Source organism: Cibotium barometz, chromosome 14 (genome assembly GCF_041138505.1).
Source record: "Cibotium barometz isolate CiBa-2024 chromosome 14, ASM4113850v1, whole genome shotgun sequence".
Classification (NCBI taxonomy): domain Eukaryota; kingdom Viridiplantae; phylum Streptophyta; class Polypodiopsida; order Cyatheales; family Cibotiaceae; genus Cibotium; species Cibotium barometz.
Window position 1 is genome coordinate 3,929,874 of NC_141059.1, and position 133,612 is coordinate 4,063,485.

Sequence of the window (133,612 nt, forward strand, 5' to 3'; positions counted from 1 at the left end):
CCTCATGGTCACCTCTTTCCTCCCGCACACCTCCTCCCTCGCTGTGTATCATGCGCATGCCTGTCTCCCTCTCCCTGTCTCCCGCTTGACACGGACAGAACCCCGTCAACTCCCAGCATCTTCAAGAAGAGACATCAACGCTGAAGTGCATCGCTGATGTCTCCTGTTCCTGCATCATCAAGACACAGAGTTGAGAGAGAGAGAGAGAGAGAGAGAGAGAGAGTCGCGCAACTGGTTTTTTCGATTGAGAGGAGGGCTTAGCCGTCAAAAACTACTATAAATAAAAGAAATAAAATCAATAGCTTATAGTATGCAATCTACAAAAGCCTAGAAACCTGAAATCAAAAAATACATCAGAAACAAAGAAGAGCAAATTAATAAATTTAGAAAAAAACGTTTTGGGGCCTTTTTATTTAGATGCCTTTTTTTTGTGACACTAAATGAGTTAACGTGTACTTTAAAATTTCTACAGGACATTACGCTGTGACCATGTTTGGTGCACCGTGCACCTATACCACGTCCCCTTTTCCCTGTCTGCACTCCCCCGGGCCCCGTCTGTTAAAGAACAATGTAGTGGACACCGCCTCCCCCACCCACGCAGCCCAACAGCTCATTTCTTCCTGAGCCCTCAGATTTACTCACTGCAGGTGAGCTCTCGCTTTGAATGGCAGGCTGTGGGTGCTTCAGCACGTGTTTAATTGGGCCCCGCACGTGTGCTGGCTGAGCTAAGGATATCTTTGTGCAATGTGCTGCTCAATTGGCTTGAAACTCGTCTGGGCGGCACTATCTGCAATTAGGGCTTCAGAAGGAGGGGTTTGGTAGCTACTGGGCGACTGAAACAGGCACCGTCTGCGATTAGACTTTCAGGATGCAGGGGGACGGGGGTAAAAACATTTTGCAACAGGCACAGTCTGCAATTAGCGTTTGGGATGGGGTGACACAGGGCCACTGAAACAGGTTCTTTATGCAGCTAAGGGTTGAGTTGAAAAGCAGTTACAGGACCATCACAGGACCTGAAGCGGGCAAGCATTCTCTGCAATCAGGGTTTCAGAATGCACTGGGTGCGGTGAGAACTGCTGCCCTGTTGTTGAAGCTCTCTGTCTGCAGCTATGGATGATCTTTGGCAGCTCAAGGGCCCCAACTGGCTGCCGTCACAATGGGTCCATTGGCCAGGATCCCTCAACCAGGTACTGTAACTCTTTCTAGCTGCTGAATGCTTAGGCTGGAAGTTTCAAGTGCAATACACTGCCATACTAAAACTTCTCAGCACATTACTTTGCATCAAAGTTGCTCTAAACATATGCTAGCCTTATTTTTCTCACGCTCTTAAATACTTGCCATGCAGGTTGACACTGGGCCAGGACGATACCCAAATCCGTACATTGCTCAAGAGATCTGCGTCATCGAGAGGACTATTCGGCAAGAGCCGATGTGTCCGAACATACCGAATCTTAACTCTCAAAGTTTACATCCGAAAGTGGGAAAGCCACAGGCTCCATACCCCTTGCTAGCGGTGTTGACTGAGAACCCACAGCAGTTTCAATCAGATTTTCAACAACCTCCCATCTCCCGTTCCTCTTATGTGGCATCAAATCAGCCTCGGTATACAGCCAGCTCTGCCAATGCTGTGGATGCTGGAGGATGGCCCCTAATGGCTTCTGGAAGCCTTCCGTTTGTGGGTAGAGTAGGGTCTCTGGGAATTCCGGGAACAATGGCTGATTTCCCACAAGGCACCCAAGGGCGAGATTCGATTCAACTCTCTAGAACAGGAGGTGCAGGTAAATTTGACTCTTCTATCCTGAAGCCGGGTGGCTTGGAGATGTACGGACAAGCCCTGTCCATGAGCTCTCATTTGGCCGCGGTGGAGTTGGAGCCTCGATACCAAGCAATGCCCTGGCAAACTGACAACAAAGTTCAGAATGTTCAAAGCATACATACTGAGAAGCACCTTTCTTCTATGCACAGAAATGCAACACAGCCAGTGTTTGATGCCTCTGTTGGACTCATTAGTGAACAGGCTCACGGAAAACCTCGTTTAAGGCCACGGGTCTTTTGTGCCAGCACTACTGGTTCTTTATTAGGTATTGCTATGAAACATTAGTTAGGCTTTCGTACCGAAAAGCTACTGTCTTCAGCTTTAGCAGATTTATAGGAATGGTAATGGTTTTATAGATCAGGAGAAGCCATTACGGGGTCTTCACAAGCAGTGGACATTGGATGTTTTTGGCTCTGGAGTGCTTGATGTTTGCGGTGACTATAATAGCAGACTCTTTATTGTAGGTGGCGAACTAATTATGGCAGAAACGGGACGGTTAGGTGTGATGTGCTCCTGCCACAATTGGCATATGTCGGTGGCTAAATTTAGTGAGGTAAGGCTTGGAGTTCTGCATTAAGTTCTGATTAGCAAGCATGCATCTTCTACTTTGAAGCCATTTATTTGCTCTCATTTTTTACTCATGAGCCATGTGGTCCTTTATCAACTGCAATAATTGCTATTAGTGCCAAAGAAGGGTTTGGGACTAGTTAGTAACCACCCATAGTAACAGGAAATGCCCGTTTCCTAGCCTGGAAACGCGGAAACCCCGTTCCTTGAGAATCGCTGTTTCTGTTTGCGTTTCCGTTTCTGTGTTTCCTAATCTTTGATAAAAAAATATCACCTATGGATTTGTCTCATCTAGTGCTTGCTTAGTGATTTTCTACAAATTTTTCTCACTATTTATTTCAAATTATGAAGGTGCCCCTCAAAAATTTCCCAAGTTATTAATTTTCTCATGATTTTTTAATTATGGGTTGCTACACTTGGCTCCAGTGTCAAAATCAATGTTACATCCTTCTAGACGGTGACTTTACCAACAAGTGAAGATGAAAAGACAATTGCTGAATTTGCAAGCTATTATACAATAAGTGCCACATGCTTTACTCATCCCATGGATGCAATAGAATGATGCAGACAAGACTATGGTTAGTGTCACGTGCACCTCCTGCATTAGGGTGTCACGTGTCCATTCTGCTGCTCCAGAGAGTGATGTAGACAAGACTATGGCTAGTGTCATGTGCACCTGCTGCACTAGGGTGTCACGTGTTCATTCCGCGGCAGTGTATAGTTAGCAACCTTTTGGGTGAGCTCTGAGTATGTTGTGAGCCCTTGTCTCTCTGATTGTCTTCAGGTTAGATAGTCGGTGCGTTGTCTTGCACGCAGATACAACCTACTAGGATTTGTTTGTTGTGTAAGTGTCCGGATAGCTTATTAGGCCAAAAGTGAGCATCTGACACAGAGTGGACAAGTCTTGGACCAAATAGGATGCATTGCAGGTTGGCAAGGTCCATTTTGGGCAAGCTAGGCATGGCAAGCACATCCTAGGCTCACCATAGCTGGATTTACTAGTGGCCTCAGGCCTGACCTGACTTATGCCAACAAGGTCACTGAGTTGGCCTTACAATTGCGTAAGGACAAGGAGCAGTTGGGCACTTTACTTCATCGATTGGACCATCAACTTTTTTTTTTTTGGGGAAAGAGATCCTTCTATTAGTTACCAAGCAAAACAACCATATTGGCTAAGTACAAACCTAGCTCCATGGAGGCAGTGTTGCCAGGCGTTTCTGAAACGGCAAGTATGAAACGGGTTTCATACGTTTTGAAACGTTTCATAAAAGGTAAGAAACGGGTACAAAAAGGTTTCATACAAAATAGAAAAAGCATGTATATTTTTAACTTGAAATATACAAAAGAAAAAACTGTTGACATAACTTATAAGAGACCACATTGAATTCATTTCAATAAAAACAAAATACATGTAAGATATGATGATATCACAAATCACGTGGGTGATCACTGCGAGTCCTCTTGGAGACACTTTGACGTGCTTCAGGCTCTCCCAGATTGGGGATATTCTCAAGGGGGATACCTAGCTGCAAGGCCTTCCAAGCCTTGAGGCTATCATAGATTTCTTGTGGCACATGCTTACATGGCCCGATGCCAAAACCCTTTGTTTGTGACAAATGTGTCTTTAGCCTGGTGACACTGCCATGGTGCTTATCGGCACAAAAGTTGCATTTCCACTTTTTGGAGCCCGAGCCACCATATCTAGACTCGAAGGTGGCATTGTTCCAAAGAGAATCACGTGTTCGAGGCATCTTACAAGGCGGGGATAAATGCAGATTGTTGGCCTTGCAAGTGCGACACAGAACATAAACTAATCTCATTATATGATTCATGATTTTAACTGATTTTAACTGTCATTATATGATTCATGATTTTAACTGATTTTAACTGTCATCTTGGCCAACAATAGAGCAAGGGGAAGAGAAGGTAGATAGCCTTAGAAGTAAAGCCTCAATAGAGCAAGGGTGGACCGTGGAAGATATGCCATAAATATTGATGGAAGAGAAAAAAGTGTGCTGCTTTGTGAGTTGTGCAGAGAAAACCAACATAAAGCAAAACATGACATTACCCCTTTGGAAGACCTCCATAAGGCCCAAGGACACCAAGGAGCAGGCGGGCTGACACGAGCGATGGCAGGCTGGCACACAAATCGGCGAAAAGTCACAGGCGGCCGCCACTGGGAAACGTGAACGAAAGTGCACCGTACGAAACGATTTGTTTTTTAGGTTTTTAAAATATGCATGATGAAAAAAACGCGTTTCGTACATGACGAATCGTTTCGAAACGTTTCGTACGTTTCGAACCTGTACGAAACGCGTTTCTATGCAACTGTGCATGGAGGGGAGCGATAATCAAGAAAACTGAAAAAAGGGGAAGGATGCTCTTCTCCCCGGTTGGGGAGGGGGGGGGGGGTAGGGGGAGAACAACCACAGAGGTGGTCTATGATGCCAAATGAGCTCACCTCCACTGCCAGTGAGAAAAGGCCCGTGATGTCAAATCTGCGGGAAGGCCTCGCGGCGCTTCTGCATGTGATCGAAGCCACCCTACAGCTTTCCCCAATGTCCATGAACGTTATGAATGATATCGAGCTAGATGCTCTGGATGGACTATAATCAAGAAAATTGAAAAAAGGGGAAGGGTGCTCCCCTCCCCGGCTGTGCCGCATGGGCCCACCTCCACTGCCAGTGAGAAAAGGCCTGTGACATCAAATCTGCGGAAGGCCTCGCGGCACTTCTGCATGCGATCGGAGCCACCTTGCAGCTTCCTCCAATGTCCATGGAGGCTATGAAAGATATCAAGCTAGATGCTTCGGATGGACTCCGCTGGTGGGGTGAGGGTGCCCTTGATGGTCTTGCTACAGTGAGCTCTCCAAATATGCCATGTAGCAATACTACTACAAATCTCTCATTTTGGCAAGAACTAGGAGTCCAATGATCAAAAGCGGGAGCTGGAATTGTGAAGGTACGGCAATGAGAGTCTTGCAAGGCAAGGCCTCCCCCTCCTCCTCATATGCCATGGCAGCTTGGGCCTAACAACTGTGCCCCAAGTAACTGTGCCGCTCTCGGGGGGGGGGGGGGGGGGTGGGGGAGGGGGGGTCCATAGTGAAAATGCGGAGAATCCTCTTCTAGGCCTACCAAGGTTTAAATCCCAAAGACAATGACACTAGAGCCTGGGACTCCTGAACATGGCCAGACCTCGAACAAATTGCTGGCCTACCTCCGATGGCAAGCTAAGTCCTAACCGCCTGGCTTCGATGTGCCAACTGCCACATATAGAGAGTGATCTTTCGCGGCTGAAAACTGTCCCACAACCTCTTCGAGAAATGTGAGAGAAACTGAGGAGGGAGGCCTTGGGACTTCCAAGTTCCAGTTCCCTGTTGCTGCTGTTGGAGTGCCCTCGATCGCAGGCATCTGAATCCTCTGGCTGAGCCGTGTGATGTAGGAGCCTCCTCTTTATCAAAGGGATCATGCCATGTCCACTTCCTTGGATCCCATTGAAGTCCCGTGAGAGGGCGACCCTCCCATAGCCATAACCGCCAGAATCTCTTTCTGGCCACCTTACCCGCCAACTATGCTCATGGAAACCTATCACCCTCACCCTCTGCAAGGTGCATCTACTAAAATATTCCAAAGGGGGCTTTGCTCTGTCGAGTCTGCCATAGAGAAGGTGAGGAAGGCAAAGCTTTCATCATCGCCATGGACAGCCAAGGGTATGTCATGTCTAGTGAACACACGCAACCGCTATGAGGGGGGTGGGTCCGGGATCGGGGAAATCCACTCCGGGGGCATGGAAGAGTCGATGTCAAGGCTAATTCTGTCCTTGCCCCGTATCCTAGTGAGGCTCCTCTCTGTGAGGGCAAAAGGACGAAAGGACCAAATGTACGAGAGATCAGAGCAAAACAACACAGCATGAAATATGTGAGTGAGTCTATTTATAATGGTGAGTGAACATATGTACAAGTGCCCTCTGATGTGAGGTGACTGTGAGTAGAAAGACCAGTGCAGAAGCAGAGATGATGTTGGAGCTGAAGCACGATTAATGACGAAGGCTCGCGTCGATGTGAGGCAAAGCACTCCGAGAGGTAGTCGGTGTCAAAGGCTCGCGTTGATGGAAGCAGAGGCACTCCGAGTGGCAGCGGAAGATGAGGTGATGCAGGCTCTGGTGACAAGGGTGCTACTGAACTTGAGGTGGTAGACGAAGAGCAGAGAAAGGGTAATTCGGGACCCCATCTTGTGTGGTCTCTACTACATCTATTTCAAATTCATGTATGCTTTCTAAAGAATTGCTAAAGACTCACTAAACTCAGGTTTAAAGAAAGGCTTTGTTGTTTCACACAGTCCTAGCTCGGCGCATGCTACAAAGGGTTTGGTGGAGTAGTGAAGCACAATATACTTGAGCTAACCCAGGTGCAATAAAGAGAACCCAAATATTCACTTCTCCCAAACCCGAACGTACATGGGTGCCATAAAAGAAAAGAAATTTGCGGGTTCCCTAGGCATTGATAGCAACTGAAGAACGCTTGTGCCTATGTGCTAGGGTTTTCAAGAGATAGAAAGAAGAGTGCAGTAGAATCACACATATACCACACATGAGTCCTAATCTACTTCCTTGTATTATGTACAAGAAGTAATACAACTGAAATTCAAGTACAAGAAGAAGTAATACAACTGAAATTCAAGTACAAGAAGAAGTAATACAACTGAAATTCAAGTACAAGATGTGGCTGAGAATGAAGACATCAAATCACAGCCCTGTGAAGTTGTGAATTCATTGCTTCATTGCAAGATTCAAGTGCAGGCAGTAAGGTAGGGCAACTTTTGGCTGCAAGGAATTTTTTGAATTTGGGGAATTTTCAGAATTTGCACCATTGCATTTACAGGACACAGAAAGTTGAGGCTTTTGTGGAATCATTGCTTAGTCAAGCTCATTGGTACACATATTTTTGGGGCTTTTGTCAATTATGTGCAATTGACATATAAATTAGCCTATTGGTGCTCAGAAATTAGGGGATTTTCAGCATTGCAGCCTGAAATTTGGGACGAAACATTTGCACAGGACATTGTGGTTGCTTGGTATTGCACTCCTGTGCATTTTGGATTTTGCTTGCAGGTGCTTTTCATAGCATATTTGGTTGCACGTGTTCGCATGTCTCTTGGTGAAGAGATTTGATCAAATGGCTGGAAATACGACCGATATATTCGAGGTTTTGTCCCAAGAGGACAAATTGGATGACTGTAATTACTCCCTTTGGAGTTTCATGGTCCGAAACCTTCTTGTGGCCAAAGGATTATGGGGTTGTGTGTCAGGTGAAGATGTACGCCCTGTTGACATAGCACCTAACACGCATGGCCATGGTGCTCAAGAAGCAGCAGTACCCACTGCTTCCTTACAGGAGCAGAACAGATGGGATACTTGAGATGCCCAAGCGATGGCTTTGATTGCTTTGTCAGTAAAGTGATCAATCATACCGCATATTCGGTCTTGCAGGACCTCACGACGAGCTTGGGATGTACGTGAGACCATGTATCAGGCAAAGAATGAGGCCAGGGTTGCATTTCTCAAGAAAGAGCTTGAGAACTTGGACATGAATGAAGTTGATAGTATGGTTGATCATCTTAGGAAAATCCAGGATCGTCGAGAGCAGCTGCTCCAACATTGATGAGGTCATTTCCGAAAAGGAGTTGGTTTCCATGACACTATCATCTTTGCCAGAAACCTACTTGAATTTCCATACATCGCTCACTCTATCTATGCGGGGTAACCCTGAACCAATCTTGTTTGAAGAGTTGGTTGGTTTGTTGTTACAGGAGCAGCAGAATCGGAAGAACAAATCTTCCAGCATGCGTGGTGATGGGGCTTTTGTTGCCCAAGACAAGGGCAAGGGAAAAGCGAAACACAGTTTTCAGCCAAAGGCTGATTCGAGACAGCCTTCACAAAAGGCTAAAAATGATGTAGGCAAGTCCAAAAACAAGGGCACATGTCACTACTGCAAGAAGCTAGGTCGTTACTTGAAAGAGTGCAGAAAGAGGCTTGCAAAGGAGAAGAAAAAGGAAAGCAGCATGGTTGTAGATTCTTCTTCATCACCTGCAGGGAAAGATGATGCATCAGTAAATCTTGTGCAGGATGAGTGGACTTTCATCACTTGCAGTTATGATGCATCTTTGAAGCATATGTCTCTCAGTGTCAATGAAACACACGACACATGGTATTTTGACAGTGGTGCTTCTAAACACATCACCTCATGGAGGGATTTGTTTAAGAAGCTTATGGCTGCCCCAGAAGGCAAGCGGGTAACATGTGCAAACAATTCTTCTTATCCAGTTTAGGGTGTTGGTGAGGTGATCCTCACAATAGCAGATGGTGTAGACTTATGTCTTTTAGATGTATTGTATGTGCCAGGAATTAAGAAGAATTTGCTGTCCGTCTCCTCTTTTGCTAAAAGAGGATATGCAGTGAACTTTGAGGACAACAGATGCACAGTGAAAGACCGTGAAGGTGGCTATGCATTGGTCACTTCCAGCACAATGTACCATGAGTTATATCAACTTGATAGGAGAGCATGATGCTCATGTGGTTACCACTCTTACATCTGTCATGCATGTGTGATATGCAGTGGAAGTCTTTGTATTGGATGATCCTGTCACACAAATGCTCACACCGTCTTCTGTATCCTGAGTTTCGTGAGTTTAGCAATCCATTTCAATACTTCAAACTTTAAAGAGATGAGAGAGAGAAAGATGAGAACTGTACACCAGATTGGGTCCCGAATTACCCCCTGAAGGGCCCCCTATCCCGATAACGAGATAGTATTTGCTTTATTTCTTTAGAGAGAATGACTGTGGACTGTAGATAAGCCAAACGCACGATCTCGGAGGATCGGAGATTGGCTGAACTGTACACGGCTGTAGAAACACCTTGATGACCCGATCTCGAGCCTATGCACTCTTCCCAAGGGCATGAGGAAGGGCTGCACACCTGAGGCTGAGAAAAGAAGATGGTGGACTGTTCTACGCTATGTTAGAATGCTGTAAATGCTTATAAATGCTATGTTACCTTCACCAGATGACTGCTACATGTATGGATGATGCATAGAAGGCTGGATACTGATGCAAACTGTTGATTCAGGGCTGGAAACTGCTGTGGACAGAAACGCAGACCTACAGGGATGCTGCTGGTCTGAAAACGCAGGTATGTTGATGCTGACAGAAAACGCCGGCTGCTGCTGTACGGCTGGACAGAAAACGCAGATAGGCTGCTGTACAGCTGGACAGAAACGCAGATGGGCTGCTGCTGAATTCTGGCGTTGAACTGATGCTGGTCTGTATGCTGAATCAGGGACTGAAGTGATGCTGAATGCAGGCGCCTAGGGCTGACTGAAGCAAAGGTTCTCAAGGGGCTGGAGAAGCAAGCTCATAAGCTCCAAGGGCTGGATTAGTCTAGGGCTGAAGGCAAGGATACTCCTAGGGCTGAGGAGGAGAGCTCTTAGCACAATGAAGACTGAATGAGAAACTAAGCCCTATGCAAGCCTATTTATACTAACTGGAGGTTGGTCAAATTGGCTGGTCATTTAATAAAGTTTATATTTATAAATGACAAATAATGCCAATAATGCTAAATAAATACTATAAAATATGAAAAAAATACCAGATAAATCCTAGTAAATTCCCTAAGACTTCTGGGATGTTCTAAATGATGCACATGCATATGAATGCATATTAGAGTGCTTTTTGATGCAAACCCTAAGGCTTCTACTGACTCTACATGCATGAATGATTCTCTCCAAGTGGGTTAAGGGACTTGACTGACTGACTGACCGGCTAAGGCTGAGGAATGACCTACGTAGCTCGTGCTTGACTTATCCTGGACTGAGGATGTACAATGGGGTCACGGCGTACGACAATTATCATCGTATTGGGTTCTAATACTGTACAACTGTTGCACTTCTGATGATGAGCCATCTTGTCACCATGCACTGACTGCAGAGTGCATGTGACATTCCCTCCTGATTAGCTTGGCGGCAGGTTCATGGCTTCTAAGTAGTCCGCCAATAACTGGGGGTACTCCTGGAAGAATTGCTCGTCGAGCCATACGGCTTCGTGGGTGCCTTGATCTCGGAATTTCCTATAGAACTGACGAATCCGTCGACCGGAACCATGCTTCCATCGATGAAGAAGGATCTGCTCAGGCTCAATCACTTCTGCCTCGTCTACCACGTCTGGCTGCTGTTCATCTGAAACATCAAACACTTTTGGACCAACATATGGTTTTAGCCAAGAAACATGGAAAACATCATGCATTGTCCAACTGGCAGGCAACTTTAATTTCATGGAGACATCACTTAACTTCTTAACTATTGGAAAAGGGCCAAAACTACGGAATGAGAGCTTGGGACAATGTTTGCCCACTTGTTTCAATCTTTGCTTCATGATACTCAAATAGACCCAATCCTCTTCCTTGAAGTGGATATCTCATCTAGACTTATTTGTCTGTCTGCTATATGCTTCCTGAGCTTTGGTCAAGTGGTCCTTGACTGACTCAATGATCTCGGAAAATGCTTCCGTGGTTTTATTAGCCTCTAAAGATGGAGACACCATTCTCGTCAAAAGAGAAGGAAAACGGCGACCAAAGGCTGCTTCATATGGAGTCCGTCCGACACTGGATGAATGCGTGTCGTTCAAGATAGCTTGGACCAATGGAAGATAGTGCTCCCATTTGGATTGCTGGTCATGACAGTAGGACTTGAGGACATCAAAGGCCAACTGGTTATAAATTTCTGTCTGGCCATCTGTCTGGGGATGGAATGCACTAGACAACCGCAACTTAGTTCCGAAGTTTTCAAATAATGCCCTCCAGAAATGCGAGGTAAACTTGGAATCTCTGTCTGATGTTATGGTGCTAGGCAAACCACAAATTGGATACCAATGCTTGAGAAACAGACGGGCTACGTCCTCGGCTGTGACCGTATGCTTGCATGGGATGAGCATGCAGAATTTACTAAAGCGATCCACAATGGTAAAACACTGAGTGTTACGGGATCCAGTGGATGCTGGTAGAGGCCCTACAAAGTCCATAGATATGTCGATGAAAGGTCCGTCGGGGATAGGCAAAGGTTGAAGTAAACCTGCCTTCTTTGTATGGGGAACCTTTACATGCAGATACACTCCATAGCAAAATGGAGTTGCTGAGCGAAAAAACAGGCACATTGCTGAGATTGCGCGAGCATTGATGGGAGAGAAGAATATGCTGCATAGCTATTGGGCTGAGGCTATATTTACAGCCGTTTACATCATGAACAGGACTCCAACTGCAGCCATACATGATGTAACTCTAGAGGAGAGGTTTACTGGTAGAAAACCTGATTTGTCTCATCTGAAAGTCTTTGGATACATTGCACAGACAAACTGAGTTTGCAACCAAAAGACATGGCAGAATCAAGGCGGAGGAGAATGAGATGGAGCAATCTTTACACATTCTCATGTGCCAGGCATTTACATGGAGAGCATGAAGCTTCTTCATCCATAGGACGTGAGGGCTTCTCCAGAGTTGTGCTAATCAACAGGTCAGATGAACATCATGTGCAGTACCCTTCCAACTGGGTGGCCACCACCAAATACAACCTGGTGACCTTCTTCCCCAAGGCTCTCTTTGAGCAGTTCCGGCGCGTGGCCAACATCTATTTCCTGTTTGCAGCTGCACTTTCCTTGACTCCGCTTTCTCCCTTCTCAGCCTCGAGTCTGATTGCACCCCTCGTCTTCGTTGTTGGAGTGAGTATGGCAAAGGAGGCTCTTGAAGCCAATAAAAGGACTGTTCTAATTTCTCGAGGGTGCTGTTGATACCCCTATGTCCTCCAACTAAGGAGTCATGGGCATTGTGGAGAAGAGCAGAACGCTTTTCTCGAGTAACACAGAGACGGTTCTTGTAGAACAACCAACCGTTCTGTACACTGAATAGTGGCCAGGCTCAGAAGTGAGGGCCAAACTATACTAAGTACCAAACTCAGGGGAGTCGACATATTGGTCTTTCATACTATCCAAGTCCTTCCCCGTGATTTCGAGAATGGTAGCTTCTTGGACTACCCGGATGCTGGACTTGCGACTGAGAGCATCTGCTACTGGGTTGTGCTTACCAGGGATGTATTCAATCATACCTCCAAACTGTTGGAAGATTTGACTCCACCTGGCCTGTCGATCACTCCACTGGGCACTTGGCATAGTCTGAAGCCACTTAAGTGCTTGGTGGTCTGTTTTCACTGTGAAAGCCTGTCCATAAAGAAAAGGCTTCCAATATTTGAGCGCTGTGATCACACCCAAAAGCTCTTTGTCATATACCGAATAATTCTTTTCGGTGACATCCAACTTTCTGCTATAATATGCCACGGGTCTATTGTCTTGCTGGAGGACTGCACCTATGGCTACATTGCTGGCATCGGTGATGACCTCGAAAGGTTCGTCCCATGATGCTAACTTTAATACAGGTGCTTTTGAGGCAGCTTTCTGGAGTGCACAGAATGCATCAAGTGCCTTACCTGTAACTGAGACTTTCTGCTTGCCAGTCTTCACCCCCTTGAGCAAGTCGGTAAGAGGTGCTGCAAGGTTGGAAAACTGATGGACATGTGTGCTATAGGCCTGACATAAAAATGCACGATGCCATATTCTCCTCAGCAAAATGGTGTTGCTGAGAGAAAGAAGAGGTCTTTGATGGAAATGGCTAGATGCATGGTTAAAGGCAAAGGATTACCTCACAAATTTTGGATAGAGGCAATAATGTGTGCTACACATGTGTTGAATGGATGCCCTACCAAAGCATTGAAAGCCATCACGCCATATGAGGCCTGGCATGAAAGAAAACCTAAGTTGATCACTTTAGAGTTTTTGGATGTATAGCATATGCACATATACCTTAGTAGTTTTGAGAGGTAAGCTTGATGACAAAGTTGCTAAGTGCATATTTGTGGGTTTAGCAGTGGCAGTAAAGGCTACCGTCTCTTTAATCCTTCCACACACAGGATTTTGGACAGCAGAGATTTATTTGCTGAAAATTCAGACCAGCCATTGGCTGAATTTTTTGGACAGCCACCTTCGGGCGCACATAACATGTTTGAAGGACCTCTCCCGTTGGGAATTGATGGCTCAACAGATCAGCCAGCAACTTTGCCCAATGGATAGCATTTGGGTGCTCAAAATTAGCCCATGAATGAGCTCATTACACCTCAAAATGTCGAGGAAGCAGTGGAGCAAGAGCGGACAGCAACGAAGGGGGCTAGAGTTGTGCCTCGTTGATTGCTCCGTACTTTATAGGAGAGCAAACTTTCAGCTCCACTTGGTAGCAGGACACAGCTGGTTCACGTAATGCAAGAGTACACGCAGATGTTGCTTGCATGAGCACACTTTGTGATGGAGATGAGCCAGATTCATTTGACCATGCAAAATGAGATGGATTCTATCCATAAAAACAGCACTTGGGATTTGGTAGATTTGCTTGCTGGGGCAAGAAGTCCATCGGCACAAAGTGGGTTTACAAGCTAAAAAGAAACTTTGATAGTACCATTGATAGGTACAAGACCAAGCTAGTGGCCAAAGGATATGCCCAGCAAAAAGGCATTGATTATGATGAGACTTTCGCACCCACTTCTCGTATGGCCACGGTTAGATGTGTTGTTGCATTGGCTACCCATCATGGATGGAAAGTGAATCAATTGGACATAAAAATCAGCTTTTCTCAATGGGGATTTGCAGCCCATTGGGTTTGTGTTGCATGGTCATGAAAACAAAGTATGCAAGCTTCGAAAAGCACTTTATGGTCTCAAACAAGCTCCTCGAGCTTGGTATGAGAAGATCTATACTTATTTGACCACGCAGGGATTTTTGGAGTAGTCCATTAGAGAGCACCCTCTATGTGAAAGAGGATCATGGTACTTTGATTATGCTCATTCTTTGTGGATGACATGTTGCTAACTGGGAATGACATGGATAAAATTTCAGCATTCAAAGCTGAATTGCAATCGTCATTTGAGATGACAGATTTGGATTGTTGCATTATTATTTGGGCATACAATTTGTGCAAATAGATGTTGGGATTTATGTACACGAATCGAAATACATTCAAAAGCTGTCACACAAATTCGGGTTTTAAGATTGTAATGCCATCTCTACTCCGGTGGAGCCAAGGCTGAAATTGAGCATGTATGATGTTGGAGAGCCTTTTGATATGAGTGTTTACAGCCAAGTAGTGGGCCGCCTCATATATTTATGCAACACAGGCCCAGATATTCAGTTTGGGGTTTCCCAGTGTAGCAAATTTATGCACAGTCCAGGTACAAAGCATTGGTAAGCAGTGAAGTAGATTTTCCGCTATCTTCAGGGCTCCGTGGATCTTGCGTTGGTATATCCCAGGAGGGGCAGCTTGCAGTTACATGCTAACAGTGATTCAGACTGGGCTGGTGACTATGATACACGGCAGTCCACCAGTGGGAATTGTTTCTTTTTGGGGCATTCATGCATATCATGGCTGAGCAAAAAGCAGCCCACTGTTGCCACATCTACTTGTGAGGCTGAGTACAGGGCAGCCTTTACAGCCAAGTGTATGGCTGAGGAGATTGATGACTGTTCTTCGTGAGTGTTAGCTGACACCCACCACCATACTCACTGACACTCAGAGTGCTATAGCCGTGGCACGAAACCCAGTGTTTCATGCACGCACTAAGCACATAGAGATTCATTATCACTATGTCAGAGAGAGGATTCATGCAGGGGAGATCACATTATCTTATTGCTCTACACAGGACAATGTTGCAGATTTGTTCACGAAGGCGTTGCCTCGAGAGAAGTTTCAAGCTTTCCGCAAAGCTTTAGGCTTACTCTCCTACAGACAGTTATCTGCTATTGACCTTGTATAAGTTCACATTGCCACTACAGGGGGGTGTATTAGCATATATGCTATGAGTAGTGCCACATATGAACATGGGCTAACCAAGGGCACTTTTCCCCTTGGATATTAGGTGTGAAATTACACCACACTTATTTTATTGTATTATGATATTGTGGAGTCAACTCCCTTGCTCCACACATCTTTGTATCTCATCTACTTTGAGTAGCAATCACCATCTCTCTCACAATTTTGAGAGCTTGCTATTGTAGACCATCTCTGTGTGTGTGTGTCCTTTGTTTCTTTGAAACCCTAACACCCAACAAACCCTGGATACTATACATAGACTAATTTGGCAATCTTCATTTCATATCGAGATCAACAGCTTTAGATCTATCTTCACTTTGTTGTGCGCCCTTGTATGTGCATGACATCCTCTGTCCAGAGTTTACCTAGATCGCGGCTCGCCATGAAAGCTCTTTGCTGGAGTGCACAAGTGGGCAGACGCCATCAGTTTGTAACTTTGGTTTGTATCAATAGTTCATCATTATTCTCCATATCTCTTGCTTTAAGTTCTTTGTCTTGTGATCAAGTTCTGCTTAGTGTATTTTCTTGCATTATTTGGCATGTAATTAGGGATGACATATTTTTGTATTCATTGTATGCTAATTTATGTGGGTAATTTGACAACCTTTTCTTGATTGCAGCATGCTGGTTTCTTTACTGTCAACCCAGGGAGCATTGTTTTAATGGAGGGTGGTGAGAGCCTTGTACAGTGGCGCAAAACATTTTTTTCTCAGTTTGGGGTGAGTTCTACAGAAAGGCCTTCAAGGACAAAGTGGAGAGTAGCAATACTGTACCATAAGACTTTAAATGCCACCTTGTAACTTGTTTGCTGAAATTTGCCAGGTAAAGGTTCCGGAGGACCATGTGGGCTGGGAATGGGATGAATCAATTGGCCCAGAAGGGGATCATGCAAAACACAGAGAAGTCCATGGCCAGAGCTCTCACAGAGAGGTTGATTCTCTCTGTCAGGGGAATTGTTCCATATCAAAGAACAAAGTCAGTCAAGCATGGCATTCTTCAATTGGTCTGGGGAATTCAAATTCTTTAGGAAGCAGGACTCCTAGTATGGGTCTTGTCCAAGGCAATGGCTGCTGTCAGTTAGGATCCCAAAATTTGGATGAAATTGAGCTGATAAACTTAGGTAAGTGTTATAAAGGGATTGCTGGAAATGACTTCGATGTAAGGCAGCCATTTCTTCAAAATTCTTATGATAATAGAACCAAGATCCAAGATGCTAACCTGACTCGGTCATTTTGGGGTACTGAAGTTGGAGCCTCTCCTGTTGTTGAACATGTAAATTTTTCCAAAATCGGAAGTTATCCATTTAAGCATGCTGGGTCATGTAGTTTGAGAAACGCTGCCCAAGATCTTACTCAAGTGGAGAAAGACATGCTGACCTCAAACTTTGAATTAAGGCTAGGACAGCCTTCTCAACATAATCTGTCCTTGGGATCTGTATACTCGAGCTCTTTGGAATCTAGGCTTTCTGCTGGCACAATCACACAAGCCAAGCCATCTGCTTATGAAAGGTCCGGTCAAACAGGTAGCTTTGCTGGTCATTTACCTGCTGCATTTCTTAAACACGTAAGGTTAACTATGAGATTTTGATGTTGTTTGCCTGCTTGAGGCCTTAACGCTTTGCACTGTTTGCACATGGTTCTTAGCGTGGGAGAAGAATACACAGCAAAATGTGGAGCACTCTATTCCGGGGAGATTGGCTACTTTTGGCGGTTTCATGGGCCAAAACAAGGAGGGAATGTACATCTCAAACTGGCTTTCCACTGATCAAAGAAATGGAGAACTTTGCATGCCACATATGAACTCAGAAAGTGATAAATTGATTGGTGGTTCTCATCAGATGCAGTCTTGCATGTTCCCTGATGTTGACAATGCATTGAGCTTTCCACGTTTACGTAAGCATGTTGAAGATCATGATGCAGCAGGTTCTTTCCAATCCAATGTAGCTCTGCAATCTTTGGAAAAGAGAACCAGTGATGAACAGAGGAGGGCAGAGCTATCAAGCTTGAGCTATTCCACACCCTGGAATGCAATCCAAAATGACACATCAGGAGAGGGTAGAAACAATACTCAGCATCATCAACAATCTCCTTTGCTCATAAGGCCAACAGTGAAGAATTCAGATGGTATCAGAAATGTAAAAGGTTTGTTTTTGAATCCCCCGGACAGACCTACACCTATTGTGGCTCCACCTGAGATAGCTTCTTCTATTTCAGAGCCAGCTACGACAAAAGGTAGTGTCATCCAAATGGCTGTTGTAAGATTTGGAGCTTGTGAAAGTAACCAAACATCCTGGACAAAACAGGGCACCTGTTTTGCCACTTCAGAAGGCCTTTCTTCTTGCAGTCCTGCTCAGCTGCAAGAACATATGAGTAACAGCATGCCGTGCTCAATGGTGGATGAACTGGGTACCCAGCAAGGGATGCTGGTCCAAGATAATAGTGTTGTGGAGGAAGCTGTTAAGTGTTATCTGGGCCCATCTACTGCCGATGCTTGCGCAACACCGGTGCAAACGAATAAATATTTTGACAATTCTGAGAATAAGGGTTTCAATCAGCAGAGGGATCACTCCAAAGTGTCTCATGATTTTTTTCCCAAGAAGCCTCTTTGCATTCAAACTGACAGTGGCCCTAGTCATGAGCATCTGGTAGAGAACGCCACAGAGGAGAACCAACAGTCAGGTATGCTTTCTCTGTGACTATGGGGTGAGCTAATGGTATAGTTTTCTTCAGAGATCTGAAGTGGTAATCTGTGGATGTAGTAACAAATGGCGAACGCTTGGTAGTGGAAGAAAAAAGTGCAGAAGGAGAGATGCTGATCGAGGATTGCAACAGTCCAGGTCTTTGTAAAGCCGACAGTTTTGGGAGAGTTGCAACCAGGTGGGCTAATGTAAGCTAGCAGGGAAAACAGTTACTGAAGTTGAAAGCTAGAATTTCTTGTTTAGGTAATTCAATGTTTTCTGACTCATGTATAAAAGGGAATAGGGTTTCTGACCTGTGCACCCAAAGTGCATAAGAAGGATCTCTCAACCACCTTTAACCTGCAAAACTCAAATTTATTTCGCCCAGCCATAGCTCCCTCCCCTTGGGGGGCACCCCCAAGCGTGAGGCTAGGCCAACTGCTAGAAAATGATTGTATATGCAGCTCTGTCTGACGAGCCTCGACGGAGGAATTTTGAGGAGTTGGCACCATTAGGCATAGGTTAGTAAACTAGACAATTTCTTTTTCTTCAAAAGTCTGATGTACAGGGTCCGCTATTGGGCACTCTTTTGGCCACTCTGTTGACTGCCAAGCTGGGCGCCAGCTGTCCGCCCCGTTTTCCACCACCTAGGAGGTCTTGAGCCATCACGACCCTCTCAGTTAGTTGCCTTGCAGAATCTGTTCACTGCTTTGCTAGATGCCTTGCTATGCAATGCTGCTTTGACCAGCCAACCTGCTCCACCCCCTCAGATGGCCACCCTGCTCTAAACCAACATCTGTAGACCAGCTTACAACCGCCCTCTGCTGCATATAAAAGGGGTGTATCTTTCTCCCCTTCATCTCACTCACTGATATGCGAATGAACCCTTGCAAGTGGGGCCTAATCCCACATGATAGTTGAACTCCCATAGGTAGTAGATGTAGTGGTTGAACTGGCTAAAACAGAGAGACACACACACAGCAAAGCACACGAGAGATATACAAAATGAACATGAAGGGCAGAAGCAGGTTGATGGGAAACTTACAAAAACTTTAAAACTCATCATATTTTACGTTCCTTACAATAAACCACACTGTGACGCGTCCGTCAGTTTTCGGTCGTTTTGGCTAAAAACGGCCGTTTCGGCCGTTTACCGTGACGTGTCGCGGGATTTCTATCCGGAGGGACATGGTGCCCGAGGGGTATGCTAGACCGCCCCGAATATAATGCATCTATATGGGGAGGAAGTGCTTGGAGGGGCAAAGCATGGACCCATGGGAGGCACGTAGACACACTCACGCACCAGGTAGGCACGTTAGGCCTCCCGTGTTGCGGTGGGGGTTTATTGAGCCGAGTGCCTCCGGGGGATGCCCTCCCTACCTTGACGGAGTCGGGACCGAATGCGCCGACGGGACCGAGAACGGTGGAAAAACGGCCGCCGGCCGTGGCCGGCGCGCCGGGCCGTGCCGACAGGCCGCGATGGACCCTAGGCCGGCAGGGCATGGATGGAAGGCAAGCCCCGAGTGAGGCCCCTGGAGCCGAGCCGGGCATGAAGGGCAAGTGATCGGTGAGACCCGCAAGGCAAACACGCGAGACGCGCTCGACGGGCCGGTGGAGTCAACATGAGCCATGAAGTGGCCGCGTGCGGCAAAGACGTGGTGTTTCGTGCCGGACGTCCGCTCGTACTGGGCTCGCGTCCGTACGGCCATCACACACACCATGCAAGAGTAGGTGTCACTAGCCTGGACATTTCCCAGTATGAAAGGGGTCTGGTGGACTCGCACACTAGCCTCTACACCGTTATAGACTGCCCTAATGATGGCTACTCTCTTTCTCTCTCTTGAAGGCTGCCCATGAAGAATACCGGCTGTTGGGGACTGTTTTGGAGGCTTCTATTGCGAAGAAATACTGAAGGCAAGGGTATTTAATCATTTATTATGATTTCTAGCCATTGTACTTGTTGTACTAGCATTTGTACTTGTTGTACTTGCCATCGTACCGATTGTACCTACTGTACCAGGCACCGCACCGACTGTACCTGCCACCATACCGGCTGTACCAGCTTCTGTACTTGTTGTACTAGCCATTGTACTTGCTGTACTAGTCAATGTACATGTTGTACTAGCATTTGTACTTGTTGTATCTGTTGTACCAGCCATCGTACTGACTATACCAGCCACTGTACTTGTTGTACCAGCCTCTGTACCGGCTGTAACAGCCATTGTACCAGCTATACCGGCTGAATGTAGAGTTGTACTTGCTGTACCAGCTCTATTGCATGAAGACTCGTGGTTTTTGGGGAAGAATCGGTACCCACACGGAGGTATATGGATTATGTTGTTGGCTTGGCATTTCTATAGCCTATGTTCCGGCTTGGTTGCGTCGTGTTGGGCTGTGTTATGGCATTTGTATATGGATAATCGGGCATCTCCCGTGGGGAGAGTAAGGCCCTCAAAGCTTGTACATGATATTATTCTCCTTGGATAGTAAAATACTCCAAGGGGAGGGTCGGCCCATTCCGGCCTCTATGTGGTGTCACATGTGCAAGCTCCATTTTCAGCATTTGTGGATATTTTGTCTAGCTTTTATGTTTTATGCAAAGTGATGATGGATATGTGTTAAGGCTGTGGCCATGATTAAATGTTTTAATAGCATTGATGGTATCAACAAGTGTGTCAAAGGCCCTAGTCCCCTGGGCACCCGCCGCGAGTTACATTGGTATCAGAGCATAGGCTTTCTTGGAAGCGGAGGCTTCCTTTTATCAATAAAGAAGAGAAAAGATCTCAAGTGGGGACCACACTTACCATCATTGCTACTAAGCATGGCCAGCCACTTCAGAGCCTATGAAGCAAGAGCATGAGCAATAGACAGCTTGGTCTAAGGATTTATGAATTCACAAAATTTATCTTGGAAGTATGGAGTTGGCTTTATGTGCACACGTTTAGCACTCTTTCCATATGGATATTGTGGATTATATTATCAAGCTTACAAGCAAGCTATACGGAGATATATCTCAAGATATCTTAAGAATATGTGACGAGATATTTCTTTTGGCTTCATGACCAATCTGGCAAAGAAATGCTAAGTATATTGTTAGATATCCGTAACGCTGCTACGGGCGTTACCACAAGAGGGGACGGCCTCTGGCTCACCACCCAGCCATAGAGGAAGAATGAGGATTGCCCCTCATCCCCCAGGCTATATAGTGTGTGGCCTGCTGTCCACACTAGCCTGGCCGCCCATGACTCCGCATGGGCGTCCTCTCCCACCGAATCCCGGACATGGCCATCCGGTCTGCCGTCGGTCACAGGCATTACAGCCTACGTGACATTACCCCCCCCTTAAGAAGAGTTTTCGTCCTCGAAAACAAACTGGGGAAACCTTTTGGAAATTGCACTACGGCGTTCCCAGGTTGCTACCTCCTCATCCCTATCTGTCCATTTAACAAGTACCTCCTGGTACACTTTATGTCGGGTTTGTCTATCACGATACTGTAGAATCTTTTCAGGTTCATGTGGTATCTTTGGTGGCTCTATCAAGTCCACCAAAATCTCTGGAGAAACTGCGTTCTCTAACCCGTGAACTGATTTCTTCAGTTTACTGACATGGAAGACAGGATGGACTTGAGAACTCTCCGGTAACTCAAGTTTATATGCTACGTCCCCAATCTTCTTAAGGATTTTAAAAGGACCACAATATCTCGGAGAAAGTTTATCACACTTTCCCGTTTTCATGGTTTCTGACTGCGCAGGAACCTTGAGGAATACAAAGTCACCTTCTGCAAAGGTCACCTTTCTACGTCCTTTATCCGCATAAGTTTTAGCGCGATCCTGAGCGCTACGAATGCTCTCACGTGCGGCTCTGAGCATATCATTCATATCTTCAAGGAAATCCTTGACAGATTGAATCTTCTCCTTTTCTAGGCCTACAGCCATCGGAGATCTCGGCTGGAATCCATACATTAACATGAATGGTGTAAATCCAGTCTCGCTGAGTGTTTGGAGCTGTTATAGACAAACTCCAATAAGGGCAAGTACTCTTCCCAATTAGATTGCTTCTTACTAACATAAGAACGCAACATATCCTCTAGAATTTGGTTAACTCGTTCAGTTTGACCATCAGACTCCGGATGATCTGCCGTACTCATACTCAGAGTAGTATCCAACTTTTTGAAGACTTCCCTCCAAAAATGACTGTTGAACTTTCTATCTCTATCCGACACTATATCTGCGAGCAGGCCATATAGCTTGTAGAGATGTTCAATAAAGAGTTTTGCCAACTCTGGCGTTTTTACAGTTTTTTTCGTGGCAATAAACTTTGCCATTTTAGTTAACCTGTCCACTACCACCCACACCGAGTCATTCCCTCGACTCGTCTTGGGTAAACCGGTAATGAAATCCATGGAAATGCTTTCCCATTTCCCTTGAGGAATCTCCAGCGGATGGAGTAGTCCTCCACCCTTAAGACGTTCATGTTTATTGACCTGGCACTTATTGCATTTCAGCACATAAGTCTGGACGTCCTTAAACAAACTAGGCCAATAAAACTGTCTTTTTACTAGTGCATAGGTCTTCTGAATCCCAGGATGACCCGCACTTGGACTATCATGACTTTCTTTAAGAATTTGGGCCCGAAAGTCACCAATAGTTGGTACACATATTCTACCCTTGTAGAGTAAGTACCCGTCGTCAATGGAGTAATTAGCATATTTCTCCCCCCGACGAAGTTTATCACTCCCCTTTGAAGCCGTGGCAGTCAAAGGTGATGAAGGGCCTACGTCAGAACTCTCCGGTTCCAAACTATACCCAGAAGACACGGCTAGTCTCTCCGGACTAACTCTCGCTTCCCTTCTCGTTGCACCTTCGGCCAGTCTCTCCGGACTAGCAATACGTGCCAACGAGGGAGGTGGTCGCGTCTGTGAAGAAGTGCGTACGCGTACAGCGCGCCAGACCTCTGTAAAAGATGGATCGTGCTCACATAAACCACGTAGGGACTCCAAGAAATCATTCTTGAAGACTGTGAAACTAAGTTCATTAATTTGTGGCATGCGACTAAGTGCATCTGCCACCACGTTATACTTACCTTTCTGGTAACGTATTTGAAGGTTAAACTCCTGTAGAATCTCCGCCCACCGAGCTTTTCTACCCTTCAGTTCATTTTGACTTGAAAGCCATTTCAGACTTTCATGGTCCGTCCGGACCTCAAAAGTAGCACCATATAAATAGTGTCTCCACTTTTTTAGTGCATGAACTATCGCTAGTAACTCTCGCTCGTAAGCCGAGTAGTTACGCTGCGCACGATCTAACTTTTTACTCTCAAATGAAATTGGGCGTCCCCTTTGCATAAGTACGGCCCCAATGGCCTCATTACTAGCGTCTGTTTCCAAAACAAACGGCTCATTTGGATCCACAATAGTCAAAACAGGTGCAGCTGCTACGGTCACCTTAAGCTTATCAAAGCTTTTCTGTTGGGCTTTCCCCCAAATAATGTTTTTTGTTTTTGACCGTAACTGGTCAGTCAACGAGACTGCGATCTTCGCGTAGTCCTTCACATACTGTCGGTAGAACCCTGACATGCCAAGAAAAATCTGCAGTTCCTCGAGATTCTTCGGCGCGGGCCACTTAAGAATAGCATCTACTTTTTCTGGCTCCATCCGCGTACCATCGGCGGATATAATATGGCCAAGATAGTGAATTTCTGTTTCAAAAAATTCACATTTGCTCTTCTTCGCAAATAATTTGTGCTCTCGCAACAACTCGAACACTAGACGCAATGCTCTATGTGTTCTTTCTGTGTCTTACTGTACACAAGAATATCATCTAGGAAAACTACTACGAATTTTCCCAGATATGGACGTAAAATGCTGTCCATTAGCGTCATAAACGTCGCTGGAGCATTGGTTAGCCCAAATGGCATAATCAAAAACTCAAAATGCCCGAAACGGGTCCGAAATGCTGTCTTCGCAACATCTTCTTGTTTAATTCTAACCTGATGATACCCAGATCTCAGGTCTATTTTTGTGAAGTATCTCAATCCATAGAGTTGATCAAACAACTCATCCATGCGTGGCATCGGATACTTGTTCTTAATCGTTATCTGATTAAGAGCCCTATAGTCTATGCACATCCGCATAGATCCGTCTTTCTTCTTTACCAGAAGAATAGGCGATGCCCACGGACTTGAACTAGGCCGAATAAAGCCTTTGTTCAAATATTCCGTTAATTGTTTTTCCACCTCCTGTGCCTCGGAGTGGCTTAATCTATAAGCAGGTTTGCTTATAGGTTTTGATCCTGGCATAACTTCGATGCCATGGTCTACTTCTCTAGATGGTGGTAAACCATCTGGTAAATCATCAGAAAAAACATCCTAAAATTCCTCTAATTAATTCATTAAAGTATCTACGTACTTTTTCTTTAATGTCTCATTCACCTTGGATTTTTTCTTGTTTGAATCACATGCATGCCAAACAGGGTTTTCAAACAGTGGGTCTCGTCCAAGGTTATTTTGTTTTTCTTGTTTGTCTACGCAAACATCATTTATCATTTCATCTACGGAAACAGAATTCAAAAGAGGGTAACAAGTATATACCTCTGCTATCTGGTCTCTGCCGACCGCTGTACACAACTCCATGGAGGAAATAAGTGGTGTGGCAGGGACAGTACGGTCGCCCTGCAGGGTGATGACTCTACCTCCGTGCTCAAAACATAGCGTATTATGTAAGTAATTCCGAGCTAGACTAGGGCCCAAGCCATACAGCCACTCCCTGTCTAGATATACGTCTGCTCTGGATAAGTGCATGACCTGAAAGTCAAGTGGAGCCTCGTAGTCCTGCATAGATAATGGGACCCCCAATACTACGGTATTCCATACCATTTTGTCATATCCGTTGGCTAGGCCAACAGTATACTCATGATCACTCCGGGTCTCAGTCAATCCCGACTTCTTGACTAACGAGTAGTTCAAGAAGTTGTGGCTAGCTCCATCATCAATAAAAACTGTGACTCTACGGCCACCTATGGTGCCATACATGCGCACCATGTCATGCGGACCTACAGTAGGCTGCCACATCGCTGGTGTCACTGAACAAGCGTGATGCTCATCACAATGACACACTGTCACCTCTCTGAACTCTGCGGAACTGAGAGGGAGTCTCTGCACTGTATGCAATTGCCTAGAAGATTTACCATCTTTTTTGGGCTCGTTGCCACTCGTGCTGGCTTTAGGCTTTGGACACTCAGCCTTCGTGTGACCTACTTCATTGCAATTAAAACAGCGATTTTCCTTTCGCGCTTTAATATACTGCTCTTTCTTTTGGATTTCGGTGTCTCTTTTTTTTCTGGATGGTCGCGGTTTTTTAGACCAATGACCACCTTGTCCTTCCTGGTCCGTCCTATCCCCTTGTTTCTCACTGCGGAACCCTTTTCTTTTGAGGCCTGACCTCCTCTTTTCACTCCCTGCTAGAACCACCACGCGCACTACGGCGCTTGATGTCATCGAATATCTGTGCATATTGAATTGCCTCTACTAAGTCTTTAGGCTGTAGGGGTTCTACGTACTCAAGGTAATCATCTTTGAGGCCTCTCTTAAAGCCTCGCAATGTCTGGAATGCATCGATTCCCTTTAGCTTGAGTACTATCTCCCTGTAGTTTGAGATGTACTGAGTTAGGGATTTGTTCTCCATCGAGCACTTGTTCCATAACTCTCAGCTTCTCTCTGCCTCATTAACAGGCAAAAATTCTTTTCGAAACATTGTTTCAAATTCCGTCCAAGTGGCAGGGCGAGTTGTCAAACTCATCCACCACTTGTACGCTTTGCCGGTTAATGAGAGGCTAGCCTCTACGGGCTGTATACGGCTAGGCTGCTGTCGCAGCGCGTGCAAATCTGACCACTTCGCTAGAAACATATTGACTGAGTCCTTGTTTCTCTCCTTTTCCTCGCCACCAAAACTAGGCGGCTTTAAGTCTTTTAACAACGACGAAGCTGTCGCTACGGACGGCCCCGCAGGCGCATCGGCCTGTACTCCTGCAACCACTGGCGAGGCTATGCTCACCCGTGCTGTAGGTGCTCGGCTACCACGAGGAGTCGGAGTACTAGCCGGGGCGGCTGTCAGTGCATCTAACCGTGTGGAGATGCTCTGTAGCATCGTGACTAAATCAGCTTGGACTTTACCCATAGTGTTCAATTTGGCATTTAGATATTTAAACAGTCCACTAGAGAGCTCCGTCTCTGTCAGGACATGAGCAGGGTCCAATAGGTCATAGTCGTCGTCGTCATAATCCAAGAGGTCTTCCTCGGTCCCCTCGGCGACGTCAATGTTCATGTCCTGTGGCTCATCGGCCAGAAAGGGGTCATCAGCCAATGCGGCCGCTGCGGGCTCGCTGGGTCCTAAGACGGGGTCAATAGACGAGGAGGGCGCTGGCGGATCACGCGTGATCGACGAGCGCACTCCGGACCGAACGGTCGGGCGTGTACGGCCTGACAATTCGGTCGGGGTCAAACCCGCGACCGAGGACAAGAGACTGGAAAAACCTAGAGAAGTAGAAGGCGGTGGGGACACACTACGCCTAGCAGACATTTTTAATTCTTGCAAAAAAATAATGCGAGAACTCAGAAATTACTAAAAAAAAACGCTAATAAAAAAGAGCAGTGGTGGAGAGAGAATAATAGTCACCCCCCTTTTCGGTCGCCTGTCGATTTGTGTTGCGTTGCGAGCCTCTACAAGGACGCTTCCGGGATGCTCCGATCCACGAGAAAAATGCCTGCAACTCATAACAAAAATTAAAATGATCGAGAGGTGCCTTGCCGGGATTATTTCTTGCGAGAGGTGCCTTGCCGAGAGAGAGGGTTTCCTTGAATTTTCTCATTTTTTATTTCATAAAAATGAATAATGAAAATTATTTTTTTTTAAAAAATAAATGATTCTCTTTTTTTTTTCCCTCTGGCCGTTGGTGGCCGCCTGCTGGTTGGTTGGCTGTTTGTCGCCGGCTGTTTGGTGGCCGCCGCCGTTGGGCTGGCCGGCGCCGCCGCATGGCTGGGCGCCGCCACTGGCTGGCTGGGCCGCCTAGCTGGCCGCCTAGGCCGGGCTGGCCTGGCCGCCCATGCAGGCCGGCTTCAACGCAAGGCCAGGCGGCGAACCACTCCATACATCGCTGGTCTATGCCTTCGTTTTTTGCAAGGCAAGCCCCCCCCCTTCGCACAACAACGCCACCCGTATACAGTGAGGTCGTGGGGCTGGCTGGTCTTCGCCCCCCCACCCCGCGCACACTATTGCGTTTTAGCAGTGCGTTTCAGCCGTCGTTTTGCATTTCAGCTACGACGTTTACAACTTAAGCTACTGGTTTTCGCCGCCCCACCCCCACACACAGCGTGTGTTTCCAAGGCTTTCGTGGGGCTGGTCTGCGCCCCCCCCCACTTCAACACACAGTATTCAACTAGTTTTTTTCTCAGCCATTCAACGCAGAGTTTTTTCGCAGCCATTCAACGCAGAAAAAAACAAACAAAAATTTTGCTTACCTGCGATGCTGATTCCTGTGTGTGACGGGGAGAGAGAGAGAGAGAGAGAGAGAGAGAGAGAGAGAGAGAGAGAGAGAGAGAGAAAGAGTTCTTCCCTTCAAAACATGTGTTTTTGCCTCCCTCCACACACTCCCTTGAGGAGATAAGGGTGAGAAGATTGTGGATGAAAACCATCGAGTGGGCTCCGGTCCCCCGTTCACGCGCGGACTCTCACGATCCCCCCGAACCACGCTCTGATACCAGTGTTAGATATCCGTAACGCCGCTACGGGCGTTACCACAAGAGGGGACGGCCTCTGGCTCACCACCCAGCCATAGAGGAAGAATGAGGATTGCCCCTCATCACCCAGGCTATATAGTGTGTGGCCTGCCGTCCACACTAGCCTGGCCGCCCATGACTCCGCATGGGCGTCCTCTCCCACTGAACCCCGAACATGGCCATCCGGTCTGCCGCCGTCGGTCGCAGGCATTACAGCCTACGTGACATATACTTTGAGTTTGCAAAGTTAGTGCTTATGCTATGAAGTGTGACGAGATATTTCTTTTGGCTTCATGACCAATCTGGCAAAGAAATGCTAAGTATACTTTGAGTTTGCAAAGTTAGTGCTTATGCTATGAAGTGTTTTTGATGTTCACTAACCCTTGTATAGCTATGCAAGGAGAGGAAAACATTGTTTATGGCTCCCTTTAATGGGATGAATTCTTTTCATGGCTCCCTTTATTGGGATGGATTATATCTAAGGAGATTTCTTTCTTGGATGAGATTTATATAGATATTGGGCTTCACAAGCAATTTCTATGGATGAATCTGTCCGAGTTTATAGAGAAGAAAATCTTTGGATATCTCATGGATATGATGCTTTTATGGATAAAGTCCACCTCTACTCCAAGGTGTGTGGTTAGCATGGAGTATGTGGTAAGAGTTATGGTATACAAGGATTATGGTATACAGGTCTATGGATTCTTGGACTTCTTTTCTAGGGATTTGGATCCATCCTTAGGTTTATGGATTATGTTTATGACTCCCTTTTACTTGGATGGATTATTCTTTATGGCTCCCTTTATTTGGGATGCATTGGACTTATGGAACTCATGGTTCACATACCTTGTGTAGTGTTCTCTTGTCCTACGTGCTCTCTTGAAGATTGTTTCTACCATATGTGGGTGGAACAATAGAGAGCAGATGGAAGGGAACATGGGCACTTCAAAGGGTAGTGACAAGCACAACATACCCTGTGTAGTGTTCTCTTGTCCTACGTGCTCTCTTGAAGATTGTTTTTACCATGTGTGGGTGGAACAATAGAGAGCAGATGAAAGGGAACATGGGCACTTGAGAGGGTAGTGTGAGTTGGTGGCCGAAATGCCTATAAACTTTGTGTAGCAGAAATGCTTATGGAACACCAGGTTATCTATGCCTGCGACGAGTGATTGTTTTATCTTGTTACTTGAGCCCACCTCTCATCCAAGGTGTGTGGTCAGAGTACCAACACGGAGTGCAAGTGGTAAAGTGGACATGACGCTTGGTTGGCACGGGACTTATGTCTATGCCAAGGGTCATGTGGACCGATGTCTTGTTGGCAGGAGACTTATTTTGTCTCGCCCATTTACTTGGGACATGATTATGATATTTCGACTTATGGGACTGTTTTGTCTCGCCCATTTATTTGGGACATGGATTTATTTATCTTTATGCCATATTAGAATCACTATCTCCCCATATAGAGGCCAAGAGGTTCATTGTTCATCTCACCATGCATGTGGATTCATGTTGGGATTGTGAGAGGGCAATTCAATGAACACTCCACCATACACGTGGATTCGTGTTGCGATTGTGGAGTGAGTGTTTCATTGTTTCCACACCATGCTTGTTGATCAAAGTTGGGATTGTATGGGAGAACATGGGAACTGTTGGGATTGGGAGAAAGGATTGCCAGAACTATGGAGAACCAGCTTTTCTGTCACCATGGTTTGTGCTCTTGAATGGCACCAGTTTGTGTGCATAGCACATGTTTCCGTTAGAGGCACTAGTTCCTTGTGCATGGCACTTATTTAAGTGTCTTAGCACCTGGTTCGTGATTTTCATTGGCATATGATTATCTCATTGATATTGGTGATTGAGACACAATTGGCTCTTGTGCTTGTGTCTAGCATATCTTCCATGGAATTCTTGCCCATTTATTTTGGGACATGATTTTGATATTGGTATTATGGAGACTTATTTAGTCTCACCCATTTCTTTGAGACATGGATTCTTCAGTTATATTGGAATTTTGAGACTGTCTCATCTTGTCCACTTGATGGGACATGATTATATCTTGAATATATGGCTTGAAGCTTAAAGTTGCGGACAACTTTTAAGAAGCTGGGGAGGATGTCACCAGCCTGGACATTTCCCAGTATGAAAGGGGTCTGGTGGACTCCAGGATGTCTGAATATTTGGAAAGTACAAGCTTTGGGAATGGGGGATTATCCTAGAATACAAAGGACCACACTCCTTAAATTTAGGAGAGTTGCTATTTTTGGCCCGACTCGATGGAAATTTTGTTCGCGTCATTACATCTGGAATTGAGCAGATACCAACAGTTGGCAAAGTGCCTATGACAGAATGTCTACCAGTTGGGATATTTTTAGAGATAAAGTTTATGGAAGGATCCATCTCTTAGATTAGGACATGTGGCAAGAAAGTGGACCAAAGTGAGACAAGTGGCGTGACACTTGTTAGAAAGTGGATCAAAGTGAGACAAGTGGCCTCACACTTGTCACTTCAGCTATTGTGTGGCTCTCCACTTATCATTGTAGCCTTCTCTTGCCATTTTAGCTCATGGGTAAATTGGAGCCCTCTCTCTTCATTAATGGAGGCTCTCTTGCTGCACAGTAGCCTCTACCACCGTTACAGGTTGCCCTAATGATGGCTACTCCTTTTCTTCCGATGACCGGAAGAACACAATTGTATTATTTTTTGTCTCATAAGCCGACTTTGGCCTCTCGTAGACGTTAATATATCTTTCTTTCTTTCTTCTTTCTTTCTCTTGAAGGCTGCCCATGAAGAATACCAGCTGTTGGGGACTGTTTTGGAGGCTTCTATCGCGAAGAAATACTGAAGGCAAGGGTATTTAATCATTTATTATGATTTCTAGCCATTGTACTTGTTGTACTAGCATTTGTACTTGTTGTACCAGCCATCGTACTTGCTGTACCAACAACTGTACTTGCTGTACTAGTCATTGTACATGCTATACTAGCATTTATACTTGTTGTACTAGCCATCGTACCAGCTGCACAGCCATTGTACTTGCGTACCGACCACTGTATCGACTGAATGGAGAGTTGTACTTGTTGTACCAGCTCTATTGCATGAAGACCCGTGGTTTTTGGGGAAGAATCAGTACCCACACGGAGGTATATGGATTATGTTGTTGGCTTGGCATTTCTACAGCCTATGTTCCGGCTTGGTTGCCTCGTGTTGGGCTGTGTTATGGCATTTGTATATGGATAATCGGGCATCTCGTGTGGGCAGAGTAAGGTCCTCAAAGCTTGTACATGATATTATTCTCCTTGGGTAATAAAATACTCCAAGGGGGGGGGGTCGGCCCATTCCGGCCTCTATGTGGTGTCACATGTGCAAGCTCCATTTTCAACATTTGTGGATATTTTGTCTAGCTTTTATGTTTTATGCAAAGTGATGATGGATATGTGTTAAGGCTGTGGCCATGATTAAATGTTTTAATATGCATTGATGGTATCAACAAGTGTGTCAAAGGCCCTAGTCCCTCGGGCATCCACCGCGAGTTACAGTAGGTGTACCAACCTTAGCCCTGTGTCGTAACTTCTAAAAGTTCCCACACCAAGGTTATAAGCACATAACGTAATTCTGAAGTCCCTTGGCATTTTATTCCCCTAATACCCATACACCAAAGTGTCCCCCAAGTGTAATATATGCAAATGTACCGAGTGGATCAATCCCCAACTGGTAGCAAGTGCGAAAAGCTTCAAACTTTTCTTAAGAAGCGCCTCAGCAAAGGGATCCGTGACGATGTCCTGTGATGGACAGTAGATGAGGCTGATGAAGCCTCTCCCGAACATAAAGATAATGAACCTCTATGTACTTGGTCCCTGCATGGAAAATTGGATTCCTCAGCACAGCCATAGCAGCCCATCTGTAAGTATGGAGTAGCACCTTGCTGGCTAGCATATAAGTCATCAAGTAGCCTCCTCAACCATATGCACTCAACCGTGGTGATGAAAACTGCTTTGTACTCAGCTAGAAGTGTCACGTGTACCCTGCACTGGGGTACACATTGACACACTGGCATGATCATCAGTGCAACATTTGTACTGAAGTAGCACTTTTTTATAGGAATATTTGTCGTATGGCATGACCCCACTGTGAGCCCTCAGTCCAAAATCTGTCAGGCACGAGCTATGTATGTCAGTCTGTGAGCCTTAGAGGTCAGTCAAGTGTTAGTCCTCTTAACCCACTTGAGAATTCATCAGTTAGTGCATGTAGAAGTTATCCTTAGCATTAGGTCTTGCACTTAGCAAACATTCAGTTGCATTAGGTGCTTATGGGACAGCCAAGGCCATCCCATGAGCATGGCAGCCCACCAAGGGCAGCACCTTCGCCTTAAGAGGGCCTGGGCAGCCAGTCGGCTGCCTTCATGTGCCCGGGCACCAATGCAGTCGGCCAGCATCAGCGTATCTTACAGGCAGTTGGCCAGCATTAATATCAGGTCAGGCAGCAGCAAACAGTCGGCCATATCACAGGGGACAGTGTGAAACTGTTGCACAGCATTTAATGCTGATAAAACAACATATTTTGTCCAAATTCAACAGGCCGACAGCCTTCTTCTGGTTGACCAGCAGCTTGAAGCCATATAAAAGAAGGCGCTTCAGTCCCATTCAAATATTCAGGTATTCAGCAAAGGTAATACATCAGTTCAGCATCCAGTCGACTCCAGGCAACTAAGGAAGCTCCTCTTCACATTCAGCCAGCATATGTGCAGTCCTACAGCTATCTGCACTTGCATCAGTGGCCTGAAGAGTCTTTAGCAGAGCCTCGGATTAGTGGATACTCAGCCGACATACGGTCTTCCTCGTCCTTGCGTTGGGCATTCATATCGCAAGCGATGCCCAAAGTTGTCTTTTAGGAGCTTCGGACCTTTTCCCATCCAGAAAAAGATCAATGCAGTTTCCATGCATTTGAAGCTACCTCCGAGTTGGACTATGCACGATGTGTTTCACGTCAGTTGGTTAAAACTATATGCAGGTCCGATCCCTTCAGAAGTTAAAGACGAGGCGGAACAAGATATTGTTGACGAAGCAGAAGTTATGGTTGCAGAACAGATCCTTTTGCACCATTTCAAGCATGGCTCACGCCGAAGGCAAAGACAGTTCCTCACGAAGTTTCAAGACCGAGAGACCAACGAAGCGGTATGGCTTGACAAAGAGTTTTTTGAAGACTATCCGGCATTATTGACGGATTATTTGGAGGCTATGCAACTTCCGTCAAGTTAAGCAGAAGGGGATGTCACGCGCATCCCGTACTTGGATGCCACGTAGACATATCTGTACAGAAGGTACAGGTCCTGGGATGGTAAACTGGTCCCATGTGTGCCCAGTCCGGGACGAGTCAGCCACGGTTCCATCCCAGTCGTCCGAGGTCAAGTGTGCATTGTCCTGCACATGAAACAGTGTTAGTATGCGCTATGAGTCTCCCTTTAAAATGATGTCAGTGATTTTGTGTATCTGGTATGGTACTGTATGCCAGATCACTGTGTAGACAATTAGGTTTTGCATATAGCAAAGGGGTCAGCCCATAGGGCTACCCCAAGTATTTGTGTGGGCATGGGGATAGTGTAAAACCACCCCCATAAGGGCCAAGAAGGCCTTGGCTGGACCCACCAGCCACAGGTAGGCCATGGAGGGCTGTAGGACAGCCCTAGGGGCATGCGAGGGGTAGCCGACAAGTTATCCAGCCTTGAGTTGGCTATGGGGCAAGTATGGGGCAGGCCATACAGTTTCTTTCTCTACTCTCTGAATTGGATACTAAAGATTCTCACCACGTAAAGGTATAAAGAAGGCTCTGTTGTGCGTTATCACACGATCAAGCTCAGTGCATGTAACATTGGTATTAGAGCATCAGGTTGGTGACCCAACTCCGCTACCTAAAGAAGTGAGAGCATCCAGTGGATGGTCTGGAAAAAACACCCAGGCCTTCACCATGTCGGGAGAGAAATTACATCAAGAAGAAAACCAATAAGAAGTGATGGAGGCACAAAGCTTCCAAACAGAAAGCACGCTTCTGCCAAGCACAAAAGAGCTCCTAAGAATAACGATGGAGCAAATAAATTCTCTGAAGGTGCAGCTTGCCGCCGAAAAAGAGAAGACCAAAGAAGGCATCTCAGATTTGGCACAAGTCCTTCTCACTATGGAGGAACAAAGAAGAAAAGACGAAGATTGACGTGAAGAAGCAAAAAGAAAAGAAGAAGCAAGACGTGAAGAACAAAGAAGAAAAGATGAAGAAGAAAAAAAGAAAGCAGAAGAAGAGAAAGAACTGAGACGTGCGGAGGAACAAAGAGATAAGGAAGCCACACACAAGTATGAGAAAGACCAATGCCGTTGAGAAAAAGCCGACCGAGAGTTCCAGCAAAGAATCGACAATGCAAATCCAGCATCGGCAAACGATGGCACAGATTCTGGTGGCCCTCCCTCAGCAGGCTCCGAACTTCTCGTCCTCCACCATCCCTACCACCACCGTCATATGAACCTCTCCAAATTTTAGTAAGTATGATGGTAAGTGTGATCATGCTGTTGTAACTAAATTTTTTCATCAATTTGAAGCACATTTTCCTTTAGCTAAAATTACATATCCACAAGACAAAGTCCATGTAGCAGCATCCCAACTCACTGGGGAAGTGGTTACTTGGTGGCAACATTGGTCACAACTTCACATAGACTCCATCATAGGCCAATTCCACTCTCATTGGACTACCTTCGTGGCTGACGTCAAAGCTCGTTTTCTTCCACCACAGTACATGACTAATCTTGAGGACGAGTTTTACAAACTCACTGAGGGTGGTTCCCCTATTTTGACTTATTCCAACAAGGTCATTACAATGGCCCAACAGTTGGGCATATTGGAAGAAGATAAGCTCAAGCAGTTCATTCGAGGTTTAGACACTACCATTAGGTACTCAGTGAGGAATTTTGAGCCTCAGACTTATGCACGGGAACTGATCCTCGCTTAGAATTAGGAGCTGATGCTGAATAGAGGTAAGCCCAAGCAAGTACAATCTTCCCCAAAGCCCCAACAACAGCCATCTACCCAGCAGTCATCTACCCGGGGTAAGGGGGCTCAGAAAAACAAAGACAAAAAGGACAAAAAAAAACTCTCTGGGTCAGTCAGGCAATAGAAACGATCCTACGCCCAAGAAGACTCCTCAAGAAAAAGCTAAGGAGGGCATCACTGGAGGTTATCTCTAGCCGGATGAACAGACACGTTACAGGACAGAGAACCGTTGTTTCTTCTGTCACACTGTGGGACATAGGAAGAAAGATTGCACTAAGTTTCAGGTTGAAAAGTCTGCTAAGGTATCCACTTCCACAGTAGCAACCGTAGCAGCTTCATGCACACCTCCACCATTAGCCTTGAATGCCGTTCAACGTTTGTCCTCTTTGAATTCAGTGCCACCAATGGTATTTAATGATAAGCAGGAGGGTGAGGCCGAGGGAAAGACAAAGGCTCTCATCCATGCCTATGGCATTGCAAAGGGACATTAGTTCATTGTCCTCTTTGACATGGGCAGTTTTGAGGATGCCATCTCTCCGCAATTGGCCACCAAGATGATTTGTACCTTGGTTCCTTAGCATCTAGATGTGGACGGGTTTACCCTTGGTCTACGTACACACATTACTCATAAAGCTTAACTGGTTGAGTTTCAGGTTCAAAGGGCCACATTGCAGCGGGATTTTATTGTCTCCCCTCTTTTAGGGTGTGACATGATCCTCGAGATCTAGTGGTTTAGACAGTATGCACCCATTCCTAATTGGAGGTAGGACACTTTCACTATCGTTGAAGGTTTTCTTGAGCCTCTCATGATTCGCGGGGATCGGAGCATTCCTAGAATTCCACTCATTTCCCACATTCAAGACCAACGAGCCACCCGAAAAGGAGCAGAGTATGTGTTACTATATGTCCACTGTTAGTCTAATGTAGTTCAAATAGCACCCGTAGAGGGGAGCAGCAGATGGCTAGTCTTTTGTCTCAATACAACAACATCATGCTGTGAGACAACCTCCCACGCAATCTCCCATCCAGAAGACCTGAGGACCATCGCATAGAGTTGGTTCCTGGTTCAAAACCTCCAAGCAAGTTCCCCTACTGTTTCTAAGGCTTTGGAGGAGTAGTTAGCCCAACTACTCCGGTCCAGATTTATCTGACCATCTTCCTCATCTTTTACCGCTCCCATTTAGTTTGTCCAAAAGAAGGATAAGTTTGTACGCTTATGTGTGGATTACAAGGCGCTCAATAATCTAACAGTGAAGAATAGATTCCCCATGCCCAGAATAGAGTACATCCTCAGCGACTCAATGATGTACAAATTTTCTCTAAGATAGATCTTAAGAGTGGCTACCATTAGGTTCGGATCTTCGAGGCCGACATTCCAAAAACCGCCTTTAGGACCGAGCGCGGCCACTACGAATTTGTGGTGATGCCCTTTGGCCTCACCAATGCACCATCAATGTTCAACAAAATAACGTCTCGGGTTTTCCAGGATCTCATTGGCAAATGCGTCTTCATCTTCTTAGATGACATTCTTATCTTCTCAGGGACTCAGAGCAGCATGAGTGAGATGTGGCCTAGGTTTTGCAACTCTTGTAGCAGGACAATGAGTTGTTTATCAATGCCAAGAAGTGGCTGATGCTCTTAGTCGAAAGGGCACTATTGAGACATTGCAGGAGTCCACTACGCTAGAAATTCAAGGCAAAGACTTGGACAGTATGAAGGCACAATATCTGGATTCGGAAGAATTCGGGACTCAATATCAATTGGCCTCCATTCAGAACCAAGCCACTACAATATATAGGATGGTCGGTTGTTTTTCAATAACCATCGTTGTGTACTGAAAGAAAAGCGCCAAGTCCTTCTCCACGATGGCCATGATTCTCTTATTGGGAATCATAGGGGTATCAATAGTACCTTGGAGAAGTTAGAGAGGTCATTATATTGGCCTAAGATGTGACGGGATGTCTACCAACATGTCCAATCATGTTAGATATGTCAAAAAGTAAAAGTTCCTCATACCAAACTGGTAGGGTTACTTCAGCCTTTGCCTATTCCTGAGGGCCCCTTTTACAACATCAGTATGGACTTCGTATGCCCTCTTCCTGCCTCAGCTGGATCTAGAAACATAATGTATGATAATTGCTAACAGATTTAGTAAGTTTTTCATGCTCATTCCATGCAAGCAAACAATCACAGCCGAGGACATAGCTCGCTTGTTCATTCGGTTTTGATACCCCATTGGTGGTTTGCCACGGACTATCACATTAGATAGTTGCTGACAGATTTAGTAAGTTTTTCATGCTCATTCCATGCAAGCAAACAATCACAGCCGAGGACATAGCTCGCTTGTTCATTCGGTTTTGATACCCCATTGGTGGTTTGCCACGGACTATCACATTAGATAGAGATTCAAAATTTATGTCCCATTTTTGGAGAGCATTGTTTGACAATTTTGGGACTGAGTTGCAGTTGTCCAGCGCATTCCATCCTCAAATGGATGGCCAAACAGAAATATACAATCAATTGGCCTTTGACGTTCTCAAATCATACTGCCATGACCAACAGTCGAAATGGGAACAATATGTTTCTTTGGTTGAGGCAATCATAAACGATACTCACTCATCGAGTATTGGCCGAATGCTATACGAGGCAGCATTTGGTCGCCGGTTCTCCTCTCTTTTGACGAGACAGGTGTCACCATCTCTTGAGGCCAATAAAACCATCGAGACATTCTTGGAAATCATGGAATCCGTAAAGGAGTGCCTTGCCAAAGCTTAAGAAGCATATACCTAGCAAGCCATCCAGGCGAGATGTCAACTTTAAGGAAGGGGATTGGGTATATCTCCGCATCATGAAACAATGACTAAAGCAAGTGGGCAAGCGTTGTCCAAACTTTCATTCCGAAGTTTTGGCCCACTTCCAGTCATTCAAAAGTTAAGTGATGTCTCTTTAAAGTTAAAGTTGCTGGAAAGTTGGACTAGGTGCATATGCCCTATCAACTACCTTTTTGTTGTTAGAATTCTTTCTATTTGTTATGATCCTTGATGCTAGGCTTCATTATGGCTGAGTCTGCCCTATATCCCCGAAGCTTTGACAGAAACTCAATACACATACCTTTGTATGAATGTATGTTGTGTGTGTGGGAGCATACACTATTACCAAGTTCTACACCCACTATTGGGCACTGATGACGTTAGTGAGGATGTCATAGTATCTAGTCCATACTATGCATGATGGAGTTGATGGTTTATTGTCTTGTGGATGACTGCCATGAGGTTATAAATTGCATTTTTTTATAAGGTGAATTTGGGCATGTTCCTGGATTCATCTAGGTATATATGCACAATGTCTTTCATGTTTCTTTATTGAAGCCATATGTAGGTCCAGCTTTGCAGGATATATTAGAAGAACAACAATCAGATATGATTGACGAAGCTAAAGTCATAGAGCCAGAGAAAATTCTTCTTCATAGATGGAAACATGGATCCGGTCGAAGAATACGACAGTTTTACACAAAGTTTAAAGATTGTGGAACCCATGAAGCAGTTTGGCTAGATGAAGAGTTCTTTCGGGAGTACCCCCAGTAGTTGGTGGACTACTTGGAAGCCCTGAACTTGCCGCCAAGTTAAGCAGGAGGGAATGCCACATGCACCCTGCACTGGGGTGCACAGTGACACACTGGCATGATCATCAGTGCAATATTTGTACAGAAGTAGCACGTTTTTATAGGAATATTTGTGGTATGCCATGACCCCATTGTGAGCCCTCAGCTACGTAGGGACAGTCAGGTACGAGCTATGTAGGTCAGTCTCTGAGCCTTAGAGGTCAGTCAAGTGTCAGTCCTCTTAACCCACTTGGAGAATTCATCAGTTAGTGCATATAGAAGTCATCCTTAGCATTAGGTTTTGCACTTAGCAAACATTCAGTTGCATTAGGTGCTTATGGGACAGCCAAGGCCATCCCATGAGCATGGCAGCCCACCAAGGGCAGCACCTTGGCCTTAAGATGGCCTGGGAAGCCAGTCGGCTAATATCAGGTCGGGCAGCAGCAAACAGTCGGCCATATCACATGGGATAGTGTGAAACTGTTGCACAGCATTTAATGCTGATAAAACAGCATATTTTGTCCAAATTCAACAGGCTGACAGCCTTCTTCTGGCTGACCAGTAGCCTGAAGTCATATAAAAGAAGGCGCTTCAGTCCCATTCAAATATTCAGGTATTCAGCAAAGGTAATACATCAGTTTAGCATCCAGTCAACTCCAGGCAACTAAGGAAGCTCCTCTTCACATTCAGCCAGCATATGTGCAGTCCTACAGCTATCTGCACTTGCATCAGTGGCCCGAAGAGTCTTCAGCAGAGCCTCAGATTGGTGGATACTCAGCCGACGTACGGTCTTCCTCGTCCTTGCGTTGGGCATTCAAATCGCTTGTTTACTCAAGCATTGTACAGCATTCTCCAAAGAATAATATAAGCAAATACTCTTGCTTGCTTTTTGCTAAGCCAAGATACGGAAGTATTACCTAGCAAAAAGTAGAAACCAATAGTGGACTGTGTAGTGTCAAAATCTCCAGCCCACTCTGAATCGCTGTAAGCATAAAGCTGAAAATCAGCCTCCTTGGCATAAAACATCCCATAAGACTGAGTGACTTGTAGATATCTAAACACCCGTATCAAAAGGCTCACCTGCATCAAAGCTACTAAGCTACATACCTTCTCAAGTAGAGTAGCAATAGGTTTACATTCCATGCCAAACCTCTCTAAAAGCACTATTACATACTTAGATTGAGACATAATAATGACACCATCGATTTGCATTAACTGTATACCCAAGTAAAAATGCAACTGGCCAAGATTTGACATCTCAAATGCTTTATGTAATGCAGTTTTAAAATAAAAAAAATTCAGCTGATTATTACTGGGAAATTCAATGTAAAAGAGTTTTGTATAAGTGTGTGAAGTAGGCTTTGAATAAAGCGGTTCTTGTGTGTGAACAACCACTAGTGGGTAAGTTCATTTATGTGTGGGAACAGCCTCTTAGGAGGATCTCATGTAAGCAATGATTTGTAAAGGTGACACCTCTTAGGGACACTTGGCATCACATCTTGTGACATGTGGCATGTGTGGTGGTAGCATATGCACACACCTTGTACAGGGGAGGGTCTCTCCAATAAAAGGATCAATATTATAATGTAAAGACTGTACTTGCAAAAATGTAGTCTCTCGTGCATCTTGCTCTTTAGTTTAGGACTAGTTATATGTGTAGCTTTATATGCCTTCTACCATCTTTGTCTTCTGTCTTCTCCCGCCATGGCCCAATCAGATTTCATCTAGGCGCAGCTCCAGGATCTTGTCATTCAACACTTTTGTTCGCCGTTTGACATGTTCGCGGCCAGCTTCGCCCTGCTCCTATCATCCTGTCCATGCCACCATTTGCAGCCCCAAGTCCCACTTCTGGCTCGCTATCTCTCGTTTGCCGGGCCCTCTCGCGCCCTAGTTCTGCCACCCACCGCTCTGCTTTGGGTGGTGCGAGTGCAGAGAGTCCGCCCTTTCGGGTGGCTCCGCCTCCCCCTGCTTTGCCTATCCCCTTGGGGGGGGGGGGGGGAACTATGGCGTTTCAGTGGGGCAGCTCCACCCCCTTGGTTGCGCAAGGCCCTCCTTGCCCTTACACAGTAGTATCCCTTGGCCTTGGTTTCCGGCCCCTTGCACGCACCTGTTCGCACCCATACCTTTTCGACCAGTGTTCTATTCACGACCTCCTCTTCGGCATCCGTGGAAGTAGATATCCATAGAAGTCATGTAGAAGGGCACCCCTAGGGGTTGACCAAGGGCCTACATCATGTACAACCATTTAGTAACCTTTTTGTACCATATAAATATAGAAAACCCTGACACCAACTATCTCTCTCTTCTTCTCTATCCTCTGTCTTAATCATTTTTGAATCAGCATCTTGTTCTTAATCAAGCTTAGGACTGTGGATCAGTACAACAAGACTTCCGTGCATGCAACATTGGTATCAAAGCATTCAGGCTCAGCCACTAAGCATAAGTCCAAAGGAGTTGCATAGATCCATCAGAAGAATGCAACAGGGTAGTAGATGGAGTGGTCTGCAATAGGCGAAGCTAGAGGAAAGCATTCCCTGAGGGTATGTACTCATAACCAATACATCATTAAGCTCTTGGATCAGTTCCAAAGGCCTAGCAACATGCATGATTAGTTTCGGCAGGTGACCCACCGCTGTGGGAAAGGCATAGCAGGCATGGGGACAGTAGTGGAATAGTTGCTTATTTCTTCATCAAGACTTGGACATGGAGATCGGAAGAAGAAGGTGTTGAGACAAAAATATCAAAGTTAAGAGTCAAAGTTAAAGTAGAAGGTTAAAGTCAGTAGTACAAGGAGGAAGGACAACAGAGTGTCTGTCACCATTTGGCCACCCAATTGGTCCACCCGTGCTTTCTTATCATGTATGTACATTGGACTGGTGTCCATGCCAGTTGTATATGCCGGGGATTGATGCCACTCATGTGATACTGTGGACTTGGCTTTCCGTTGGGACTTGTGCCTCCGTGTACATGCTCGGAAATGCTTGGTGGATTGGTGTTCCATTGGGTCTGGTACCTCGTGTACTTGCCTGGAGCACGTCTATTTTGGTATAGTCTCATGAACGGGGATTGTCCATACCAATGCTGCATTGCATAGCATCTTTATGTGCTTGCTTGCAATTGAAATTGCATGCTGTTTTCATGCTTGCTTGACCAATGTGTAGTTCTGACATAGTCACAGGGGACGGAGGCTTGGAACGCCGGGACGCGGAAACGGGACGGCGCAGGGACGGGGACGGCAGGGGACGGACGGACGTCCCCCTGGAGGCGTCCCTCACAAGGGACGGTGAAGGGGACGGCAGTAGAAACGGGGACGGCTGTGGGGGACGGCAGGGAGCCATTCTGTGGTTTCTTTTGCCCGTTTCTAGCCGTTTGCGGGGCCGTTTCTAGCCGTTTGGCTTGGCCGTTTGGGGAGGCCTTGAGCCTTTGAGGCTTGGGCCTTGAGGCTTGGGCCTTGGGGCTTGGGCCTTGGGGCTTGGGCCTTGGGCCTTGGGCCTTGGCCCTTGCCTCTCTCTTGCCTTGAGGTTTGGCCTTTAGGCTTGAGCCTTGGGGCCTTGGGCCTTGGCCCTTGAGGCTTGGCCCTTGCCTCTCTCTCTCTCTCTCTCTCACTTGCCCTTGCCTCTCTCTTGCCTATCTAATATCTATATAAGAACAAGGCTACAAGGCTACAAGCATGGAGTTTAGGCTTTAGTTTTGAACCCCCCCCCCCCCCCCGCGCCCCCCCCGCGGGACCCCCTGTAGAGAGGGGCTCACGCCTCCCTCCGCACCTTCCCCCAAGTAGGCTGGTGTGAAACTGCGCGCCGCAACAGACCCAAAATTTATAGCCCATATGCAGTAGGTGTATAATAACTCACCGCATATGCAGGTAGCCTGGTTGGCAGTGTGCCAACCTTCTCCAGAATCGTCTCATGCTATCTGGCCACAATCGGCCACCATCCGGTGTTAATATGACTCAAAAGCTTACCATTTTATGTAAATTTGTGCTCATTTTGATGTACTTCCAAAGTAGAATAAGTGTAGAGTAGAAAAACTTTAAAAAAAAGTATTTTTTGAGTGCCGTTCCCTCCCCCGTCCCCGTTCCCTACTTATGGCCGTCCCCGTCCCCCGTTACCGTCCCCGTCCCCCGTTCCTTGTGACTATGAGTTCTGGGTTAAGGGGACGCCCGCCCGCGAACCGTGCGTGTGAAACTGTCTGCTGACATGGTTATGTGGCATGTGACAGGTGGTAAGTATTGGTCATAAACCTAGCCTTAGGAGCTAGCACTAATTTATAAGTGAGCATGTACACACTTCATTAAGTTTTGGGTGACCAAAACTCGCTTATAAATTATGACCAGCCCGATGTTCACACACATTGATGTCCCAAGGTGGACATAACCCAATGTCCGCCGCCTAGACCTTATCTCCTTTGTACAAAGGGAGTAACCAGCCATGTGTCCACTCTAGCTTGCTCCACAAAGCACCTGCCTGCCACCTACACTGGACAACTCATCACCTCTCTCCTGCTCCTCCTCTCTCTAGAGATTGGTGCCTCCTTCATGAGGACTGTTGGGTTGCATTTTCTGCACATTCTCCTTCCCAACTCCATTTCCAAGCTTGCTAAGGTGATTTTCAAGCTTCCAAGAGTGATTCCGGATGCTAATCACTCTCCTACACACTCCCAATGACTGAAATTCAGCAAAACAGCTGTCTTTATTGCTGTAATTTTTGGTCTTTTTGTTGAAAACCCTAATTTCAACCCTCCTTTCTCAAGCTGAACCATAGGGGAAGCTTTCCCAAGGTTCCCTTCATCCTCTTGAAGACTTTTGTCACGAAGAAAGGCGCCAAATCAAAGATCTCAACACTCCAAGGAATTCCATCGCGAAGACTTCCGCTGTCATCGACTCTACTTGCTATTGGTAAGCTTTTACCATATTCACAAGGGACGGAGGGGACGGACCCTTGGAACGGGGGGACGCCGTCCTGGGAACACTGTGGGACAGGGACAAACGGACGTCCCGAGTTGGGCGTCCCTCACAAGGGACAGCGTTCCGGGGACGGATCCAGGCGGGGACGGTTGCGGGGGACGGTTGCATGGGAACGCCGCAAGTTACTATTTGGGCAATGGTCACATTTTGACCTTTTTTTTGGCCGTTTGGGAGGGGCTTTTCATGGGCCTTTAGCCTTTGCCCATAGGCCTTGAGCCTTTGAGGCTTTGGGCCTTGGCCTCTCTCTTGCCTCTCTCCCTATAAGAAGATACACACACACACACTCGCTCTCACACTTCAAGCTTTAGCTTCACAAACACAGACACTCTCTATCCTCAAGCGGCAAGCCTCAAGGGCCAAGGTCTCAAGTTTCAAGCTCTCACACAAGCAAGCTGTAGCCTCTCAAGACACTCTCTCTCCCTCACACACACTCTCTCAAGCTTCACACACACACACCCCCACCCACCCTCACACTCAACTTCTCAAGTTCTCCCTCAACTTTCAAGGCTCAAGCCTCACTCTCTCTCTCTCTCTCTCAAGCTATCAAGTGACAAGGAGGCATCCATCATCCATGGCATTCTCCTTGTGGTAGTGGCTCTTCGAGTTCCAACTACCCGTAGAAGGACGATGGGATGGACATGGTGGGATGAGGTCAATCACACCCCATCCCCTCATGGAGGTGGTGCACAGCCATGGACACGCAAGCTTTGCCCGTATAGGCGAGTGGGTGGTATTGACGAAGTAATTTTTAAGTGCCGTTCCTACCCCCGTCCCCGTTCCCTACATATGGCCGTCCCCCGTCCCGTTCTCGTCCCTGTCCCCTGTTACCGTCCCCCGTCCCTTGTGACTACAGCTTTTACGCTTAAATATGGAAGCAAGTAGCAGGAGGGAGGAGGGAGGAACCGGATTACAAGATCACATACCCTGTGTAGTGCTCTCTTGTCCTACGTGCTCTCTTGCATATTGTTGCTACCATGTGTTGGTGGAACAATAGAGAGCAGATGGTAGGGAACATGGGCACTTGAGAGGGGAGTGTGGATTGCAAGTCTACAACGACAACTACTTGTTTGCAATACTGTATTCATATGCATTGGTATGGAAATCTGGTCAGAAATGCCCATGACACTATGTACTTGATTCTTCCAAGATCAATATACTTTATGTGGGACCATCTTCACTCACTCGCTGAAGCTCCCGCCTTCACCCTTGCTCGCGCTGCCTGCTCGCCCCTCGCCTTCCCTCCCTCGCGCCCTTTCCCCCCCTGCCTGCCATCGCTTTTGCCCCCCCCCCCCCCCCCCCCCCCCCCCTCATCTCGCCATCGCGCCCCCCCCCTCCCCTTCATCTCGCCTTCTCGCCCTCTCTCGCGCTGAAGCGCCCGCCCCCCTTCAGCTTGCCATCGCGCCCCCCTCCCCTCGTCAGCGTCCCGTCCCTCCCCTCCGCTAGCCCTCTCTCTCCCCCCGCCTCTCCTTTCGTGCTGCTCCCGCCCCCCCCCCCCCCCCCCAGGGGGTTTTTATTCTTCGCTGCATTATCCCATCCCCCGCCCCTTCCCTTCTTGCTGGTTTTTCCGCCCCCGTGGGTTTTTCTTTCTTTTTTTTTTAAAATCCTTCCGTCTTCCCTTTCCGCCCTTCGTGTGCAGCTCGGTTCTTGTAGGTATCGCATTCGCTCCGCCTTCGCCACATCTTCAGACTCTGATGGAGGCTCCTCCCACCCCACCTCAGAGGGACTCTTCTGCAGCCCCCTCGACCGCCCCTGAGGATACCCCCATCAGGCTTTCTCTTTCGCTAGAAGAGGAAGCGAGCCTCGCCGCAGAGGTGGAACGCCTCCAGGCACATTCCACCATCTGCCGTATAGTCGGCACTCGCCCCAGCAGAGGGAGATCCGAGATCTTCTTCAGGCCCGCCTTCTTGCAGACGTGGGCAAGATCCTGGACGTTCAGCTTCTGGGCCGTGGACACTACCAGATCGAGTTCAAGACTGCCCAGAGTGTGGCCCAGGTCCTTGCCATGAGTCCCCTTGACATCAGGGGCGCTCGGGCATTCTTCAGACTTTGGCAGCATGGCTTTGACCCCGCAGCGGCCGAGCAGGGAGAGCGCCTTTTCCATGTTACTGTTTGCTTCCCTGGACTCCGGCGCGAGTACCTTCCGCTTCTTTCGAGACTAGGAGCACTGGTGGGCTCGGTGCTCGAGACTGGCCCCACTGCAGCCTCAGTGGTGGCTAGAGCAGCTGGGCTACCTTCGGTCAGAGTCTTGGTTCCTGACATCTCCTCCCTTCCGAAGGTCATTCAGCTACCTAGGATAGGGGGGGGATGGATTGATCAGAGAGTGGAGTTCTCGGGGCTCCCGAACCAGTGCTTTATTTGCAGACAGGTCGGCCACCCGGCCAAGGCCTGCCCTCGCAGGAGACCCCGACCTGCACCGCAGCAGCAGGCCCCTGATGGCCCGCCCACAGATGTGGCTCGGCAGGCAGCCTCCGGGACACCTGCTCAACCCACAGAGACCTCGGAGTGGCAGCCTGGACAGGGGCGCCGCCGAGGGAGATAGCCCCAACAGCATGCCCAGAGACCGATGCAGCAGCAGTCACACACTCAGCATCACTGGGTTCCCGTGAGGAACAGCTTTGCTCCCCTCCAGGAGGAGACCCCAGCGCCGACTGAGGACCAGGAGATGCCAGCACCCCCTCCTTCGCCCCCACCCCCACCCCCACCCCCCCCTTCCCCCCTCCCCCCTCTCCCACCTCGCTTCCTCCTTTGCCTCCTCCGGTCCCCGCTCCGGTTTTGGCAGCGGCTCCTTCCCCACCCCGCTCTCCCCCCCCCTCCCCCCCGCTCGCATTAGCTCCTCGGGAGGCCTTGGCAGTCCCCTGGCGTTCACCTGCAGTCCGGAGGGCTCTGAGCACCGACCTTGCTTGAGCACCGCAGAGGAGACTTACCATGCCGATTCGGGCTTCATGGATATCCTCTATCCGCAGTCGGCTGAGTCGTCTCGACACTAGACAACGCTCGGAGGCTTTTGATTACTCCTTCACACGGCTTTTTGGAGCAGAGGGCCCCCATGAGCCAGCACCCATCCGAGTTCATGTAGTGATACCTCCGACCCGCGGGGAGGAGGCACTTGATTCAGCGGTGGCCTTCTTATTCCCTCTTTGTGGCCCTTGCGACCGTGAGTGGACCCTGGAGCTCGCTCTTAGCACTTTGAAGACTCAGGCAGCTGAGTTTTCTCACCATGTGAGCGATCTGGAGGTGACAGATGTGATAGGCCGACTATGGGAGTTGGCTCATTTTTTCATTGATCTCGGGAGTGTGGATGCCTCAGGGATTCGACATTTGGTTGTTCGCATTGTGGCAAACTTAGCACGCGACCCTGGATATGTATGTATACACGAGGGTGCTCTGTCTGAGCGGGAGGCAGTCGCCATGGGACACAGCCACTGGTGCCTGATCCGAGATTCTTGCAGTACACCGGGTGGGCAGATTCGTAGCCGCTCGGATGGGGACTATTCTCCATCCAAGCCGCTTGTGAAGGCCCGCCGTACGGCTGAGACAGCATCCACCTCAGCAGGTCATCCATGGGGATCATCTCATGGAATGTACAGGGCCTTGGCGGCGCACATTATATACGTTATCGTGGTTGCTTGAGGCAGGAGCTTCAGAGATGCCTGGTTGGGGGCAGTATTGATATTCTGTTGATGCAGGAGCACCATTTGGGTGAGAGCAGGATCCAGAGATATGGTTCGGTGATGCCTGGTAGATGGGACACCTTTTGGTCTGCAGGATTTGGCCCTTTGGGTGGGCAGGGAGGAGTATGTATGGTCATTGCGGATGTATGGCGGCAGGCCATTGTGGATCGCAGGATCATTGTGCCTGGTAGAGCATAGTATGTCATTCTGAGGATGCATGATGAGCTCTTTGGCGTGCTCAATGTCTATGTGCCCAACCATGCTAGTGCCAGAGCAGAGTTCTCGACCGAGGTTACGGATGCATTGCCAGAGGCCGCACATTGGTGTGTCGGGGGAGACTTCAACATGCTTGAGGACCCGGCCGATAGGGTGGGAGGCAGTCATGTTACAGTGCACGGTACGGAGCTTGCAGCTTGGGAGCGATTTTGCATGACACTAAGGATCACTGATGCATGGCAGCATGAGGCCTTCTCCCGCTCTCAGGACAGTCTTAGTTTCTCTCGGTCGGATCGCCGGCAGGGAGGGACTAATCTATCACGGATTGATCGCTTTTATGTGGGCAACAGGTTAGGGGAGCGAGGGGGCTCCGTTGGCATTCTCGCTGGCACCTCTTTTTCAGACCATGCGCCAGTTATTTTGACTCTTGAGGAGAGGACACGGGAGACCAGCTTGCAGTTGAGGATCCCAGAGAGGGTACTTACAGATCCTAGTCTCGCTGAGGACACTGAGAGAATATGGCATGATAGTTAGAGCTCTGACTAGGATGCAGCAGGCCAGTGTGCCCAGGGACTCATCGAGCTCAGCTCTTTTTTGCACGCTGCAGCCTTGACACGACTGGAAGAGGCCCGCGAGAGGGAGCGTCGGCTGAGACGTAGCCTTGCTTCGCTTTAGCGCCTTCAGGAGCAACAGCCTACATGTGAGTGGGTGGCGTCCCAGCTGAGCCAGGCACGCCAGGAGGTTAGAGAGGCAGAGGAGCAGAGACATGAGTTTTACTATCATCGCCAGGCCTCTCAGTGGACGCAGCTTGGTGATAGAGTGACCGGGGAGTTTTTTGAGATTACTGGGCCCCGCCATGCTCGAGCAGGAGTCCGCCAGCTTGGGAGGCCGGACGGCTCGGTAGCTACTGAGCCAGAGGCGATCAGAGCCATAGCCACTGGGTTCTATAGAGACCTGCTTTCAGCGGAGCCAACCACTGAGGCTCGGGATGCTTGCAGACAGACTGTGTGGGCCCATGTGTAGAGGAGGGTCACAGATCGTATGCGTACAGTTCTAGGTGAGCCTCTCTCAGAGGTTGAGCTTGCTGAGGCCTTGAGGGTCCTTCCGCGCCATAGTTGCCCAGCGGAGGACGGACTGACGCATGCCTTTTTTATGCGTTATTGGGACCTTTTGGGGCCAGGCCTCCGCAGGGGCTTTCAGTATGTTTTGGACACTGGGGTGATGCCACAGAGCTTTACAGAGGGCTTGATCTTTTTAAGTTTTTTATCCCCAAGGGGGAGGGAGTATCAGATGATATTCGGCATTGGAGGCCTATTACGATCCTCAATACTGTCTACAAGGTCTTGGCAAAGGCCTTGAGTTTGAGGATCCAGCCCTTCCTGGGGGAGTTGATTCATGCTACCCAGACAAAATTCGTCAAGGAGCGTAGTATCCTTGACAACATTTGCACCTTCTGGGAGGCGACGGCCCGAGCTAGATTTCTTGGTGAGGACTTGGTCGTGATGCTTCTCGATTTTGAGAAGGCATACGATAGAGTCGATTGGGGTTTCTTAGAGGGCACTATGCTTCGCCTGGGCTTTGAGCCAGGTTGGATTCGAGGGGTGGCGGGTCTATATTCCACAGCTCGTAGCCAGGTGCTGATTGCAGGAGGAAGGGGGCCGAGTTTTGAGTTGACCAGATCAGTCCGTCCCAGGGGTGTCTTCTCGCCCCGTTTCTTTTTCTCTTCTTTGCGGAGGCTATGAGCATGTATCTGACGACAAAGGAGGTTGGACTCCAGCTCCCAGTCAGGGGGGAGGACATGCTCGATACTGAGTTTGCTGATGACACGGGTTTATTTTTACATGGCGAGGAGGCCAATCTTCAGCGGGCAGCGCAGTCGCTCCAGGTTTTTAGTGCAGCTTCGGGAGCATTGATCAATTGGTGCAAGACAGTGGCCTTTTGGATCAGTAGCGCTCCCACTCCGGCATGGAGTCCAGACCCGGGTTTTAGATGGATTCCTCCTGACACAGCAGTGCGATATTTGGGATGCCAGATTGGACTAGATTTGTCACCTGAGCAGCAGATTGCTCCGCTTCTTCTGAGCATTCGGAAGAAGCTTTTGTATTGGAGTACAGCTCGGCTATTCTTGGCTGGGAGGGTGGTGGTGGCAAATCAGGTGCTTTTAGCGACCATGTGGTACATTACGTCTTGCTGGATCTTCTCGAGCTCTTGTATCAGCCAGGTACAGAGGCTGATCAGGAACTTTCTTTGGTCTGGGCGGGATGGTCAACCAGCCAGGGCAAAGGTTGCTTGGGCACTTATTACACTTCCGTTGGCCCAGGGAGGCTTGGGCATTATAGATCCAGTTGATCAGAGTAGAGCCTTATTGGGGAAGCTTATTGTTCGGGGGCTGCTTCCAGGCGCTGAGCCTTGGAAAGAGCTTCTTTTGCAGCGGTTGCAGGCTGGAGCTCCCCCAGCAGGGGGCACTTGGGCACCAGAGATACGATGGATCTTCACAGAGATGAGGAGGATAGGCCTTAGTACAGGATGGAGGATAGATTTGCCTTGAGCATCCTGAGAGCTTGGGAGTTGCTGAGACCGGGGCTCTCTCAGAGACCTCCTTCTTGTGATGAGGAGCGGGCCAGACAGCCGCTCATCTGGAGCCCAGCGGTTCGCACAGAGCAGGGTCATATGCTGGGTTCTCGGCCTCGTCTAGCCTGGGGACCATTGGCGGCAGGCCCAGCACGCAATTTTGGAGACTGGCAGGCCTTCTGCAATCTCCCAGAGGAGATCCAGGTGGAGAGGCTGGGTCACTTCAGAGGGGGGTTGATTATGAGGGATGACATTCAAGAGGCACTCACAGAGGAGTGGTTCACGCCTCTCGAGCCCGTGGCCCCACGGTGGATGGGAGCCTTTACTCGTTGGAGATCCTGATTGCTGTCAGAGCTTGCACTGAGGATGGCAGATGCCTCTACTATGAGATCCAGGATGAGGGCAGACTTCAGAGAGTGGAGGTGGAGTCGCCTTTGGTTGCAGAGTGCATCTTTCAGAGGATACGGGTGGTGGCCGCCGCTTCTCGGAAGTGGCATATTGACCCAGACCTTGCAGATGTGGACTCTGATTTGCGTATATGGGCATATGCAGCGCGCCCCTTGGCCCGGCTTGAGTGGGACCCTGGCGAGTACGAGTGGCACGATCCTTATGCATCCCTTGAGGCCACAGAGATCGTTTTTTTCAAATATATTGTTCGGTTGGGGCGACATATTGTTGGGTTAAAGGCTAAATGCCTCCCTTGTATTTGTATATAGCCTTTTATAAGGCTCAATGTATACTTTTAAAGTCTTGGCCAAGTTCACATTGAACTTGGCCTAGGACTATTTTTAAAGGCCCAAAGGCCACAACAATAAAAAAGGGTAAGTGGGCTTCTAAAGCACACAAGCATTACCCCAACTCCAAGAATCGTACGTTTTCTCTCTCTCTCTCATTTTCGAATCTCCACGCTCACCCTCATAGAGGCTCACGCTCCATTTCTCTTGCTCAAGGCTTCAAGCCATTGCATCCGGCCTTCATCTCGTGCACTCTTTCATCCCTACAACTGGTATCAGAGCATATTAGGGTTACAAAACAGAAAGTGCAGGTGGCTGGACAGCAGCAAAACAGGTGTTTTTTAGCAAGATTTGGCGCTTCTATCGCGAAGCCCCTTGCTTCCAGAGTACTTTAGGGTACCTACAGTGCCAAAACAGCCCTAAACAGGCTGAAATTAGGGCAAAAACAGGTTATGACAGCAAAAACACAGGTTTTTATTTGATGTTTTAACTTGAGGGAACGATTCCTCTTGCTTCCCACAACCCGAAAACACTGAAATTGCCGCAAACAGGTCGCCAAAACAGAGTTTTACAGCAAATTTCAGATTTGCGCAGGTTTTTATAAGCGTGCGGGGGATGCATTTACATTGAGGGAAATGCAAATTGACATAATTTATGCACAATTGACCAAATTTGCTCATGTATGACCATTTGTGGCTCAATTCCATGCAAACTTGATGCTACAAATTGGGGCTTTTCATGCTACATGCTTCTACAGGCTGTGAATTAGCCTTATGTATGTCTTTTGAGGGTAAAAACAACAAAATTTGTTGTTTTTAGGCACAAATCAACTTGCTGTAATTTTCTGCGCAGAAAATTCAGAATTGATTTTTTGTGCCCAAACGGACCCGTTTTGCCTTAAATTGCTCCTGTGACCATTTAGAGCTACAGTGCACACTTCTGTGAGGCTATACTCCGATTTTGGTGCATTTTTGCCCAAAATTTCAGATTGTTAGCCCTTTTGTGCAACTATGGCGTCATCCTCCGACGTGAAGAATCTCTTTGAGATCCGGCGGTTTGAGGGTACAGGTTTTGACCTATGGAAGGAAAGGATTCAAGGAATCCTCTTCCTCAAGGATTGTGACAGGGCATTAGAGGCAGAGAAGCCAGGGGACATGTCTGAGGATGCATGGGCTACTTTGAACAAGAAGGCTATTACGTACATAAAGATGGCCGTTTCTGACGAGATCTTAGTTGATCTCAAAGGTCTTGTCACTGCTTTTGAGCTATGGGCAAAGTTAAAGGCAACGTATGAAAATACAACGCCGGTCAACCAAGTGCATTTGATGCGAAAACTTGTTGGCATGCAGCTGGATGAGTCCAAGAGCACTGCAGAGCACTTGTCGTTGTTTACAGGTACTTTATCACAGTTACAGGATTCTGGCATGCCTCCCTTTGAGGATAAGCTGAAAGCTATCTTCTTGCTTATGACGTTACCTGATTCTTGGGAAACATTGGTGGTTTCGTTGTCTAACAACCCCAATCTGACCTTTGATGGTGTTAGGGGTTCAATCTTGAATGAGGAAATCAGGAGGAAAGCAAGTGGAGAGGGAGGCAGTGCAGCCAACATGGTTAGAGGCAGGACAGAGAAGAAGACTGCCTATGCACAGAGAGGTAAGAGTAAGAGTAAGGAAAGGGGAAATGCCAGCAAGGGCAAAAGTGATGTGACTTGCTATCAGTGTGGCAGGAAAGGTCACAAGAAACCTGATTGCAAGTTCTACAAAGCAGAATTGGAAAGAAGAAAGAATGGCGGAGACAAAAAGAAAGAGAAGAAGGAAGTCAAGGTAGATGCACAGGACAGCTCTAAGGACAAAGAGAAGGCCAATGTGGCCTCAAGTGTTGTTATTGAGGAACTGTCAGATGTAGAGGACATTCTATGTGCTACTTTGTCAGCTGATGATGTCCATGAGTTTGATGCCTCTCTCTATGTTCATACACAGGATATGCAGATCACTAAAAGTGATCTCATTGATGCTTTGTTGACTGTGAACGATGCATTGTCTCAGACTTGGATTGTTGATTCCGGTGCCTCGTTTCATGTGACTCCTATTAAGGAGTGTTTTTCCACGTTTACTGCAGGCAGCCATGGCCATGTATACCTTGGAAACAATCATGCATGTTCCATTGAGGGTATTGGCACGGTGCATCTTTCTACGGATGGCACGAATGAGCTTGTGCTGCATGATGTTAGATATGTGCCGGGAATCAAGAAGAGTCTGCTTTCTGTTGGGCAGATGGATATGCATGGTTACAGCATCTTGTTTGAGAGAGGATCATGGAAAATGACTAAAGGCTCAAGGCTGATTGTGAAAGGCACAAAGAAAGGGACACTTTACTGCTTGCATGGCAAGGCCTTGTTGGGCAAGTTTATTGCCTTGGCTGAAATTAATTCCCATATGGAATTGTGGCATAAGAGGCTTGGCATATGAGCCAAAAGGGCCTCACGAAGCTTTGCAACTTGAATAAGCTTGATGCTAAAGGCACAAAGCTTGAATTTTGTAATGAATGTCAATATGGCAAGCAAGTGAAGCGTTCTTATTACTCCGGTGTCTCTCGTAAGTCATGTGTGCTTGATCTTGTCCATTCTGATGTGTGTAGCATGCCCGCCAAGTCTATGGGGGGTGCAAATTATTTTGTCTCTTTTGTGGATGACCATTCTAGAAAAATTTGGGTTTCTTTGATTAAATCTAAGGATGAAGCCTTTGCTGCGTTTAAGCGCTTTCATGCATTTGTGACCACCCAAACAGGTAGAAAGCTGAAATGCTTGCGTACAGACAATGGGGGGGAGTTCACGAGTGCTGAATTTACGAGATTTTGTGAAAATTTAGGCATTAAGAGGGAGCTTACTGTTCCATACAGCCCCTCTTCTAATGGTGTGGCTGAAAGATACAATAGGACACTTTGTGAGAGGGTGAGATGCATGCTGTCCACAGCTAATCTCCCACATGGTTTTTGGGGAGAGGCTTTGAAAACTGCAGTACACATATGCAATCGATCCCCTCACATGTCTATCAAAGGTGACATCCCTGAAGAGGTTTGGTCTGGCAAACCTGCTTCATATGATCACTTACGCGTCTTTGGCTGTGAAGCTTTCGTACATATTAGACCTGAGTTGAGAAGTAAACTCGATGCCAAGTCCATTAAAGGCCTCTTCATGGGATATGGTGAAGAAGGCGAAATGGGTTACAGGATTTGGTTACCTTCACTCAGAAAGGTTGTACGCAGCCGGGATGTTGTGTTTAATGAGGCAAAGCTGCTTAAACACAATTGTGCCTCTCATGGTGACCATAAAAAGGTCAAATTTCAGCATGTACAGCCACCTATTAGGCCTCTTTTAGACCCTCAGGATGCACCACATATGACTGAAAATGTTGATGAGCCAGTGGTGTTTGAGCCAGATGATGTTGGACAGCAAAATGAGGCTCCTGAAGGGTTTGGACAGCAGCCTATCAATGCTGAAAATGGTGCTGAAATTGATGGACAGCAGCCCATACTTGATGATGGTGTTATCCCACCTGATGTAAACCCATTTCCGGATAATGTGGATCATTGGGTGAGGCGTTCTACTCGTCCAAGACGGAATGTGAGTAGATACGATCCCTCTTTGCATTACATTATGTTGACAGATGAGGGGGAGCCTCTTACTTACAAGGAGGCAAAGACATGTGAGCACAGCAGCAAGTGGGAGCTTGCTATGCAGGAAGAGGTTAAAGCTTTGCATGCTAATGATACTTGGGACTTGGTTGAATTGCCCAAAGGTAGGAAGGCCATTCCTAACAAATGGGTGTATAAAATCAAGACAGTTGATGCAAAACCCAAGTATAAAGCAAGGCTGGTTGCAAAGGGATATGCGCAAACAAAAGGCATAGACTTTCAGGAAGTGTTCTCTCCTGTTGTGAAGATGACCACTTTGCGTGTCTTGTTTGCCATAGCGGCTGTCCTTGATTTGGAATTAGACCAAATGGATGTACATACAGCTTTTTTGCATGGTGATGTTGAGGAAGAGCTTTATATGAAACAGCCCGAGGGTTTTGTGATTCCCGGAAAGGAACACATGGTATGTAAGCTCAATAGAAGCTTATACGGGCTGAAGCAAGCTTCTAGACAGTGGTACAAAAAGTTTGATGCGTTTATGCTCAAACATGGTTACAAAAGAAGCCATGCAGATCACTGTTTGTATACAAAACTTGATGAGGATGGCAGCCCTATCATTCTTGTGCTCTATGTCGATGATATGCTGATTGCTGGTAAGAAAAGAGGCACTGTTGATGCTCTTAAGCAACAGCTGAAATCTGCGTTTTCTATGAAAGACCTTGGGGCAGCAGAGCATGTTCTTGGAGTGAGAATTAGAAGGCAAAGAGACCAGCGCATATTGTATTTGTCGCAAGAAAAATACATTGAAAAGGTGCTGGACAGGTTTAACATGGCTGATGCAAAGCCACTTAGTGTGCCATTACAGCCACATGTGAAATTCTCCAAGGAAGATTGTCCCAAGTCTGACACGGCAACCAATGAGATGCAAAGTGTTCCTTATGCATCAGCTTGTGGTTCACTTATGTATGCTATGGTTGCTACTAGGCCTGACATAGCCCATGCAGTGGGAGTTGTGAGCCGTTTTATGGCTAATCCAGGCAAATTGCATTGGGATGCAATAAAGTCCATTATGAGGTACTTGAAAGGGACTAAAAACAAATGCCTCTGTTATGGTAAGGGTCCTTTGGAGTTGAAGGGATTTTGTGACTCTGACATGGCAGGTGATGTGGATACACGCAAATCCACAAGTGGTTATGTGTTTACTCTTGCAGGAGGTGCCGTCTCATGGTGCTCTAGACTACAAAAAATAGTTGCACTGTCTACTACAGAAGCTGAATATATTTCAGCCACTGAGGCTTCCAAGGAAGCCATATGGTTGGCACGTTTATGCAGGGAGTTTGGTTTGCCTGACAAGGCACCTATGCTTGGTTGTGATAGCCAGAGTGCCATATGTCTGGCAAAGAATGCCATGTTTCATGCGCGCACAAAGCATATTGATGTGCGTTATCACTTCATTCGAGAGGTGCTTGAGGATGGACTTCTCACTATGGTTAAAGTCCATACGTCACAAAACCCTGCAGATGCTCTCACTAAGTGCTTACCCAAAGCACAACATCAGCTATGCATACAGATGGTGGGAGTTACATAGCTGAAAGGCGCCATTTATGCCTTTAAGTGGGAGGTTGTTGGGTTAAAGGCTAAATGCCTCCCTTGTATTTGTATATAGCCTTTTATAAGGCTCAATGTATACTTTTAAAGTCTTGGCCAAGTTCACATTGAACTTGGCCTAGGACTATTTTTAAAGGCCCAAAGGCCACAACAATAAAAAAGGGTAAGTGGGCTTCTAAAGCACACAAGCATTACCCCAACTCCAAGAATCGTACGTTTTCTCTCTCTCTCTCATTTTCGAATCTCCACGCTCACCCTCATAGAGGCTCACGCTCCATTTCTCTTGCTCAAGGCTTCAAGCCATTGCATCCGGCCTTCATCTCATGCACTCTTTCATCCCTACACATATTTTGACGGCAAGGAGGATGGTCTCTCCAGCTACATCGGGGCACTGGCGGCTTTAGGGACTCTCACCGAAGTTCCTGGAGGACTTTTGGACCAGGCTCTGGGCTAGTCGACAGGCACGCAGGATCTCGACTTTCCAGTGGCTGGTCGCCCACCACAGGGGCTCTGCAGTTGGCACTTGGCTTGTCTACAGCGGTCTTCCGGCGGCCTGCGTCCGATGCGGGCACCCTATAGAGACACAGAGACATTGCCTATGGGACTGCCCTCAGGCGCAGCAGATTTGGCTGCGGATGCTGCGCATTCTGGCCCCCCTCGCTCCAGAGGGGATGTATACGTGGGGTGCCGCTGCTTGGTCGACTTCGTCAGGGCCTGCTATGGGCTATCAGACGGAGCAGGACAGCCAGGCCATCAGATTCATTAGGGGCCAGCCTCGCCTTGTTCCTTCACCGGACTTCTTGCCGCCGGCTGGGCACAGGAGAGGGATCTACGATGGGAGCTCCTCAGTAGCCTCACCATATGGTTCACCTGGAGGGCCCGGTGTTTCAGGGCCTTTGAGAGGAGACTGGAGCCACCAGCAGAGACTGTTCGGGGGATCTGGCAGGAGCTCATCCACACCCTGCGAGGACAGTACGACCGCATCCGGGGCGACTCGGATGAGGCGATCTTGCGGCGCCAGGCCTTTCACACCACTTGGCGTAGCGGCCCCTTCTATACCCTACACGTGGGGTCCCCCCGTTGGCACTACAAGCCACCTGTTTGGCTTTCCCCCCCTCCTATTGTATGATATAGCCTCTCAGTTCTTTGTACTGATTCTTGTATTTTTCAGCACCTAGGGAGAGTCTCCCTGGCTACCTTGCTTAGTTCTCTGCTCTGTTTTCTTATGAGCAGAGAGGATCTTTTGTAGCCCTACGGGCGTTTTTATATACCTAATGAAAGGATCTTTTCTCGGAAAAAAAAAAAAACTTTATGTAAGGGAGGGGTTAGCCGTTCCGGCTCATTGTGTGTCTCTTGTCAATTCAGCAATTTACTTCTTGTATTTGAGCAAGTGTCCATCAAATCTTAGTGTATTTAAGTGTACTGATTAGCATTGTGTTCAACCAAGTTACATTGGTATTAGAGCATACGGTTCTCTTTCACTTCTATCGTGAGAGACGAGCATCGTGAACACTAGCTATCTCTACATTTAGAACATTATGGATAGCCATACAATGAATGTTGGAGATGCTAACACAAGAGGCAGGGACAATGAAATGCATGCTTCCAATGCTTTACAGGATGAGCAAACTCATATGGTGCACAACAGGGTACATGAATATGTGGGACAGCCGTCCCGTGGGCAAAGAGAAGATGCAGGAAGAAGAGTCCATAGTCTTGAGGGCTGAACTTACTCGTATGCAGGCTCTTCTCCATGCACAACAAGAAGAATTGAATCTCTACCGCCGCGAGGATCCATTGGTACATGACCGTTTGAAGGTCAAGAAAGCTGAATCTTATATGGATCATGCAATGGCAATGATTGCTCAAGAATTGCACATGCAACCGAGGGATGCAGCACGTGCATACTTGGCTCGTACTGAGGATGCCTATGCGGAAAAGGCAACTATCCCACGTCTTGGAATCCCCACAGGTGCCCGAACAAGAACTTATGTCTAAGAGGATGAATCTCCATGCTATGGGAGAGGAACAATCAGTGACTTCATGCCATGCAGGAATACCTCATGTAGCCCGTGAAGGATACAATGTTTATGGTAGTTGTCAAAATGTATGTCAAATGCCATTGTTGACTGAAAATGTGCATGCACAACACATGCAAGGCAAAGAGAGGATTGTCCAAAACCTGCAAAATGATGGACAGCCACCTAAAAAGGACCAAAACCAAGATAAAAATGGTCCAAAGGCTGAAAGTAACACTACCAAGAAGTGTCCCTTCAAACTGAGAGACTATGGTCTCACTCCGGAGCAGAAAAAGCAATATATGAGTGAGGGGAAATGCATTACTTGTGGTAGCACCGAGCATATTGCAAAGGCATGTCCAAACAAGAAGAAGCGTTAATGCAAATGCATCAAAGCCTAATGTGCATATGGTTTCGGATGTGCAGGGCAACACTTCACATGATAGCAAAGACAGGGTTGTATGTAAAGCTTGGGGACAGCTCAAGGATCAGCCCGCTTTGTTCATGTTTGATGATTGTGCATCTGAAAATTTCATATCCACACAGATGGCAGCTGCTCGGGGTATATTGAAGTGAAGGACATGGGTCCTCAAATTGAAGCAGGGGCTGCCTTTGTTGGTAGAGAAGTGCAAGTCATGCCTATTTTTGGCAAGTTGCGCATACACAATCAAGGCTATGTGGATCATGAGGATTTTCTTGTGGCGCCTTTGAATGGCTGTGATGTATTACTTGGAAAGCCTTGGCATGCACGTATTGATCCGTACAAGGCTTACAAGACCAACAGGATCACCTTCATGCATAAAGGCCGAGAGCATGTAATTGATGCTGGTGAAGAGGGTGATACCATTCCCCTTGTATCTCATGTACAAATTAAGAAAGTAATGAAAAAGAGTGTTTTTGCATACTTGATTTTTGTACGAGATCATGTTGAGGAAAATAATGTACATGTAAACACTCTTAGTAATGATAGGCTGAAATTTTTGCAAGAGCACAATGATTGTTTTGTTGATGAAATGAGTTGCCACCTGTACGACGGGAAGATCATCGCATTGATCTTGTGCCGGGTAGCTCACCGCCTAATAGGCCAGCCTATCGTGTAAGTGCATCCCAAAAAGAGGAGATCATGAAGCAGGTGAATGAGCGTCTTGAGAAGGGTTTGGTTCAGCCAAGCTCTTCCCCATATTGTTCACCCGTCCTCTTGGTTTAAAAGAAGGATGGATCCTTTCGTATGTGTGTGGATTATAGAGCTTTGAATAAGCTTACCATGAAGAATCGGTTTTCGATTCCACGCATAGATGACATCCTTGACAAGTTGGATGGATCGGCATGCTTTAGCCGAATTGATCTCAAGAGTGGATATCATCAAGTGCGTGTAGTGCCTGAGAATGTACACAAAACTGCTTTCAGGACAGCATTTGGGCTTTATGAGTATCTTGTTATGCCTTTTGGTCTTACAAATGCCCCGGCTACATTTCAATAGAATGATGGATCGCATATTCCGTGGGTACATGAAATTTACAGGTGTCTTCTTTGATGACATCCTAGTCTTCTCGAAGACCGAAGAAGAGCATAGAGCTCATTTGGCTATTGTTTTTGAAGAACTCCGTAAGCATAAACTCTTCATGAATGCAAAGAAGAGTGGGTTCTTCTTGTCAGAGAGATACATTATCTTGGGCATATTGTGTTAGAGATACATTTTCTTGGGCATATTGTGTCCAAAGACGGAGTGCGGATGGATTCTGCAAAGATTGATGCAATTCGGAATTGTCCCGAATTGAGTTCGGTGCATGAGATCCGTAGTTTTCTTGGATTATGCTCTTACTACCGCAGGTTCATTCGGCACTTTGCATGGATTGCTTCTCCTTTGCATGATTTGACAAAGAAGAAGGCTGTGTTCAAATGGACTAATGTAGAAAGGGATGCATTCCTCAAATTGAAAGATGCAACTACTCATGGTCCAGTGTTTGATCATTCCAGATTCGCAAAAGTCTTTTTGTGTGGAATGTGATGCATCTGGAAATTGCATAGGAGCTGTCCTTAATCAAGAGGGACATGCCGTGGCTTATGAGAGCCATAGATTGCATGATACAGAGCTATCTCTTGGCATTTATGAGAAAGAGCTCTTGGCTATAATTCATGCACTTACTATATGGAAACATTATCTTCTTGGGGCTGATTTCACTGTGAAGACAGATTACCAGAGTTTGAGGTATTTTCTTATCCAAACTAAGTTGTCAGAGAAGCATATGAGGATGGCCAATTTTCTCTCTATGTTTCATTTTCAGATCTTGCACACCCCGGGAAAGAAGAATGTAGTGGCCGATGCATTGTCACGAAAGCCATATGTAGCAGCTATCTTGGTTGCCTCTCATGGGGACTTGTCTACCATACGTGATTTGTATCATACGGATGCTGATTTTGCCACTATTTGGACTGATTTGATGGCTGGTCATGCACATGCCTCATTTGTGATCAAAGAGGGTTATCTCATGAAAGATAATTGCCTATGTGTGATGTCTGACATGAGGCAAAAGGTTTTGGATGAGTGCCATGCTCCTCCATATGCTGGTCATAGAGACATAATGCCTACTATGCACATGATTGAGCGGTATTTCTTTTGGCCAAGTATGCGGAAGGACATAGAGGCACATGTACGTGCATGTATCACCTGTCAAAAGGTGAAATTTGATAGGCAAAAGGCACCAGGTTTGCTTCAGCCATTGCCTATTCCCACGCAGCCATGGGAAAGTATTACAATGGATTTCATTATGGACTTGCCACGCACCCAACAGGGTAATGATGCAATTTGGACATTTGTGGACCGGTTTAGCAAGCAAGCTCACTTCTTGCCGGTCAAAAAGACCATCAAAGCTGAGCATTCCTACACGTTGTTTTTCTTTGAGCCATTGCATCATCTTATGATGTGTTGTTGATTTTTTCCACGCCTTTTGATCCCAGGACTACAAGTCTCTTTTGGCGGGCCTTATTGGATAATATGGGCACCAAATTGGACTTCTCATCAACTTATCACCCTCAAACGGATGGGCAGAGTGAGGCTGCAAATTCAGCCGTGTTGGATCTCTTGAAATGTTATGTGGCGGATCAGAAGTCTGAAGGGACCTCGGGGTGTGCGCGGATGCTGTGCTGTGCGAGAGAGGAGATGAAGGAGAAGAGGAACACACAGAATGTGGGTGGGGAGACCTCAAAGTGGCAACCCCCTAAACACACTATAGTATATATATGTATAAGGTACAATCAGCAGTGGGCGCCCGCCCAAGGCATGGGCGGCCGGGCAAAGGCAATGCGCCTCTGACCCCAACAACCTCCCACTCAGAGGCGAATGTGCCGCTGAATAAGAGAACCTAGTCTAATGACTAATGTACAAGACTGATGAGTGAGAACCACACTCATCCAATGCCCATAGATGGTCTATAATCGTGTGCATCTGGCTGTCCTGCTCCCGTGTAAGTCCATACACCACTAGACTTACCACAGACGTCCTGCAAGTATGTATGCAATACTTGCATAACTCCTCCATGCGCTATGCCAGCATCAGTCACCGAAAGACTGATAGCAAATGCTCCCACTGTAGCTGCTATATCCGGTCTCGAGATCAACATCTCGTACATGAGACCACCAAATGCTGATGCAACACTAGCTAAACTGCTATCCGTACTGAACATGCATCAACATGAATGTCCCTGGCAATAGGTATCTCTGGTTGACTAGGCATGTCAACCCCATGCATCTATTGAGTGTCTACAAAAGACGCATAATCCTACTGTGCAACCTCAGAGCAAGCCTGCTGCTCTAGGTGTCTAGTCAAAGACGAATCCTGCACAACAAAATCCTCATGCTCACTGTCAAACATAGTGAGGAATGACTGTATAATAGCTGACTCTAGGATGGTCATCACCTCCCTGACATCCATCAGGACGACTGGATCCACATGTCCAGAGATAACCATATCAGCCTCTAGCATGAGCATATCAAAGTCAGACTGTGTCACAGATGCCGCATCAACATCTATACTAGCAGTCAAGTCAATCCTGTCAATCTGTGTTTGTAGGGAGCAGACCCGCTCTACCTCTGTATGCACAAACTCTGACAACTGCTGTGTCTCACTAGAGCAATCCCGCTCTACCTTTGCACCTGCAGATATATCCTGCACAGCATCATGCTCAATCTCGAGCATCTCAAGAAATGATTGCATCACAGCTAATGTCTCAGCATCCATGTCTGACGTCTCATCCTGCTGTGACTCACTAGAGCTCTCCCGCTCTAACTCTCCATGCATAGACTCCCGCACAACTACCTCCTGTCGTGTCTCACTAGAGCAAAACCGCTCTACCTGTCTATATGGCATAGGAGTATCAGGCACAACAGACTCACTGCTCTGCTCTGTGACTAGCAAAGCGTCTAAATCTGTCACCACCACTAGTGACTGCTCTAACTGTGCAACCATAGAGCTATCGTGCTCTATCTGTCTGACGACACCTGCACAGCAACGAGCGAAGTGTCATGCTGCTCATTTGCTGCAAAGTATACTCGCCTAGACTGCGAACGTCTGCATGGCAACGGACTCACAGAGACTACGGCGTCTCTAACACCAAGAACATGAAGAAGGGTCAAACGAGAACCACGACTGCCTCGCGCTATCACAAGTGAACCCCTCCGCACTATGTAAGACTCATCTGTCAAATGAACCTGGCACCCATGATCCTGAGCTGCGAGATGGAGATCAAACTCCTACGAGAAGATGGCACATACTGAACATCATGGAGCACAAGCATACTCCCACTGGCAAACTGCAAATGAATCTCACCTACACCGTGAACATCATCCTGTCTCAGATCAGAAAACGTGCCAAAACACTCCCTGTGTGGAGTGACATGACGCATAGCACTACTGTCCAGCTGCCAATCGTGAGACAAAGTCCACTCAGCACTAAGCGAAACATCATGCATAAGAGTGTCAACCACACTCGTACTTTGAGCCAATGGAGTCCTCCGCTGTCTCCAACGCCTAAAACAGCGTCTCCTCATGTGCCCTGGTCTGCCACAATGCCAGCAAACCACATGTCTATGCCTCTGAGATCTGCCTAATACACTGGCCTGTGTATCCAATGACGAACTGTCACTACAAGATGCCATAACTGATCGCACAATGAGTCCACAGATCAGCCCAAACGTGAGATAATCTGTCAATGAGCGTAAAGCTCCCACAGTGTCAATACATGAGCTGTACCTGCTCTATCACAACACTGCAACCCCGTAAGTTAATCACCAAGCTCACACTGTGCGGTATCGATGCATACACGCACTCACATTGTGCGGTATCAATGCATACACGCACTAATCTCCCACCTGCAGAGAACACCGCACGTAAACCCTGAGTGCTATCGGAGTCACAACCTAGATCGCATCAACCAATGCGCATAAAACTCCTAGAAAAATTTCGCCAGAGTTCCGGCATCAAAACGGCTATAAACCCAATAACCAGTAAAACTGCCTGTAAGCTCAAGACCATGAGCATCCAATACGCATCAAACCACACTCAATATACATGCATAAACCTCTGCAAATCTGTGTCCAAACCACAGTACCTGTCTCTGAGCATAACTCAAGCTTATGCGCATATATCCACGTTGCTCACATACATGTGAGCAACGTAGCTCAAAATGTCTGCCAATCCGTAACGCAAACAAAAGACCTGCGACCAAAATCTGCTCACATAGAGCATATACACACAAGAGAGACATGTAATGCTCACAAACGAGCAATGTGTACCGCAATCGCATACATGAGTCGAAGCATGTAGAGAAAACTTGTAACTGGAGAGAAATCTGCCTGAGAGAGAACCCACTCAATGCATAAACCTACACTGAGCAAAAGCACTGACAAAATCTGTGTACCACATAGCCATACATGTGACTGCTCAATGCATGCCAATGAGCGTAGCGTCGAATGGCTACACTCGCCCTGCAACCTGGAAGCGCAGAAAACTGGTATAATGCAAGGCCGAAGCCGTGTACCTGGTGCCTGGATTGAAGGATGCTCCCGTCAATGTGAACGCACACTAACGAGGTTGGTGTCGCTGCCGTCGATGTCATTGTCGTCGCCGATGCCGATGCCGATACCGAATCGCAATGCCGATGCCAAATCCGCAGGCGGAATCGCCTCCGCCGATGGCGTGCTCGCTGGCGTGGGTGTAGGTGACGTGGGCGTAGGCGAAAGTGCACTCTTTGCGTAGTAGATCTCGTCCTCGAATTTCTCCCTCGAAATTGCTGAGAAATACCTCTTTCGCAGCCGCCGGATGTGAGGGAGACTGTCTGCAGAGGAATTCGTGGAGCTCTCTCTCCTTCTCTCCCACTTGCTGTGTTGCCTCCAGCAGAGAAAGGATTAGACTCCAGCTCTCTCTCTCTCTCTCACGCTTGCTCTTTCTCTCTCTCACGGCTAAAAACGGCAGCCCTTTTCTCTCTCACAGCTGATTTTCAGCCGCCTTGTGTGTGTGTGTGTGTGTAGCTCACACAAGAGCTCTATCTGCTCTCCTTCCTGCATTCTCTACTGCAAGCTCTACAGCAGCCCACAGTGCAACCTGCACGACTTCACTCTCTTCTTCTCTACACAGCCTCACGACTTCACAGCTCTGCCGGCTCTTCAATGCTGCGCGCTTTCAAGCGCTTCATACTTTGCGCACTATTTCCAGCTCATGCGCTCCACTTCCTGCGCACACATTCAGCTCGTTTTGCAGCTCTTCTACAGTCGATTTCCAGCGCTGCAGCTCAGCGCACGATTTTCCTCTCTGCACGCTTCACAGCTCTGCCGGCTGTACATAACACTCCTCTCACTGGGATAAGGCCGGGAAGAGGCCGTTCCCGTTGCCGAGCTCCAAGATCTAGTTGCAAACCTTGCAGATCTGCTCCCGCAACAGCACCACAACTCTCGAAGCTCCGCTGCGAGCTCCGTCCGTCGCCGCTGCGACCACGCACACGTGCGTTGCGCACACGCTGCACTCCTCCACGCTCTGATACCAGTTGAAGGGACCTCGGGTGTGCGCGGATGTTATGCTGTGCGAGAGAGGAGATGAAGGAGAAGAGGAACACACAGAATGTGGGTGGGGAGACCTCAAAGTGGCAACCCCCTATACACACTATAGTATATATATGTATAAGGTACAATCAGCAGTGGGCAAGGCATGGGCGGCCGGGCAAAGGCAATGCGCCTCTGACCCCAACAAAGTCTTCTTAGGAGAAGTACTTACCGCTTGTGGAATTTGCATACAACAACATGGTGCATGCATCCACGGGAAAGGCCCCGTTTGAGATTGTTTATGGTAAGGTGGTTTTGCCACCCATCCTTTGCACAAAGGATGAGATATTTGCAGTTGATGAGTATGTAAGAGACTTGGATGTTGCTTTTGCTCAGGTGCGGACAGCCATTGCAAGGTCACAAGACAAGCATAAAAGAGTTGCCGACAAGCATAGAAGGCAATTGGATGTTAAAGAGAATGATTGGGTATTGCTGAAATTGGACAAAGCAAGACTTGCAAAGAGGCCTGGCAAAGAGGGTGCATATCCTAAGCTTGCAACTAGGTACTATGGGCCTTTTCGAGTGATCGAGAAGATTAATGAAGTGGCTTTCAGATTGGTATTACATAGTCATTGGCACATACACAATGCTTTTCATGTGAGTCTCCTTCGCAAGTATGTAGGGCCGGAGCTCAGTGAAACGGTCACTGAGGATCCACTAGAAGTGAATGAGCTTGAGGAGATCTTGCAGCCAGAGCAGATTGTGTATCACAAGGATTGCAAGCTTGCTACAGGCAAAGTTGTGAGGCGTTACCTTGTGAAGTTTAAGAACTATCTTCCCATTGATGCTAAATGGGTAGATAAAGAGTTCTTCAGAGATTGCCCGCATGTGCTTCAGACATATTTGGATGCTTTTCAGTTGCGGATAACTGATTAGAAGCTGGGGTAGATTATGCCGGGGATTGATGCCACTCATGTGATATTGTGGACTTGGCTTTCCGTTGGGACTTGTGCCTTCGTGTATATGCCCGGAAATGCTTGGTGGATTGGTATTCCATTGGGTCTAGTACCTCGTGTACTTGCGTGGAGCACGTAAAGGGGATAAGGTCTGGGCGGTGGACATTGGGCTATGTCCACCTCGGGACATCAGTGTGTGTGAACACCGGGCTGGTCATAATTTATAAGTGAGTTTTGGTCACCCAAAACTTAATGAAGTGTGTACACACTTACTTATAAATTAGTGCTAACTCCTAAGGCTAGGTTTATGACCAATACTTACCACCTGTCACATGCCACATAACCATGTCAGCAGACAGTTTCACACGCACGGTTTACGGGCGGGCGTCCCCTTACCCGACCGGAACTACACATTGGTTAAGCAAGTATGAAAACAGCATGCAATTTCAATTGCAAGCAAGCACATAAAGATGCTATGCAATGCAGCATTGGTATGGACAATCCCCGTTCATGAGACTATACGGAGTAACCAGCCATGTGTCTACTCTAGCTTGCTCCACAAAGCACTTGCTTGCCACCTACACTAGACAACTCACCACCTCTCTCCTCGTCCTCCTCTCTCTAGAGATTGGCTCCTCCTTCATGAGGGCTGTTGGGCTGCATTTGCTGCACATTCTCCTTCCCAACTCCATTTCCAAGCTTGCTAAGGTGATTTTCAAGCTTCCAAGAGTGATTCCGGATGCTAATCACTCTCCTACACACTCCCAATGATTGAAATTCAGCAAAACAGCTGTCTTTATTGCTGTAATTTCTAGTCTTTTCGTTGAAAACCCTAATTTCAGCCCTCTTTCTCAAGTTGAATCATAGGGGAAGCTTTCCCAAGGTTCCCTTCATCCTATTGAAGACTTTTGTCGCAAAGAAAGGCGACAAATCGAAGATCTCAACACTCCAAGGACTTCCATTGCGAAGACTTCCGCTTTCATCGACTCTACTTGCTATTGGTAAGCTTTTACGCTTAAATATGGAAGCAAGTAGCAAGAGGGAGGAACCGGATTACAAGATCACATACCTTGTGTAGTGTTCTCTTGTCCTACGTGCTCTCTTGCAGATTGTTGCTACCATGTGTTGGTGGAACAATAGAGAGCAGATGGTATTCATATGCATGTAGTGTAGTTGTCATGGTAGACTTGCAATCCACACTACCCTCCTTTAACTGAACACATAACAGAGAGCAGATGGTAGGGAACACTTGCAATGGAGGGTAGTGTGGATTGCAAGTCTACCATGACAACTACTTGTTTGCAATACGGTATTCATATGCATTGGTATGGAAATCTAGTCAGAAATGCCCATGATACTATGTACTTGATTCTCCCAAGATCAATATACTTTATTTGAGGGAGGGGTTGGCCGTTTCGGCTCATTGTGTGTCTCTTGCCAATTCAGCAATTTACTTCTTGTATTTGAGCAAGTGTCCATCAAATCTTAGTGTTTTTAAGTGTATTGATTAGCATTGTGTTCAACCAAGTTACAGTGTCCACCCTCGTCATCAAGTTTAGCAGAACAGGATGTCACGTGCACACCCGTGCCATACCTAATCTTTAGCATGAACATCATAATCCCTGGTTAGGACATTAGTTAAGGCATAGCATAAAGCATCATTACTATCAACATGAGTCTCATTATCTTCAGCGGCACCATCAGCATAAGCATCATTGGAGGGCATGGGATCCTTGTCGGCAGCCAACAAGAGCCCAAGCAGCAGGTGATTAGATCCTAGACAGTGGCCAGCAGGTGTGGGCAGCAGTATAGAAAACACATCAGTTAAATAGAATATTTTGTGCATTATTTGTCCAAGCAAACATGCAAATAGCAAGGATACAGGCCGACCAACACCTCTAAATCCTATATAAGCATAAAGTCAGCATTGGATTCATTACATTTAGTCATTCAGTCATTTCAGCATTGAAGAAGTAGATATAAGTAGAAGTCCTGTAGAAGGGGCTAGAGGTCACCCCTAGGGGTTGACCAAGGGCCTACATCATGTACAATCATTCGTTAACCTTTTTGTACCATATAAATACAGAAAACCTTGACACCAACTATGTCTCTCTTCTTCTCTATCCTGTGTCTTAATCATGTTTAAATCAACATCTTGTTCTTAATCAAGCTTAGGGCTATGGATGTTACATGCGGAAGCTTTGGGAGTCTTCTTTCAGCCCTAACCACCATCTAGGAACATGGTGATGCAAAAAGCAAGCAAAAGATAGAGAAGAGAGAGAGATATAGCTAAGTATTTAGTATGTTCTATAGTACAAAAAGATACATCTGATCTTGCAGCCGTAGGGTGCCTTCATGAAAAAGGTGTAAACCCTAATCTAGTCCTATATCTAAGACTTAGCCCAATGCTGGACTGAATAGCCTAAACGATGAGCAACTAGTGTCTTTTATAGGCTTGGGATTGGGTATTTACACCCACAAACCAGTGCTGGTCGGCTGTCTTAACTGAGGTTGGCCAGTTTTAATCTCCATGACCAGGTCTAAAAATGCAATTAAATGGTTTTAAGCAGCGTTTTCACATTGCAGCTGTGGCTGGCCACCTTGTGCATGATCCTGGCTGCTGCGCAACCCTGTGGAGGTTGCATGGGCAGCCTCTAGGCTTGGCTGTGTGGCTGGGCAAGGCCCCTAGGGCCTGTCGGCTGCCTGGCCAAGCCCCTTGACTGCACGTCAGCCTACCCAGCCCGTCCATAGGCTGGTGGGCAAGCCTTGGGGCCTTCGTGGCCCCTCTTGGGTGGCCTAAGCCTACCCTAAGCCCAATCTAGAGTATGATACTCTTGACTGGGGTAGCCCTAAGGGCTGGACCCCTTTCTACATGTAATTCCTACATGCTTCTATAGATGCCTGGCAACTAGTTGCAAACCAACTACTCAGGTCATCTAACATCATTCTAGAGGGAGACTCATAGTACGGATTGGCATTGCTTCATGTGCAAGAAAAAGCACACATGAGTGCAACCCTGGTTGACTCGTCCGAGACTGGGCTCACATGGGACCAGTTTCCACTCGAGATCTTGCACCTTCTCGTTCAGATCTGTCCACGTGGCATCCAAGTGCGGGATGCATGTGCATCTGGTTAACTTGACGAAATAGTCCAAATAGTCTGTTAATAAAGCTGGATAGTCGTCGAAGAATTCTTTGTCGAGCCAAACCGTTTCGTGAGTCCCTCGGTCTTAAAACTTCGTGAGGAACTGTTTTTGTTTTCGGCTTGAGCCATGCTTGAAGCGGTGCAAAAGGATCTGTTCTAGAACCATTACGTCAGCTTCATCAACTATGTCTGGTTTCACTTCGTCTTTCACTTCTAAATGGATCGGTCTTGCATATGGTTTCAGCCAACTGACATGGAACACATCGTGGATAGTCCAAACCGGAGGTAGCTTCAACTTCATTGACACCTCGTTGAACTTTCTCTGGATAGGAAAAGGTTCGAAGCTCTTGAACGATAACTTTGGGCATCACTTGCTCACATGTTTAAGTCTTTGGTTCATAATCCGAAGATAAACCCAATCTCCTATCGAGAACTTCACATCCCTTCAGTCTTTATTGGCCTGTCGAGTGCACGCCCCCTGCGTTTTGGCCAACCTGTCTTTAAGTGATTTCAAAATCTCATGCTAAGACTCTGTCATTCTGTTCGCTTCAAGTACTAAAGACGAGGTTCTGGTCAATAGCGACAAGAATGGTCTTTCAAATGCTCCTTCATGTGGAGTCGTGCCAATAGCTAAAGAAGTTGTTGGGGTAAAGGCATTATGCCCACCCTTATAGTGTGTACAAGCCCATAAGTTATAGTACATAGTACACTTAGTACTTTTAATGTACTAAGTGCACTATGTGTACTAGTGCAATATACATGTGTGATAGGGGAGTCACACACTCATATGATGAGTTGACTTATCCCCACAACTCTCTCTCTCTCTCCCCCTTGTTTCTCTGTGTATGTCTCCCACATGAATAACTCTAACCCTAATTCATCTCTCCCATTCAACTGGTATCAGAGCTTGTAGAAGAGCTTGACCGATGCAGGGAGAGGGGTGGCAATGCCTTTTTCAACCCAAGCCTCAAATGAGGTGTCATTGAAGGCCTCAGCTCCGAAACTGTGCTGGGCGTAATAGGCGACAGTGGAGAGGCTGGTGTCGTCGATATCAAAGACCCAAATGTATTTGCCACCATCGCTCGTCTTGTTGTAGGCTTTGGCGTAAGCTATGGCCTGCTATGTGGCACCTTCAGAGTCATCAAGGTAGGCGGAGCCCGTCATGTAGGCTGGCGCTGGGTGTAGACTGGCGCTAGGCGAGCGAAGAAGTTCACGGGCGACAGCCGATGGTGCGCTCAGCAGCGAGCGAACACAAGCGAAGGCAGGCGGACACGCGTAAGGCTGTAAGAGCGCTGGGTGTTAGACGGCGATTCAAATCGTAGGCTCTTTCAACACCTGCCCGACTAGCGATTCAAGAAAGTCGCCTAGTCGACTTGCTCAAGCCCGACTGGCAAAGCAGCCATCCAACATCAGCTTCAGAACAGCACCCGGCAGCAGCTCCCAGAAGCTCCGTACAGTCAGCAGCAGCATCCGACGCAGCACCAGCATTAGAATTGCCCCCTTTCTCCTGCAACAACTGAAATTCAGTCTGCAGATCAGAAAAATTCATAAAAACTAAGAGGTATTTGCCTTCAATTTTGGGAATTTCTTATAAATTCAATCAATTGAGCAGGTACAGGTGCCGAATTGCTCAATTTCTGAGCAAAATTGGCAAAATTGGGTGACATTGGTCACAATCAGGATCAATTTGCAAGAAATTGGATGTCGAAATTTGGGGCTTTTGATGTAATTGTGCAATTAAGCATTCATACATGTTGTATGATGTGAGAAATCGCACATTTGGGTAAAATTGCAACAAATTGCAGTGCAAATCAAGGGGATTTTGTGCCGATTGGATTGATTTGCATGCAGGCAATCGCATTTGATGTTGAGGATAATGTGTTGATGCCTTACAAGCACTCAATGTGCTTGTAAATCAAGGGGCTTTCATGTATTGGATGTATATGTGGCCAGGGGGAAGCATCGCGAAGACTTTGGATGCCTTCATGTGCGTCAATGTACCATGTATGATCAGCAATTGATCTTAAATCAAGGGGCTTTTCAAGATTTTATGCTTGTTGAGCTTGGCAAAGCAGCAGGCAAGACTTTTATGCCTTGAATCCTCAAAAACCAGCTTGTAGTCAAGGGGCTTTTGCCCAATTTCTGTTCGTGACTGTTGTATGCAGTGTACGGGACTGTAAAAGTCTGATTTTCACTCATTTGGACAGCCAGGAGAGCAATTATTGCTACTGTACCTGCTGGTACAGATTTGGCACAGCTGTGTGCAAGTTTTGGCATGGCTCTACACTGATTTGAGTGAGGAAAAGGTTCAATTTCAGCTGCTGTACTTGCCGGTACAGGTTTGGTACATCATTGGTGAGCACTTGGTACTGCTGTACAGTACTTTGGAAGGGCAACAGAGCACATTTAAGGTGCTGTCCAAAATCTGCAGCAACCAGATTTTGGTGATTTCATCACATATAGTGGGAGAAAAGTTGCATTTTTGCTTCCGCAGTGGGAGATAAAGCTTGGGAGAACAACTGTGAGCACTTTGTGTGCCTTTGGTGCAGTGTTTGCACAATTTGCAGGGAGTCAGGCATTGACAGGTTGCATATTGCTATGGCAACCACAGGTGACAGCTCTTCATTGCTTCACATCAAGAAGCTTGAAGGCTCACATAACTATGATATTTGGCAAACCCAGTGCTATAATGTGTTGCTCCAGAAGAAGCAACACAAGCCTATCAAAGAAAGGGGTGTAAAGCCCGCTTCTCTTACTGCTGAAGAGTGGGAAGATATGGATGAGCTGGCAAGATCTACTATCATGTTATCTGTGTCAGACTCTTTACTTTTCAGCATTCGTGAAAAGAAGACAGCTTGGGGAATGTGGCAGAGATTGCAGGACTTGTATGCCTAACAAAGTGCCTCAAGCAAAGTGTATTGGTTGAAGAAACTCATAGGTCTTCAGATGAAGGAAGGGGCGTCTATGACAGCCCATCTAAATGAGTTTAATGGTATTGTCAGCCAAGTTATAAATCAAAAGTTGGCAATGGACGATGAGTTCAAAGCCACTTTTCTCTTATGCACTTTGCCAGAGAGTTGGGACACATTCAGGACAGCCACTAGCAATTCGCGTGCTATGCTGTCATATGCAGATGTTGAGGGTGCTCTTCTTCAAGAAGAGATGAACAGAAAGAATAATTTTGTTGGAAAGTCCAATGCAATGAATGCACGTGGGAGATCCCAACAAAGGGGTAAAAGCCAAGAATGGGGAAGAAGCAAGTCTCGCTCCAAAAAGGATTTGGCTGTCCTGAATGTGTCCCAACTCTCTGGCAAAGTGCAAAAGAGAAAAGTGGCTTTGAACTCATCGTCCAACTTTTGATTAATAACTTGGCTGACAATACCATTAAACTCATTTAGATGGGCTGTCATAGACGTCCCTTCCTTCATTTGAAGACCTATGAGTTTCTTCAACCAATACACTTTACTTGAGGCACTTTGCTGGGCATACAAGTCCTGCAATCTCTGCCACATTCCCCAAGCTGTCTTCTCTTCACGAATGCTGAAAAGTAAAGAGTCTGACACAGACAACATGATAGTAGATCTTGCCAGCTCATCCATATCTTCCTACTCTTCAGCAGTAAGAGAAGCGGGCTTTACACCCCTTTCTTTGATAGGCTTGTGCTGCTTTTTCTGGAGCAACACATTATAGCACTGGGTTTGCCAAATATCATAGTTATGTGAGCCTTCAAGCTTCTTGATGTGAAGCAATGAAGAGCTCTCACCTGTGGTTGCCATAGCAATATGCAACCTGTCAATGCCTGACTCCCTACAAAATGTGAAAACACTGCACCAAAAGCACACAAAGTGCTCACAGTTGTTCTCCCAAGCTTTATCTCCCACTGCGGAAGCACAAATGCAACTTTTCTCCCACTGTATGTGATGAAATCACCAAAATCTGGTTACTGCAGATTTAGGACAGCACCTTAAATGTGCTCTGTTGCCCTTCCAAAGTACTGTACAACAGTACCAAGTGCTCACCAATGATGTACCAAACCTGTACCGGCGAGTACAGCAGCTGAAATTGAGATTTTTACTCACTCAAATCAATGTGCAGCCATGCCAAAACTTGTACAAAGCTGTACCAAATCTGTACCAACAGGTACAGTAGCAATAAATGCTCTCCTGGCTGTCCAAATGAGTGAAAATCAGACTTTTACAGTCCTGAACACTGCATACAACAGTCCCGGTAACAGAAATTGGGCAAAAGCCCCTTGACTGCAAGCTGATTTCTGAGGATTCAAGGCATAAACGTCTTGCCTGCTGCTTTGCCAAGCTCAACAAGCATAAAATCTTGAAAAGCCCCTTGATTTAAGATCAATTGCTGATCATACATGGTACATTGATGCACATGAAGGCATCCAGAGTCTTTGCGATGCTTCCCCTTGGCCACCTACACGTCAAATACATGAAAGCCCCTTGATTTACAGGCACATTGAGTGCTTGACAGGCATCAACACATTGCCCAAAGCATCAAATGCGATTGCCTGCATGCAAATCAATCCAATCGGCACAAAAGCCCCTTGATTTGCACTGCCATTTGTTGCAATTTTGCCCGAATGTGCGATTTCTCACATCATACAGCATGTATGAATGCTTAATTGCACAATTACATCAAAAGCCCCAATTTTCGACATCCAATTTCCTGCAAATTGATCCTGATTGTGACCAATGTCACCCAATTTTGCCAATTTTGCTCAGAAATTGAGCAATTCGGCACCTGTACCTGCTCAATTGATTGAATTGATAAGAAATTCCCAAAATTGAAGGCAAATACCTCTTAATTTTTGAATTTCTCTGAGATTTGGAGGCTGAATTTCTGTTGATGCTGTTGCAGAAATCAGATGCAGAAAGGGGGGGGGGGGGCGGGGGCGGGGGCGCTTTTTTGCTGATGTGCGTGCAGTGCTGCAGTTGTACGGATGGCTGCATCTACCACTAGCTTGTGTGACCGGCTGGTTGGGCTGCTTTGTAGTCGGGCTTGGGCTGGTTGCAGGTGTGGGGTCTACACAAGCGAATGGAAGAGTTACGCCCTCACGATTACACGCCTGCGTGTGATTCAACGCCCGCCACCTTCCTGTCCGTCTCGTTCACTCCTGGGTGAGCCTTGAGATAGATGTCAATCGCCCGATACAGCCCATCATCAACCACGCGTGCATACTCAGGCATCAATTCAGCGAATGCAACAAACTTGGAGACGTTAAGATTTGCATCAGGCGCAACTTCTCTGCTCTTCCTACTCGCTCGCCTGCCGACCGACGGAGCTCTTACGCCTTGGCTTACGTGTCCGCCTAATGCGTTGCTTCCCTTACGGCTTCGCCGTGCTGCTAGGTGGCCTTGCGGGTTGGTTTGCCCTGTTTGGCCTTCGCACTACGGGTTCACTACGAGCTCGCCTTCATTGGACGCCTGGCTGCTGTAGGCGCCTGGCTGGGCAGTTGTCGTGGCTGCTGGGCAGCCCACGCTACTGCCTACGCCCAGCTGCTGGGCAGCAGTTGAAGCAGCCCACGCCTGTTGGCTGGGCAAAGAAAGGCAACCAGATCAGGGTACGACCAGCACCTTCAGAATTCAGCACGACGGTACGAGTTAGGCTTATGGCTCTGATACCAGTTGAATGGGAGAGAGTTTAGGGTTAGAGATTCATGTGGGAGACATACACAGAGAGAAGCAGGGGAGAGAGAGAGAGAGAGAGAGAGAGAGAGAGAGAGAGAGAGAGAGTTGTGGGGATAAGTCAACTCACCAAGATGAGTGTGTGACTCCCCTATCACACATGTATATTGCACTAGTACACATAGTGCACTTAGTACATTAAAAGTACTAAGTGTACTATGTACTAAAACTTATGGGCTTGTACACACTACAAGGGTGGGCATTATGCCTTTACCCCAACAGCCATTACCTCTCCAGATACATGGGGCGAGTATGCAGCCTCCCTCTACACAGTACCAGAGCAGCCACCACTACCGAACCCTCCAGAGCCTTGTCCACCCACTTCTACCTTCTTCACAGCAGAGATGGTGAGGAGGACCATCAACAGATTGCATATAGGGAGGGCACAGGATCACGAGGGCATTGTAGCCGAGCATTTCATACATGTTAGAGATATGATTGCAGACTTGCTAGCTCTCATGTTTAATAGAGCCATGTGTGAGGGGTTTCTTGGGACTTGGAGTACTTCCACGATTGTGCCAGTACTCAAGTATGGAGATCCGAGCCTACCGACTAACTACCGCACCATTATGATTGGTCACTTGCTGGCCACGCTATATGCCTCTACTCTTGAGCATGAGTTGAGCAGATGGGCAGAGAGACAAGGGGTCCGAGCTCAGGGACAGGCCAGTTTCAGGAGGAGATTCTCTACTTTGGATTATATCTTTACCCTTAGGGCTATCATTGAGGAGGGCAGAGCACATGGGAGGAGGATCTATTGTGGCTTTGTGGATTTCCGCAAGGCCTTTGACACAGTGCCCAGAGCTAGACTGATGCGCAGGCTGCAAGACTTTGGGGTTCCATGTGAGCTTATTTGGGGTATTATGGCACTTTATGAGACAGTAGTTGGGCAGGTGCGGACTTCAAAGGGTCTCTCCCAGCCAGTACACTCCACTATAGGGGTGATTCGTGAAACAGGGCTGCCCGCTCTCTCCGACTCTATTTGGACTATACATTGATGAGATCTCTGATTATATTGGGACACGAGGGGACAGAGGAGCCCAGTTGGCTGGCACTTGGATACCTCTGGTCTTATATGCTGATGATATTGTGCTTATAGCAGACTCACCAGAGGGTATGCAGAGGCACTTGGATACTTTACATGCTTATGCACAGGACAATGGGCTCAGACCAAGGTTATGGTGTTTAACACTACAGCTCAGTGGGTCTGGAGATCAGCGCCTATTTTCACATATGGGCAGGAGACAGTGGAGTATGTTGACTCATACACATATCTTGGAGTGGTGTTCACTGGGCCCACATTTTCCATGAGGGGGGCAGCAGAGGCCAGATTGACTAGAGGATATACAGCACTAGGAGGTCTAGAGAGGGTTGTGCTTTCAAGTACAGTTTGAGGAGCCACGCACTAAGCTGTGGCTTTTTGACACGCTGGTCACATCGGCTATGCTATATGGAGTACAGATCTGGGGGGCTAGCCTAGATCGTCATAGTCGATCAGGACGCACATACGATGGATGGAGATCGATGGAGACACCACTTGTGTCCATGATCTCCAGGATGATTCGGGCTAAGGCATCGGTACCCCATGAGATTATCCGAGCCGAGATATGGCTTAAGAGCCCGTGGAACATTGTTCAAAATAAAATACTTCAACAATATACTTGGTATAGAAGAGGGGTCGGGTGTGGGCCGGTTCTGGCAGTGTGGTGTCACTGTGCAATTGTTCATTTTCAGCATTGTCTTTGTCTTGTGTTTTTTCCATTTCATAAGTATTTAAGTGTTAACTATTTATGAGACAGTGCCCAAGTGGAGCTCACACCTGACACGATGAATTACTCTTATTGAGGCTTGCTTGGAAGTCCTCCGGAGAGCTAGCAAAGCAAGGACATGATCGGGTATGGTATGCTAGGATCACTAGTTGGTTTCTCCCATAGGGACTGCAGAAGGATTGTCTACTGCCATTTCAGTATAGTTTATTAGAGGCCTCCTCCCTCTGCCTCACCCATCTTGATGCTAATTGGATCATCCGGTCAAATCTTCTTAGTCTACACACCCACATATCATGGCTACACACACACACCAACCAACCATGAGCCACCCACAAAGATAAAGTTCTACAGAGATCGCTTCTTGAGGGTCACGACTCACAATGGATGGATTCATCGAGAGGTTGTGATACTTGCACATGCACATGTCACTTGCCATGGAGGTTGCAATTGGACAAATTAGGGTCTCATCCCACTGTGTTAGAGTGGAGACGGGGAGAGCAGAGGGCATGCCTAGAGAGGACAGAGGATCTGTCGACTCTGCTCCATGAAGGTCAAGATGGAGGAGCACTACATATGTAGATGCCCAATTATTTGTGAGATTTGGGGAAGATTTGATTGCCTTTAGTGAGCGGGGTTTGGTCCACTGTCTAGGAAGATTGACTTTCTCGACCGGCACTCCCGGGACCTTTTACTTGTAGGAGCTCAACAAGCACCAAGAGTCACTCTTTAGAGCCCAGCCTTGGGACACCTCACAGCTGACCATTACTCGCTTCTTCTAGACGGAGGATGGTAGCACCAGCTGGCGATCCAGAGAAGTACATGTGCATCAAGATCCACCATGGAGGCCTAGCAGGCTGCAGCCCCCATGTCCCACCTTGACTCGGTGGAGTCACCTTGGACTGTGGCCACGTGCTACAGTGCACTCGATGTTCACAGGCCCCCAGGTCCATGACAAGCTCCAAATTGGGGTGATTCTCGAATCATATCGAGATACTTACCCACTGATGGTCATAGACTCACATATGCTAGATATTAGGGATGGGTGAGGATGATGATATCACACCGATATGAGCCCTCTTTTTCTGGTACTGAATTGGATATGTATCCTCCACATGTATTTTCACATGCTCACCATAGTGCATACCATTCTCATGCTGATGATGGTGATGAGATAGACATACATCTAGTCTTTCTTTTTGTATGAGTTTTGTTAGTCTTCTTCCATGGCCCAATACCACATAGAACTCTTTACCTCCCAAACAAAACCCCCCCTTGCCACCCCCCCCCTCTCCCCTCTCCTTCCTTCCCCTGATTGGCCTTGGGCCCAAGATCCTCCTGTAGTTACCATTTTTCACCGCCCGTAGGCGCTTTTTTATCCACCATGTGAGGTTTTGAACCCAAGATCTCCTGATCCTAGTCAAATATTTCTACCATCTGAGCTATCACCTCATTGGCTTACCACATGGAACTCATAGACCCATTGGGTCTTTTGAAGACATTTAACAGGAGCTAGACCATCGGAACACAGGTATGTAGAGAACACCAGAGGGCTTGGGGCACATCACAGATTTTGGCAGGTACTTTCTTGACATATGGGCCCATTATACATAATGGGATGGATAGATGGCCTTCCCACCATTTTGCAGAACTCCAGTGAAATCTCCTTTGCCTGCACATACCAATTCATTGCCATGCCCCATTGTGGATCCATGCCTCAAAATAGTTGGTGTGATGATGAGTGTTGGGGCACCCGCCTTTGCTTCTTGCAAGAGCAAGTGACCGAGCAAATCATGATGCAGTGGTTTCCAATGCGATACTGAATGTGAGAAGCCAACATTTCTAGTCAACGTGAGAATGAATCATACCAACTCTTTTTGAGCACAGATACGAAGGAGTTTTGGCACAAACTTTTGGAACATCAATCATCCACACCCATCACCGACCCTAAACGAGTTGGTGTTGGTCCACAAGAAGGATCTGAAAGGGGGTATTATAAGATAATTGTACGGGCAGCTCCCATTTGTGAGCTTCCAAGGACAACTTCCACTGCTAGGAAAAGGACCAAGGGCTTAGGAAATTAGACAAAAAAAATTTAAAAAACTTGATGTAATCTGAAATAGGCCCTGTTGGGCACTCTTTTGGCTGCTCTGTTGGCCGCCCAACTTGGCGTGCTGCTGTCCACAAGTTGTCCACCCTGAGGTCGCATATCTCCTCGCTACTTGTCATGCAGAATCTGTCCTGCTTATCTCATCGCTTTGCTAGTTGCATAAACTAAGCTCTGTATACTGTCCTTGAGCTGGTTGTAACCGTCCTCTGCTGCATATAAAGGGGTTGCGTGTCTCCCTTCTTCATCTCACTTACTAACAAGTGATTGAACCCACACAAAGTGGAGGAGGGAACTCGATAGCTGTTTGCAACTTGCAACAGTGGTGATAGAGGTTTTTATGCATTGATTTCTTATTGAGATAAAATGCATTATATCATCAATTCTTGTTCATCAAATGTTTGCTGTAATTGCTGTACTTTCTTCTGCCACAATCCCTTACCTAGGGTGATGGCTTGGTCCCAAACAGAAATGGGGCTTGGGGGCTTGCATAATATATTCAATTTCTTTCTAGCAAATTTGCAATAGGAGCCAAAAGTTCAAATTCTTTCCTACCAAGTTACCAAATAGCATTTGCCATGCAGAAGCTTTTTCTTGAAGTGATAGTCTTGATACTCTATTGCTACAATGAATTAGATGAAAACAGCCAATGGACGTGAAAAGCGCTTTGCCACATGGCTTTTCTAGTTGGATTTAGAGTATGTTCTTTACATTCAACTTTGATATTTGAAGGGTGTATTCATTTTCTGACCTTTGCAAACATCCCAATTTTGTTTGCAGGGCGTTTGTGCAGGAATCCAAATGCAAGGAGGTGTTTCTTAATGACATGTACAATAAAAGCTCTAGTAGTGACAAGTGCTGTTTGTCTGATGCACTTGTAAGAAGTAATGTAGACGCTCAGGCTGATTCTGTTGGTGTTGAGGCCTTGACACAAGAATCACCTTCATCCTTCAGGTGTCCTGCTAGACATGATAAAGCCTCATTCTATGCCGGAGCAGAAAATTTCAAAATTGAGGAAAAGAGGACCAGGACTGTATCTGGCTTAGAAGACTCTGGAGCTAAAGAGCTCATACGCAGTGATGTGCTTGACGAGGGTTCGAGTATTGGGAAGTGTTGTTCCTCGATTGAAGCCGATATGGAGACAATGACAAGCGTGGAACCTGTGTCTTCACATGCATATGCTCGAGTGTTGGAGTCACAAACCTCTATGGCAAACTCATCGTCAAGCAATGCAGTCATTAGTGATACATTGTCAAATAGCATGAGGGGTAGGAAGCTGTTTTTGGAAGAGGACAAGACTGCCATGGCAATACAGGAAGAAGTAGACTTTAGAGCTGGTCAGCTAAATCAAAAATCTGATAAGAGGGGAAGAAAAGCATTGAAATGGAAGTGTCTAGGTGTTACTTCTTTTAGAGAGGGTGTAGGGCAAGGCAACTTTTCACGGGTGGAGGACAAAGGTGCCATGGTGGCTTTGAGCAAGGCTCATGTTCCAGATAATGCTTGTCTGATACCAACCGCAAAAACCCTCAAAGGCAAAAGAAGCGTGCCCAATTTTGGCTCAGATTTGAAAAACTCAAGGCTGAGAACAGTTTTTAATGAGGTTCTCTCTTTGGATCTAAAAGATGTAGATCACGCAGGGAAACGGAAAGGTCCAAAACCTGCCACAAAACTGCCCGAAGAAGCAAGTGCAAAGCAGGTTGTCAAAACCAACATTTTTAATACTGAAAAGCTGATTGTTAGATCTAAACGGATCAAATATCAGGACTTGACTTCACCAACATGCATGACAAATGCAAGCCGCAGTCTCAAGACAAGTTTGGCGTCAGGAATGGAGAAAGTGAAGAATGCTTCAATCTCTCGTGTAGATAGCAAAAGTGGAAGGATCTCCACAGAACGGCGTGACTTCAAGGCTGTGAAGATGGCATCATTAAGCTCTATATTAGAGTTTCCGAAGGCAGGTGCAGGCTTTCAGGGTCAAAGGGATACATATTGTAACTCGTTCTCCAAGCTGCTAGGGGCAAATGATTCAGAGATCAAAGCAAGACAAACAAAGGGGTTGCCATTTGGGAGAACCCTGAGCATGCTTGTTCATACCAAAGAGAGAGTTTATGATCATGGTCTGAATAAGAAGGAAGGTCGAAAACGAAGCTTGTTGGAGATGGCAGCCAAGCCAATACATCACACTACAGATATCCCAGTGGCTTACGCAAAGGATGCAAACCATATAACATTTAGTCTCAGATCAAATTGTCAAAACAAAACTTCTGGCACTCAAGCAATGGTTCATGTTGGGAAGAGGGCAATTGCTTTTCGAACCTCTGAATTTCAGGGGAAAATGGTCACTGTTCCAATTAAGTTTGTAGCAGAAAAGAGACTGGCAACTGAAGCTTTACGAAAAGAAACAGAACGTTTATCGGTTGATGTTGTAGGCCATGACAATACTTCAGGAAGGCTGGGTAAAAGGCTAAGATCTCAAGATGGCCATGCAAAAATGGGGTCCTATGGCCATATTTTTCTCTCAGATAGCAAAGGGTAAACTAGATCTCTAATATATCCTCTCACTGAGCCTGTCAAATTGAACTTTCAGATTTTTAACATAGATCATGTCCCATGGTTGATACGGAAGAAGCTTGTGTGTCCGTGTGACAGGTCTGCACCTACTCTTAAGCAACGTGAGGTCAGGCAAACCAAAAGAAAGAGGAAACGGAAAAGATGTTCAAAATCTTCAAATGCTAGATTGAAAAAAGTGCAGCCAACGGTGTGCTGTATATGTGGAAACTCTTCTGTGGAGAACAACAATGTGCTTGTTCAGTGCTCTCACTGCAGTGTAGTGGTAAGTGACCACTGATGTATGTTGTTTCGAACTGGCTTGGGACAGGTGTCTGAACTGATAAAGTTGCATGCTTTCTTGGAATTGTTCATAACATTAATGTTTGCAATATCCTGTTTTGAGATTTCTGTATATTAGACCGCCTTCTGTAACCCATTGACCCTCCAAAAGATTGCATTTCTTTACAAGCATATCTCTTTAACGTGAATGCTTCTGTTTTTGTGGACAGGTTCATCAAGCATGCTATGGTGTTACTGAAGTGACTAGGAAGTCTTGGATCTGCCGACCCTGCAAAGCTCATGCAACTAATATTGTGAGCTTCATATTCCCTGGATAAATGGTAATAGAGTTTCTGCACATGGGCTGTCTTTAAAAAAAGAGAGAAAAAGATCCTTATATCAGTAAAGGAAAAACGCCTGAAAAACCAGATTACGCCCCTCATATAGTGGTAATGATGGTAAAAGGGGCCGTGGGGGGTGGGCATAGTCACAGGGGACGGAGGGGATGGACCCTTGGAACGGGGGGGACGCCATCCCGGGAACACTATGGGACAGGGACGGACGGGGACGGACGGACGTCCCCAGCTGTGCGTCCCTCACAAGGGACGGCGTTCCGGGGACGGATCCAAGAGGGACGGTTGTGGGGGACGGCTGCATGGGAACACTGCAGGTTACTGTTTGGGCAATGGTCACATTTTTGACCTTTTTTTTGGCCGTTTGGGAGGGGCTTTTCATGGGCCTTTAGCCTTGGCCCATAGGCCTTGAGCCTTTGAGGCTTTGGGCCTTGGCCTCTCTCTTGTCTCTCTCCCTATAAGAAGACACACACACACACACACCCTCTCACACTTCAAGCTTTAGCTTCACAAACACACACACTCCCTCTCACACTTCAAGCTTTAGCTTCACAAACACACACACTCTCTCTCCCTCAAGCGGCAAGCCTCAAGGGCCAAGGTCTCAAGTTTCAAGCTCCAAGCAAGCTGTAGCCTCAAGACACACTCTCTCCCTCACACGCACACTCTCTCAAGCTTCACACACACACACACCCCCACCCACCCTCACACTCAACTTCTCAAGTTCTCCCTCAACTTTCAAGGCTCAAGCCTCTCTCTCTCTCTCTCTCTCTCTCTCTCTCTCTCTCAAGCTATCAAGTGACAAGGAGGCATCCATCATCCATGGCATCCTCCTCGTGGTAGTGGCTCTTCAAGTTCCAACTACCCGTAGAAGGACGACGGGATGGACATGGTGGGATGAGGTCAATCACACCCCATCCCCTCATGGAGGTGGTGCACAGCCATGGACATGCAAGCTTTGCCCGTATAGGCGAGTGGGTGGTACTGACAAAGTAATTTTTAAGTGCCGTTCCTACCCCGTCCCCGTTCCCTACATATGGCCGTCCCCTCCCCCGTCCCCGTCCCCCATTACCGTCCCCCGTCCCTTGTGACTATGGGGGTGGGGGCTCCCTCCATGGACGGTTAGACATTATTAATTGGAGGAAACCAGCTACCATCAGCATAAAAGAGGTGCTCCACAGTCCTTGACTGCTTCAAACACGGCCCCATCCACTGTTAAGTTTTCCTCTCACAACACTTTACCCATGATGCTATACTGCTGATCAACTCCCAACAAGAGCCGGGGGGGAGCTGTTGTAAGAAGCCCGGGGTATATGGGTACCTTGTGGTCTGCCACGAGGGATATCTGCATGGCCTGTCGTTTTCTCAGAAATAAACACAACATTGTACTTTTATGTTTTTGTATCAAGCTTTGTATCACAATCATGCTTTGGAGCTATTATGGACGTTATTGTCCTATTAAAAGAAAGTGGTATAGAAGCATTGAATTCTTTTGTTATGCCTGTACTGATGAGACCTACCCTAAGTTTATCAAGTTGTACAGTGGAGTGCAAGTCTGTGGCTACCTTCTTGCATTCTCCTTCTTCTGTGATTAGGAAATTTGACAGTGTTTGTATGGTATGGGAGGCTCCAATGCTCCTATTAACTTGTTTTTGTACTTCTGGATTTTTGAATTTCTTGCCTTGGACTCAGGTCTGTGTTTTGTGTGGATATGGAGAGGGGGCTATGACCAGAGCAAAGAAAAGCTCAGCGCTTGCAAAAGGACTGCTGCAGGCCTGGCAAGAAGAAGATAATAAGAAACCCAACTTTTGTAGTAAAAGTACTGCTCTAGATGCTGTTGTGCTGCCAGGTAGCACTGATGGTTGTGAGTGTAAAAAGGGGCAATATGAATGCAAGGTCCACAGGATGCTTAAGAAGGATGAAGGTGCCAGTGGACTTGCGTGGCAGGGGCTAAGTGTGGCAAACAGTGTTTCTTGTGCTGTAAATGATCCAAAAGTGACACAGTGGGTACATGTTGTCTGTGCCCTATGGATGCCTGGTACACGGTGTGTGAATGTGAGCACTATGGCGGATTTTGATGTTTCTGGAGTCCAAAGTGCTCGAAGGAAATGGGTATGTAAAGCAGGACTTTCAAAAACCTCTATAAGTAGTTGACATTAGCTTGTTTGTATAATTGAGCTTTCTCAAAGCTGCACCTCAATAATCTGAATTGCTTCTTGGTGCTTCAACCTGTTAATGGTGCAGGTATGCTCAATCTGCAAGCGCCCTGGTGGAGCATGCATCAAGTGCCGCGTGGCAAAATGTGATACTCCCTTTCATCCATGGTGTGCACATCAGAAGGTATGTCTTGTTGGTTATGTTTGTTGCTTGCAGATTTCTGTTTTTCTTTTTCGATTCAAGAAATCAATGGTTAGGCTTAGGAGATATTTGTTCTACTTTTCAGTAGTTATGTTTTGTATTTGAGCATGCTTACACTGTGGCCAGTCAAGCCAGCCTTCAGTGATGCTTGGGGAAAGAGCTCTGTAGTCTGGCAGAGCTGAGGGCATCCTCGGAGAGGCATGTATATGCAGAGTATGCATGACCGGGGAAGTGGAGACAGAGGAGCACTATATGTTCAGACACCCACCCTATTATGGGATTTGTGGGAGAGATTTCACTCTCTCTTTCAAGATGGATTTGGCCCTCTTTCATGGGTGATGCAGTATGAGGACCAGAGATAGGTCATGCTGAGGACCAGAGATAGGTCATGCTGAGACAGTACTCAGAGAGTCAGCGTTAGCGGGATGCCTCTTAGACCACCATTACAGATTTCTTTGGATCACATCCAGTGACCAAAGAGGTCATCACCGAGGGTGGACAGGAGCATAGGGATCTGGCGAGCCACTGTCTACATGCGCAGGCACATGATTTCCTGGCCCCACGCACTCCGGGTGTTATTAATGAGAGAGCGTGATCTCTCCTGAGAGCCAGGCATCCCCGATCTCGCTGCAGATTTATGATATTCTTTGACGACATGGCGAGCTCCCATCACAGCAGGGAGATATCATCACCGCCTATGCTTTGTTTTGGAGGAGGATGGTATTATTGGATAAATCTTACTATACACATTGGCACCTTTTATCATCCATGTGGTTCTTATAAATTGTACTCTCATTGACACTTCTTATAGCAAAGGTAGCTAGTTTCTCTTTCAGTTCTTTCCACTTTTCATGGAGAGATTATAACTTTGTTTGGTCTCACAGACCCTTTGGTCTTTTGAAGATGTAAATATTACTTTCTTTCTCTCTATCTTTTAGCTAGTCTATGCTATTGCTCGATACCCTTTGGTCTCATAGACCCATTGGGCTCATCCGCACGATCTCTTGTTGGAGTATGCACAATAGAAAAGGAAAGAGAGAGAAAGAGCACTTGTTGACAAGATCACCTTTATTATAGCATGAGGCTTTTACAATGGCAATAGCCAGCAAAAGAGCAGTACCATGTGCAAGGATTGGATACTACAACAATGATGAGGAGGCCCTTTATATAGGGAGGCAAGGGAACTGGCCGACTGCATATAGAAGCTGGCCAACTGCTCCATGTCCCATGAACATATGGAAAAATACATAACATCCTAAAAAATAAGAAGAGTCCCCAAACAGTGAGGTGCACAATATTCTAACATCTTTCCATCTAATCAACCACTTGGAAACTGCTGTGTTTCTAAGGGTGCGTTTTTCTTCTGAGCGCTGCCTGGCCTTCTCCTTCCTTTCTTGTGCTGCTCTTTTTTTTTTTGTGTGTTTTTTGATCCTCCTCAGCGAGTACCAATCTTAGGGCAGAAAGGGGGCCAGGCCTCTGTGATGGGAGCATGTCAGGTAGGCAAAGAACCTCCCGCGGGTTGCCTCTTGTGTGCTGGAGGGTCTTGATGCTCTGGGTCTAATATAACTTCCTTTCTTCTTTTTCATAAAATGAATCAAGGGAAACTAATTAATTAGATTAGAATTAGGCATAATGATTAGGGTATTAAGAGGCGCTTCTCATCGAATACCAATGGAGGCACTAGATTCAAAGCAGGCAAAAGCTGAACGACATTCGAAATCGAGGTTGGAGGGGTAGGTGTAGCTTTGGCAGGGGTGGCCACTATAGAGGACGATGCCCTGGCGTTTTTCTCAGCTTGCCACTTGGTACAATCCTTCTTACCATGGCCCACATGATGGCTGAAGAAACATCTCTGCCTTGTACGACTTTTTCTCTTTTGGCTGGAGATAACCTCCAGTAATGCCCTCCTCGGCCTTCTCCTCATGTGTCTTCTTAGGTTTTTCCTCTGTGTTTTTCTTACCACATGAGTTGCTATGAGACTCCGTCTTACTGTCCTATTGTCTTTACTGTTCTGTGCTCTCTTACCCTGCTAGGATGATGATTGCGGTTGTTGTTGCTGTTGCTACGGTTTGGGGCTTGTCTGGGCTTGCCTCCATTCAGCATCATCTCTTGATTATGAGCCAAAGTCAGAGCGCGATCATAAGATTGAGGCTCAAAATTCCGTATGGGAAAGCTGATGTTAGTATCCAACCACTTGAAGAACTGTTTCGACTTTTCTTCCTCTTATTTCTGCAACTGATGTGCCATGGTGATGACTTTGTTGGAGTATGTCAGCACAAGTGACTCATTTTGGGAGAGCCCATAAAACGTTCTCAAGACTAGTGAGGTACTGGGGTGGGAGGAATCTAGTTTTGAGGTTAGACACAAAGATACCCCATACATAATCCCTGTGGCCGGATTTCATGAAGACTCAACCAATGCTGCCACCTGAATGGGAGAAGAAGAAATTAGGGTTAGAGTTATTCATGTGGGAGACATACACAGAGAAAACAACAAGGGAGAGAGAGAGAGAGAGTTGTGGGGATAAGTCAACTCATGATATGAGTGTGTAACTCCCCTATCACACATGTATATTGCACTAGTACACATAGTGCACTTAGTACATTAAAAGTACTAAGTGTACTATGTACTATAACTTATGGGCTTGTACACACTATAAGGGTGGGCATAATGCCTTTACCCCAACAACCTCCCACTTAAAGGCAAAGTGCCCTTAAGTAAAGGAAAAGAAAAATCAGCATGTACATGATAATATACAAGGCCATATCAAGGCTGAAACTGGCCTCATCCAATGCCCATCAAGTGTCTGCAATGAGCAAACCGCTCCGGAGGCAAACTCTTTGTCAACAGATCAGCCGGGTTGTCATCCGTGTGAATCTTAACAAGCTGAATTTGCTTGTTCTCTATCACCTCTCTGATGAAGTGATATTTCACATCCACATGCTTCGTCTTTGCATGAAAGACAGGGTTCTTTGCCAACTGGATGGCACTCTGACTGTCACAATGCAACAATGGAATATCCCCTGTATAGCCCAAATCAACCACTAACCGAGATAGCCATAATGTCTCCTTGCAAGCCTCTGTGGCTGCAATATACTCGGCCTCTGTAGTAGATAAGGCAGTGCACTTCTGCATCCTGGATATCCATGACACAGCACCTCCTGTGAATGTAAACACATAGCCGGTAGTAGACTTCCGGTTATCTGGATGACCGGCATAATCCGAATCCGTATAACCATGCACTAATGCATCCTGTTTGCCAAAGCAAATGCACATATCCTGTGTGCCCTTCAGGTATCTCATGACACCTTTCACTACTTCCCAATGCTTCTTGCCAGGGTTGGCCATGTATCTAGAAACCACTCCCACTGCAAATGCAATGTCCGGCCTAGTAGCAACCATGGCATACATGAGACTACCACAAGCTGAAGCATACGGAATCTTGGCCATATCAACCCTGCCACTATCTGAGTGTGGGCTGTCCATATCACTGAGTTTCACATATGGAGGCAAAGGAGTACTAGTCTTCTTCCCCCCGTCCATATTGAACCTCTGCAAAACTTTGCCAATGTATTCCTTCTGAGACAAATACAACACGTGCTGATTTCTGTCCCGAAGTATCCGCATACCCAAAATGTGATTTGCATCACCCAAATCCTTCATATCAAAGGTTTGATGCAGCCTCTGCTTCAAGGCATCCATCTCCTTACGAGATTTCCCGGCAATCAACATATCATCAACATACAAGATGAGGATCAATAGACTGCCATCCAAAGCTTTCTTGGTGTACAAGCAGTGATCTATGTCACTTCTCCTGAATTTCTGTGATTTCATGAATGTATCAAATTTATGATACCATTCCCTTGGTGCCTGTTTGAGCCCATAAAGACTCTTTTTCAGCTTGCATACAAGCTTCTCCTTTCCACTTACTGCATAACCCTCTGGCTGTTGCATATATATCTCCTCATGGAGATCACCGTGAAGAAAAGCAGTCTTCACATCCATCTGAATCAAGTCCAGATCATCATGCGCAACCAAAGCTAACACAGCTCTAAGTGTGGTCATTTTGACCACTGGAGAGAAGATCTCATCAAAGTCCACACCATATTCCTGCTTGAAGCCCTTAGCCACTAACCTGGCTTTGTATCTTGGCTTTGCATCTGGTGCAACTTTGAGCCTGTAAACCCACTTGCATGGCAAAACCTTCTTGCCTGCAGGCAAATGCACCAACTTCCATGCTCCATTTTTATGCAGAGAATCCATCTCTGACTTCATGGCACGCTCCCATAGAGCCTTGTCTGCCCTCTGTAAAGCCTCCTTATAACATGAGGGCTCCCCACAGTCAGTAAGCATCAAGTAGTCAACCCCTGGAACAAACCTGTCAGGGGCTCTGGAGGGTCTTGTGGACCTCCGTACCCAATGACCATCATTTGCAGGTTACTGTCCAGCCTGCATATCACCTATTGGTGGCTCCTGTTCCATGCCATAAGGCTGAAAAATCATGCCCGGTATCTCCTCTAACTGTGGTATATCCATAGGGATATCTTCTGCCATCTCTGGCTGTCCATTTGGACCATTTTCAGCACCATTTAAGGGCTGGTTTTCCTGCTGTAATGGCTGATTTACAGCCCTTGGTTGTTGTCCATGATGTCCATCATCATCAAAGATGACTCTGCCAGGCTCCTGTTGCCTTGCAGGCTCCTTATACATGCATGTTTCATCAAAAATGACATCATTGCTGCGTATAATATTTCTATTCACGGGATCCCAAAGTCTATACCCCATTTCACCTCTGTCACCATATCCTAGGAATATGCATTTGTGAGACTTAGGATCAAGTTTGGTGCGCATTTCCCTGCGTATGTGCACGTACGCAACGCAACCAAACACTCTCAAGTGCTTGTATGACGGAGGCTTCCCTGTCCATACTTCCTCTGGCACTTTCCCACCAAGCCTCGTGTTAGGTGACCTGTTTATAAGATGAACGGCTGTCATAACAGCTTCAGCCCAAAAACCATGAGGTAATGCAGCATGTGACAACATAGAACGGACCTTCTCCTGAATGGTCCTGTTCATCCTCTCTGCTGTCCCGTTTTGTGGAGGATCATAAGGAGTAGAGAGCTCCCTCTTGATGCCTTTAGCATCACAAAAGTCTTGAAACTGTTTGGACACATACTCTCCACCATTGTCGGAACGCAAAGCCTTCAGTGTTTTGCCAGTTTGATTCTCAACAAGAGCAACAAACTTCTCAAACACTGAGAATGTATCACTCTTCAAACGAAGAGGATAGACCCACACCTTACGTGTGGCATCATCAATAAAAGACACAAAGTATTTTGCCCCTCCCAAAGAAAGCTGAGGCATCTCACATACATCTGTATGCACAAGCTCTAACCGAGCATCTTTTTGTCCAAGAGCTTTCTTGTGGGGGCACTGCAGTTGCCTACCATATGTACAATGCTCACAAAACTGAAAACTTGAAAACTTTAGAGAAGGCAAGTAACCCAAACGAGACAATTGCTCCATTCCCTTGACACTCATATGTCCCAACCGGCTATGCCACATAGAAATTTCCGGCAGCTCGGTTGCATTTACATTAGCATGGTGACAAACACCTGCATGCATGAAGTAAAGAGTGTCCACCTTAGAGCCTCTGGCAACAACCAATGAGCCCTTACAAATCTTCCACTTTCCACGACCAAATGTGGTAACATAATCAGCATCATCAAGCTGTCCAGTAGAAAGCAGGTTCTTCTTGATCTCAGGCACATGCCTGACATCACGGAGCATAAGCTGTGAGCCATCTGAAAACACAAGCCTCACATCACCTCTGCCAAGAATCTTGCATGCATGGTTATCACCCAAATAAACCACTCCTTCATTGCCAGCAGTCTACCTGACAAACAAGTCTCTGCAACCTGTGACATGAAAGGAGGCACCTGAATCAATGATCCATGAGTGCATACCATGACCACCTGTAAGAAGTGAATGGGCATCAAGTGAAGACGTAAATAGGACCTCATCCTCACTGCCACCTGCATGTGACACATTGATTTCTTCAATCTTGACTCCACTTTTGCCCTTTGGCTTTACATCTTTGGCTTCATCTTTCTCTTTGTCTTTGCCTTTTCCCTTTTCCTTTTGATCATTTTTCCATTTGTAGCATTGCTTTTTAATGTGTCCCTTCTTGCCACAATAATGGTATTCCAAATCCTTTTTGGAGCGAGACTTGCTCCTTCCCTTTCTTGGCTTTTTCCCCTTTGTTGGGATCTCCCACGTGCATTCATTGCATTGGACTTTCCAACAGAGTTGTTTTTCTTGTTCATCTCTTCTTGAAGAAGAGCACCCTCAACATCTGCATATGACAGCATAGCATGCGAATTGCTAGTGGCTGTCCTGAATGTGTCCCAACTCTCTGGCAAAGTGCATAAGAGAAAAGTGGCTTTGAACTCATCGTCCATTGCCAACTTTTGATTTATAACTTGGCTGACAATACCATTAAACTCATTTAGATGGGCTGTCATAGAAGCCCCTTCCTTCATCTGAAGACCTATGAGTTTCTTCAACCAATACACTTTGCTTGAGGCACTTTGCTGGGCATACAAGTCCTGCAATCTCTGCCACATTCCCCAAGCTGTCTTCTCTTCACGAATGCTGAAAAGTAAAGAGTCTGACACAGACAACATGATAGTAGATCTTGCCAGCTCATCCATATCTTCCCACTCTTCAGCAGTAAGAGAAGCGGGCATTACACCCCTTTCTTTGATAGGCTTGTGCTGCTTTTTCTGGAGCAACACATTATAGCACTGGGTTTGCCAAATATCATAGTTATGTGAGCCTTCAAGCTTCTTGATGTGAAGCAATGAAGAGCTCTCACCTGTGGTTGCCATAGCAATATGCAACCTGTCAATGCCTGACTCCCTGCAAAATGTGCAAACACTACACCAAAAGCACACAAAGTACTCATAGTTGTTCTCCCAAGCTTTATCTCCCACTGCGGAAGCAAAAATGCAACTTTTCTCTTACTGTATGTGGTGAAAACACCAAAATCTGGTTGCTGCAGATTTAGAACAGCACCTTAAATGTGCTCTATTGCCCTTCCAAAGTACTGTACAACAGTACTAAGTGCTCACCAATGATGTACCAAACCTGTACCGGCAAGTACAGCAGCTGAAATTGAACCTTTTCCTCACTCAAATCAGTGTACAGCCATGCCAAAACTTGCACAAAGCTGTGCCAAATCTGTACCAGCAGGTACAGTAGCAATAAATGCTCTCCTGGCTGTCCATATGAGTGAAAATCAGACTTTTACAGTCCCGAACACTGCATACAACAGTCCCGAACAGAAATTGGGCAAAAGCCCCTTGACTGCAAGCTGATTTCTGAGGATTCAAGGCATAAATGTCTTGCCTGCTGCTTTGCCAAGCTTAACAAGCATAAAATCTTGAAAAGCCCCTTGATTTAAGATCAATTGCTGATCATACATGGTACATTGACGCACATGAAGGCATCCTGAGTCTTCGCGATGCTTCCCCCTGGCCACATATACATCCAATACATGAAAGCCCCTTGATTTACAGGCACATTGAGTGCTTGTAAGGCATCAATACATTATCCACAGCATCAAATGCGATTGCCTGCATGCAAATCAATCCAATCGGCACAAAAGCCCCTTGATTTGCACTGCAATTTGCTGCAATTTTGCCCAAATGTGGGATTTCTCACATCATACAGCATGTATGAGTGCTTAATTGCACGATTACATGAAAAGCCCCAAATTTCGACATCCAATTTCCTGCAAATTGATCCTGATTGTGACCAATGTCACCCAATTTTGCCAATTTTGCTCAAAATTGAGCAATTCGGCACCTGTACCTGCTCAATGGATGATTGTATCTACTCAATTGCAAATCCCAAAAAAAAAAAATTGAAGCATGTACCTCGTAAATTTCTGATTTTTTTTTGCAGGAAAGGGAGGAGGGCTTCGTATTTGCTGCTGTGCAGGTGGGCAATTTTGATCCAGGTGCTTGTCTTCTTCCGAGAAGTCTTATGCAACACTGCCAGGAAAACCCCAGCAAGCTGGGAAATGCCTGTTTTTTCCCATTGAGATACAATAAACGCCTCTGAATCAGAATACTCCAGAGCACATGCAGCTGGAAAGTCGACACCTTTAAAAAAAAGGAACGCTTTCGCCAACAAGCTTAAGAGGCACACCATGCCAAGCGTGGCGATCTTTCGCAGACTTCTTTAGCTAGCAAGAAGGCGAGGTGTCCGCCCAATTGACTAACGGTCGCCAGCCTGCACCAGGTGTCCGCCGAATTGACTAACGGTTGCCAGCCTGCACCTTCGCTACGCCTAGTGGCTCGCTACGCGTAGCTGTGCCACGTCAATACTTAGTCAACCTGCTTCAGCTGCAGCCTGCGTAAGTTGCAGAGAGAGAGAGAGAGCCACGCTTGTGGAGGCCCCTTGCAGTTGGCGTCAAAATCTATGGCACAGCTGCTGCTGCCCCTGACTCATCCTATGGCAGCACTAGTGCTAGTGCGTCAAGCTACAGTACAGCTCGTTCAGCTATCAAAGAGAAGATGGAAGAGGGAGGGATCACTAAGCTCTGATACCAGTTGAATGGGAGAAGAAGAAACTAGGGTTAGAGTTATTCATGTGGGAGACATACACAGAGAAAACAACAAGGGAGAGAGAGAGAGAGAGAGAGTTGTGGGGATAAGTCAACTCATGATATGAGTGTGTGACTCCCCTATCACACACGTATATTGCACTAGTACACATAGTGCACTTAGTACATTAAAAGTACTAAGTGTACTATGTACTATAGTCTATAACTTATGGGCTTGTACACACTATAAGGGTGGGCATAATGCCTTTACCCCAACACCACCAAGTGATGGCCTCCCCAATGAGATGTGGTTCCACGAGGTGGACTATCGCAATCTTAGCTAATGGAAAATATGCAACAAATTGATGAATAAATTGAGTGATTGCATAATGATCTCATTTACCATCATACTTATTGAAGTTTGGTTGAGCATGGATGATGGTGGTAACTGGGACCAGGGGCCAGTTTGGGAAGTGCCGCTATGCTATAATTTATGCTCCAATTGCTCAGTGGCAAGAGTGGTGTCACGATTGTGACTTAGTTCATTATACACAGTCTCCTTATGATTACAGATACTGAAGTGACATGATTACAGAGGACCCCTACACTCGGATGGTCACGACTATTCGCTCTAGAGACATGCCTCTTCATCAAGAGCCACACTCCTTCGACGACTGGTCACACCCCTTCGCTCTAGGGTTGCAACTCTTCACCCAATGGTTGCAGCTACTCGTCCAAAGGATGTGTCTCTTCGCCTAGAGTCATGACTATTGGTCATGAGATGTGTCTTTTCATTCGTGTCTCTTGGACTCCTATATAAGGAGCCTGTTGTATCACAGTTTCAATCAATCAATCAAACATCTGTGTTCAAGTCTACTTTTAGTTTCAGTCTTAAATATACAGATAGTGGATGAAATACTAAGTAATAACAGTAATCCTCACAATGGTATCAGAGCAAAATTTTGTCCCGGGCCTACGGTTGTGAGCCTCTCACCCTCTCCGCGGCACTCCCTCATCCGCCTCTCCTCTCGGTGTTGTATGGAAGAAGCAGAGCGATGGTGGACTTGGCGTGAATCCTTGCTCGCAGTAATGTAAACAAGCACACAAGGTCTCACACCCATATACACGTATTGTGTGTATAGCAGAGAGGGACCCCCTGCTGTATTTCCGGAATACCCTCCCTCCCTGCTGACTGGTGGCGTTCGGCGTTCGCAACATGGCAGGAACTGCTCCCTTCGCTGCTGAATATGGAGCCCCCCCTCTCTTCGCCTTGGTTGCTGCCAACGGGCGCTCTTGTTTGCTGAGCGTGGCTGCCGGTTGTGAGCCTCCTTAATACATGCAGCGACTGCTGGTGGCACACTGTTCGAAGAGGCGCACCATCCAGTCGGCAACGCGTACTGGCCTTCGAAGCGGCACATTCCTTCCAGTCGGCGAAGCGTCAACCTTCCAAAAAAAAAACAATACACAACATTAATACGTGCATTGCCACGTGGATCATCTAAAAAAATAAAAAATAAAAAAAAACAAGCAGCCTTATAACTTAAGGCTTATAATTAAGCCTTATTATATACGTACGTGAAGCGCCAGCACCGAACGGCCACCCGCCAGCGCAAGGAAACCCAGCCGCCGCTGACCAGCGCACACTAATAAAAAAGAAGAGACGGCCAGCCAGCGACCTGCGCATTAAAAGAAGAAAAGAAAAGAGGAAGCGAACACAGCCAACCAGCGTCTTTTTTTTAAAAAAAAAACCCATACACTTACGGGTTCCTACGAAATGGCGCCTGCCTTGGTCTTCTGCGCGCCAACTTGCTGCCGCCTCCCTTCCTCGAAAGCAGCCTTCTTCATTGCAGTTTGAAGCCTTGATCCATCAACAACCAAAAGATCGTATCGATGAGCTTCAACATGTTTCTCAACAAAAATTCTCACACCCTAAGCATGGTTATTCAAAGACAACCAGACACAAAGTATCTTCGTGCGAGCAACGCAAGCCTCAGTATGGATATTCTTGGAAATGTTACAGTTCTAAGCAACCAACTTCTTATTGGAATCATCAGCAACAGAAGCAGCAACATGAAGCTTCCAAAGGATCACATCTTGGAAAGAAATCAGCCATATCAAGATGGGCTTACTTAGTGGCACGTGTGTCCGACCCTAGTCGAGTACTCGGTCGTGAATGCCGCGACGTTGGACAAGTTTCCCCTCGCGAGCAATGCCCTACATTCAAGTCCTTGCAAGCTCTTGGTGGCAGTGTTGAAGACTTACTTATTCTCACGTTGTGCAAGAGGATCCTTGAGAGGTCTAAGAGGCGCAAACAACCTCAACCTCCCCCTTCTACATTGGAAGCCTTAATACCTGCTGAGAAAGCTGAAGATTCAGAAGATTCTGGTACATGTGTGACAGATACAATGTTCACAACCCCTTTTCTTGCCGTGACCCAGGCAGAAGCAATAGCCTCGTCACCGCCCATGCAAAACGGAGTCTTTGCCTCTGACCGGATACCTGACGCTGTGGTGAATGATGATTCTTCTTCAAAAATGAAGACTCCAGTTCTTACCTTCAGTGGTGCAAAGGATAAATCAGACGTAGCCTCTTGCAGCATGACTTCAGTCGCTGCAAATGAATCTTTGGACATAACTTGTCCCGAGAACAACTTTCTAAGCAAAGAAAACCATATGGAAGATATTTCTTCTCAACCTACGACAACACTCGAAGACTTTTGCGTTCTAGAAAAATCAGTGGAGTCCCTTTCAGACATCCAACAGGTGGTTGTCGCCTCTGAGCAAGAAAGCGTGGTGACACAATCAGATAATTTACCAATAGTTTCACTTGAAGCAGATAAAGATTCAATCTTTTCTTGGACAAAGCTTGAAGTTACCAATGATGTTAACAAAAGTTCTACTCAAGTTACAGATATGATTCTCATGCTTTTGGTAAAGATGAGACAAGTTGCAGATGCAGTTAATATTCAGTTTGGTATATGCAAGATTGTTATGTTCAACAATAATGCCATGACATGGGATCTAGCAGCTAGAGCTTTGGATGCAGAAGCAATACAATCATTTCCCTTCTTCCAGAGTCACAACAACTACCCCTGGGTTTTATTTTAAATGGGAGGGAATGTCACGATTGTGACTTAGTTCATTATACACAGTCTCCTTATGATTACAGATACTGAAGTGACATGATTACAGAGGACCCCTACACTCGGATGGTCACGACTATTCGCTCTAGAGACATGCCTCTTCATCAAGAGCCACACTCCTTCGACGACTGGTCACACCCCTTCGCTCCAGGGTTGCAACTCTTCACCCAATGGTTGCAGCTACTCGTCCAAAGGATGTGTCTCTTTGCCTAGAGTCATGACTATTGGTCATGAGATGTGTCTTTTCATTCGTGTCTCTTGGACTCCTATATAAGGAGCCTGTTGTATCACAGTTTCAATCAATCAATCAAACATCTGTGTTCAAGTCTACTTTCAGTTTCAGTCTTAAATACACAGATAGTGGATGAAATACTAAGTAATAACAGTAATCCTCACAAGTGGTTGCTATGTAGTCTTGCAAGGTAGCATTGTGATGAGAATCAAGACCAGACTTGTAGACCGGTTGAAGTTTAGACTCGAACTTCCTTTTCTTCTCGGGTTCACCCACAAATAAGAATGGCGAGACCTCTAAGTAGATATTACAAAACTTGTTTACATATGTGTGCACAAACTCATTGTCCTTCTGCTCATCTTATCGCACTTGCTCATAATCGTCTCCATAGCATCAGGAGGCAAGAACTGTGCATAAAACCTCTCTTTGAAGTCCTCCCATGTCTAAACTGGGTTGCTTGAAAGCTTTTCAGTGATCCACCAGTGGGCAGCCGATCCCTTTAGAGACATGCTCACATGGCGAATCTTTGACTTCTTGGAGAACAACTCATCACTGAAGGCAATATCAAGCTGGGCTATGAAAGCCATTGCCTTAGTCGCAGCATAATCTGCAATGGTGTCTTCTTGGATACTTTCTTCTGTGGTGGTGCCTTCTTTGAAGCTTCTTTCTTCTTCTCGTGACATGGTGGACAACTTGGTGGTTTTTCCTTACCTTAGTTTTACCATCCACAGAATGCTCTCACTTTAGGTAGCGTCACGATGAGAAGCTCTAATACCAATGTAGATCTGTTAAGGGAGATGCAATACTGAAGGCGAATGCTGAAGAGGACTTCGGGAAACTCTCACACAGATTTGCATGTGGCTAGTTAAATAACTTCTATTTAAAGCATTGCTACTTAAAGCTTCTGTGCCTCATGTTAGGCTGTTAATAAATTGTGCTGTCAATATATGTTGAGAGCTGCAAGATGTCTCTTGGAAGTTGGTTGATCTTGTGAATCAAAGGATAAGGTCTGTGATGTATGCTTTTTCATAACTTTTGGCTTTTGTGTTTTTTATGACCTACAGGGCCTACTACAGAATGAGGCTTTTGGTGGTGAAGAAGAGAAGGTGGGATTCTTTGGCAGATGCTTACTTCATGGTAAGCTTACGGATGAAGGCTGTGAGAAGGCTTGCATAGAAGAGATAGCACCCATAGCTGTCGGGTCTAAACACGACAACAGCAGCTGTGCACGTACTGAGGCAAGCTTCGTTATCATCCCTTTCTAGTATCGATGGCTCAGGGAGAACATCTACTTTTTGGAGAGAGAGAGAGAGAGAGAGAGAGAGAGAAAGAAAGAAAGAGAGAGAGAGAGAGAGAGAGAGAGAGAGAGAGAGAGAGAGAGAGAGAGAAGCTTCTGAGTGTTTTGGACATGGTCTGATTCTAGGCGAGTTACTTGGTGTGTGCAGGGGAGTTACAGAAGGGGAGAGACATCATTTGGGAGGAAGACGATGGATTCAAGATCTCTTGGGGTATCGCAGGAAGAAGTTGCTGCTTGGCTTAGTATAAAGGAGCACAAAAGGAGCACCCGGAGGTTTATAAAACTGGCAAATTCTGACATAAGAACCCATCACAGAGTATGTTCATAAAATCGCACTTATCTCTGAGAGATTTTCAATGTTCTCTCTCCCCCCCCCCCCCCCCCCCCACACACACACACACACGCCCGTGCGCAGTCTGTTGTCCTAAGCGATTATAGCGGGGGGAACCATAAAAAAAGAAAAAACAGTACTAGCGGCAGTCTGCTGTTTTGATCTGTTATAAGTTGTGCAACACACCTGTCTTCTCATTGTCATCAGGGTATGCCTTCCTCCAAGATCAGATCATGCCTCGATGCTTTGCTAGATTTCTTTTAGTGCATGCATTCATCTATCTAGATAGAGCGATAGGCAAATAGTGCTCATTTGCAGAATTTTGTGTCCGCGTAACGGGATAGTGAGGTGCCAAACTTCAACGCTATTTTAATCCGGTCAAAAAGATCAAGCGTTGTGAGAGTTCCGCTGTATTCAATCCTTTGCAAGGATGCATCTCACTTTTATGTTTACCTCCCTGCATGCATGCGCACGTGCTGTGTATGTATGCCTATGTGAGTACATGCATATCCTTGTGTGCTTGTGCCATATATCCTTGTTTTTTTGTGTGTGTGTGTGTGTGTGTGTGTGTGTGTGTGAGAGAGAGAGTTTGGAGAGAGATCAGTGTGTCATCGTTTGGCGATCCTGCTCGCCTGCTCGACTGCTCGCCTGCGACCCTGTTCGCCTTCTCGACTGCTCGCCTATGACCCTGTTCGCCTTCTCGCTTGCGACTTTGTTTGCCTGTTCGCCTGCGACTCCCTTTGCCTTCGAAGCTGCGACTCTACTCGCCTGTGAGCCTGCGACTCTGTTCGCTTGCGATTCCTGCGACTGTCCTCGCCAGCGTCTCCTTTCGATTGTGCTCGCCTGTGACACAACTGTCTGTGAGCCTGCAATCTCGTCTCTCCCTCCTCCTACTCTGTGTGTGTATGTGTGTGTGTGTGTGTGTGTGTGTCGCTGAGATCTTCGCACGCCATCCTCTCTCCCCGTGCAGTTTCGCCTTCCTTTTCAGGTTCAGTTCGCATCTGCAGATTTTCTAGAGTTCGAAGTCAGCTTCAGAATTCTAGTGTATAGAGCTTTTTTTGATTCGCATCAGCAGAAGTTAGTTTCAGTATTCGAGTAAATAGAGCTTCTTTTTGATTCGCATCAGCAGAAATTTTAAAGGCTCCTGTATACAGCATACAGCTTTCATTTTTTTTTTTAAAAGGTTGTTTAGCAGTGTTGTACAGACTTTACTCTTGCAATTACCTATGCTTGCCGGGATAATGCTGCAGACAGTAACAAGAGCCAGCATGCTGCAATTGAATCTGTCACCATGATTAAGCAAGATTCGTCGGATGCACAGTTTTGTATATGAGGCTTTATGTGAGGACTTTGTAGACAGTTGTGTCAAATGGAAGGACCCGCCTCCTTCTTTCAGTTACAAGATTAAATTGCCGACGATTGTGTCTCCTCTGCGTAGATACTCAGAGAAAGGGATTATTCTCTTCTTTCCGGGTAAAATGCCTTCTGCGCAAGAAGTAGCTCAATGGATTCAGTCCATTCTAGGTGGACCCTTTGTAGATGGAGTTCACTTTGCAGCAAGGGGTTTTTATGATTTATTACTGTCTGATGGTCAATATAAGCAGTAGATGCTTGAAACTTCTCCCCTTATGTTTGGTGTACAGTTGGTACATGTGTTACCTTGGTCCCCGACCAAGGACTATCAGTCCTTGATTAGGCATCATTGTCCTGTTTGGGTCGAGGTCGTGGATTTTCCGGAATATTTGAGGGAACATTTGCCAAGTATAGCAGCCACTCTGGGCAAAGTGGTTTGTGCACCTCGTCCTACAGGAAACAAAAACAGATTTTGCATCTTGTGGGATACGGACCATGAGCAACCACCTACAATTGCTGTTGAAGTAGAAAATGTGCGTGGCATGGGTGCACGTTACTTCAAATTAAATTGGGGAGTCTTTGCAGGTGCTTGTTTTACTTGTCATAAGTTTGGGCATATGGCTTCTAAATGTCCTTCTCTGCTGCATCCTCCGCCGTTATCTGCTGTACCTCCCATTTCAGCGAATGTGCAGCCAACTCAAGCTAAGGAGATACCAACAAATCAAGCCACTCGAAATACTCAAAAGGAGAGAGAGAAAGGAAAAGCTAAAGTTATTCCACAAGTTGTTTCTTCTTTGGCCGTGCCTAATCAACCTAAGGATAAAGGAAAAAATAAAATATCTTCGGCTGAATGGAAAACTCCGAAAAAAGCTACTATGGTTCGTCGTGCTCCCGTTCCTTCACGTAATTGGACTGCATCTGCCACTATTGCACAGTCTTCCACTTCATCGACTATGCTTTCTAGAATATGGTCGGATGTAGTTCGAGGTGCTTCCTCGAGTATGGATGCCGATGTAAATGCTTTGGATATGTGTGTTGATACGAATATGCATGAGTCTCTCTTGATTCAGGGCGAAGGCTCTCTCCCTGATTCAGTTGTTGTTATGCAGCACTGATTTTGCTGGCTGTTCACTGTATATACCTTTGTACAGATTTGATGTTAGATGCTCCAATAAAATGTCTTTCGTACAATATTAGAGGACTTTGTGATCCTAGTAAATTTAGGTTGTTTTGGCACTATGTACATAAAATGCAACCTCATCTGGTGTGTGTGCAAGAACACAATCAGCATACCTTAGTGGGTCAATCAGGTCACTTTGCTGGTTATGATATATTTTATGCGGACACTCAGCATTACTGGGGAGTTTTTATGATTGTTAAGCATGATCTGCAACCAATGTTGGCCTACAATGATTCTGCTTGCAGATGGATGGTCATTCAATGTTTATTGTATGGACAAATTTATGAATTTGCAGCAGTTTATGCACCACAAAGCTCAGTTGACAGGGCAAATATATGGTCACAAATGTTGGCTTATCCCTGGCTCCATAATGCATTCCTTTGTGGAGATTTTAATAATGCTCCATCTCCTGAATTTAATTCCACTGGAAGAACTCATATGCTTGGAGCTGAACGCACAACATGGAATGATTTGCTCTCTTTCTGCAATATTTTGGACCTATGGCAGCATGTATTCCCTCGTCTGCAAGGGTTTACTTTTAATCACAATGCTTTTCCACATATCTGGACACGTCTGGATCGCTGGTACTTGTTACATGCTGACCAATATGATGATTTTGTTTACAAACTATGGATTGATCGTTCCATGTTACTCTATGATCATTCTCCTTTATGGTTAGGCCTTTATTTTGATATGCCACAAGATGTCTCTATTCTTCAGAAACATAGGCTGTTGCTTTTAAACAACAGTTATCTTGTGCATGCTGATTTCAAGGAAATGGTTTTGCAAGCCATTGAGCCTTTGCCCCTTCAAATGCATGAGGATATTGACATTGCTTGGTTTCAATTTGTTCAGCGCATGCAGGCTGTGATCTGTGATTATGGTCGTTATTACATGGCCGACTTGCGAGATCGGATCTTGCAGGCTAAAGAAACATGTCAATCTATGGCTGATCTTGCTCAGTTTCGGGTTTTAAATACTAATGAACAAGAATCTTTAATGCAGGCTAAGCATTTCCTCATGCTAAATGATCAGAGAAAATTGCAAAAATGGTTGACACGTTCGCGACATCGAGCTATCATAGATAAGGGTTGCTCTTCCAAAGATTTTTTCAAAAATCTACATGCTTCAAGACAAAAGGAATGCATCAGAAGGGTGAAAAAATCTGATGGTCAATGGACTCATGCTTTGTCGGAGCTCTCGTATATTGCTAGTCAGCATTTTGCAGCTCTTTTTGCTAAACCGCTAACTACTTCATCTGACATACTTAATGCTCGTTATGCTTTATTGCATCATGTTCGGCCCATTATTTCTCCACAGGATGCTTTGGAATTAGAATCTCCGTTCACTGATATTGAACTTAAAGATGCTTTACGTTCAATGGGTCGATGGAAATCTCCCGGATGGGATGGATTGACAGTGGAATTTTTCCATGCTTTTTGGCCTCAGCTGGAACAATCATTGCTGTATATGATCAATGAAGCTTGGGCAAATGATGTACTACCATCTTCTTGGAAAGAAGGATTGGTTAAGCTTTTCCCTAAACGGGATCTTTGTGAAGCTTTTTCTGATTGGAGGCCCATTACTCTTATGCCTGTCATCTATAAGCTTCTGACTAAGATGTTGGCAAATCGTATTAAAGGATTTTTACATGATGGTTTGCATCCTGCGCAATATGGTTTTGTGCCTCGGAGGCAAATCAATGATAATTTGGCTAATGCTTATATTGCCATTGAATATGCCAAATACACTAAGCAGGATGTACTCATTTTGTAGGTTGATATCGAGAAAGCTTTTGATTCTGTGCATTGGGACTATATAGCTATGACTATGAGTTATCTTGGTTTCGGTGCGAAGTGGCGAAATATTGTGTATTGGCTCTATAATGACAGTGATGCTTCTTTGATTTTGAGCTCTTCTCTATTGGATTCTTGGAAATTGGGACGTTCAGTTCACCAGGGTTGTCCGCTTAGTTCCTTGCTGTTTGCTATTGCCACACATCCTTTTCTTTGCTACTTGGATTTTTTGCAAGCTACTGATGAATTGCATGGCTTACAGCTTCCTGCTGGGCATACTTTCCTGGCTCAGGCTTATGCTGATGATTCTTTTTTTTATGCCCAAGAATACGCAACAAGATCTTCAGAGATTAATGGAGGCTTTGGAACTTTTTGGTCTGGCTGCTGGTTTGAAAGTGAATTTCCGTAAGTCTACCTTGCTTGCGCTTAACGTACAGCAACGGCATCATGTATTGTGGCCCGGTGGAATACCTCCTGGTGGACATATCGTTTGTCATTTGGGTTACCCTTTGGGTTGGCAGCTGTCATCTTCACAAATGATTCAATGGGTTATGCTAAAATTGAATCGCAAAATTGATTATTGGCAGCTTTCCACTTGGCCTCTTCATGTACGTCTCAGGATAGTACAGGCATACAGTTCTTTCTTCCATTGATTATGTGGAGGAAAGCTGATATAGATCGGTTTTTGTCTCTGGCAATGGCAATTGTGTGGAAAACTCAACATCGTAAAAAGGGTCTTCGTCTTTTGTCAATGCCAAAGATGTGTTCTCCAAAGATACATGGTGGCTTGAACATATTGAATATTCATTTTCATGTGCTTGCTCGTAAACCCACTTTGTTGTTGGAATTTGTACATCAGCGCCAGCCATGGGCTATTATGTTGGGTCATATGTGTATGTCTATGTCTTCACTTGCTTTTGGAAAGTGGACTGTTACGTATTGGGATGCAATTTTCAGCCATTTCGATGGAAAAATTGTCGGCTGCCCTCTTTCATCGAAGTTAATTTTTGCCTGGAAACAGGTTACGCAATATCTTTTTTGGAATCCCAGGCTTAATGCGCAATCTTCTTCGCTTCGCCTTGAGAGTATTCATTGGTCAAAGGCTTTTGATGTACCCTTGGCTCTACGTGAGCCTAGGAAGGCATATTTCCTTTCAAAGAAAGGAGTTTATCTTATTGATGATGTTTTGGATGCTGGTGGCCATGTGCTTTCTTTTGTGGTTGCCGCCAGAAAATTTGGTCTGGGGATGCATTATAGATCAATCTGGCAGCTTATTCGAGAGCTTCTTGCTCCTTTTGAACCAATTGCAGATTTGGATCGTTCTGATCGTTTGGTTGATTGGAGCCTTAGAAGAGAACAACGTGCACGAGGCCCTTTATCAATGGCTAAACTTTCGGTTCATTCGATATATCATCTCTTGTTGCCTGCCTCTTGGGTTCAAGAACATGCGAATCAGATTTGGCATCTTCATAAAAGTCAGGGTTGGTGGATACAACGCCTTCATTCTCTTTGGAAATGCAGTCTTCCTTTGAAAAGTAGACTTTTTTTATGGAGATGCTTGATTAGAGTCTTGCCAGTCGGCCTTTTCTTGGCTAGGCAACTTTTGGCACCTTCAACTTGTCATAGTTGTGGTGCTTCTCTAGAGACAGTCTTTCATCTTTTGTGGAGTTGTCCTCTGACCAGGACTTTATTGGATCGGATTGCTGCACGTTTGAGAGCCCGCTTCCGACAGGCACCCTTTGGGAAATACTTTTGGATCTTCGGTCTTCTCCCTTCACCCCTTAGATCCTATAAAGTCTTCTTTGATTGGGTTCGCTACTGGGCTTTATGGACTACCTGGCAGTCTCGCAACAGGATAGTTTTTGCTGGGCCTCATTTGGATGCTTACTCATTGTTCCGTTCCTAGCCATGCCCTGATACAAACCTTCACTTACTGACAAGGGAGCTATTATCTTCTCCCTAGGAATAAAGCAACTAAGGAGTTTGTAGACTTGGCATGAAAGTCTGAAATTCCGAGGCATTGAATGATATAGGATGGCACCACGCACCATTTTCAGCTTTAACAGAATCATTGCCAATGAGAGGTTCTCCCTCAGCATTGCACGCCGGTCGCAAGAGGTATGGACATATTGCCCTACAAACCACTTATGCTGTCGTCTCTCCGCTGGGTGAGGAAAATATAAATCCTCGAAATGACATGCGAGTCTTGCTCGACGCTGAGCATAGTGAACACTCTAGTAGTCTCCCTTGTATATGGTCTTTTTGGTGGGTTTTCCTTGTTTTGAGGTTTCCCACCTGTAATTAATGACATGAAGCTTTACAAAAAAAAAAAGTGTGTGTGTGTGAGAGAGAGAGGATCTTGTTGTATCTTCTCTCTCTCACAGGGATATTTCAGCCTTCATGTCCCAGGCAATGGAATTGTTATGGAAGACTAAGTCACATGTGAAAGCTTTGCGATTACTGAAAATGGATTTTGTATGCTCCCCCAAGATGCATGGTGGTCTTAACATTCTCAATCTTAGGTATCACATGCTTGCCCGTAAGGCAACTCTGCTTACTACTTTTTTTTCCCAACAACAGCCCTGGGCCATTATGTTAGCAACCATGTGCTCTACTATGAAATCATCGGTGTATGGCAACTGGATCACTGATCTTTGGGAGGTAGTCTTGGGAAAATTTCAAGGGAGAATTCCAGGCTGTCTCCTTTCCACTTCTTTGTTGCAAGATTGGAAACAGGTTTTATCCTCACTTAAATGGTCTCCTGGTAATGAGCATTCTTCCAACTCTTTACAGCAGGAAAGTCTCCATTGGAGTGCTGTTTTTATCACTCCATTAGCTCTTCAGGAGCCCATCAGAGCTTACAATCTTATGAAGCTGGGCATAAGGAAGGTGGAAGATGTGATCAATGATCAGGGACATTTTTTATCATTCCCTGAGGCATCTCGTAGATACTCACTGGGTATGCATCATAGATTCATCTGGAGGAAGCTTGGTCATTTGTTACATCCGTTCCTCCCTGTTCCTCCTCTTGCTCAAAGGGAGAGACTAAGGGATTGGACTTTGCAATCTTCAGTTTCTGCTAATCATCCTCTCCCTCTTCATGCTTTGGCTTCTATGAAGGTCTACAGGTCTATTTTGCCACGCCCTTGGATTGCAACTCATGCCAACTCCCTTTGGCATCTGCACAAATCTTGGTGGAGGTGTAATCTTAAACTACTATGGGCAAGTAAATTACCTTTACAACAAAGGTTATTTTTATGGAGATGCATGGTTGGTGCGCTTTCGGTGGGAGTTAAACTAGTCAAAAGAGGGATAGCGTCCTCTGCTTGTCTCCGATGTTCGTATCAGTTTGAGACAGTTCTTCACTTGCTATGGCTATGTCCTCACTCAAAGTTGCTTTTGGACTGAATTTCAGGTTATTTGCATCTTCGCTTTTTGAGACAGAGATTTGGGAAATTCTTTTGGCTATTTGGCAGATCTTCACATTCCCTGTTAGAGTTTTCCTTGTTCCTCTCTTTGGCTCGATATTGGGCACTATGGCTTATATGGATGCAGCATAATTATGCTTTCTTGGGTCAGCCATTGTCTCATTCATATGAGTCCTTTACTCACTAAGGCAGTCTTTGTATGATGCCTGTCACGAGGGTGATCTTCATGTCTCTTGCATAGAACTTTTTTACTACTGTTTTTAAGTTCTAGGGTTTAGACATCCTCTTTATGTCAAACCCCTTTGTACATTTATGATATAATGCAATTTCAACTGGTTTTACCAAAAAAAAAAGTGTGAGAGAGAGAGAGAGAGACAGAGACAGAGAGACAGAGAGAGAGAGGTGGTGTGGCCTGAGAGAGTCTGCGTCCGTGTTTTGCCTGTAAGAGAGTGAGCCATCGCTTGCTGCTGGAGAGAGGGCCGTCACCTGTTCTTGCTGTCACCTGTTCATCGTTTTCTGTACAGCTTGCACCCATGAACAAGTCTTTAATGAGAAAGTATATACCCGTGGGTGTACCACTTCGATCGGTGAAGATCCTAAAAGGCTAAAGGAATCAGCCCTCACCATGATAATGATGTTTTGCACAAGGACTTTCAGGAAAATCAAGCTGTCTGGGATAAGCCTAAATAAACCTACAATCAAATACAAAATCTCGGTGTAGATAATTCTACCAAAAGTAAAGAAGTTTTCAGAGAGTGCTGTTATCTTATTTTTCCCTAGGAAAATGCCATCAGCAAATGATGTAGCACAATGGTTAAAAACATATTGGGTGCATGCTTTGTTGATGGTGTGTATTATGCAGCGCGTGGCTTTTTTGAAGTGGTCCTTTTAGAAGCAACATACAAACAACAACTGCTAGAAAAATCTCCACGCAAATGGTCCATGTGCTTCCGTGGAATCCTCCTTAGGATTACCAGGCCCTCATCAAACATCAATGCTTGGTATGGGTTGAGTGGTTGACTTCCTGTGAGTTTCAGCTAAGTGCTGCCAAGCTTGGCTCAACAGTTGGGAACTGTAATTTGCGCCCCATGTGTGATGGGAAATCGTAATCATTTTTGCATTTTGTGGGACACTCCTCCGTCTATTGCTGTGGAGATAGATGTGTAAGAATACAATGTCAATACACAATAGCGTAAGCTAGATCAACACAATACAAAGCATTGAATTGCAGAAAGAAGTGGAATCAAAGAAAGTTGCGAAAATGCCAAGTTGGATCTTGACAGAAACCACTTTTGGACAAGGGTTGTTCTTCAAAAGTTTGCATACAAGGAGGCAAAATCAATGCATTTCAAGACTTCAAATGCCAAACAGTGAATGGACACAAAAATTTACGCAATTGGAGAAAGATTGCATTATTCATTTTCAGCATTCTTTTGCAACACCTTCTCGGTTGACAAATAGCACTTACTATGCTTGTCCTTGAGTTGCTTTTTCATGTGGAAGAAATCATGGATGCACGAGAAGTGCAAGATCTTGAAGGTCTTTTTTTGGAATTAGTACTTAGCGTTTGTAGTTAAATCGTTGGGTCGATGGAAATCCCCAGGTTGGGATCATTTAATTGTGGAATTTTTTCTTCGGTATTATTGGCAAGATGGGTTAGTCACACTGGTGCCAAAAAAGTAAATGTGTCCAAATATTTTTGATTAGCGGCCTATTACATTGATACTTGTGATCTGTAAATTAATCACTAAAATGATCATTGCTAGGATCAAAACGCTCTTGAATAGGGGCTTGCATCCAGCACAGTATGGCTCTGTCCCTAGATGACAAATCACATATTATTAATGCATATGTGGGAATAGAATATGCCAAACATACATCATAGGATCTCTTGTTACTGCAAATAGATGTGGTGAAGGCCTTTGATACAGTTCAGTGGGGTTACATTGCTGCAGTAATGATAAAACTTGGGTCTGGAGAAAAAATGTGTAATGTCATTTACTAGCTATATCAAGAAAGTATGGCATGGTGCATACCGAGCAAAGGATTGTCCTCGCCTTGGGTATTGGGGAAATGCATATTATTAATGCATGTGGGAATAGAATATCCCAAACATACATCATAGGATCTCTTATTACTACAATTAGATGTGGTGAAGGCCTTTGATACAGTTCAGGGGGGTTACATTGCTACAGTAATGACAAAACTTGGGTTTGGAGAAAAAATGTGTAATGTCATTTACTACAAATAGATGTGGCGAAGGCCTTTGATACAGTTCAAGGGGGTTACATTGCTACAGTAATGACAAAACTTGGGTTTGGAGAAAAAATGTGTAATGTCATTTACTGGCTATATCAAGAAAGCTTGGCATGGTGCATACTGAGCAAAGGATTGTCCTCGCCTTGGGTATTGGGGAAATCGATCAGGCAAGATTGCTCTTTGAGTGCTTTGTTATATGCAATTGCAACGCATCGTTTGTTACTTTATATGGATAAACTCACTGACAATGGACAACTACATGGGTTGTAGCTGCAAGGTCGTGCTTTGGTAGCTCAGGCTTATGCTGATGACTCATTTTTCTTCCCTATAAATACACCGCATGATCTCATGGTACTTATGCAAGCTCTTGCGTTTTTTGGTGAGGCTACAAGGCTATTCATAAACTTCAGGAAATCCAAATTGTTGCCCCTAAAGGACACGGATTGGCACAACATTTTATGGCCGGGATAGAAAATAGTGGAAACAAACTTTGCAGAAAGTACAGAAAAGCAAGCTACCACTAAAGCAACAAGTATTCTTCCGGAGATGTATTGCAGGAGTACAAGTAGTAAAACTTTGGCAAAAAGAAAGATTACCACTGCTCAATGCCCTTGGTGTTTATGCTCTAATGAGACTCTCCAGCACTTGCTATGACGCCTTTATTGACACCCAAGATTTCTTGCATAGTTTATTAGTGCGTTTGACTATTAGATTTCGTGGTACACATTTCTCTAGGAACTTCGGGAACTTTGGTAGATATGAGAGGAGGCTAGCAAGAATGGCTCCTTTTTTTGAATGGACAAAAGGGGCTCTCTGGTCACTTTGGACTGCACGCAATCGACTAGCTTTTTCCAATCACCCCCGATTGACAAGTATCACTAGTTTTGTCAACCATTGTGTCAATTCTTATATGACTGCCATCAGCTCCAACAGCTAGATCAGATTGTTAGCCATTTGGCCTTCGGGAAGTCTTGGTGTGAACACCTCTATCCACGGGCACTTTTTACTTTGGCTAGATTGAGGTTTTTTCTCCATGGGAACACTTCAACACACCCTTGTGTGTCGGGCCTCGAGCCTTATGAGTACTTTGTACTTTTATTCATTATCATTATCAAGTACGTTTTCCAGCATGACTTTCTCTCTCACATTTTTTCTTTCAGAGCTCAACTGTGTGTGTGTGTCTATGCGTGTTCTCCTGCAGAGCTCACCCACCATAGCCAACATTGGTATCAAAACTGCCTGCTAGTCGTCCACGCCAGCTGGTCGCCTTTCAGCCCTGTTGCCTGCTGGTTGCACACGTGAGCTGGATCTACAGCAGCGTGCCCATCATTCAGAGCTGCCCGCTGGTCATCACTGCACAGATCTGTAGCAGCCGCCATGAAGAACACCATCGCCGTGTGCTCCAGGGGCTTCGCCCAACATCAAACCCCCAAATCAATTTTTTGATTTGGGGATTTCTGCCAGTGCCGCTTCCATTGACTAAGCTACCTTCTCCACCCGTTGGCAGTGCCGGCGGTGCCACCATTGCAGAGCCAATTTTCAAACCAAATTTTTTTGCACATTTGTATTCCTCATCCTTTGCCGAGTCTTCCAAGCCGAATCACACCTGAATCGGAGCCCATTTAGGCCATCGAATCCCCTTTGCAAATTTTCAGCTTCTCCAAAAACAGAGCAGAATCAAGCCTTGGGTTGAATCTGGCATTCCTTGTGCTCTCTCTTAGTGCACTCGGCATCGAAATACAACATTGGGACACCCATCCTTGGGGTCTGTTTTGGTTATCAAGCCTCAATTCAGATAACTTTTCTATCCCTACACTCTGTCATCTCAATACATTTGTAGGTCCTTGTCATCAGTGAATCATTGGGCATCACAGAAGCCTGCCTTTCAGTGGACATGCAGTGCAGAGGTGATACTTGAGAGTTCACTTGTCTCTACGGTTCTTAATGGTTTGCCTGAATCCTATCAAGGATTTGCTACCACTTTTCGCCTCTTGACGAATAGAAATCCAAATTTGTACACATTTGATGATTTGGTAGCTCTCTTGTTACAAGAAGAGCAATCCCAATCCAACCAGAACAGCATGATTGCTGCAGATCAGGCTTTTACTACCTCCTATCATGGCAAAGGAAAATCTAGGGCTGGTTCTAGTGTTAAACCTAAGGGCAAAGCACAAGCCCATTTAGATCCTCCCAAGTCTAAGGAGGAGAAGATCGAGAAGAAGAAGAGATACAACTATTGTCGGAAACCTCGTCATGTAATTGAAGAATGCAGGCAGCGTAAAGAGAGAGAGAAAAAGAAGCAACAAGATCTTGCAGCAACTATAGGTGACAGTGCAAGGCGGATGCTAATTGGTATTCTGATTCAGGTGCTACAGAGCACATCACTTCGTGCAAGAAACTTTTTGCTACCTTGAGAGGTGTCAAATCCCCACGAATCTCCTCATAGAGTGCTCTTGAAACATGACTCGAAACCTACAAAACAAAGCCAAATAATGTGAAGGGAGTGCAAACCTGACTCACCACCCAACCATGACGGCCGTGGGTAAAACCCACAAGTCTTGGTTGTCCCCACTGAGCCACGAGCTGAGCTAACTAGCAAGACGTACCGTCCAGTCTCTATCCCGTGACGTCCCATACCGCCACGGAGCTACCCTCGCGGGCCTCGAGATTGCTGCCGACCTCGGCTGCATGAAACAGGTGCACGTCTGCACTAGATTCGGGCTCCTGATCATAGGGCTCTCACAAAGACTCGCGAGACTTTATGAACAATTGACTAACCTTGACCACCCTTTTATAGGCTCTTGGTCGGTCACCGAGCGTCCACACTTGGGCACCCGTCCGTCCATACTTGGGTGCCCGCCCGTCAGTCTATCCCTAGCCTAGCTCGCCAATCAATCTGCCTAGCTCCAAGCTTCCCCAAGTCTCGAAGCTAGTCTTGTGTGCATGTTCACACGGTAGATACACTCTGTGCACATGACATACTCCCCTTTCTCTAAGAACTCACTCCTGAGCTCAGTAAAAACCTAGGGTAGTCCCTCTGAAGGGTAGTCAATGTCTCGTATGTAGCGTCCTCCTCAACACAATCCTTCCACTTGATCTTGTATCCCATGAGTAGTGTATTCCGTAATCGCCTTTCACGAAATCCAAGAATCTTTTCTGGTTCGTGTGGGATAAATGTCATATCCTCGACATCTATGATTTCTTGAGGAGTAACTAATTGGTATGTTCCACCCAGTACTTCCTTAAGTCTACTGACATGAAATACGGGATGAACTTTCACATGAGAAGGCAAGTCCAGTTCATATGCAACTCAACCAATCCGGCGTGTAACCCGAAATGGTCCGCAGTATCTAGGGAATAATTTCGAAGATCAACCCGTCCGTAAAGTCTCGGAATCTTTCGAAACTCGCAAATATACCATCGTTCCTTCGGAGAACTCTCTAGGTGAACGATGTCTATTAGAATAAAGTCTGTGTCTGTCTTAAGCACTTCTAATAGATTCCTTTGCAACTTGTAACATTTCTTGCATATCTTGTAAAAAAATACGCGTTGTATCATGCTGAAGTCTTGAAAATCCCACGGTAACAGGTGATCTAGGTTGAAAACCGTACATAAACATAAAAGAATTAAAACTTGTATTTGTATGCTTAGTACTGTTATATGCAAATTCTAACATAGGAAGATAATCCTCCCATGAACTCTGTCTTTTGGAGACATGAAGCAAAGTCTGATTCACCCTTTCAGTCTGGCCATCAAGTTGAGGATGATCTGAGGAACTTAGATTCAAAGTTGTTTCCAACTTCTCAAAAACAAGCCTCCAAAAGTCACTTGTAAACTTAGAGTCTCTATCACTGACTATGTAGTGCGGTAAACCGTATAGTCTAAACAATTGCTCAATAAACTGCCTTGCTAATTGCGTAGCTGTAACAATCTTTTGTGTCGGTAAAAATCTAGTCATTTTTGTTAAGCTATCCACGACAACCCAAATAGAAGCATGGCCTTGACGTGTTCTTGGCATTCCGGTAATAAAATCTATGAAAATACTTTCCCACTTATTACTTGGGATTTGCAAAGAATGCAACATCTCAACCTGTTTTAAGTGTTCAGCTTTATTTGCGTGACCCCAGGGTGTCCAGCAAAAGAGGCGTCGTGACACTCCTTAAGAATCTTGGACCTAATGTCCGGGACCTGTGGTACACAAATTTTGTCATTACAGAATAGTAAACCATTCCGAATCATCCACTGGCCTCTCACAGCGTGAATGGTAGGCTACTCAGTCACTGAGTCTTGGTCAATCAATGAGCTCCCGTCCAGGGTCCTCTGCCAATATGGACCAAAATAACTATCAGTCCTACAAAGCCCTCTCAATGATTGAAATAAGTCGGTAGAAATCTCGGTGAACGACAGAGTATTCACCTCTTTGATCTGACTAAGCGCATCTGCTACACTATTCATGCATCCCTTTCGATAGCGTATTTCAAAATCAAAATCTTGCATTAACTCTTCCCATCTAGCTTTTCTTCCTCTCAAATCATCTGCATTACACACATACTTGATCGACTGATGATCAGTCAATATCACAAACTTGGAGCCATATAAATAATGCCTTCAAACCTTGAGAGCGAAAATGACAGCATAAAGCTTCTTCTCAAGGGTTGGCCAACGAGATTGAGTGTCGTTCAGCTTTCGACTCTCGAAAGCAACAGGTCTACCATCTTGGAATAGAGCAACCCCGATCGCATAATCACTCACGTCAGTCTCAAGAACATAAGGCCAACTAGGATTGGGTAGTGCTAAGGTAGGTGCTTTCTTGACTTTATCTTTCAGAAGTCTGAAGGCCATATCCAAATCGTTATTCCAAGAGATAGGTTGATTCGACCTACGTCCACGACCTTTCAACAAGTCGGTCATCGATAGTGTGAGCTCAGAGTACTCCCACACAGATTTCCGAAGAAAAACAACAAAATTGAGAAAAGAATGAAGTTGTCTCACTGTCTGCGGTATAGGCCAGGCCAAAACCTTCTGAACTCGGTCATAGTCAATGCTCAACACGTCTCTTGTGATCTTGTGTCCCAAGTAAAGGATTTCTGTCTTAAAAAACTCACATTTACTTAATTTAGCATACAATCGATTCTATCTTAAAATAGTCAAGACAATCGTGTGAGGTGTCTAACATGATCCTCAAGAGTACGACTATATACTAAAATATCATCCAAGAACACAACCACGAACTTCCCCAAATGTTCACGAAAAAGATCGTTCATCATTTGCCGGAAAGTGAGTGGAGCATTGGTTAACCCAAAAGGTAATACGAGAAACTCGTAATGGCTATACCTAGTCCGAAAGGCGGTTCTTTTGACGTGTCTTTCATAAATACGTATCTAGTGATAGCCAGTATGTAAATCTATCTTTGTGAAATACTTCGCTCTCCGACTAAACGGTCAATCAGGTCATCTGATCTAGAGAGAGGATAGTGGTTCTTAATTGTCACTTTGCTCAGTCTCTTGTAATCTACACACATTCGCTAGGTGTTGTTTTTCTTTCTCCTAAGTAACACAGGCGCATCCCAAGGTGATTTACTTGGACGGATCTGGCCCATCCTCAAATAATTTGTGAGTTGTTTAGCCAACTCATCTTCCTCAGCTTGGCTCATCCTGTAAGGTGGAATGCTAAGAGGTTGAGCACCAGGTCCGCATGGTTGTCACGGTACGGAAATACGATACCGTACGGGAATTTTTGGTACGATATGAAATTTTCGGATATCGTACGATAAAATATGGTTTTTATTTTTCACTTACAACCTATGGAGCTTCAAGCTTGAATGTGAGGGAAGGTTGGGAGGGGAGGAGTCTACAGTGCTTGAGGAACCAGAACATGGATATGTGTCTCTCCCGGTTGGATCTCCTGATTGTCTCCAAAAAAGAACCTGGATGGGTAATGCAATACCAAAGGTCTCCCAGTGTAGCGTTTATGACTAAGGAACCGTCCTTGCACAAATACGAGGAGTGCATCTAGGGTGATAAGTTTAGGGACTCCTCTCTAGATCAAAATGGCCATGTCCAAATCTTCTCCCTCGTACATAACTTGAGAATCTAATTGTCTAGCCTAACTATACCAGGGATCCCCAAGTGATGTAGCAAGATTCTCTCATCCTACCAATCAAGTGTACACTACCAATCTACCTCGCCAGATTTTTTAGGTCTCTCAACAACCCCATATGGAATACTGAGTGGAGACGAAAGTTGTGAAGTATTGCGAGCATTTGGGATCTTCGTAAAGCAGGGTTTCTATATTTTTTTTTAGCATTTGGAATTTTTTTTTCAAGGGGAAAAAAAAAAACTCGTGCCGTACGATATCGTACGGTATCGTGCCGTACGAACCGTACGGTACGAACCCATTCGTACCGATACGAGAAACAACTATGCACCAGGGACTAGATCAATACGATGATCCATCGTCCTTTCGGGTGGTAAGCCCGATGGAAACTCCTTAGGAAATACATCTTGAAACGAATCTAGTAACTTCTTAATTCTTTGCTTTCAAACACACTTAATTCATTGACATCCATAGTAGGTATGAGAAATGAAGAAAGTGGAATCAAGACACAGTGGAAAGCAATATACAAAGAAGAATCCATTATATTTCCAAAATCAACGTTATTTACAAGAGGTTCCTGAGAGGGTTGTTTACAATCACCTAAGATAAAATACTGTGTGTTCCTATGTTCAAAAGAAAAAAATATGACTAGACCAATTTATCTGGACCTGAAGATTCTTAAACCACTCAATCCCTAATAACAAGTCTACATGCTCTAGATGCATAACATAGCAATCCAGAATATCTTCGTAGTCCTAAATCCGAATTGGTAGCGTCTTCACCTTTCGATCCCACACTTGCCGACCCGCAGGTAGGCGTACCTCGTAGGTATGAACGCTAGGTGTTGTGTCCAGACCCAATTTCTGCACAAGTTTGTAATTAACAAAGTTGTGTGAGCTTACGAGGTCCAAAAGAATGTGGATTCTATGACCATTCACTTCTCCATAAACTCGGAGAAGATCGTGCAAGCCAAAAACTTTAGAGTTGAATATACAATCAGAACATGAACTAGGGCAAGAAAGTACAGTGACTGAAGTACTTGTCAAAGACAACTGGTTGGCTGCCTTCGTCTTAGGTCCTGCGTTGGTCTTAGCACCCTTCTTCTTCAGACACTTGTTACGCATGTCCTTTTTCTTCACGGATGAAGCAACGTCCCTCCTCCTTGAGAGCTTCAAAGCCTTGAGGAGACGGTTTACTATTTGGGTATTCGGTTTATACCAGTTCAGGGGGACATCATGCTATCTCAGAGAAGATACATTGAGCAGCTCTTAGAAAGGTTCCAAATGACAAATTGCAAACATGTTTCTACTCCTATGGAACAATACTCAGCTTTCTCTCTCTCTCCTCTCTTTTGCATGCATTTTGCGTCGGCATGTTCTTGGATGGTGTTTAGAGCTGAAAGAAGACTCCTAGAGTTTCCGCATGTAACAGCTGTCTATTGATAGATCTTGGTATTAGACAGCCGTCTTCTACCACCATTTTCACTGATAGCCAGAGTGCATTGATAGTGGCGCGAAATCTGGTTTTTCATGCACGGACGGCACATTGAGGTGCATTATCATTATGTTAGGGAGAGGCTCCATGCAGGAGAGAGAGCCTTGACCTACGTGCCTACACGGGCCAATGTGGCAGACAGGTTTACTAAGTCTCTTTCGAGAGAGAAGTTTGAAGCTTTTTGCAAAGCGTTAAAATTTATTGCCTCTACCACGGTAGTCCACTACGCCCTGTACATGTTCACACCATTCACTTCAGGGGGCTTTGTAAGCCATTTGGCCTCCGGGAAGTCCTGGTGTGAACACCTCAACCCATGGGCACTTTTTACTATGGCTGGGCAAAGGTTTTTTCCCGTGGGAACACACCCTTAGAGTACTACTTTGTACTTTTATTCATTATCATTATACGTTTTTTCTCTCAAAGCTCGATTGTGTGTGTGTGCGCGCGCGCCTGTTCGCTTGCAGAGCGCCCCCACCATAGCCAACACAGATACATCTAGATTTGTTTTTCCAGTGTTTTTAGTTTTGTGAATCAATGAGAAACACTCTCATGAGGGTGCTTCTCTCTGCATAGTAAAGTAATAGAACAACGGTTTTACAAAAAGAAGTTGTGCGCGCATCATTTCTTCTTAAACTAACATCTTCCTTTATCATGGCAGGAGTATGTTCGTTATAAGCAAGAACAGGGCTGGAAGCGTTTGGCAGTTTACAAATCTAATATTCATGCGCTTGGACTCTACACTTCAGATTTTATTGCAAGGGGAGAAATGGTGAGCACAGTGGTGGAATGTGCACACGAACTGCAGCTTCAAATTTGTGTCTCTTATCTCTTGTTCACAGTGGTTATGGCTTAACAACAAGGACATATTTGCAGGTTGTTGAGTATGTAGGTGAAGTCGTAGGTCTACGCATGGCAGATAAACGCGAGGCCGACTATCTTTCCAATGGAAGACTTCAGTATAGAGGAGCATGCTATCTTTTCCGAATAGACAAGGAGCACATAATTGATGCAACCCACAAAGGGGGCATTGCTCGGTTTGTGAATCACTCTTGTTCTGTAAGTCCTTCAAGCTTTCAAAAATTTGCTTGTGTACATCTCAAGTTGTGGAAGATCATTTGCAGTGATTTGTCTTTCTGATGCAAAACTGGGGTCGTCTGCAGCCAAATTGTGTTGCAAAGATCATTTGTGTAGAAAAGCAGAAGAAGGTAAGCTTAGTTTATTGAACAAGGTTACCTCTTACCACCCTCATTTGGAGTTCCAACTTTCTGTTTCTTTTCTGAACAAGATGAGCTGTGGATAATGCAGGTTGTGTTTTTCGCGGAAAAAGATATCGCTGCCGGGGAAGAGCTCACATATGACTACAAGTTAGACTTTGAGAACGACAATAGAATACCATGCTATTGTAAATCTGCAGAGTGCAGGGGTTATCTAAATTAGTTGGCTTGCTTAAGGTTAGATATATGGACTATGGTCTTTATAAAACCCTTGAATGTGATGTGGGCAATGTAAACTGTCAATGGACTGGCCAGTTTTCCTGATGATTGTCGTGGTGGAGATGTGTGGCACAGCTTTGTGCACCAAGTGTGTAAAGCCCTAATAAAGGATGTAAGACGGCTGCTCCAAGATGATTCAATGGCTGGTTACTGTTAGATTTTGTATTGTTAGATCTGCATGTTTGGAGCTAGAGCCATGGGTGGTTAACAGGGTTCAAACTTTCGTGTTTTGTGAGCTCCATTGAGCATAAATACGATGGGCTAAACTATCCGCATTGAGACAGCTCCATTATGATGTAAACTCAATCACCATCTTTTCTATGCTTGTTCCTCGTTTTTTTTTTTTTTTTTGGGGGGTACAATTCTTCCAAGTCAGTTGAATTTATCGCCAATTTGAATAAAATCAAGCAATTCGGGCGCAATTGCAAAAGAACTTCCTGTGAGCAGTTCTTCAAAAACATGCTCACAAGGAAAGCAACCTCGGCGAATAGTAGGAGGGGATGTGACCGTTCTGTGTGGTCGCCATAGCCCTTTCTTCGTCTGCTCAACTCACTGCATGCCCCAGTGCTCTGCACCAAACCTATTCTCACCACTCTCTGCGCGCTTCAGCCGTGAGGGTCTCGCCACGTCGCCCCTCTGGGGATTCCGCCAACATGGCAGGAAGCTCCAGCTCTGCTGTGAGTCCTCTCCTCAAAGACCCAACCCCTGCTGCTTCTATACAAGGGAATGGACCATCAGCTACAACCATTACCACCTCCTATGCTGCAGTCCTCGACTCCGGCTCTGGCAAAGAAGCTGAACATCTGCTGCCCGGGAGGAGTACCTTGATGGGAGCCGCTTTCAACCTTCAACCGCCTCTCTTCCACCCCCATAGAGGATTTGACCCACCCCAGTTGGACCAGTACTTGAGTTTAGGTATGGTTCCTCCCTCCTTTTCTGCTGATTTCATGAGGAATCCCCTGCATGTAGGGCCTGACCACCCAAGACCCTATTACCCTCAGGAGTATAATATGTTTTCAGGTTCTGAGTCTGAGATTAGACCTTTCTTGCATGGATTCTCCTGCCCTTTGCCTAGCTCTGTTACAGGATTCTCTACAGGTCTGCCCTACCTTGGAGTATCGTCTGGTAATAATCTAGTTGGCTCTAGTGGGGGGGCTAAACAGCCTCAACAAAATACTATTAGGGTTAACTCTAACCCTATTTTCTCTGAGAGTTTTCAGCCGACCCCTACTAATACTGAGCAACCTAAAAATCCTGGTCCTGTCTCTGACCACATTGTGTGCAACACTCAAGAGCTTCATTCGAGGTGTGCTAATCTTGAGAGCAAGACTTTGGTTGGTACTTGTCATGGCAGGGAAATTTGATAAACCCAATAAACATATGTTTAATCTGTTTAAAAAAAAGAAAATTCAAGATCTTGTGCCTCCCTTGCAGGATTCAAGTGGGCAAATTCTCCATTCCCAGGAGGATAACCTTAACTTTGTTGCTAATTTTTATGCTAAAATTTTTTATGAGATGCCCATCAGGTCAGAGGGGACCACTAATGCTAGAGCTAATATAGCTATGTGCAGGAAAAAGACTGTCACCCCTTTCATGAGGTCTCAGCTTGAGGCCCCTCTGACCGAAGATGAGGTGAAAGAAAGTATAGAGCACATGGCTAAAGGTAAAACTCCTGGGATGGATGGTTTGCCCAATGAATTCTTTCAGGCGTATAAGGAATGGATTGCTCCCTATCTTTTGAAAGTTTGGTTTGAGACTCTCAGCTATGGTGCCCTCCCTATCTTTGTTAACACTGGGGTCATTAAGCTCATTCATAAAAGGGGGAGAAAGGACTTGCTTGACAACTGGAGACCCATTACCTGTCTTACCTCTACCTATAAGGTTTTTGCCCTTACCCTTGCTAGGAGGCTCAGCCCTTTAATGGATGATATCATTCTACAAGAGCAAAAAGGCTTTATTAAGGGCAAATATATCCTTGATGCCATTATCAACATTTGGGAAGGGTGTGAGTTTGCCCAAGACATTGGGCTTGATTTTCTTTTCTTCAAAATTGATTTTGATAAAGCATATGATAGAGTTGAATGGGACTTTGTTCTACAATCCTTGTCTGACATTGGCTTTGGGAAAAATTTTATTAAATATGTTCATGTGCTACTTGGTAATGCTAAAGCTATTGTCTCTCTTAATGGATCTCTTACAGAGCCTATCACTCTTAGGAGATCTATCAGGCAGGGCTGCCCCATTGCTCCTCTTTTGTTTGTTATTGTGGCTGATGCTTTAGGTTGGCTGGTCAAGGATTCTCTTGATAAAGGTGAGATCAAAGGTATTCCTATCCTTGGTTTTGATCATGATCTATGTCTGCAACAGTTTGCTGATGACTCTAATTCCTTTATTGCCAATGATGACTTAAGTGTGAAAAATTTTTGGAACTGCCTTGACATCTTCTGTGAAGCCAGTGGTTCTATTATTAATCACTCCAAGACTGGAGTATGGGCCTCTAAAGGTAACATTCCTAACTCTATCTCTAATGCTGGTTGTACCCAAGTCCTCTCTGGGACCATTTTCAGGTTACTAGGGATTCCTATGGGTTTTGACTGCTCCATCAAGAGTAGATGGTCCTGGGTTATGGAAAAAGTCAAAGCCAAGTTCAAGCATTGGACTGATTATAACTCTACCCTAGCCTCTAGACTCTTTGTTTTGAACCACTATATCCTTCCTACTGTCATATACTTCCTTGCTTGTTGGAGGCCTCCTGAGACACATCTTAGAGAGCTTGACAGGCTCACTGCTAACTTTCTTTGGGGTAACAGTGCCACCAATAATAAAATCCATAAGGTGGCATTAGAGAAGTGTACCCTGCCTAAAGATCAAGGAGGTCTTGGGCTTCTGGACATCAGAACCATGGCTAATGAACTGGCTTGCAAATAGATAGTTAGAAGTGTCTCCACCAGAGACTTTTGGACTTTTTTCATTCACAGAAACTGTGAGCGGTTTCATCATAGGAATCTTAAGGCTTGGGACAAATTTTCCCCCAATGAGATATTTATGTCCAATGCTCCATTTAAGGCTAAGGGTACTACTCTTGCTAACCAGTATTGGAATGCTTGGTTTAAGTATAAGAGTTTGGTGAGCTTAAAGGACAAGAAAGAGCTCCTCTACTTGCCCTATGATTCTATATGGTTCAGTAAATTTGTGCAGCCTATCTCTGATTCTCAGCTACACAAAGGTCACAAGTTGTACAAACTTGGCTTTTGTAGTTGGAAGGACCTCTGGGTATCTAATCACTGGGCTGACCAGGATGACATCCTTAGCATTGCTACTGTCTCTCCTGCTTGTCTTAATCTTTTAATGGAAAGGTTAACACTTATATCTTCCATCTTCCCTTTGTTGATCCCTACCCCTCCTCAGCCTATTACCCAATCGGTCTGCTGGAACAACAGTAGCCCTCTCCTGCCTGTCCCGAACCTGTGCAGAGATAACTCTAAACTTATCCTCTTGCTCAATGATAAGTGGAACCTTAAGTGGAGTACTAGCCAATGGAGCTACAGGTTTAAGTCTATTTGGGCCTTCTCCCCTTCTGTTAAGCATTCTTGCTTTCTCTGGCTCATCCTCCATAAGGGAATCTGGACAGGTGCTCTGGCTGCCAAGATTGGTAAAGGTAATGGTTTGTGCCCCGGTGTAATGGTGACATTGAAGACATTCCTCACATGTTTTTTCATTGCAGGTACAATGCTAAGTTTCCAAATCTTCTGTATACCTATTTTAAGAGTATTCACCCCAACCCATTTTCTCCTAAAGAGGTTCTTTTGGGTGAATGTATGCACTTTGATCCCCCATTGTGGCATATGATCAGATGTCTGTTCCTCCATGAAATCTGGAAAGAAAGAAATGATTATGTCTTCTCTAATGGAGGGAGGAACCATATCTGGGCTTTAAAAGCTCACATTTCTAAAGTTGCTATGCAGGTTATGGGGGAGATGAAGGATGCAGTGGAAGATTTTCAAAAGACTTTCCAAGAAGTCAAGCTTGGAAGATGGCAGACTTGGAAGTCTAGGCTCATGAAGATCTACTCAAGAGATCGACTGTCAATGATTGATGGAATCCTTTCCTCATAGTACAAGAATCTTGTTATTTTGTTAGAAAGCCCTCAAATGTTCCTATGTAAGCAGTTGTGCCCCTCGCAGAGCCTTTATCTCTGCTGTAGCTGTAACTTTTCTTTTCTTCTAATTTAAATCAAAGTTTCTACCAAAAAAAAAAACTTCTTGTGAGCAAATAGGGACTAATTTTCTCTGGACTTGAACCTCTATTGAGGTGCTTCAAGGCTCGATTTGCCAAATATTTCAATGCTCGAGATAATCATCACTCCAGGTGAAGGTTAGGAAATTGGCTAGACGCCACAACGGTTATAAGGGACACCAATTACACGCTATACAAAGGCTCGATCAACCTCTACAATTTTTGGATGATTCTGGTGGAATGTGGCTCCATCCACTAACATTTTTTTTTTTGGTCAAAGCACCACTCTCTTCTTAAAAAGAGGCATGTTTTTATGCACGGGTATTCATGCCCCTAGAACCCTTGCTTCTTTTATGAAGTTTCACTCGCAACATGAAACAGTGTGACGTGGCCTAGTCAAGGTCGATGCGATGCCTAGTGGCTAGATCAATGGGATTGCATGTGGCCCGGACTGATGATTCTCTAGGAAATGCCACTACTCTCATAGAGCCATATTCTTAAGCAGAGACATGCACATCCCTACTACCCTCACACCCTTTGCCTAGTATAGCATGATGAGGCTCGACCTAACACCATTGCCCTTATGTAGATATGCTGGGAGTGCATGTTGTTGCAACACACTTTATGGTTTGAAATCCCACCTCCATTGGCATGTGATACCAGCAAACCCACACTAATACAAATCATGGTGAGGTATAAGGCTTGAGGTAATGTGGCTTTATGGAGCTTTGTGTGTGTGTGTGTGTGTGTGTGTGTGTGTGTGTGTGAGAGAGAGAGAGAGAGAGAGAGAGAGAGAGAGAGAGAGAGAAAGAAAGATATATTAAGCGTCTACTAAAGACCCAGTGGGCCTATCAAACGAAAGTAATACAATAATGTCCACGGCATATCTCATCATGGAATGGAAAATAAAACAGAAAGAAAACATAAACATAGCTATCTCATTGGGGTGATACAAAATTGTCCATGGAAACTCATCATGGAATATTAAGAACATAGAAACATGAGAGCAACATGAGCACCGAGTAGATGGTATACCTCTCCAAAATATCAAGCATGGGGCTAATGAGTATGGTTGAGAGGTCTCCCTTAGCTATGTCACATGGAAAGGTAGCTCGATGGTGGTGGGGCATGTCTTGGATTTGGAGCTGATGAGGTGATCGTGGCCGACAAGGGGAGCCATGGGCGTCGGCCACGCTAGAGTGTGGAGGCACGGTCCGAGGTAACTTCTCTCGGGTGAGGTAGGTCTAGAGCAGCTTGTGGAGGGTCCACAAGATCCACTATATCGGTGTCCTTGTAGTAAATCCTTTGATGTCGTGCTCTGCCCTCCTCATTGATGGCACAGAGGGTGAAGATGTGGTCAAGGGTAGAGTAGCTTCTCCGAAAGCCAGCCTGTTCTGAGGCTTTGCATCCCTAGCTCTCTGCAAATGAACTGAGCTCTGCCTCTAGCACCGATCCATAGAGTTTGGCCAATGTGTGGCCAATCATGATTGTCCCTTGTAATTATTAGGATCAAGTGGATCTCCGGGTTTGAGGATGGGGGTGATGGTGTTGGTGGACCAAGAGGGTGGAAATCCTTCACAAAGGGCTCTATTGAACATGTAGGCTAGTAGAGGCGCCAAGGTATCATCGGCATGCGAGATGTACTCGGCAATGAGTCCCTCATGATTTTGGGCTCACCCATTGCATAGTCTATGAATGGCCTTGAGGACCATGCCCTTTGTGGAGAAGGTGGAGGTGGTGGGACGAGGATCTGGTGCTAGGGGTAGGGGTAGGGGTGGAAGATGGGGGATATGATAGAGGGCGTGTGCATAGGAGTGTCCAAGAGTAGGTGATAGGTGTGGGAGGGCGATGTTCTCGGAGTTTCCTCTAGGCCTCTTTGCAGTTCGACCCTAAGAAAAGTCGATATAACTCATCCTCTTTCCAAGCGTAGAACTCCTGTTTCTCGCGTTGGGTGAGCTGTTGAGAAATTCGTTATGCTTGACACTTCTTGATTTGCCCAATCCATACCTCATGCTTAAGATGGGAGTCAAAAAGGACCCAAGTGTAATGTGAGATGGGGGTGGTGGTGGGGGGATGGGTGGTGTGTAGGTAAGACTGAAAGAGAGGCAAGCATGGTCAGCTTCAAAAGGGGGTGGTAGGATGGAGAAGTCGGGGAGAAGGTGTGCCAAAGTCAGAGATCCCATAAGGTAGTCCACGGTGCCAGTACCTCTTGAGTGAGGGAAGGAGGTGAGGGCGCTGGAGGACATCCTGTTATAGATAACAAGACCATGTGCAGCTCCCAACTCTACGAAATATCTCCCATACACTGTGACCACATGGTCCTATGATGATTGATGCAGCCCTATGTCAATGATGTCCAGCTCCTGTAGTTTGATAGGGTCGTCTAGATCGAGTAGTGGGACCTGTTGACTTCCCGTCCTGGTGTCGAAATCCCCAAGCAAGAGGACTTCCCCTAGCTATGAGAACTCCATGATATCCCCATATAATGGTAAGTACGGTGAATGGCCATGCTGTGCAGTGTAAGGGGAGTGGCGTGGTGCAAAATAACACACGACAATGTGGATGACTCTGTCACTGCTAAGCTGTAGCTCCACCCAACGATATTGTGCATCCTTGTCCTTCCGGACGATGTTGAGAATTTGTCAAAGATGGGATCAAAAGGATAGCTACCCCTCCAGAGCCACATACTCCTCCTGATGTGCAGGTCTCACCGCCTTGGAAAGCTGACTCCCACTCATACCACAGAGAGAGAGAGAGAGAGAGAGAGAGAGAGAGAGCACGTGTGCATGCATGCATGTGTATGCGCGTATGTGTGAACATGTGCATGTGTACGTTTGTGCGTGTATTGGATGGGTTTGCTTAGTAGTTGTGAAGTAAGAATCCTTGCATGATCAAATCAAGGTCCTATAGCATTAGAACTACATACATAGATACTACTTACATGGAAGTGGTTGCTAGGCTATGAAGAGTAACTATTGTGGTCAACACTCGGGCGTTCGGCAGTTTCCAATTTAGACATCTATGGCCTAATGGCTAGGCGATGGTTTATGTAGACTTGGCACTCTTATCAAGTAGGAGGCAAGCTTGTGTGGACTCTGTGGTCGCATCCTACTTTGGCACTTTGCCTAGTAGGATGCATGCTTGTGTTGACTATGTGAACGCATCCTACTCATCACTCTTGAGTTGGCTATGTGACCGTATGTATCCTACTTAGCTGTATGCATCTTGCTTGAGCCAACTATGTGACCACATTAGTGAGTGCTAGGAGAACACACTGTTCTCAGGTTGTAGGAGTGTGTTTGCGAAGATGAAGTTTAAGTCTTGGTAAAAGAGAAGGTAGTAGCGCTTCTACGAAGGACGTGAACATGCACATGTGATCCTACATACGTGAACCTCGACACGTGAACTTACATACGTGAACCTCGACACGTGAACTTACATACGTGAACCTGGACACATGAACTTGCATGCGTGGACTTGGAGACGTGAGTCTAGAGGCTTGCGAGCTTGGACATGTGGGCCTAGGAGAAATAAATAAAATTGTCTAAGAAACATTGGATCTTTAATGGGAAACCGATCTGGACTAATTATTGGAAATGACAATACAGTCAATTGCAGTGCATCAAACCACATCTCAAACCCACTAAACCTTCAATCCCAAGCGCAAGTAACCAACACTCCGCAAAGTGCTCTCTTGTGCGAAGGGTAGGCTTCTTCGCGGATCTACCTCCGATGTGGAGCTTTGGGAAGAAATGGGCTAACGAAACATAGACATGAGTGGAGAAACAATGAAACCCCTAGAAACACGACACCTGAGGTCTCCGAGCTCCGGATTCACCAATTGGCTCTAAGAGCACTATAAATTTTATGAAGGTGTTCAATCTCCATATTTTTAGGTGCAACTCCAGTGAAGGAACAAGAGTAGGATTGGGAATCTCTAGGTTCGCTTCCACATAAAGCAGTCAATCGATGTGAAACATCATAATGTTTCAAACATTTGGTGTCGATCGTGTGAGCTGGGTTTATCCCAAGCTGACCATGACCAACAAACAATCTAACAACCACAATAACGACAAATGGGACATGTCTTTTTTGCTATACCACCAGGGACTAGTGTTCCACAATATGCAACACAAATAGTGCACACAACGTAAGAGTCCCACTCTCCACGAGAGCCATTATAGAAGCGTCTTTAGGTCTTGAGACACATATTTATTGTTGGATTCCTAGTGGAGCCAAATGGAGCTCTATCACACAAATTTATAACCTCAAGCAAGAAGAGGGTGAAATAATGCAGGACTATAGTGTTAGAACCAAGTATCTCCACATGAGATATAGTCCTAGAGAGACTAGATAACTTATCACTCATTGAGTGATTTATGATTGGTCTCAAGAGAAAGAGGCTTCATGACCATCTATACTTGTCTAGACACCACATCTTTGATGAGTATTGTTGTGTGGCAATAGACCTAGTAGACAATCTCCAAGATAAGGATGTAGAAGTCATCAACCTGAACCAAGAGATAGGGGATGCATTATACAAGCCTAAAACAACCAGCACTAGCTAGATTCCTAGTTAAGGACATGCACATGGATGAGCTGATAGAAAATATGCTAAACCGTTTAGGCTAGTAGTGGTGGCACTATAAGGGCAACCTCACGGCCAACTTGAGCCAACACCTCAAGTAGGACACCCGCATCTAATCCCATGAAGAGACATGGTTTGGTGTGCAATTTACTACCGGAATCATATAAGCATGACATTTCTAATATTGTGGCCTAGAAAACAATAGTATTGTGCTCATACTAGTGCCACGAGAACCATGACAGCTCATTGTTGGCATGAGGGAAACCTGACACCATAACCTATGCTCCCAACACCATAACCTATGCTCCCAATGCTAAAGCAACCTCTAGTCCTACCGCCGATAGAAAATTCTTCTCAACAGGCACAAGATCAAGGGCGTACATATAAAAACCATATACCAAGAGATACGTAAAGATCTCTACCATCAATGTCATCCCCTCCTCTGGTATTACCACCCCAACTAGTTCCTCCTAGAACTGCACTAGTACAACAATACTCAGTGGATGAAATTACCAGCTACTCCCTCCTCTCACATCCAATCACTCACACACTCACTAGCATGCATTAGAGAGAAGATTAGAGAGAGATTTAGTAAGAAGGAAAGCCCAATTGCACAATGGGAGAGTGTCCTTGCATTATGAGATAAATTGTCTTTTATACATAGCCACCAATAAGTGTTCACATAGACTTAAACTATGGCTGAGCAAGCGCCCAAAGCTTCTATTTGTCCTATTTCTTGTACATTGCTTCATCTCATAATACATTGATGCATTACAACACTAGGGAGAACATCCTAGCTCATTACCATATGCTCTTGGAGCGGAAAACACCATTAATTATCCGTTGAATGGAATAATGGTTTCTTGGATTGGAAATCCGATGCAAACCTTGTGGCCATGTGGTTGCACATTTGTGTGAGTTTTCACGGTGATGAAAACTCTTTGAACCCTTGGTGGTCCTTTGGCATTTTATTATATTGCTAGGAGTTGGACACCCATGAGTCCAATTTTAACCTTTATGCTGATCTTTTTTCCTGGTAGCATCCTTTTGGCTATTTACAGAGTTTTTGAGTTTTTCTCTTGTTCCAAACGATGATTCACCAAATTGTGTTCATGGGAGATTCTTGTGGAATTCTACCTTGGAAGGTAGTGGTTCTTGAGGCTCTCTAGTATTTGTTTGACCACCATGTGAGCAACAAGTTCTTGTGGCTATCTCCATTTTTAGGAGAGTAGGTTCTTATGTCTACCACTGAGTTGCCTTTAGCTATTGGTTCAAAGAGCGAGTTCATGTATATGATCTGTGTGAGGACATATCTAATTACATCGCTTCATTGGATGAAGTAATGGGAAATTCCTCATGGTGTGGGAACGTAGTGTTTTTCATGTTGTTAGGCTGTTTTTACTTTGGTCTCCACATCATAGTATTCTTTTGAGTACCTTGTGTTAATGAAGCAGATGATGAAACTTGATTAATCTCGGCAGCTTTAGGCACCCATATAATGCTATCGCCCTCATAGTATCCCTGAGCGTGAAGTAGGTTTATAGGTAGACATCGTTGATGGATTCGTGGGCTTCGAGCATGGTACCTGGTAAATGCCCTTCCTTGCCACTTCAAAAGGAATATGCTTACATATATAGAGCATCCCCAAGGCACCTTCACATTGGCCCCTTGCACATGCCAATCACATGAAGGTTCACTTGTTAGAGAGTTCTAGGAAAGATAGGCTCGTGATTCACATTTCATATGCAACTTTCCTTACTTTAAGCATAGCCAATTCGATACTCTCAACAACAAACAACGGCAGCTCATGGTCACACCATAGTACAAGCATGGCAAGAAATCCCTGATCCAACTATCCACCAGGATGATTATGTCCACAATTGCAACCACGAGAAGATGCACTTTTACCTCAACAAAGGACAGTGGTATCGTTATGCTGTCTTACCTCGTACATGCATACCACTTTTAACGATTTGATTGCTATCAAATTCTGGAGGTCACTCTATTTTCTTTGCCTAACTCTTCCAATCCTCCAAATAAGAAAAAGCTTCTATAAAGAGTATCTAGAGCCACTACAAAGAGTATCTAGGGCAACAAGCCTTACATGGCAATAGGTTCCAAGGATGGAATCTCCAACAAAGGCAGGGAAAGATGTTAATCCATTTTGAGGTTAACCTAGCATCTCTCTGTGTTACATATGAGAGATAATGCCATAAAACGGCACTATAAATGTTGTAATTATGAGAAGGGCTAGAAATGCCACAAATATATATATCTTGTAATCGTTTAGTTTGATCTTTATTTAAGATTTGAGCGCCCAAGTGTGAGTAAGGGCTAGTTGTATAAGTAAGAACATTCTCAAGAGACAATCCCCCTATGTGTCAATTGATACTAGTCATATCTCCTTGCTCTCTTGTTTCTATGGTGTGAGAGAGAGAGCTTCATTCTTGGTGCATGTTTTTCTTATGCTTGTGTGTTTATGAGTATGAGAGTAGAGAGGAGTGAGTGTCTTTGTATGAAGATAGGAAACCTGATGGTAAAAACTTCAAGAGGAGGCAAAGGAATGGAGCTAACTACCACTAGCATAGCTTAGAGTCTTCAAAGATACAAGCTTGGATGCTGGAAAGTTCCCCATAACGTGTTAAGATAAGCATTTTCTATTGGAATAGGATAGAGATAGTGTAGCCTATAACATTTTTAGCCTTCTAACATGTATCATGTACTACTATCATTGGCTACACTATCTGCCCTCGTATATACTTACCACTTTTAAAGATATGATTAATACCAACTTCTAGAGGCCACTCTACTTTCTTCGCCATACTCTTCACATCCTCCATACAAGAAAGAGTCGCTACAAAGAGTATCTACTAGGGCAATATGCCCTTCCAGAAATAGTAGGACGGAATCTCTAACAGGAGGGATGTTAACCTTCCCATGTTGAGGTTAACCTAGCATCTCTCCATTACTTAAGAGAGATAGCATAATAAGTGTCATGAAATGCCACTATAAACATTGTAATTATAAGAATGGTTGGCAATGCCAAAAATCTATGTATTTTGTAATCATATAGTTCATCTTTCTTTAAGATTTGGGCACCCAAGTGTGAATAAGGACCAATTGCATAAATAACAACAAGATTTGGGTACCCAAGTGTGAATAAGGACCAATTGTATAAATAACAACATTCTCATAGGGTGGATGCATGGTAAGGTGGACTCAAAACTTATGTCCTAGACATGGCTTTTAAACTGGTTTTTAGACATTTGAAAGTCATTTTCCCAAATTTTATCCCACATTTTGTACGTTTGAGAAACCTAAAAACAGAAAACAGTTACAAGTAGCTTGTGGTGCACTCATTCTGCCACCTCTCCCATCTCTCTCTCTCTCTCTCTCTCTCTCTCTCTCTCTCTCTCTCTCTCTCTGCCTATTGCAGGCCCCTTACTATTGTTTCACCGACACACTCACATACGCATGGACCTTTCACCCATCGTAGATTCCCAAGCATTTAGAGGCAGATGTAGAAGTTTAGCCTGTGTAGAGGGTTGTGAGTCATGCGTAAAGTTTTATGCCATGCAATCAAATATTATCATGCGCAAAGGAAGCAAGAACAACGTGCAAGGATGAGGTCTAAGGTACAAGAAGAACAAGAGCACAATGCAAGTCATGGTGCAAACATGCAGAAGGGTCAAAATATGCAACAAAGTTGTTCAGTACTTTAATCAGCGGACCAAGGATCTAGACGAGAAGACCAGGTTTGATATATTAGCTCAAGTTCTCCAATATCGCTCCATAAAGCAAATTTCTAGTAGTTTTCCACTATGGAACCAGACAAGTCTAATAGAGGGCATACGAAATACACTTGAAGCAGTGAAAGTGCCTAGAAACGTTGAGGAGCTATTTCTTATTGGGCTATTCTAATGATTCTTATGAATGGTGCCGGCACAAATACATCCTCTATTAACATTACAGATGCTTCAAGGTAATTGAACATACACAAACATAATTTCTATGTAGCTAGAGAGCGTTTGGAAACATCTGCTGATGGTATTTTGCCATTATCTTCATGCCATCGGCAAGCCCGTGTAGTAGGCATAATCAATGATGAGGTGAAAGAGCTTGTTTTTCATTTTTTAGTTAAGCCATACTCGTGTTTCACCCAACAAAAAGGATGTATGTCGCAAGCACCTTGGCAGAAAATCTTATGTAAGCATCCGACACACCTTCTCGATCAATCTCAGGTAACAGCAAACAACCCGTGCTCCAAACACTTGTGATGATTTGGTGTGCTTTTATACATTACATATTCCTTCAGTATAGATTCAGATACTAGATTAGATGTTTTCAACCAAAATGCAAACAAATGTCGAATTCTCTACTCTTCTATGATTCTATCATCCTTGTATGTACGTTGTTTCCTTCTTTTATCATATGTCTATGTGTATTATATTTGACTGTCAGATTTTTAGTCAGTCAACCTATAGCTCTTGGACTACTTGGGGAAGTTAAGGACTAGAAAATCTATCAAATAAAAAGAAACCATCCTCCCTCACACAAGGTAGGGCATGGTTCTAAACGGTTTTCAACTTAGGGCGGCAATAAACAAAACTAAGAAAATCGATAAGAGATTGGTGTTAAACTAGTAAGATACCTGATCGAAAAGAACCTTTATACACAGACTAGCAAAAACAAGCTTAACAAGCTTTTCACCAATATCATACCGCTCCCAAACCAATATGATACTGGTTGTAGAATGATAGCTAAATACAACTAACACTACTAATAGGGAAAAGACCAGTTGTTGGTTAAACACTGCTATCATACTAACTTAAGAGCATGGTATCCTCTAATGTACTCTATATTTAGCAAATTTTCTAATCGGTATTATACCAGTTGAACACTGGTATGATACCGACTAAAGATCGGAAGGAGAACTTGGAGTGGCCATATGATACCAGTGTTTTGTACTGGTACGATACCGTTTGGAACATTAGCTCTATGCAACATGCATCAAATATAAGGTAAAGATCAGCTTTGCTTTAGACAACACCAGTTTTAAAACAATATGATACTGGTGTTAAACTAATAAGATATCGGTTGGTGAACCAACTGCATACACCTAGGAACCTATAACTACAAACCAGTTTCAAACCAAATGTTTAACTTGCCACGATTATTTTGTATTGCAAGTTGAACTATATTTGTTGTTTATGGAGATGCATCCACAAACACCAGTTCATCAACGAGCTTTTGAGAAATTAAAGCCATACTTTGTGCGCAAGCTTAAGGATCGATACACTTGTTGCTGCTATGCATAACACATGTTCAGATGTCATTCTTAAAAGATGCCTTGAACCAGATTAGAGGATCTAATTTTGGGTTGCATGGCAAAGCATGCCAATGTGATTGTGTCATTTGTAATGTGGGTTCTCAACCAAGTGGATTGAAGGCTGCAGAGAAGTCCTACAAGAGCATCACAAGCGCATGGGAGTCCATCCTATGTCCTAAAGCTGAAGGTACTATTTTCCATGCTTTGAAGTGTCTGATGGGGAGTTGCACTGTCTGTGGTCCTCGAAACATAGTAGTTTGTCCAACTGAATATGCATATGTTGGTCGACTTGTCACTATGATCTTTCGGGACATAGACTGTGGAACCACTGATGGTTTCAAGCAATATATATATATATATATATATATATATATATATAGTTGAAAATGTTTGAGAAGCAAAACAATGTCAAGATCATGAATCTATCCCATCTTGTAATAATAAATCCATATGTGTTGCTTTTCATCAATGTCTATATCTAATGGAAGCTCAATGAAAAGATGGGGTTCCATATATCAATATCAATATCACTATCCAATGAAGCATTGTGTGATTGATAGGTGACTCATCATCTTCTTTAGATTGATGTTCCTCATGCTCTTCATCGGCCCCATCCAAAATGTTCTCTTCATCGTCTTCTTCCAAATGAGTCGATTCAAGGTAGTGCTTGCACCTCATCCAGAGATTTGGCCTCTACATCTTAATTTTGAAAGATGTGTTTTGAACGAGAGAACTTGTATAACATACCACCAGTTTGGATCAATTCGATCGGCGTGAAACACAACCTAATATCACAAAGCAAAGAGGTTACACTTTTATTATACTACATCAAGATTTAATTTGGGATTGGTTGGATTATTGACCTGTTGTGATAGTGTTGAGGTAGTACGAATGTATCTTTCTCATCATTCCAAAACTTGGTGGAATCAATTTGAAAGAACCCATTTATTTGGATGTTTCTTCACAGTTGCTTAAGCACCTCTATATATCACCTGAAGAATGAACTTGCTTGAGGGTCACATCCTCTTGCATACTGATGCTCTTCTCTTGTGATCATCTCTCCATTTTGTGATGCCATCGATATTGCCATACGAAGCCATTCTATATTGATCACATTTGGTAGAGGTCCCAAGCTAGCCAAGAATGGCAAGTGTCTATTTGCTCTTCTGAAAGCTCTTCTCCCATTATTTCGTCTCCTTATATCTCCCAATCCACTTCTCCATGATGAGACTATTTAGACTGCAGAATGTATTCACCTTGTGGCATAATGCTTCATCCAATCTTCGTTGCCTTCCTTTTCCCTGAGACACATTAGTGATGAGTAAATGGTCATCCTCCTCATTGCTCCACAATCGTGGCATGGAAGGATCTATGCGATATATGTTTTGAGATATACACAAGAGAATCTTGCGTCATCAACCATCCCTTTGCCATGCTTGCTTTTGGGCTTTCTCTTTGTCTCACAAAGTCCTTTAAGATTTTCATAAACCTTTAAAGGAAAAACATCCATTGCAAACATAAACAATACCACACAACGCCACTTCATCAACCAAATGCACCATAAGATGCAATTGGCTAGTGAGAATTATTCTAGAAAAGTTATCCTCGATCATACACACTGCTTCAATAGCATTGAGACAAGCCATCTCAATGGATGTAGGATCTATCTCCTTTAAGGATATGTAACTACATACATAGCAATTATGTGTACTATTTATTACCAATATATAACATGTGAGCGCATGAGAATTTCAAATAAGCAATATAACTTAGTGAATTGAAGAGAAGATTCATACCTCACCAAGCTTGCCATTTTGTAAATAGCCTCTCTCACCTTCTTGTCTCTGCGAACCGGCTGTGGTGGTTGGAAGAATAAACTATGCATAGAAAAAAATGGAAGTTAGTATATGAGCTTACAAATTATGTACCACAAAGAGAAAATGAATAAGCGAATATTTATATATATGTAATATCTTATGCCAATCATGTGTCTTGAGGCCATATAATTATTCCTCTCCTTTCTTTTTGGTCTTTGTAAAGGCACCCTCCTTTAATGAATGCATTACTCTCGTTGGTGTACAAAAAGAGGCAATCACACTTTTCACCTTATTGTGCTCCCTCTTGGTTAATACCCATGGTGCCTTTGGTAGGACTATTTTGTCACTCTGTCTTTCAATTGGCCATGCACTTTGAAGGCATCCAATGTTTTGTAAGTCATCCCTTGCACCCTTTGCCACATTCTTGAGGATATGCATGGGATCTAAGAGATGATTGATCTTCATGTCACATTAATATGGAAGTCGAAAGAAGATTGAGTGTCTAGACATCCCATTTGGTGGTAGATTGGGAGTGCTTCTCCATGCCTCAAACCAATCTCTACCTCTCATCACAAGTGGTGAAACATCATGTGGCACATACTTGGGATGTGAAGGAGGGAAAAATCGATGATGTTTGTCATACACCACCTTCTTAAGTGTAGAGGGTCTTTCCGAAACAAGTGATGGTCCACAAATCAGACATGCATGATGTCCGAAGGTTGCCAAACCTATTTTAAAATTGAGATGATTGAGATAGAGATATAAACTTAAAGTTTAAAGGCTAAAGCCTTATGCATATAAGGTTCAAGTAGGTACCTGAGTACTCCAAGACCCGGGATAGTCATGCATCGCCCAAAG

At 45.4% G+C, this 133,612-nt stretch overlaps 1 protein-coding gene across 3 annotated transcripts; it reads left to right on the forward strand.

The window, feature by feature from the left end:
• Nucleotides 1-466: 466 nt before the first annotated feature.
• Nucleotides 467-117,109, forward strand: LOC147631574 (uncharacterized). Of its 3 annotated transcripts, none has more exons than XR_015267319.1 (18): nucleotides 467-1,187; nucleotides 1,346-2,081; nucleotides 2,281-2,369; nucleotides 15,955-16,053; nucleotides 16,157-16,856; nucleotides 16,978-18,012; nucleotides 18,093-18,210; nucleotides 79,313-81,064; nucleotides 81,182-81,365; nucleotides 81,592-81,675; nucleotides 83,407-83,826; nucleotides 83,959-84,054; nucleotides 97,122-97,295; nucleotides 97,503-97,670; nucleotides 115,950-116,060; nucleotides 116,165-116,325; nucleotides 116,413-116,496; nucleotides 116,597-117,109. XR_015267319.1 is itself a non-coding variant. In XM_086808091.1 (18 exons), exons 1-18 carry the CDS (start codon nucleotides 1,110-1,112, stop codon nucleotides 116,726-116,728), a joined length of 6,204 nt encoding a protein of 2,067 aa, XP_086664217.1. In that variant the 5' UTR covers nucleotides 467-1,109; the 3' UTR covers nucleotides 116,729-117,109. The 3 variants fall into 3 exon arrangements, 2 of the variants coding, with proteins under 2 accessions (XP_086664217.1, XP_086664218.1); XM_086808091.1 differs by having other exon boundaries at nucleotides 116,165-116,347; nucleotides 116,452-116,496; XM_086808092.1 differs by lacking the exons at nucleotides 467-1,187; nucleotides 2,281-2,369 and having other exon boundaries at nucleotides 1,996-2,081; nucleotides 116,165-116,347; nucleotides 116,452-116,496.
• The last annotated feature ends 16,503 nt before the right edge of the window (nucleotides 117,110-133,612 follow it).

What these genes read in the sequence shown, in the direction of transcription:
- LOC147631574 (XM_086808091.1), top strand. Translation starts at nt 1,110, where the DNA reads ATGGATGATCTTTGGCAGCTCAAGGGCCCCAACTGGCTGCCGTCACAA. An exon ending in TGAAAGGTCCGGTCAAACAG is followed by an intron (nt 16,857 to 16,977) that starts GTAGCTTTGCTG and finishes CATGGTTCTTAG; the next exon opens with CGTGGGAGAAGAATACACAG. An exon ending in TTTGGGAGAGTTGCAACCAG is followed by an intron (nt 18,211 to 79,312) that starts GTGGGCTAATGT and finishes TTTTGTTTGCAG; the next exon opens with GGCGTTTGTGCAGGAATCCA.